Source organism: Ischnura elegans, chromosome 10, assembly GCF_921293095.1.
Source record: "Ischnura elegans chromosome 10, ioIscEleg1.1, whole genome shotgun sequence".
Classification (NCBI taxonomy): domain Eukaryota; kingdom Metazoa; phylum Arthropoda; class Insecta; order Odonata; family Coenagrionidae; genus Ischnura; species Ischnura elegans.
In genome coordinates this window covers 3,638,910-3,783,088 of record NC_060255.1, presented here as the reverse complement: position 1 = coordinate 3,783,088, position 144,179 = coordinate 3,638,910, and positions in this window count along the sequence as shown.

Here is a 144,179-nt window from a genome sequence, read left to right as displayed (position 1 = left end):
ATTCCTATAAATAAGTAATGGATGCGTGATGGCTCAGTGGCAAATAGGTGGAGCTAGTGATCGAAGAGTCTCCGGTTCGAAACCCGGGTAAAGTCTTTGTATAATACGAGCAAAAAGCCCTCCAAATGTGAGGTGGCCCAGGGGATGATGTAAAATGAATAAATCGCGTGCCTGTTGCTTAGGCTGAGATGAGCTCTACCGTTACTAATCCCAGTTCAAACTTCCGGTTGAATTGCTGTGAAATGTTTCCTATTTATGCTCAATCAGTTTTGTATTTTGATGCTACAATCTTGTAAAGAACCCTTTGAATGAACCGGTTATGATCGTGTGCTTGGAATACTCAGCTAATGTTTTTGAATCACACCGAAATAACTCAATGTCTTTGTACGAATGGCACTAATGGCGCAGATTATTTGGGGAGGATAAGCTTAGAAATACTGTAACACCATAGTTCAATACTTTTTCATTTACTTTCGTGAGTAAAAAGGTGTCTTCTTTTCATACGGATATTTTGATCCACTTCCTTCCAGACATGCTGGGTGGAATATTAATTCGGGTGCATCCACCAATAGTAAATTTTAGTTTATTCCTCCTGCCAACATTGTGAGTCAATGGCAGCTGATGTTCAGGCTTTAATTCAATTTTTCTTCAGGTAGTGTCGCGTAATGTACTGTAGGTCTCTACAAACAAATATTTGAAATATTCCAGTGCCTAATGAGAAAAGAATAGCTTTCACGCATATAAAGTGGAGATAGACTACTAGTCTTGCGTGTGGAATTGTTAGCTACTTATAGAAATAATTTTGAATCTATGGAACTGAAAGAGGTAGGTCAACCAGAGCCAAAAAAGTCGCTGCACTGCTGGAATATTTTCATGCCAACTAATCTCCCTAAAGTGTTGATCTCGTGAGGTACCTATCAATATTCCCTTCTTGTAATTCAAGGAGTAGTTGTCGCGCATTTATGAATTGGAAAGAGGGTCATTATCATCCGCTGCAAGCGTTGACGCGAATAGTCGTACAAAGAGATGATCACACCGACGATTGATTGGTTGTGGGAAAGAGATATGAAGTAAAAAAAGTAGTTCCAGTGATTCCCTTGGCCCCGTGACCTTAACACCAATAGCGATTGGGCGTTGACGAACTTGTTCCTCCCCTCGCCGATGACAGCGCCACATTCGCGCGCCGAGGCAATATGGCAGAGAAGCGAATGAGGGAATAAAAACATTGGAGTTCTGGCATTGGATTGGTTAATTTATTTCTTCGGCCACTTCTATGTTCGCCACATTACTAATTGGACAATCAATTACCATGGGCTGTCGTTTTCCATGTCCAGAATGGATTTATAGGGGCATAATTGCAGCTAGGAAATTGGCATAAAAGTTGACCCAGAGGCGTTGGAATGAAGCCACGCGAAAGCAGACTGTGCAAAACGACTGTCGTGATTCATTCAATTCACTTTGCTTCGCGGAATCGATGGTGTTTCGAATAGTGCTACTAATTCATCATTCTAGATTAGCTGAGTGCAGATGTTGCGATCACAGCCAGGGCAAAAAGTTGGAAATTATTTAGTTCCGATATTAGTTTCCCCTAATTAATGCTTCTGAAAAAATTGAGGCCGATTTAAGTGAGACTGGGACTGTTATGAATTTTCAAAATTGGGCCTTTCTCAACGATTTAGGATTTTCAATTTACGGGATGAGTTTCAAATAAAAACGAAAAATATTAGAGTGATGAATTTTGTGTCACGTTCAAATAGCCATAAAAGATTTATAAAGTCGTCACTTAATTAGCAGAGGCAGTACACATCGGATTGAGTGATATTTGGGAGTATTAATTCTCTCAATTGTTTTTATACTGAATAGAACGTCATCCTATATTGTGACATATGATGAATGGGTTTTCATTATTGAAAGAAAATAGGGTAACGTCAATCGGCCTTTCTATTAAAATGATGTCTTCAACTGTTCATAACGTATTTTGTTCAATAAGGAAGACTTGCATTTCCTAAAGGCAAATGAAGATTGAGAAATTAGACCAAAAGTAATTCATTCGTTGTCACATGGGATCGAACCACATAAATCGCACCAATTTCTTAGTGCAGGCACATTTTCCTCGTTAAAATGTGCACTTAGTGCTTTTATAGAATCGACTTTGCAAAGAATAATTTAGAGTCAGATCATGTTCGTTTTCCAATGTAAAATATTGTCGGCGTTTAATGAGCCATGATGGTTAATTTTTAACCTAAAGGCTGCTATTCAGTCAATTCAATGCTACGACTCCGGTATTAGCTTGAAGGTTTGCTTGCTTTTCACGTGCGCCTGGAATCGAAGTTATGCACCAGCCTTTACGTCTACAAGGGCAAAGACTCTTATAACATTAAATCCTCTGAAGTAGGTGGCATTTGAAAGCAATCTGAAGGAACCGTGGACTTAACGTATAATAGTCATTTAGATGTAAGACACGGTCTCAGGCGTTACTTTGTGGAATTTCTTCATCATAGCATAAAATAAAGTAAAACAAAGTGATTTTATTTTATTTTATTCTATAGTCATTTATTGTTTCCCCGAATTGATTGCAAAATGTCTTGTGTCGTGTCTTGTGCTTGTGCAGAAAACGTGTCTTATGCTTAGCCAGAATACTTTTCAGGGCTAATAATCTCGCCTTCGTTGCGAGTAGGCATATATCAGATTATGAAGGGGTGGTGGGGATGAATGTGGGATATTACAGATAATGGTGGTTCGTTCAGTAATCTTTGAGAGCTACGTGTTTCTAATCTTATCTCCACTGTCTCTCTTATATTTTTTTATTTCCCTTATAGCCTTCTCTAAAAATTAATGTTTTTTTCCTCGCCTTACGGCGATAGTGGGATTCTTCATATCATTCTCTTTGTCGTGTCCTCGAGAAATTGGTGCTGTTGCGGCCGATTTTTCTCCATAACTCAATGGGATGGTGACAATGTATCCTTTTAACATTGTTTTGATTGTTCTATCAATACCTCTTGCTTACAATTAGACATGCATGCGTGTATCTTGCATTTATTCTCTTCTGTACTTGATACTCTCCTTTAGGTTCCTAATTTGTTTTCTCGATTTGAAGAATGTTTTCATGCCGTATTTAATTAATACCCATGATATTATTTCCGTCGCGCCTTTAATTCATTGCATATTTTCTCTCTCCACTCCTTAATTTCCTCTCTACTACTTTCTTGTAAAGTGTGGTGGTCGTAATTTTTGCGAGTACTATTCTCCTATCGCATCTTTGTTTTATTGCTGTTATTGCCACCTCGAGAATCCTTACGTGTTGGTATCGGCTCCTTAAGGTTTGGAGAAGGCCGTTATTATGGAGATGCGAGCCCCCGGTTGCCATCTCAGGGAAAATGTGAACGCAAGCGTTTTTCGGCTGTTGTGTGTGTCACAATGGTCACTATCAAGTCACACGAAATCGCCAAATGGTCAGAGTTATTGGCTGATTTCGATGATGGCTGTTTCCGCACGTTCTTTCTTTTAATTGAAAATATTAAATTTATGAAATTTAACGCTCAGAATGTCATACTGTGTAAATGTGGTAGAATGAATGCCAGTCTCGGTGGCGGCGGGGTAAAGTCCTCGCCTCCCTTTTCGAAGTAGGCGGACTTGAGTCCTGTCTGGGTAAGACACCCTTATTCAGGGCGTGAGTATTTGTGATTGTCCTACCTACGTTGTTATTCGTTAGATTCTCCCGCTATGAAGGCCTCAAATGATTGTTTACTTACAGCCTTGCTTGCAGTCGCTTGCAGCCATGGTGACGAAGGTGGTAGTGTTGTAGCTGGTTAAAGTGGTATATTCCGCTACCCGCCCGACCCCACTAAATTAAGGCATTAAAGCGTGTGTAGCTACATGAGCCTCGCTTTGACTAACCTCGCGTGGCGTGGTGGGAGTGAGATGATAGGCCATCTCTCGGAAGAGGCCGCCACATTCCATTCCTCACCACTCGCACTATCTCACCTCACTCCCTTCCACCCCTCCGACCATCAACCCCCTCAATGCACGCACAAATTCCCTTGGTCCCTTCATTCCACGGCCCTTTCACCCGCCACCACTCTCCCCTCGCCTCCACGGCGTCCCCAGGGCGCGCCTCGACACGTGGCCCAAACTCCTTGATCATGAGTTTTACAAAAGAGGATTCACTTTTTATGCTGTCACACACATCATCGTCACCACTGGTCAACAATAGTAAGATTATTTAAAGGTAGACATACGGGTGTATTCCGCGTGATGTATCCGAATTGCCCCTACGTTTCGTGACCGACTGAAGGTCACTTCTTCAAGGGAATGGTGCTGGAGTTTGGTTCTGCTGCATTTTATTTCAGGTTGGCGGAGGGGTTGAGGAGTGGAGGGGGAGGATGAAAAAAATGTTGTTGATGACTGGGTTCTATGTATTACTAATTTTCAATCCGGTGTTTCTGTTATAATTATTTTTGTTTTTCTTTATCTCTATGGCTTCCCGGATGAGTTGGGTTTTGATATGTTTCCCACCTGAAATAAAAAGGCAGCGGAACCAAACTCCAGCACCATTCCCTAGAAGAAGTGGCCAACAATCCATCACAAAATGGCGGGGCAATTTCCGATACATCACGTGGCATACACCCGTATGCCTCTCTCTCTTTTTAATCACTATGAGCCGCGATAGCTTTAATAAAGAAATAGAAAGATTGGTTTGACGCAGCTCTCCACTCAATTCTTCTATCATATAATCTTTTTTCTCCTACCTATTCTATTTCTTCCCTTTCACATCCTTCTTTACCTGTTTCATATATTTCATTCGAGGTTTCCCTATACCATTCTTGCCATCTACCTGTACCTCGACGATTGTCTTCATCAGGCCGTCATGTCTCAATATGGCCTATAAGTTCGTTCCGTCTCCTTGATTCCATTCTGTGTGATTCAAGATGCAACGGGGTGGACAGTTGCTCCTCTTTATTGACTCTTCGGTCTAAATTTTCCGCAGCGTGCCCATCATCGGCAATCGGCAGGAACGAAGCTCTGTAAAATGTAGCGGAATCACTGTGTAAATATAATTTCAAATTCTATTCTTCTGAGCAGAACAGATGAAGTAATGATGAGATTCCACTGTTCCCTCGATCTCCGCAGAGTGACAAACAGCACTTTAGCATTGAGAAAGTTAGTTCAAGCATCACTCCGTAAGATTTACCTCGCTCTACTTTTATTCTCATCCAAGAGCACATTCGTGAGGTGGTTATCAGTTAGTTGTTTTGAATTGGGCACGCAGAGAGAGGAAAGAGGAGAGAGGGAGCTCTAAGTGAAACTTGAACGCTGGGATCACAATTTCGCACTTGAAATGCGTCTTAAGTTTACTTGAATGAAAATTTAAATGTGGAAACCAAAACCTGCATTTTTCTTGATATATGTGTAGAAACGTTCACTATTTTTGTTATTATTTACGATCCCGTAAGCGTTTGAGAAGTACAGAGAGACATTATTATCTCTCCATTTTTCGTACCATCGCCTACGTCTTCAGCTATTTTCAAAAAAGAATGAGCGGTATTTACCCTAATCCACTTTATTTGATGATGTCACTGACTCCTGACGAACGGCTCACCGCTTCTCTGCCACTCCTTGTAATATCACAATGACCTCGCATGGAGTTTTAGTATTTACACTCTAGTGAGCGATTCTTTCCGTCAAGGATCGAGTATCTTTTAATAAGAACTTCAAATACGTCACAAACTCGTGAAAAGTGGGCAGGGTAACGTTCGCGTCTTTTCAAATTAACGTAGGATCCTCTTTCTCTCTCCTGTTCTTCAAATAAGAAATTTGCTAATTGAGATAGCCTTCTGTTTGGTCGCACTTTTCCTTCTGTTTCATCGACGGTGTTCTTCAAATTAACTGCGGTTTAGGGTCTGCGCTAAAGGCCTTATTCGCCGTATTGATATAGCCTTGATCTAATTAAAATAGCACTACATGAAACAATTGCCTTTGTACGCACTCTCGCGCACGGATGCTAAATTATTATTCAAGAGTGAAGTTCGCCATGGAAAAATATTTGGTTCAATCGGGATTCGAACCTGGATCACCCGATTATCGTTCAGTCGCCCTGAAGTTTCGTATAAAAGATGGCGTAGTGGTGTGATCGGCTAACACGCCTGATCTTGTTTCGAATCCCGGATGAGCTAAATATTTTTTCATAGATAAATTCATCCTGACTGTATATATTAAAAATTGGATTATATATTGTGATATAAGATAGGAGTTTTTTTGGTTGAATACGTTCTTTCAGTTGATTATGTTCTCAGCTAGAGAGGCCCCCATCTCTTTTCCATCACAATGGGGCCTACTGGATTCTGGAGCTCCTGTTAAACTCTGCATGGCCACAGGCTCCACGGCCACCCTGCCTCACCCTTCGCAAGTTTTCTTGATTATTCCGGCGGGAGAACATTAAAGTAAGACAGGAAAGGCGGACGACTAACTCGGGTAACGAGGAGCTCATGCGGTTATAAAGTTAAGCCTCGTCCGTGAATCGCTAGCAGGGTGGGTGGGAGGGGGAAGGGACAAAGCGCCCGGAAATTAGAGCAAAACTCCCTTTTTGTCCAGATGATGGAATTTTTAAAATTACAGTCGTAACTGCTAGGGACTTGGCAAAAAAATTAAAGAGCGCAACATTTCTTCTGCAATTGAAATTGTGCATCGTGTACCTACTCCTCTGCATGGAGAAGTTTTACCGTTGTTGAGCACCTCTTTGCTGGTTGGGAGCCTAAGGAGAGGAGTGAATTATTATATCATTCACGGCGTCGTACTATTTGGTTAAGGGAAGGGTTTAAAGCATCTATGGTGTGTGTTGAATAATATAAAGGGGAAAGGAGACTCGAATCATTTTCATGGGTGGGCTTACAAGAAATGTGTACGCATAATTTTTTTCTTTCATGCATATGTACACACATTTTATTCGGAGAAGTAAGGTTGCCTGTAAGGCGATAAGCCTGTAATTAGGCAGATATAAAAATTATCAAATGCGGAAATGAAAAACTATAAAACAAAAATAAGTACTCATTGCTGCAGGAAAAATAGTAAAGGAAGTTTCTATGAGAAAAACAATTGAAAACTGTTGTGACTGTAAAACGTATAACAATGAAGAATGTTCAACAAATATGATACCAAGTATAATATACACAATACCACGGTCTTAGAATATGAGAAGGTCTGGACACTCTCCGTTCAGGCATGGTCATTTAATGAAGCCGTTTCCCGTTGAGGCCGGTAGGGGCGCCACCTATCCTGAAGGGCAAGTTTCCTACGTATCTGTATACGATACTTCAGTAATTATGAACTAATTTATGGCAAAAATGAATATAAACACATCGACAATGGTTACCAGTTAACAAGTTCATATGCACTTAACATCTTATAGCGAAAAATACCTAGAAATCGTTCTCATACGTGAGTATTAATCAAATGGAAGGCGTTGGATTTCAGCTTCGTCTGCTTCCATACCTTTGTAAAATCAGTTACAGCCATAACGAAAGATTGTCAGCAGTTAAAACCTTATGTAGCGAGGAAAGGTATATTTAAGGAAATAATTATTTATAGCTATCTTGTGGTAAACGTTAATATAAGTTGTCATAGAAGCTACGTACGCACCATTGCCTCTGAGCCCATCGGCATGTTTCCACGGCCTTATAAGAATATAGATGTTATTCCTTGCTTTCAAACACTATTAACAAATATAATATCAGAAACGCAAACGGCTTCTTACCAAGGCCGAAGTGAAATACTTCTTATGAAGTGACGTATGTTAATGTTTTTAATCTCCTGAGTCTCGATCAAGTGATAATAATAATGGCAGGGCACAGCAATCTTAAAAAAATGATTCTATCCTTGGGACATTTTGCGGGTATAGAATAGGCATATTTAATCGTTGAACAGGGTGAATAATTTCCGGAAGTACCATTATTACCGTTAAAGGCTATTTTATAACGATGCTTGCCTACTCTCCAAAGGAATAATTTGCGATTTAAGGAAGTAAAATACCATATGAAAGATAAGAACGAAAGAGATTTTGCAAATAATTTCCGAATAAACTTCCACGAAAACAGTGCAATGGATATAATCCGAGGGATTCGCGGATGTCTTATCACTTTCAGGTGCTGGAAAATCTGAAATATTATCCCTCGCCCAAAAATAAGATGAGTAGTACGACAGCAGGGGTGCCGACTTACAAAAAATATTGGGGGGGGCCCAAACCGAGGACCTTGCCCCAATAAATTTTATAAGTTGTGAAATTTAAGTTTTTTTAAGCATTTTAGAAGAGCCATATGATCAACATTAGAACCCTGATCACTCGAATCTCGATATCTGGATACTCCGGGGAAAATTGACTAGCCTGACACATTTTTTCCTCACATCTGTTACGAATTTTTGGGGGGGCTCGGGCCCCCTCAGGCCCCATGGAGTTGGCGCCACTGTACGACAGAAACCACAGGCTAATACTGCTAATACGCGGTAAATGTACTTTTCATGAGAGTTGCACGCACCATCGATAACAGCTGCATTAAAAGAAATCATCGAAAGAGGTATTAAGAATGAAAACGATTCACATTTTTCCAACTTATATAATGTACACACACATCAAATCTACATTTCCAGAATGATTACACAATGCTATTGGAACTGAGATTATTTATACAATCAATGCAAGGTAATGTCATGAAAAAAAATTTTAAGTACTCACAATTTAACATTTCTATTAATTCTTTCTATTACTAATTTCTATTTCTAATTACCAATCATTCTAAGAGATTCAATTTAGTAGGAGAGAATGATGAATAATTGATGAAAGCCGTCGCACATCTTGCATTTTCTCAGTGTTACTTCATTCCTCCACTGTGAATGACATTGACCACTGGAACAGCAGAACCTGTAATTTAAAATATGTATAAATTTTGGAGATTTAGCACACCAAAAAAAGGAATCGTACAGCTATTTCATCGCTTCTCAGGGTCCTTGGGGACTCTAAAAAGCGAAATCCCCGAAGTCTTGTGGCCATAACCAGTGGTGCAACGCGGTACCACACACGTCCACGGCATTTTCCTTTTTTCAGTAAATCCGCGATATATATCCACGAAATATTAATGTAGAACAATAAGGAAATAATGCAGAAGACTAACATTCGAAAATAAATGAAAACTAAATCTTAATCAATTACAAAAATGACTATTTCCACTCACCTGTAGTATGCGCTCAACAATACGGAAATTAACTTACCCGCTAATTCTTGCCCTCCAGAATACGTGGCGCCGCCCCGGCAAACGTGCGGCAGGTTGAGGAAACGACTTCAATAAAAGACCATGGGTTCCCAATGGAGTGGGATAGGAAGTGTCATGGGGCTGCACAATACTTATACAGACCCTTGACAATAACGTTACAATGTCTTCAAAAGTAATTATCCCTTTTTTATCAACATTAAGTATTTACCAAAACAAATTAGTTATTCAATTATGTTAGCTAGGTCTGTATTAAAATATTGATTTGAATGGAAAGATTCACCTTTAGTAATAAGCATTTCAATTACTTTAATAAAATGATTAATTCATTTTGAATCTTTTGTACGTAAACAACCCATCGGTCCTCTCATGCCACCTCCGCACCCCTTATCTCAAATATATGTATTCCATATTTCTCTCCTCTACCTATTCTCCACTTCCCACTCATGCAGCTTAGTGTGCCACACACAACATATGATCAGTCTCTCCTTCCATTTTTTATCCATGCCACTGCACAGCACATTTATTTCTTTACTGTAAACATACTTCAAAGCTACCTCTCAAAATTCATCCTAATATTATTTATTTCCCTTTTATTTCATTATATTGATGCTTTTTTATGCCTTCATCTGAAGTTCCTGGTCGTTATAGGTTAAATTTTCATATTGTCTACGGATGTTGCACTGTTAATCTCCTGTTTTCCAGTTCTTGTTCTTTTTCCATTCTTAGGATTATTTTGACCATTTGGTCAGAGTAGATATTGTATAATCACCCAAAATGCATTGTCGAAAGGTCTGTCATCGGTACTATAGCTTATCGCTGCTTTCAGAGTTTAAGCCTTAAAAATATATCAAATATATACGATGACGTGTAGGCCTTTTGCCGAAATAGTTGTTTCTATTTATATTTAGAACCGAAGAAATACTAAAAATGGAAAAAAACTTTGGAATAAGGGGATATTGCTGATTCAACTCGGCAGCTTGGATATTTTGTGTAGTGGTAAAAATAGCGAGGCAGTCGTTAGCGCTGAACGTAGTAGTGATGGAATTGGACGATTTTCCTCGGAAAATCTTCCGCGGGGATGCGAAAAAGATGCATAGCTAGTTCTACCTTTGGAGTGGCTTGATTAAGGCACGTGATAATCAAGGTGGTATTCACGGTGAGGGACTCGAGATGGGGAGGTAAACTTGGGATCCGACTGCTGGCGAGTGAGACATGGTTGATTTCAATTCCCATGTGGGACTGCATTCACGATTTCTGTCTTCTTTTTTCATCTCATCTCACTGCGGTTGGAGTCTGAACGGGGATTTTGAGGAGGAGGACATATTTAAAGGAGCGGTACCGCACTGAGTGAAGAAATGCAGTGGGTCTTTCAGTGAAAAAGACTGTAATCATCTATATGTTCTTGCGTCTTGCTCTAAATAATTGTACTGCGTACTTAAATTTCTTTTGAGCGGGAAGGAAAGATTATACTCCCCATTCAGCCGTGTTCCTATTATATTTTTCACTATCGCATGCTTATTTTTTTAAACTTAAACCTCAATCGGACGTGAGGGAAAATATCTGAAATGATTAAGTGGTGAAAGGCAGAAAAAATAAGCAAAAAGAAGTACTTAAAAACTTTATTTCAATTAATTTCATAATCATCTACTCCTCATTCATATAGTATTCTGTATTGATGGTGAAACAAAAACACAGTACTATTCCACAAAATTTATTTAAGCTGTCTACTAGTTTCGACGTTTACACCGTCATTATCAAGACTAACTGAGCAATAGCATACAACAGCGTTTCGCGAACTTTTTCTTTCCACGATCCATTTTAGCCCATACGATTTAGCCGCGACCCCTTAAAAATGGTTGTCTAAGTTTAAGTACATAGTTCACCATATTATTTGTATACATCTCGCGACCCCTTTCCTAACGGCCCGCGACCCCCAGTTTGGGAACCACTGGCATACAACATCCAGCCTTATTTATCCAACAATAGTGTGAGGGAAGGAGGAAGGGGGGGGGGAACTAAATGAGAAGGAGCATTGAGCATTGTTGGTTGGGCATTGTTGGTTGGATTGGAGGTTCAAAACAAAAAGTATAAAAGCTTGGGTGGGGGGGGGGGGGCAGGCAGATTTTAAAACAGTAGATAAAAAGTTAGAACATTTGAATACAGTCATATCATTAAAAATTTCGATGTTACGTTCAAGAGTGCATTTGGTGATTTCTAAAATTTCTAAAATATCCAGTTTTACACTTTTGTCATGGACATGTAAAATTTTAATATTAAAATCACTGTTGTGGCCGGATTCGGACAGGTGTTTAGAAAAATGGGAAATGGAGTCTTTCAAACGAGCACTTCTTTTGTGTTCATCAACACGAGTTTTAAACTTGCGGCCCGTTTGACCAACGTACACACCGTTGCACTCGTCGCATGTCAGGGCATAGACACCACTTTTGTCTTCAGTTACTTTGTCCTTGTCCTTTGTCACTTGTCCTTGTCCTTGGAGTTAAAAATCACTTTACCTAGGGAGGTCGGGGAGTAAAAACACACACGGTATTTGTCTTTGGGTATGAGGTTGTGAACATTGTAAGACAGGGGGCCAAGGAAAGGTAATTTGCTCTGAGATGTTACCTACTAATATTTTAAAACAGTAGCAGTTAACAGTAACAGTAGTACAGTTATTTTTGCCCATCTCTATTGCTCAGTTAGTCTTGATAATGACGGTGTAAACGTCGAAACTAGTAGACAGCTTAAATAAATTTTGTGGAATAGTACTGTGTTTTTGTTTCACCATGAATATTTCATCGTTCCACCAAGTAACGCCCAAATCAGTTGATTCTATTCTGTATTGTGTAAATGTAGTGATCCCTGGAACTGAAATTTTTGAGTCACTTCCTCCTCTCCTCTATTTTCTTTAATCATGTTCTCCATTATCCATGGCTTCTTTATCCTTCTACTGGTAACGTAACCAATCGACTTCTCAGCCGCTTTGACTATTCCAGTGTTAATATTATCCCATCTTTCTTCAACCGTCTTTGTACTTTCAATCTCCCGGGTGCTATTTTCAACAAGTTCCTGATATTATCTCCTCATATTCCCCTTCAAAGCTTCTACATTCCATTTCTTTGCCTTACTAACTTTCATAAGTCTTTTTAATCTGGCGTTGCATTTCATAGGTAGGTATTGGGTTGTGGTCTGAATCTGTATCCGCTGCAGGGAAGCTGCGCGAATTTTTCACACTATTTCTAAACCTCTGCCTTACCATGATATAGTGTATTTGACATCTTCCAATATCCCCTGGACTTTAACATGTTTACCTTCGTCCTTTGTGATGATTAAACCAAGTGTTTGTAATGAATAACTTGTTTCTCCTGCATATACTCTGCTGCTTTCTCACCCCTGTCGTTTCGAATTCCAAATCGAAATTCTCCTACTTCGTTTCCATCCCTCCCTTCCCCGACTGAATCGTTCCAGTCCCCCATCACTACCAGATTTTTCTTACCCGGAGTTTCTTTCATTATTTCCTCGAGCTGTTCATACATCTCATCTACTTCTTCCTCCCTATGATTGCTTGTGGGCATGTAAACTTGAGCCACCAAAAGGTTGATGAGTCTTGCCTCAATTTCTACCAAATGGATTCTATATTTATTCTATTCCACTTTACCACCCTTAATTAGTGGGTGCATATGATGAGAATAGTTTAATTTATTATTAACCTTTAGCTATCTTTAAAAACCTGAAAATTTCAGTGAAGATTCATTGAACGTGTTTCAGTGGGCGGAGTTTCTGACTTGTAAACAACGGCATGTAATCGAATAATGCACTAATAAAGTAACTGCGGATATGTTTAATGTGAATTTAAGGTTTTTATGCATCTCATTTAAATTTTTTATCGAGTGAATGTCGCTAACATATTGAATGATCCTCTTTAATTCTGGCTGTATTTAGTTTGTATTCCAAGTGGCTGCCGCATATCAAGAATGCAGTGGTCACTTTTTGTTTTTTCCACCCTTCAGCATATCCTAACCTGTGGTATCAGTGAGGAAGACAGTAGCTTTATTATATCACGGTGCCTCAGCGTTGGACTACGGGTGCACAAAGGGAAGGATGTCGGCTTACAGTTATTCTATCTGCAATTCCTGGCATTTCGTGCTCTTCCAGCTCGAGTATTTTGGTTCAGAGAAAGGACTTTAATGCTACCGAGACTTGTATTCTTTCAAAACATTAACAAAAACACTCTTAGGGCTCCACTTCAGGCGTTGAGATGATTGCATTGGTGCTGTTTGGAAGTGCAAGACAGACTTAGTGGAGCATGAAATCCACTGGTGCACGGGAACACTGGCGACGAACTTCCTCGAAGCTTGTTTTTCCTCTTAGACGCAGGCGGTGTTTCCTCTGTCCCTTTTGTAAATATAAACAAATCTCGGCTCGTGCAAGACTAGAATCAGGCTAGCGTGTCGGATTTCTGCAGATTTCTATGATCGGATCAAATGTTATTTTAGCCTTGAAGGTCCAGTTTAAGGAGTTAGACTACTGATTACATCATATGCTGCCTGCGAAAATTAATAAATAGGGTGGTCCTCATTTTTGAAGGCTTCGAATTTCTTTTGGTTTTGTTCCATTTGGTGAGAAAATATATCGCTAATATTATTTTACAATCGGATACCGGAAAAACTTGACGCATTGCACTTAAAGTTTTGAATATTTGGTATTTTTGGGTGTTTTTCGGACATAACTGAAGATGATGTCACTCTCGGATTATTCTATCACTTTTTTGCTTGTATAACGACTCGTTAAACATTTGCAGAGCATCACCTCAAATGTCTTTCATTTATGCCCTTTGGTTCCCGAGAAATCGCACCGAGAGTGAGCGCGCGCCACCCCAGTCAGACACTTTGGGTGGCACGCTGGTTGCATGCTATCAATATTTGTTAGTTATTCTCACTCATCGTAAAAGCATAAAATTCTTTAGATATACTTAAACTTCATCCATATAGCCTTGAATGCTAATATTACCTGTATTTATTGCCAACACGGGCTAAGTACCACTGACTGATTGAAATGAATAGGATTGGTCTTATGTATGTACTTTCTTACTGTGAACGTTTCCTTGTATGACGTTATTCGGACTACAAATGCATATTTATATTGTACCATAAATTAGGCATAATAATTATCATAATCATCGCGTAATCGCTAGTAATAGTTCCTGATGCGTTTTGTGTGATTGTATCCAACAAATTATTACGTCTTTCTAAAAACGTCAATCAAAATTTAGCAGTAATGGCCTATGCATGCCACTGTTATCTCAAATGCTATAATGTTTTAAAGCAAAGAGAAGTGGCTCATAAAATAAGCCTTGGAAACATGCGCAATTGATAACGTTTGTCGAACTCCGACATTCTGGTTTGCTGAGTGCTAAAGGAAATGACGAAACTTTTTACTATTTTCTAGTAATAATAGCCTAAAATGGAGTCATACATAATACGAATGATTACCTTAGTGCATTCATATTTAAAGTAAATATACATTAAATAAGGCGTGCGTCAAGATATAAAAGTTAAATTTTTATGAAATCTGCCATGAGATTACTATAGGAAACGCCTTTTAAATGATTATTTTTTAGTTTTGTGGCAATATAAATGCATCCACATTTTACAACATAGTTTTTATGGTATAGAATTCCATTTTTTATAAATAACCTATATTTAAACAAAAATATGACTACATTAGTTTATTGTGGTGCTGTGAGTATGCCTCCTCGGAAGCTGAGTCTCTTGAATGTCTCTTGAAATACTCATTCTCTAATTAGTGCATCTTAAAGAGTTTTGTCATAATGGAGGCCATACTCTTTAAGAATTGCTTGCGGGAGAATATGATTCCTATGCTCAAAATTAAAGGTCACAACCACCATATGTCATTCCCGAAAGAGGCCTGCCTTCGGTGGTTGGCTGAAGTTATCCTGGGTTTTATAAAATTCGGTCACCTTGAACCTCTCCAAGAATTGCAACCCTCGAGAAATTGCACAGTTGCAATGAGAGCAGAAGGCGTTGAAAATTCTCCTCCCTTTTTTTACTTTGAGAGACATACTCTCCCATGTGGAGGCGAGGAATAATTTTGACACTTACCATCGTCTCGTCATGGGTCTGAGGAAAATGGATGCCGAGTGCCCTGTTCACAGTGCACGGCTCCGTTTCTCTTTTCAAGCGAACCCTTCTAGAGTTCCGTGCACGTTAATGACATTACCTCCCACTTTATTCATCTTTTCCCGAGAAGGAAATCTTTATAGAGGGTTAGGTGACCTTGTGAGATCCACGGAGAAGCTATACTGAGAGTAGGGGCTCTGCAATATTCAAGCGAATTAAGCTTAATTTTTGATGTGCTCTATTTTTTGATGGCGTATTTACATATCCCTCCGATATCGCCAATGAACATCGACATGATCATCTGCTAGCCGCCTATATAGGCGTGTGGCAGGGGGTGTTACTACACCAGCCGTTCATAAATTTATCTCCTTTGTCGGAACTGGATTTATGATGGGGATCTAATATTTTTTTCTCCCAGTCGCTGCAAAATATATCTTTACTTAATTTCTCGAGAAATCTAAGCCTAGCGTGTTGCCTCCGCGTCTCCAGCAGCTCCAAGCCTAATTGGTTTGACATCTGTAGAGTGTTTCTATTCGCCAAAAGCAGATTGTGATGGATCGCGCAGCTTTCTTTTGTATTTTATCAAGTTCACGGATTAAGTCTTCCTGCACTGGATTCCATGTGCTCGCTTCATATTCAAGGTGTGGTGAGGTGATAGCAAAATTGCACCTATCATTTACTTTCTTGTCCGAGAATCTTCCCACAATACGATAGACGAAACCTTGCTGCCTCATGCCTTTGCCATAAATATTTATTATTTGAAGGTGTAACTTGATACAATTTAACCACCTAATAATATTCCTCTATAATTAGATGGAAAGGATGGAAATCTTGCGGCGCTCAAAGGAATTAATGTTTATTCTCAATCTCCCGGTGTACCTATGGTGTTTGCTAGTGTTGCATTATGTGAACTTATGCTAACTTATGAGCTTTAAAATTCTAGTAATGCACCAAGGTGTAGTCGGATTTCAATATGAGGATTTTGTATCGTAATAGAAGACCATGCGCCAATCATCAAAGCCGTATTCCATAGTAAATATCAAATGCAACTTGAAAATGGAATGAAATGTGTGTGTTGCTTTCATTATTCAAAAATTACTCAGGAGCAATGCAAAAGAGTAATTTTAATTAGGAATGCTGAGAATTTTCATTTATTAATTTTTTTATCTTGTCTCACGATCAGTATAATCTCAATGCTTAACAATATCCACGTTTTAACGTTTAGGAAACATTTTCAGCACTTTTTATGAAAAATACTTTAAGTTCTAAACTACTGCACTCACACAGTAATTTTCGCTTCATTGAGAATGCCTTAATCTGCTGATAACTTCTGGAGGACAACCGATGTTTTTTTTTCATTTTTCCGTAAATCAGAAAGCTCCATTATTAAAATTTTATCGGGTCTCCTCTTATTTGTTATGAACTTGGGGATTCATAGAAAGTCTTTTGAAATCACCTCACACAGGTTGTTATGGCAACAGGTCGGTCTTTGAATTTAAACGCTAACAGCACAATATTTTCTAGTTTTTGAAGGAGTAGACTCAAACCTAATCAGTCAAGGTTAGTCAACCGCTGGAGCGAAATTTTTGTCGCTTTAGCGTGGCCCACAGGCGTGTAAAGGTCACGTTCCATTCACAATCCATCTGCACATACCATCTTACTCCATGCCGTGGTCACTGTGGCCCTGTATAGATATTGGTCTCACAGAAAAATTTTACCGATCCAACCAATCTTCAGTATCTAAGCTATAATGTTTTTTTTTTACCCTCCCAATCATTATATGGTTATTTCTATTTTTCGTTGATTGCGTTGACCTTCACAATTCAAATGCATATTGCTAGATTGCTCTTCTTAAAACATGACTCATCCACCAATAAATCCTTCTCTAGCTGTCTTTTTCCTTACCCTCCAGCCTCTCCCTTCAAAGATGTTTCCAAATATTTTGATTAGAATTTCATGCTTCTAAGTTCATTCTCTCTCCCATTGATTATCATTATTAATATAAATACCCTATGGGTTAAGTTAGTTGTTACTAAATGATTGCTTTGCTGTCTCTGCTGAATTTTTTTCCCATTTCTTAATGGCTTAGCCTCTTATTTTGTTCTTGCAAAACCGCACTGCCTTGGTATTCTTGTGATTAATGCTCAGGCCTTATTCCTCGCAACTTCTATCCAATGCATCCACTATAGCCTTCAGCCTTGTCGCCTGTAACCCTGTCAGCGACTGGCTCATCAATGTCTGATTACGCACTCACAGATAACGATCTTAACCAATTTAAAATTAATTCCTCGCACCTTAACTCCTGAAACCAACTCATGTCACGCTTCTTTCAGCATCTCCGATGCATACACGTTTAAGAGCAAGGGAATAGAACACAGTATTTCTGGTCCACATGGGTTCCACATTAGCCAACTAACCCCTACTTATATGTGTAGTTTGGGCCATGTACAGAATACGAATGAGTCGTTTTTCCCTCCAATCTACACCTACTTTCATAAGAATTCCCATTATCTTCACCCAGTCAACTCTACTTAATGTTTTTTTTTCAAATACCACGTAACAAACATACACGTCCTGGTTCTCTTGTAAGTTACTCTCCTCTAGGGTCCTCACTATTCCTTCTCACAGCTGAGGTTGAATTTCTTCCCCTGAAACTAATCCTCGATCCTAAACTCGTTTTCCCTCGCCTCGCCATTCATCCATTTTTCATCCTCATTACCACTTTTGCCGCTTGCGATATCTTGCTCAGCCCTTAGGCTTCCGTATTTTACCACTCACTTCCTTTATCAAAACTGTATCGTATGGTATTTTTGAAAATAAAAAAACCTGTTCATTTTATAAAATTCAGCCCCTCTTGTACCATAGAAGCCAGAATGCAATTGCATGCTGGACAGATTCGCGTATGCTAGTTTGCTACATCGAAGAGGTCTCATTCTATCCCGCAAGACTAATTCGCTCTCTGTTTAATAGGTCTTCAAATATTTACACAACGTGGCGATAAGTTCCGAATATATTAAATCATTTGTAATAGTATTTTTAATCGCAAGGAACAACATTGAAAAGTTAAGAATTTGATCTGATTCTTAATATATAACTAGCAGGCCACCCGGCGTCACTCAGGATTGATAGTACCCAAGGTAGTGGGAAACTTAGAACTTAAAATTCAATGTCATATGGCAGGAGTTTTTGGTAAAGGAACAAAGCAGGTATGATTTGGTATACATATATATATATATATAACAGCAAATACTGGAAAAAACTATCTCCGTACACATCGCACGGTATCATCTCCCCTCTGTAATATTGATCGTTATGTGTTTCCGTACATTCTTAGACCAAAGACGTCGTGTGAACGCATACCCCAGCAAAAATGTTTTCAACGTGAGTGTAATTGTAGAATCCCATGACTTGTGTTTTCTTTTTATCGTGTCGAGAGGAGTGCCTACTAGGCGGGATGTCCAACTAAAGAATTCGTTTGGGATATGGGAATTCGTTTTTTCCCCGAATTTTAAAGGACTTTAATAAATGCTAGTCGTAATTTCGTTAGAGCAGTGTAAACGGCTGGTGTCCTAACACCCCCTGTCACACGCCTTTTAGGCGGCTTACGGGGTATTATGTAGATGTAGAAGTTGTATGACGTGACTTAACCAACGGGAATGAGAAAACGACGCAAAGAACGCGTTTACAAAACCAAAAGTGACACTAAGAACTCTGAGAGTATGTGACGTACTAACTTTGGTCGCAATCTGTGGGGTCGTATAATAGCGGATTAACATGCAGACAACGTCTTATATATATATATATATATATATATATATATATATAGATTCCGATTGCAACCCTAGTAAATCTTATTTCCCTGTAAACTTTGGATCGCTCTGCCGCCAGCGCCGCGAGTGGTGAACTCTTTGAATCCGTTTAAAGGCTCGTTGGTTGACGGCACATCAAATGGCCGACTGGACACTCCCCTATTGTGCGCACGTGTGAGTCGTGATGAGATGAGAGAAGGCTGGGTGGGTAACTGTGTGTAGGTAATCATGCGACTTTCATGCTCGCTTTCTTCTTAACCGCGGAGATCCGTGTGCTCTGAGGAGATAAATGCGGTCGCCATCAAGGGGCAGCCGTGAGCCGCCGTGTTGAAATGGCTCTTGAGACGAGAAATTTTACGGAGAATGGAAATGCTTGCTACCTCCCCGCCCCTCCGCCGCGCGGCGCTGCATACCACCACCTCTTGGAAGGAGCGCTTGTGGCGAGGGCCGCGGTCTGGAAATTCTTGCGGAATATTCCTTTTCTTTTTTATTATTTATTATCCCTTTCCTGCTTTCAACCGCTCCTCTCACCAAGGGAAACCTCGCCTTCTTCTTTTTTATTCCGAGGTAGAGAGAGGGAGGGTGGGTTTAGTATCGTGCTTCTTATTCATGAGCTGAAGGAGGCTGCTTGCTCGCCGCTGTCGAAGAAGAGGAGCCACGGGCCTCGCCCTAGTCGAGGTTATACATCTTGCCTACTGAACATGAGTGTAACCACTGCATCTACGTAGAGTAGCATGGTAGAGGTCACAGCAAGGGTGTTCCGCTAGGGCTGAATTTGCGCTAGGATATGCGATGCAGCCATTTGAGCCGGTGGCAGTGATGCGGGCCGGTTAAATAACGAGTAGGTAGGGTATTAATGAGCAGACTAAAGGTCGAATATAGATTGGTAATACTCACCAGAAAGAAGGGAAAATATTTTATGAGAATTGTATAATAATTACAATAATTATTTCTAATGAGTAATTTTTGGTAGTTCTCTTTAAAGAGTGTAGTTGCTTACTTACTACACATTTGGTTTCAAGGGATATTGTCTCCTTTGCTGATGCTCTTCGGCCCTATAGGAGTATATATTATAATAATGTTTGGTGGTGACTGCCAGATAAAAGTGAAACAAATCAAGTCTTTGCCCTAATAAAATGGATCGAAGTAAGCATTACTTCCAAACTCTCATTGGTAGTTGCCTTCTAAGGATTAACTATTCATGACACCCAATATCAGTGCGTAGATCATCAACATAATAGATCATTTTATGGGTATCGGAATGGTTTAACTTCAATATCTGGCAAATGTGTGTAAACTTATATCGCTATGACTCCTCATTTTGAGATAAGGATAATGGAAGTTTAAACATTTAAGCTTTTCATCCGAAACTGTGATAAATGTCTACCTTTTTATGGTCTTAAGTTACATCCATCCAGGACGTGTATTCGTGCTTGTACAGTTGTTAATTGTTGGAATCCTCTATGCAATGAACATTGCTAGCTGTTTTAGGAATATGTGGAAATTAATAAATAAATTAAATGCTTGGTATTATGGGAAGATGGAATCAGTAGCTAGACATTTTTCCTACGGCATTCAATGATATTGGCGATTCCATGTTTGATGCTTGGTTCCATCTTCAATTCTTTCCCAGTAATTACTGAAGGATTTAGTGTAGATAAGTTGTTACAATTCGGTTATGATACCGCAAAGTTCACTGTAGATGCTCTTTTAATTCCAATATATTACTTAAAATTCATCTATGCGCTCTATACTTGGGCCTTTAATTTGGCCCTGTCTTTCACAGTTGGAAGGAAAAAGGTTGTAAAAAGAACATTCATAGGGTCGCAGAACCTTTCTGTCCACTGAATTAAACTATGCCGTGGTTTTGGGATGTAGAATGAAAGGATGTAAGGAAAAAATGATGTCATTACTCTAAGTCCATCAAATAAAATCCAAATCGTCAAATGAAACGAATTATAACTCCAATAAATGCAAGAATCCACGTTCTGCAGCACGCGAAGACAACGAAGCACGAATCACTTAGGGTTCTTGGGTCAAAGTTTCAATAATTTTGGATTTATTTTTTTTAAGGAAAAATCTCCTATAGTGTCCGTAAAAATATATGACCTCTTTCATACCTCATAAATGAGGTAGTTAGTTCCAATATCAATCCGTCCATGGACGTCCGTCTTCATATTTGATCCTCTTTTACTCTCCAGACAGTTCCTTATAATCGCTCATTCACAGAGCATCTTGAAGCTTATAACGCTTGTGTTCCAGGGAAAATTACACACAACTCCTCTCGAAGAAGTTTTGATCATGGTAACTATATATTTCCCTAGCAAATCTTTAGCTTACTCTTTACGTGACCGAAGGTGAATCTAATCGATAGCTGAAGCTGCATGGCAGCATTTATACCACAGATTCTGCGACAATTCCATAGGAAGGTTAAGCGACCCTTTAAACTTCCGTAGTGTCCTTCAGGCTACTCGGGTTAAAGGTAGGGTATAATTATTTTTTGCTATTTTTAAGGAAAATAAATAGATAAGGCATAGAAACACATTAAGCAACCTGGCCAGAGTCTTGCTAAAGGTTTAGCGGTAAGATATATAAACCCTTAATGTGGCTATGTCCCATGCATCTATAGGAAACAAGTTTAGGAGCCTTTTTTAAAATTTGGGTCACAAAATAGCAGTCCATTACAAAGCATTTGGACAAGTTATGACGCCAATATTCTCAAGGATATAAAATTTGGGTGTCTTTAGTCAAAAATATGAATATTTAAATTTCCTATTGCTTACTAAAAATATAGGGTGTGCTGTGGATAAAATCTTCGCTTGCTGAAAAGCACTTATCTTGGAATCAAAAATGGTGTATTTGATATGACCATGTCTATCACATCTTAGGAGAAATAGAGTGATTATGAATCAACATCTTCCACAGCAGATCGCAGAACCTATCCCCGCACCTTTCCCGATCGCAGGAAAATATGCTGGCGAAAATACGGAGGGAGTAAACGTTATCACAAAATTTTTGAAAGATAATAGCAATTTAATTTGGCGAAAAGAAATATCACTCGAAAGCTCGACAAAAAAAAATATTGAGTTGAGCTATCATAATGCTAGTGCATTCAAGGAAAAATAATAGTTCAGGTATGTAATGTCAAAACTTCTGTTGATTTAATTTACTCTTGATAATTAGGAGTGTATTGGGGTACGTAAATTCTTGGTCGGGACCACATAAAAGACGAAGGAAGTAAAATTCCTTAATGTGGCTCTGTACCTCACAGCTACAAGGAATAAGGTTGGGATCCCTGTCATTTTTCGTGGGATCATAGAACCCGTAACCACTCAATCCACGAGCCTATTTAGGGAAACATAAGGAGAAGAATGAAAAAAGTTGGGAAAAACTGTTATAGCTACAGATATTCGAATAAATATTAACTGAGCCGGAAGAAACGGAGTATCACTCCGAGAAAAAAAATCTAGAGGTATTTTAGGCAAAATGTTCCGTCGAATTACATTTCTTAATTAGGAATGTAATTTGGACGCGTGCGCAGTAGTGGTCCACACCACAGATTCAGCAAAGAGGTCTACAAATCCTTAATGTGGTCCTGTCCCTTACAGCTCGTACCGGAAGACGGTCGTGTGGGTCCCTTAAACTTTCGCAGGGTCTCGGAACCCTTTTTACCCCTCACTAAATTCACGCCCCGATTTGCGGGATACCCTGGCAGGAGGAGGGAAGGAGGGGTATTACCCTATAAGCGCGCGGCCCGTAGTCATGCTAAGGCCTTTCCTTCTTCAGCCTTCCATTCTGCCGCGACTACTGGGAATTATTGCGGTCTACTTGGCACGCGCTCGGCAAGGCCAAGCAGACGATTGCAACGCCTCTCCAATTCTAACTTCCTTCCCGGCTATCTTGCCATAAAATTTACCCCTACTCATCATTCCTCCCAGGGTTCTTCTCTGCCATTCGCTTCCCTTTTTTCTTTTGTTCCGGGTAGATCGGAGGTTGTGTGGATGGTCCAAGTTGCCTTATCGTGATTTTCTGCCTATATGAGGCATTAAAAAAAAGTCTTACGGCCTGATGATGCCCTGCTAACGTTTTTTCATTGCTATCCATGTGACGCAGTTTCATTTTTTAGAATTAATCTACTATCGATATCTATTGTCAAAATCATTTTTATATCCATGGTGATTTATAAACGACAAATAGTAATTCCCAAACTGTATAGTCTAAATCCACAACCGACCATGGTTTCGAAAGTATATTTAATTTTAATGGTTTTTTCGTTTTCCATTACGTCAATCATGAAAAGATTCCATACTTTTTATCTTCTCTGATGATAAATTTTGCGGTATAATTCAATTCTTCCCCGTCTTTCAGGCAGCATTATCGAATATTTTTATCTCCCTCATAAGGGCTGTCAATATGGAGTTGTAACAATGAGTTGTATTACCAAATTTGAAGATGAAATAGAAAATTAAGTAAATTTAATAAATTTCTCACTACGCAATTTTGTGTGAAAACTTGATCGTACTATTAGTCATTGATATCTTAATGTCTTTTATAAGTTTTGGATTGGATACCATATTCAATTAAATGAAGGTATATTGCGTTGTTATTCTTATGGGAATTTACGATTTTTACTTTCAACTGTCCTAAAGTTTAAGGTTATATTTTTTTAAAGTGGTCATTATGCCCATTCTGTCAATATTTACGCCTAAATTTCCTCTTTTTATACTATTAGAAGTGACTGTAATGTGGTCTCATCATCATTTCTTAGAGAACAGATGATAATTTTAAGGATATTTATGAAATTAATTCTTATAAAACTTTTATGATTACACCCATCAAGTAACAATAGATGCTTTGCTCGTACGTTCAGAATGACATATTACATGCGATGGGCATTTCTTTATCGTTTTCGATTCCAACCAAGTGACTTTAGTTTCACTTGTTCTTAAATTGTTCACGAATACAATTTTCTTCTTCTGCTAATGAAATGCTTCCTACCTTTTCAGGTATTTGCCATCAATTCTGCAATTGCTTTTGGCGTAGAGTGGAACTTGAAATTCTTCGTCGATACCTTCACTTCTTCCACTACTATGAGAAGAATAGAAATCTCTAAGGTAACATTTAATTCATTCATGGAACCAGTTCACTACACTAGAGAATGTTGTGTATCCTAGACTAAAAAATATTAGGATTGAAGTGAAATGTGTATTACCAGTTCTTCCCTAGAATTTTACATTACATTTTGTATAATGAGAAGCGTTGTTGGTTTGTTGCATAGGATGAAGTTGATTTATTTCGTAACGAAGAGGAACAATTTTACCCTAGATTTAGGTACACGTCCGTCATAAGTAATTGACATCAAATACATGCTAGTATTGGCAACGTTTGGAGCTAAGTGATTGTACTTAGAAATTTGCTATGAGTGGAATTATTTGAAGCAAATACTAACGGTGAATTCTATATCTATGAAATGGACATATTCGTGGCATGTACTTAAAACTCAAGGGAAAATATTGTTCTATCTGCAACTGTTTTACATAGTCGGAATTGCTCAGTTCATGTGGTTTATCGTTGCATTAGTGAGGTTCAAATAATGAATTAAATCTCATCAATTAGTCACATCCTTGCAATCTGGAAAAGGATATTTAAAAGTCATTAAAATAGAAGAACTATCCCTTAGATATGTGGAATTTATTAATTTTCAGATTAGTCTCTGAACTAAAAAATAAATTTTTATTTTTTGTTTACCATTGATCCCCAAGTAAAAGCTCTCTGCAATTGCCTGCGTTTTAGTTACACATTCTGGTTCGGTACGATATCTTTCTGCAACTCATATTTTTCCTTGACAACAATGTCATGCCTTTTTGCTCGTACCTCCGCTCCGGTTGGTCCTTTTTAAAAGATGCATAGTTTTTGTTGCCACCAGGATAAAATTCTCGATAAAGTTCCTTTTTAGAGTGCACAGTTAAATTACAATACCGTGACTTTATTGAAAAAAATGTGCGGGTCACTAAATATGGGTAATATATATGTATATTTTTATTTGCAAGGAGGCAATAACACAATGGCTTTATCAAAACAATTTTGAGATTAGTTTGACTTTGGCTCGCACCAATATTTTTCTCCGATGAAATTTTAAGTTCGCGGAGTAATTGTTTCATCCATTGTTTGCTGTCCCTAGGTATTGGGGTGTGGAGAAAGTTCGTTCAATGTTTGTCTCCATATTTTCTTTCTCTACCTCGTTCTAATAAAACAAATTTTTAAACCAGGAGGCATATACAGTAGGCGCGAACTCATTCCCGTCAAAAAATTTATCTTACTTTCTCGTTGGCTTTTCTTTCTTTTAATTATTCTCTGCTTACGATGCGCTTTTTTCATTACAGATTTTTAATTTATTCATAAAAATTTTGTGACGATTCGGAATGCCCTACATATGGTGTTTCTGTTGTTTTTTTCTGTTTACCCTACTTCCTCCATTGTCGAGGGCTCTTTTGTATTCAGTGGATTATTGCTATTATTTTAGTTCCGTCCGTCTTCGCACGGGTGTGCTAGCGTCAGTTGAGCAGAGTTGAAAGAGATCGATGGGATCTTCCTGTTATAATGTTGACGGTACCCGAGCATCCCTCCAGTGCATGAAATGTTTGAGCAATCTCTTCTATTTTCTACCCATACCGGATTCATTGCCGCTATCATAGAAATTTATAGCACATACCAAGAATTTAGTATACTTTTATCAGTGTAGGTTAGTTTAGTAATGTGCGAAGTTAAGACAAACAGGGGAGAAATAAGCGACGAATATTTGAATGGTACCTACATTCATGAAATATATGTGCATGTTCAGTGATTCAACATTGTTCACTTCTTCATGTACCAATTATCAACCAGGAATCTCCTTTGCTTGCGGTTGCTATGTAGATTGCCTCCTGTTGTCAATCACACCTTTTGACCAGGGGATGCGACTCTATGGCATAATAATGGCACCAAAGTTAAACCTTATATTGAGAAGTAATGAGAAACTTGTCTATCGCAATTTTTTGCGTTCTACGCATGCATCACTCGAAACAACTAGCTGAAAATCTTGCCAAGGATGGGCTCCTCAGTCATGATTTCAGTCTTACGTCAGTGGTCCGTGTTAATTATTGGACCTACTGCCTCTTCAGTGGTGTTAAAAAAAGGAGCTTTGGATATTATATTTTCAGTTATCTTGTCGAAGATTCTTAAAATGGACAGTAAACGTACATGCTTTTAATCATGATGAGAAACTTTTTCTTTTCTCTGCCTGTAGAATATTTTTATGTGTACGGGATTCGTAACAAAGTTTCATTTTCCTCTGCTGGTATCAATAAACTCTCTTTGATAGCACTTTTCAGTCGACCTTTACCGAAGCGGACGAGAATGGCTTACATTTACATATATTTACCGGGTAACCTCGTGTTAGAATAATTGTGTTGAATGTTTTCAGAGATGCGTACTCCACTGTTTTTCTACTTGCTTTTTTTGTACTCTTTCACTTATTTTCCGTTGGCATTAGCAATCATTTTGACCTTCAGTGTTGGAGTATATGTGCTCTCTACCCTGCCGAAATAGTATTGTTTTTAGCCGACCTTTGAGAGGTCATGAAAGTTAAAGATTTGGGAATCTGGCTGTTTTTAATTGAACTCTGGTTTACTCTGTTGTAATTTCAATTTTCTGTTATTGTCCTTAACTCTAATAGGATCTTTAAGATTAAAAGTTGCATGCATTTCGATACTTTTAATTTATTTAACCGCAATTTACAATTTACCGACAGTGTTTCTCCAAATCAATTATACATCCACCCCAGTATCTCTCCAATGAATTAATACTACTTATTTGCTTCAAATTACAAATTTTCTACTGTTAGGTTGACATTAGTTAAATACAGCGGACTTCGGCTCGTTTGATTTTGTGCCGGCATATCGGTTTGAAATACAATTGAAATCTCAGCCATTTGAGCTGTGAGGAGGTAGTTTATCGGAGAAAATAAGTAAGGATATGTTGAAAAAAGGTATTCTTGGGTAAGGCAGAAATTGCTTTAGGAATCAAAGTTTGAGAATTACTTCGAAGGCAGTTGACATGCATGTATGAATGTATATACAATGTGACTGCAAATCGGTCCCACCAATTTCATTCAGTTGCTATTTCGACCCATTCGTCTAAGCCTTGCATGAAATAGCCTTGTACCGCGAAACAAATTCACGCGCTACTTTTGCCTTGCGTGCTATTGACACGCCATAGGCAGAGGTTTCGGCATTATTTTTGCCAAGTGGACAAATTAGTATCACCATCGAATCTTGCTTTATTCTGCCACCTTGATCGCCTTTCAATCAGTTTTCCTTAATCTTATCAGAATGATGGTGAGCTTATTTATTCCCTATGTTTTTCGTAGAGTATTTGCACCCGCAAGAAATAGCAGTTTAAAGGTATGACTTTATTTGAATTATTCCGAATTTCGGTTAAAATACATACGACTAGTAAATAAAGTTTATTCTCCATGAAATTAGGATCGCTATAGCGTAAGTGTCGCAGTAGCGACTTTAATTAATCAATTAAAATGCGCGCTGGGCGACAGCATATATTTGAGAATCCCCTGTTATGTTCGTGTCGTAACATCCATGCTTTTGATGGCGGCGAAAATCATTAGGTTTTAACGTCGATGCCGCTAAGCTGAAAAGTTCTCAAAGTGCTGCGCGAGTTCCTTGCTTGCGGACTCATTTTGGCCGAAGCGTCAACATCCAACTGCCGAAGTTCAGCGCTCACATCCATCACCTTTGGTGGAGGAAGTAGGTTTTGTGTGCGAAAGGTAGGCATGCCAAGTGCAGGTCGTAATGTACCTTTTGACCCGGTTGGGGATGCAGATAGAACCTCCGCAGCTGGTATGCGGGGGGAGAGGCAGATTATATCCCTTGCGATAGTAACCCTTCTCCTCCCTTCATCTGATTGATGTGTGATGCAATTGCACTTCGCATTGCATTACCATGATTCTTAAGCTCCCTCCGAATTAGCTCATCGTTATCACCATCATTAAAATATCAACAACTGGAAGAGCGATATGCTGTGGAATTCTGCACCTTTCATTGTTGCGGCTTGTGATTTAATTCCATCATGTTTCGGCGGAAGTTTCCTTTCTAACGTTTTTGAGTATGCGCGGTGTGCAGTGCCTTTGGGCATTACTTCTGTATTGAAGTAGCGAGGGAAGCCTTTGCATCGTAGGCCTATAATAATTAAAATAATGTATTTGAATATAAACACATGTAGCACCAAAATATCATAGAAAAGATTCAATATAAAAAATAAGGTATTAGACTCTGCGTTATCTTTTGATTTCTAATTATTTACGCGGCTTATAATGTCCTTGAAATAATTTTTCTCTGAGTTACGTGTGGACCAATCATAATTTTAGTTATATATTTTGGCTACTATTTCAATAGAATGCTGCTAAATTACAAGAATATGTCATTTTTAAACAGGCCCGTAATGTGATGTGGTAATCCGACTAGTTACTATTGGTCTGAAACACGACAATATCACTAAGAATTCAGACGTTTTAGTTAAATACATTATCTAAAACAGAGATAAGTATCTTGAGCTTGATCATGGAAGCAATGATAGTCAAGGTCAAGGTATGTTATTATAGGTAAAATAAAGATGTATACCCATCAATTTAAACTCACAAAAACCATTTAAGTGATGACTAACATGATTGAGAATAATATAACATCGTAGCAGATATGAAATGCCTATCAGCACCAGGCGTGAATGTAGTGTTCTGCCAAGTTTGTGTAGCTCGAGAGAAAACCTTCTCAGTCTTGAAACTTATCTCTTCGGTTAATGATAATTGTCACTTTTTTCTCCATTGCTTTGCTGTTTGCTGTTGATATTTTTTTATTTAAAGGCGTTGCGGGAAAAAATCTTGCATCGAACTGTGAAATGCGGCCGTTGAAAAGTGTTATCTTATAATTAAAACCTAACGCCAAAACGATTGACATACTATCCCCATTCGGAATGTAATTTGTGCAAAGTACGTAAACGTAATTCGTTACGTTATTCGGGCAAAAAAACATTTTCGAAGGTATTCAAATAGGTACAAATGTATCAAAGGACGTAGCGAGACGGGGGGCACGCAATATTTAGAGTTGCTGAGTTTAGAATATTTAGGCCAACCCAATCGCATAAGAAACCCCCCTAAATGCATTCAATCTTATCAAGTAACACCCCCTCCCACCGCAAAAGTTTTCCCCCTACGGCCTTATATCTTTTTTTTTTAACAACGTGCAATGGATTTCTTCGTCGTATCGTGTCTAAACTTTTTTCCTAGTTAACTGGTCTCCCAGATTAGAAAAGCTTATTCTGTAATAAACTCATGCAAGTATTTTAGATTCAAGTTTTACGGGAATGAAGGAGGTATGTCTTTACTCCTGCCGAGGAGAACGAGAAATCTGCTCAAGACACTAGAGTGCGTAAGCTCTAAATCTCTTCCCGCAAATCCTTCGTCGGTCTATTGTGTTCCTCAGCTCTATTCTCGCTGCTTTAGGAAGGATAAAACTCTCCGTAAGCTTCTACATTTGGCGAATCACAATGTTTTTCCCACGAATTTACCACGTGCTTACTCTGTATAAAATCCTAAATAATTTTTTGATTGAGTACTTTCCAATGTCTTGATCCCAACGGAATAGAATTGAATCTCTCTCGAAAAATAACGAACCGAACTGCAATCGGCTTCCTTAAAATTTACCAAATAGAATCTTTTTGAATTGAAGAGAATGGTATTCGATTAAAAGCTCATTGCAAGCGGAGTGTAAATGATTACTTGAGGATACTAGTTCTGAAATTGCTTGTCAAGGAGTGCACATTTCCTTCATAATATTTTCAGTGGGTTCAAGGTATTTTTCATGTCTAATGTTACTGCAGGAAAGAAGTTTCTTCTACAAAGCATATTATTTACGGACCTTAGGTGTATGGGTAAAAAGCTCAAAAGCACTGGAAATAAATAAAATATGTTGTTCAACTTTGCTTTCAAATATTGATTCCTTTAGTTTCAGCAATGAAAAGCTTAACTTTTGTTCTAGATTATAATTATCATCAGTACTTTTTCCTATTTCATCGTGTGATCAAATGAGGTCAGGTGGTGCTAATACTTTATTTTGTTATAATGATATGAAACAACATTTTTTAGTGAAAAAACTATTGGAAATTATTTAAATGAATTTTTGTGTAAATCATATTTACCTAATTTTCCTATTAGCATTCCAAAAGTGTCTCCAAATAAACGTTGTAATTCCGTTGTGGTTGCGTTGATCTGATGTATGAGGTTCTGTTAATAAACTAATTATGCCAGAGAATGGGTTATTTAAGCTTTCCATGCTTTTTCGTTAGTAGCCTGCTCTGGAGGGGATGTGGAATTATGCGCTATGAAAGGCGGTGTAACTAGGCAAGGGAATGATGTTTTTACAGGTTCTGGACGCACGTAAAATTTCAACCTTGGCCCTTTTATTGCTTTCTGGACCAGCCCATGCTTTTGTTTTCCTCTCAGTGCCCACCACATAGATGGCCACCGTCATTGCTCCACGAAGCGCCGTTCGGATTTAATGCCTGTCATACACTGATCCCTTTCTCCTCTGGTTATGACCGTACCCTAGCGTTTTCCTTTACTGCCATATTTATGGTGGAAAAGTTTCTTACCTGATGTCCTTGAATACTCTGCCTGGAGCAGACCTTCTATATGTACCTCTACTAGCTACCTCGTAGTGTCTGAAGACCAAGTATGGGATCCGTGCTTCAGGGTAATTTTTGGGCCTATTGTGAATTAGAAAATAAACTTAAGCACTCACTCTATGATTTTTTCCCAAAATTTCAAAACTATTTTCTGCTAAAAATGCAGAATTACGAATTAATTTGCTCATAGCCAGAGTTTCCATGGGCATCACTCCAGATTTTCTTAATGGTTTATCTATGAATTTACTTTTATTCATATACACCAGGGCGGATTATTTCAACCTCTGATCGAATTTGTTAAATGCAGTGTGGCCAGAGTGTGAAACAGTGTGAAATATTACGTCGTTCCCATTCAACACAAGCGAAGAGACTTGCTGACTTTTGAAAGTGTTCTGATCCAATAAAACGCCCGTCATCTCAGCGCTGATGCAGCCCAACTGCTCCTTGAGCAATTTCCACGGGACATTCTCAATCAACCGCCGTGCAATGCCGATATAGTGACGGAGGACTTCTGGTAACATTATTAAATAGAATTCTTGAAATGAAGAAGTGGCTAAGAGGGAAGCGTTTTTAAACGGGCGATGGGCTTCAGGGCAAAGGCAAAATTCGTATAAAGTCATCGGTGGTGACATCCTATGAAGAAGGTATAGTGAAGCTGGTCTACAGGCACGACCAATTCCTCAATCGCCGAAGCTATTACGTCGAAGAGATATGACAAGTGTCCTCAATATTTATCAATGAAATAATTTTTAATCAATCACTTTGTGTTCGGATCAATACCCATCGGAGGTTGAAAAAAACGGTCCTAATAGAACCAAGGATCAAAACTAGAGGGGGGGTCAAGTCATGGTTGTTCAAGTTATTGGTAAGATTTAGTTTTGATCCTGGATACACCCTTGATTCTATGAGGACAATTGTTTTCAGGATCAAAACTGGAGGGGGGGGTCAAGTTATAGTTAAGATTTAAGCACGGAAAAGGTGAATGATACCAACATTTTAAGGAAACTGTAACAGCTTTTATTAGTTTTTAAAAGTATTTGCTTGAAAAAAATTTTATTTTCCTTAAACACATTTGCAATTTTTGCTTCTAGGGGGGGGGGCGGCAGCAGCCCCCTCCTGCCCCTCGCTGGGTACGCCCATGCATAAAACTAAAATTGGAGTACACAGCTTTAGTACACTTAGTACGAGTAATGACACTGTCCGTCATCAATTCGTACCATGTGTTGTTTAGGGTTTGCCTTCAATTAAGATAAAATGAAGTTCAAAGCCATTGAATTTTCATTGGTTTCGATCTTGTGGCCGGAATGTGGAAGTGATAGGGATTTGAATGCAAGGCTTAAAAGACAAGTTTTGAAGTAAGAACAGGATCAAAGTATTGCGCGTCGAAACTAAGCTACTATCTAGGTTGAAGGCAGTGCTCATCCCAAGTTAAACCGTTGCAATGTGAATTCAGGGCCCATCTCTGAGCCAGTTACGATCAGGGCTGGCAATAAAAACTAAAAGAGAGTCAAAACCAGAAAAATTTCTATAGTTTCATTCCCGGGAGTCAACTGTGGGACGAATCGAAACGCAGGTAATGTTTCGCACCGGAGGGACCACGTGTTTCTCCTTCGAGTAGTTTAGTTTCCACCCACACACCGAGTGCGAAGTATGGTTGAATGAAGTAGAGGTTCGGCCTATCGTCATTTGATGCATCGGGCGGTGAAGCAAACTGGCCATTCGATTTTTGAACTCAACGTTTTAACCTCTCTATTTTTAGTCATGATATGGATCGAAACTATTTCCTCTTATCCCCCTGCACTCAACTTCCAAGATCGAAACTTAACTATGAGCGGCGGAGTTTCGATTAATTTAGTTTCGTTTCCGTGAGAACAGTTTCGTACCGAGTCGAAACTAAACTCATTGGTGATTTTAATTTTTTGCGGGAAAGAAACTAAACCTAGGCCTCACATTTTCGTTTCTCTCCAGGTGGAAACGAAACATTTTCGTTTTGTTTCACTTGCTATCCCTGGTTACGATGCAGCACGATATTCTATTGAACAGAAAACCGCTTTACAAGGATAGGTATTTGTTATCGAGTCCAATAGCTTCATTTGCAGCATCATTGAATAGAATTCTTTCGCTTTGTCTTGAGGTTTGGTCTGTACATGTTAGCGTATCCATCTTTGTCAGCGTTTCGATAAGTGTATCTATCATCATGAGGTCGATCATTTTTACAAGTTTTTTAATGAAGTTCATAGTCTGGAGATTGACAAAAATTTTTGTCGAATCATTATAGAAGGACCAAACACAATCTTTTAATGACCAAGCCTCAAGATAAACTAAAAAATTGTATTAATTTAGTGATAAAGGGCTTCATTCGCTGACTGCTATCTAGTTAATTTAAGTATACCGGGATTAGCCGCGTTGATAACTTTGCGGAGTCACCCGCAATACACCATTTGTGTGAAAATTCCACAGAGAAAAAAAATCATTCGTTTGGACCAGGATTCGAAACTGGATATCCGGTGGAGAACTAGTTAAGCTACGCCGTGGAAATTTGTGGACAATACATACATATATATACTACACTGGACTGCTAAGCATGTTGTGCGACTATCAGTCCGAGACGCCCGCGCTCGTTCAAACCCAATTGACATGAGTCTTTTTCGTGTCTGTAATGTGAAATTTGCTTTGATATATTCGACTCATTGAAGCCGATAAACGATTGACATATAAGTAGGAAGTTACTCAAAGTCGTATTCTCGTTCAAAGCTTTATGTTCTGGCTGCGGATAGGCTTTGAATTTGAATTATTAGTATTGGCCAAAAGTTTTCTCTCATTGCGATGAGGATGTATGGACGTATTGATTTATTTATTTTTCCCCCCAATGTACGGAAATTTTGGCATACTCATGGTTTTATTTTCCTATTGCGTAAACATGCATGCCGACTACTTCGCTGTTTGCACATGCCCCTTATTGAATTTCGCATAAACCTTGTCGGTTCGTCTAAAGTAAAAGCCTAGATATTTTTGCTGCATCTCCTCCTGAATTAGCCACTACTTCCACATTTATTTTATTGAACTCTTCCCAGTCAGTTTCTCTATTTTCCCATCAAATACTCTTTCCTTTTTTCCTTATGCTCTCAGGACTAGGAAATGTTCCAAACGAAAAAGCCAAGTTTCCGAGCCATTAACTTCACGATCTGCGTTACTTTTATCACCTTTTCATGGCTTTCGTGATAGACATTGGGATATAAATCTCCCTAATAGCAAAGAGTTTAGGATAGGAGATAGTTGTGACTCCATCTCTCTTACTATACTGTTAACGTTCTTCACGGTACTACTGACATTATTGGGGTCGTTCACATGACTGTTCTCTGAGTGACGCCGAGTTATTTTTTCAGTTATGCACCATGAAAAGTAAGCAACATTTTCGGCCCCGTTTTTGTTTATTTACTTCATGTTGATATAAAAATAAACTTTTCAAATTTCACTGGTGAAATTTTAAACGAAAAAATAATCCCATTAGTGGCGAATGTGGCGAAAGAGACGGCCATCTAATGTTCTTCGTAAATGTCTTAAATAGTCACTATGAAGTTTCTTTTTCTTAGCGAGATCCTTTTCCAAACCCTTTCCATTTACTTAACCTTCCATTACCTTTCGTCAATAAGAATCAACCTCAATTGACCAAATGTATTTGAAATCATTTACTTCCGTCATACATAATTACCAGTTATGTTGCACCGTGGCGAAAACACTCGTATACAATTGCTCACATGAAATTTACGTTTATTCCATTCCTACGGAAAAAAATTCAATACTTATTACTGTCCTGAAGTTAGGCATTTCATATGCTCATGTGCGCCGCGTTCATTAAAGGTCACGAGTTTTTATGAAATCTATGCCTCCCACCTCTTTCATGTTATGTCCTTTATTTGGATATCTAAACTTATTTGTCGCATATGGTTGGATTCAAATTCTCGAGAGGGAGCATAAAAGATCGATATAAAAAACGAAACATCATACTCTAAAACAAACTAAACTATATCAATTGAAAAAAATGGATGGAATAGATTTGGGATTCAATGAACTGGATTTTTACTCAAACAAACTTGAGCGTTTCACATGAGGGTATGGTGTTTTTCCGTGTAACGGCCTCCCTTGCTTTGTAGCAAATCTGGAAATGACGTACGGCTCACACCGTGTGTATTTTTTTTCCAAAAGAGTCGCCCTGCTTCCTTTTGGCATTGATATTAATTTTCGCCCCCTCGGCGTACACAAAAAAAGTGGAACGGATGCGAAGCCCAACGCAACAAATGACAGAGAAACTTTTTTTTATTCATCCGCACTAATATTAAAATCGGAAATTTCCTCCTTCGTGGCACAAACAATGCACACGCACGCACGTTTGTATGTACACAGGTCAGTGAGTTCGTGGGGGTGTTCCTTTTTGGAGGCAGAAGAGCTGCTGACCATTGGCTGGAGCGTAACCGAGGGGAATAATTATCACCTGAAAACAAGCCAGGCTGAGGTTGGTGCGATGGACCCCCGCTCGGGCAGTGGAATTTACGCTCCGGAGCGACAAAGAGCCGAAAGGGACCTTCTCAGTTTCTTTCATCTCCTATATTCCCCATGGCAACGCGTCGGATTCCGGCTGAAATGAACTCGGCCCAAAACAATGGGAACACGCTGACTGCCGGAATATCCGACCTCTCTCTCTCTCTGTCTATCCCTATCCCTACCACGACCTGTCTCTCGTCTCACCGAAGCAAATCCTGTCTGCAGGATTTCGCCCTCGCTCCTCTGTAAAACCTTTGGCACCCGAAAGGGAACACGCTATTGCTGCAAGCATGGGCTCTGCGCTGCCACAAAACAGTATTAGCAATTGAAGTAACTCATCGAGCCACTGCGTAACTGATGCACTGGAATATTTCGTTTTCCTTACAAACTTCGTAATGAACTGGATATGAATAATAATAACGGCCTACAATTTTGCGTGGGTTTTCGATAAAAAATTGTTGTCTCGGAATGCAAACACATGCAGTAATTATTCAGCATACAGGATACTCATTGTGTTTAGCCAACATGTAGAATTGATTGAATTAGGTGGGTAATCACACCTGAATATACTAATTGTCTCAGTGGTGGTACATTTGCCGATTAAGAAAAATTCCGAAGTATCATATTTATGCATTATGAGGATCCAGGTTTATAATGTTGTGTCCTGGATGAAACCTTCATACATCCGCTAAAAAAAGGAACCGCGTCACCTGTAGCTTGAGTTTTACAAGCGTAGTCTGGGGTGGGCGTAAAATTAGTTGAATTAGGCGTATTATTATTGTTGATTAATTAAATCTTCCCTTTTACCCTTACTCATTTAAATTAACCTCCAGGTAGAAGCGCTACTAAAGCTATAATTATGCATTAATTTCTCATAGGGGTAAATTATCTAAACCTTTTTAATTATAGAATTAATATAGCTATCCTCCCCACGGAAAATTATATTTGTTTTGTCAACGAGTAAAATTAATTGGATTACGTGTTTAATTATTGCGGAATCATTAAATTTTCTCGTTGGCTTTGTCTACCTTGTGCATGCCTTGACTCATCAAATTCGTACTCATTTTGGTCGTGAGCATAAATTATTAAATGGAGGATTCATCGCTATTTTATCTACTACTATCACTACTCTGCACCATCTGGGTCAAATGAGAATTTCCTTGCCCTTATTTGTATTGCTGAAACGTGCTGCTTCTATCGCACTTTAAATACATAATACTGAAAAGTACTTGAGATAATTGTGCGACTGTACTCGTATTTGCTTAAATTCTTTTCTTTAATTAACGAATTCGTATAACTCCCTAATGAAAATTTATGTATTTTCACATCAAGTGACCTCAAAGCTGAACGCTGTGCAAGCTACTGATGAATTTTAATCATCTCATCACTAAAGGATGGTTTAAGCTTATTTAGAGCATTTCATATGCTTAAGTATATCACCTAGTTATCACGTTAAAGTGCAAAAAGTGCTTTTACATGAATTTCATTCATGTGATGATTTTATTAGCTGTTATTCCCATGAGTGTAAGATTGTCTGACTACGCCTGCTATCATGGATACCGTCGGCCTTCGAAAAGGGGACAGACCACATTACCATTCCGTCGCCCCCACCCTGGGGCCCGAATCTAAATTCCCCGGCGCAGGTTAACATAATCGCTGCCCCAGGCCTTCTCTCTCTTGTGGGATTTGCTTCCCGGGGTTGCGTTCAAAGCGTGGCCCACGCACAGTTGCACGAGAATGCTCGTCGAGTCCTTTACCTGACTTGCCTCTTTCTCTTTATGGATATTCTCGTGTTCTTTTGATGCGATCCGTGGCCTAACGAGGATGAGCCCTCCTGGATGCGTTGGTTGCATTATTTTTTTTATGAATATCTAACGTGATCAGTGCTGTACACGTTTCGTCGCCGGCCGAGGAGAAATAAATTCGCTTAAAATTTGAATGTGTGTAGGATCAATGGGCATCATTATCCCTCAAAGGAGCCGGCAATAGTTGTCATGTAGAGACGACATTCAGCTTTGTGTGCTACCCGTGATCTGCGAATCATATTTATCTGTACACTGTAAATTGATGATAACAACTGGATTGTTAGGGAGTATACCATTTGTATTCCATTGAAAAATATACTTCGAAATTTGTGTTCTTTCCACTTTCTAGCTGTACCCCTAAACCCATGCAACCCAAATGTGTACAGTTATTCTATTGTTTATTATAATAATTCCACCATCGATTTAACTTGGCTATAATTTTGACTTTTGAAATGGGTACGATAGATGTTTTTACCAATTTCGTTTACATATGATGTAAATAATCTTGCTGCAGGGCTTGCTTCCTATTAATCAAAAATGTCATGGCCTGCTAAGAAACTATGTACCCCCTTAGAACTTGAATGCCTATTTCATTAAAGTAGGGTGGATATTATACATAGTCCCTAAATGCAAGCGTCACTCATTGCCATGTGGTGTACCCATAAGTCATGTTATTAATCGACCACCCCTGACAACGAGTTCCTATCTAATGGGATCGAACACTAGGTTCCATGAGCACACAATTTTTACAGTTTATTTCTTAAACTATTATATTCAATTTCAAAATATTTTATTGAAAGTAATTTTTGCAACGTATTTCATTATACTCTACAGGTGCTATATTTTTCTCCGATCAGCCAAAAATTACAAAAAATCGCTTTCTCTTGGCTGCTACCATGTACAATGGTGTCGGGCTTGTGAAATGTTTCTATCATAGGTGCAGTGTTCGTAATAATATTTAACTTTTATATACCAATATGATTTTTACGAGAGTTTTGCAAAACCTTAAGTAATAAAACATATGAAAGGCCTCATCAATATACTTACGTAGTAACTTAAATTTCTGGATCGAATTTTATGCTGATTAATCTCTCAAATGGTGACAGGGATTAGAACGTGTACAAATTGTAAGTTAAAATATAATATTATGCGTTTAGAAGCTTATTTTCTTCTGCACGTGAGGGTGAGCTGAATTTTCATCATTTTAAACTTCGTATTTAACAGTGCTCGTAAGTTCCTTAATTTATCTCGGTGTGAAATTCCTTCGGCGGGCACAAAATTTTACGTTGTCCGTGGCGATGTGCTGTCGCTGCATACCTGTATGCCCTTGGCGCTTAACGATGTCTCCGCCCTGAGCGCCGCTATGTGAGCTACACTTGGTAGTGCAGGCAGTCGGAATGGGAGCGTCGTGCTGCCCTCTCTCAAAGAGGAACTCCTCCTCGCGAGCGACCTTCCCTCTCTGCAATTCAGGGGACCGTTTTGACCACCCGTCGATATGTCCTTCAGGGCCGGCCTAGGCCGGCGTACCTTTTAATGTCCCATAATCAGTAAGGGAGAAATGTTGGGACTCTGTCTTTGACCTTCGCAAACAAAATAGCCGTGTGCCTACGCGTTGAAACAGGAACAAATTCCAGTCACAACTTGGAACAATCTCTTTTTTTTATTCAACCCGTGTGCCGTTATTCTTAATGTATTATTTATTTTGCCTTTAATGCGTTCGACAAAGTGGAAATTTTTTAAAATTTCCTCAGCATTCAGTTAGTCCACTAACCAGTAGCGAACGAGTTTTTTTCCTCAGAACGTGTTTAAGATGAAAGAAAAACAAACACCTCGAGGTAAATGTTTACAAAAGCGCTTAATGTGGCTTCAAAATAGCCAAATGTCGAGGGTTTTGTTATTATAACGGAAAATGAATGAGCTTATGAATGGATAGTTTTAATCCTAATATTTATTTTTAATTAGCATTAAGTTTAATTGAATTAGAATCGAAATTTTAAAAATTAAACCAATTATCCTTAAAACCAATTGATATGAGATCCATGAGATCTAGAATTTTGTCGTTTAATCTTGGTAAAATGCACTTAAGTTGATAATCGCTCTGGTATACCTATAAGTAAGGCAATCTTAAGTGAAGAATGTTTTTTGTCTATTTTTTGGTTTAGTTCACGTTTTCTCAGTGTCTTATTCACCTTTTACTTGTTATTTCCAAATGAAGTTGCTCCAGAAAATTCACCTGCAGTGAGATATATATGGACAGCATAAGGGGAATGTTTTGTGCATTGCTAACTATTGAATTTTTTTTCTTAAGCCTAGAATTAGATAAATGAGACGGAGATAGGTGATAAGCATAAAACTTACATGACCAGGTTGGCCCGCCATTTTAATATTACGGAATCTCACATTTCTCGTATCACTCTTTTGGCCTCGGTTTAGAAAATTCAGTTGCTTTCCAAGTCACACCTCGTTAAACAATGTGGAAGCCAAAATATGCCCTAAATATATATTAAGATAAATTATTTCACGCAATGATGAAGCGAAAAATACATGGTTTTCCCCACTTACTTGCCCCATTAACCGGCGACAGCTGCTTTTCATCACTCGAGAACATGTCTACAGCAAGATATCTATCGAAATTCGCTTCTCTAGTTTCTGTAGAACTTCTTGTAATGATTTAGACGTTTTAATTTCAATTAAGCGTGATTGATTGCTATCGCTTACGCTCCCCGGTAAGTTTTCGTCGCTGAATTCTTAATTCAGTCACTCGTTCCTAACAAGCTTTTTCAGCGCTCCCTTCGAACGTCTGGATCTATTCAATCGGTTATACTCCACGTTCTCGTTCACTCTTTGGTTGTCTGCACCATAATGACGTCGAAATCCAATGAGATCCTTTCCGAACTTTGGAAATGTCGTTAGCTGGCTTAGTCGTACTTCTCAGAGTTTCCCCGACTCGGTCGCTAGCGATGTTCAGTTCTTCCTTTGGCGCTTAAGCTATCTCAAAAACGAAGATTCTGGCATTATCTGTTGGCTTAAAAAAGACGCCATAGGAGTCTGAAGTGCGAACAAGTAAAAGTGCTAGGGAAAGCCTTAGTGGAGATGAGGGATGAGGAGTTAGTCTGAGAATGTAAAAAGGATTTGTGTTAGCCATCTTTAAAGTAAATGACGGAAATGACTATTAGGGCGACTGCAGGGTATCCATGAGGAAAAAAGTTATTTGTTGAGATTTTTATTTATATCCTCGTCATAACAGCCCGAAATCCTTTGATACATTGGAAAGTATAAAATGTTTCTTTGGACACCTAAGTTTATTTTCATTATTAATCTTTATATTTTGACTTGAGGAAATAAAATAAACCTCATAATGAACGGAAAGTCGATTTATGAATAGCGCATTCGTTAAAATTTTATATAAACATTATTTTGGCGAGTTTTGGTTCTAGGATACGAATGCCGACCAAATTCTATACAAAATCACATTAGGCTGCATTTCCATTTCAACGAGCTTACGGAAGTATACATTTCTAGAGTCTCAAACTTCAAACATGTCCTAACACATATTAGTAGTATTAGAAGTGGTCAAATTGATTAACCTTTATAATTTTTTATGCTCAAAAAGGTAAATCGTAATTAAAGCTTATTTCAATGCATAATTAAAATCATTGCGTTGCCTTACCATCCCGCTTTTCAATTTACAGAAATATTACGATTTTGTTTTATGTGATCAAGACCATATAGGTACATTCGTATTGATGTGAACAGAGGCCCAATAGCATTTGATTTGAAGGATAGTTGGGAGTAGTTAATTTTTCTCCAAATCTGTGTTTTCTCTCCATTTTATTCCCGCTGTGTGTAACCTTTATTACCGCATGAACAATATTGTTGTCGAATGAGGGGTGAGTTTTGGATTGAATGACAATTTTTTATTGTAGACTGTGATAGAATTTGACAAATTTTCCATTCTTCATTGAATTGCCTTTTCCACATATTCGCGGCGAAGAACCGACACCCTTGACCCAAATGCATTTCAGTTGATGATGTCACGCGCTCTTGCCGATCTCGTCTCCGTTTTAAGTTCTTCTTAGATCTCGTTTGGTTCGTTGTTATGAACACACTTTCGAGCAATGCTTCCTTTATGGATCTGCTCTTTCTGAACGAGATGATGAGCCGAGACAAATAAATGCCGTTAACGAATCATGGAAAGTTGGCGACAACTTTTGCATGACTTTGTTTGAATCGGAAGGCGTTATGGTTCAATTGTGTACATTGTTTTGCGTCTTAGCATATCCTTTCCTTACAAATATCACATTTTATTAATAATTGGCTGTGAGAAAATGGCCCTTTGTATCCCGTTGACCGCGAAAATAACATCTTTTAAGTGACATTTAGTTTAATTTTCACGGCTGTCTTTCGAATTCTCTTTTTAATGAGGGGTATAAAACCGACTAAGTCCCAGGGAACATGAAGGAAACCACGGGAATGAAGTCTACACGCTTCTCAAGGCAGACCGCACACGGCTGAGCGCATCTTTTTTTACCCTCTCTCTCCAAAGAAGCGTCATCTCCTTAGCCGTCCGACCTCGACGAGCCCTTGGCTCAACGCCCCCATCTACTCCCGGTTTGTTTTTTCCATTAAGCTCAGTCCTCGCTCTTTAAGACCGAGTGCCTGACATTGTTTTTTACTTGAAGGACCTTGGGGGCTGGCGGTTAAAATGGAGGAGACGGGCTCAACCGCTGCCTGATTGCAAGGAAATAGTCCGCGCCCTAGCTAAGGACGGGCATGGCTTGTTCGTTATGATCGCTGCGGGAAAGACTGTGCTGTGTATGCGTGTAGTCATGATCGTATGTAACTTATTAGATTTCATATTAATTCCTTATATTAGGGTGTTAGTCTAATGGCGTCGAGCATGAGGTATAGATTTCGTATGGAATAATGGAGTCTCTTTTAGCGAATGATAAAGAATTTTTTTCTCGTTCTACCTATAGTTTCCTTTCCCTTGGGATACAATCGTAAGCGTTCCTAGGACCCTAATTGTAGCATTGATTAATTTGACCCTAATTGAGTAATTTTGAGTTCACTACTATTTTCTTTGCGTATGTATTCCATTAACAATTGAAATATTAAATTTGGGGGTTTCACTGATGGCCTTGGCTGTTTATTACCGCGCGGCCACCTTGAGCACCCTTATTTTTACATACAGAGGCTGTATTCAAATGCTAATGCCGTTTGTTTTGTCGGATGATTGCGAGGAGTCGCAACGCAGGGTGAAATTAAGGGCGTTGATTTAGAAATTAAAGTGGCCCCCCAACCAACGTATCCACCAACCTTAATAGTAAACCTTTAAAATGAAAGAAACCATCGGCCAACTTTTAGATGAACTAAACGAACAGATCACTTACTTCACCTCCAAGCTGATAGAGCTGACTGTGGAGTAGTTTGCCAAAATATATATAGAAATAGTATGAGGAAGATTCTAGGAAATTCCAGTTTTATTCAACAAGGGTGTTGTAGCTAATTAGTTTTCCCCTTGCATTATCGCCGCATACAACTTCTGCGATTTTCATCTGCAGCATGTTCAATGGAGGGAGCAGTACCCCAACAATGATTTTGTCGCCCCGATCGGGGAATAAGGTTTCTTCTTACATGTCATTCTACTCCTGGATAAAATTCGGACGAGAGAATTTCATGCTCGTAGCATTGTCTTCCCTTATTAAACCCTCACGAGTTAGACTGCAGATCATCTGTCCAGAGTGGAATTCTTGGTGGGTTTACAATGTTCATCTGGGATGGAATAGTTGGACCTAGTCTGGGGTGCAAGAGAAGGCATTTAGTATGAAGAAAAAACAAGCAGGTCGAAATACGTAGAATTTTCGCCATGTGAGTCAAATTGAACCTTCAAATGCATCGAATAAGTATCATCTAATGCGGCTCCATGAAAATGACCAGCTCAAGTTACAAAAGGGGCAAACATGATGCTGGTTATTCTTCGACTAGTACCAAATAAAGAAGAAGACGATGGTGATCGGGTTGTCGTGGCGTTTGGAGTGTTAACGTCCCACAACGTGGCACTTATCCCGGTGGTCGCAGAGATTTTTTCAGAGTGTACTTGATCCCTACTTCAGAATTTTCAGATATAACGCGGGCCTTGCTTGAATTCTTTGTGGAGGGTGCTTCAAGTACTGCATTCTGCTCGTCGGATGGGACATTAAGCCGTAGTCGCCTGGGCGCCTCTAGTTAAGATCACGCTAATACCGACGACAGGTTTCTTGGCTCTCTTCTTTCCCTTATTCTTTCCTATGGCGCAAGTGCCCTAGACTGTTGGTCATCTTCTCCAAATAAAATACCGTAGCATACAATGGATGGAGGCCCAGGGTCGGACATTACAGGATGCAACCCCGAGGGCCGGGAAGCAAGTACTATAAACTGTTACGCCCAGTCATCTTTGGGACGGAGGTGGACAGATGGAGGTAAGGGGACAGTAAGCGTCGCTAAAAAGTGAGCCCGACGACGCATCCACGGGTAAGGATAGGGAAGGAAGGGTATAGGACGAAAGAATCCCTTTTTCGTCTCTAGGGCGACGAGGGTCCCCCATCAGCGAAACCATAATTTGAATTACCCACGGGAGGGAAAGATTATTCTATGAAGAAAAAAAATACGGTGATACTTTCGTCTAAACCATAGCTTACAAGAAGACTGTGCGATGTTTTTGCAATTTCCTCATCCGAATTTGACCGAATAATAACTTTCGCGGATCGATAGCGGTGGTACGAACTGGGTCGAAATACTTTTCCACCAGACTACAACATTAGCAATGAAATATCACTTGGTTAGATTACCTTTGTAACATTCGCACTATGTATTTCGCCCATATTTCGTAGGTACGCCAGTATAGGTGTGGGCGTTTCAAGTGTGGGGGGAATCTGGCATTGTCTTCTTCCCCAGTAGCGAAAGGGAGCTGCTTTATATGGGGCAGAATGGGACGAGGGCCGTTACGAGCGAGCGCGGCCTTGTCCCGTCCGTCCCCGCTTTGCTCGGCCGTTTATGTCGTCCGGTATTAAGGCGGCAGCGCCACGGCCTCCGGGGAAGTTTTGGCTCGCGCAATTTCTCAGCTACCGCTCAACCCCTATCTTCACACCCTCGCCTGCTCTAACGTCTCCTACTAATCCTCCTACAGGCTGTGCAACATTAGCATTTGAATGCCTCGTTTCTGGAATTAAAGGCACAAAGCGAAAGGTTGTGAAAATGAGAGACGGATAGATGTGTGGTTTAGTTTTATTGGGACATTGCCCTATGTGTGCAGATAACTGCAGATAGTATAGTTGTTTTACAGTTTTTCCGAGGCTAAAATTAACAAATGTCAGTACGCGTGGATATATATCGCATATTCAATATTTTAAAAATGGCACTCAAACAAAAGTAATGAGGAATTTCAAAACATTTATAGAGAAAAAATTGATCTGTCTATTCAATTTGAATCTGTATAATATGTAAAGGCATTGAGTGATTGCATTTACTGTTCCTATTACTTTTCATACTACTCTTCAGTTAAGCTCTGTCAGATTTACGATTTGAAGAAAGTGATCTCTTCGTTTATTCTTTAAATTTTTTTGCCGGTTATTTACACATTTCAAAGTTCCGTCACAGGTCTTGGTGATGCATCGGGCAAGGGGCCCTTTTGGGTTGTACCCTGCGCTATCACTATTCGTTATGCTACGATAAATTCAGTGGCGCCGACTCCATGGGGCCTGAGGGGGCCCGAGCCCCCTCAAAGTTTCGATTGGGGGGGCGGAGCCCCCTCAATAATTCAAGAAAATAATTAAGTTATATTATGCTTTGTGAAATCACAAAAATATATTGTTAATTTTTATTTCCGATGTTTGACGATAGTTACCTTTTAAAATAAATTCAACAATGTATTAAAACAAATAATGATAAGGTTAAGCAGGTTAACTGAATCAAGTGGTGTGAATCATGATAGTGTTTCAGTGCTGCGACACACTTTGAATTTAACCTCTTCCCGGGGCAAGACCTCCGATATGGGCCCCCCCAATATTTTTTATAAGTCGGCGCCTCTGAATAAATGCCACACAGTGATACATTGCTGTCAGAATTGCTGCAATTGGTCTGAATCTCCATTGTGCCTTTGCTTAGATGGGCGTGTCGTCCTTCTAAACGTCAGCAGTGGAGGAAATTCTAACCCGACTACATTGTATCGACATTATACGCTGGGGAAAATTCTTATTTCTTTCGACCATGCAATGCTTTCAATAGTTGTCGTGGAATAAAAATCAATACGATAAAGACTAAAAGAGAGTAAAAGCATGCGACAAATAGTGATTTCATTGATTAGAGTCTCTTATTTTTGGCTGTTGGTTACCAATGAACTCTTTGGTTTCCATGGATGCGCGAATGTTTTGAATGAGGGCGTGTTGTGAAATCGATTATCTTCGTCTATTCTTACCATCCACTCTCTACCTATTCTCATAATTTTATTACATTACAAACAGCAGCGTTGTAACTATGGAGGGTTTGATAAGGGGATACTTTTGTCTTTTTTTAACATATAATGAAAGCATCTGTTAAATTTTAAGTGCCAAAATGATTTTAAATGTATTTCCATGCATGTAATTTTTCATAAATTTTACCGGAAGTCCCGTTGCCCCTCCATCACCCCAAAAGCAAATTCCTAGTTACGCCACAGTAGGTACAGTATTATCATTTAGGGGACAGGGTAAAAGAATATGGGGGACGAACAAATACGCATCGGTAAACAGGTTTCTGCTGGCTTCACTTTTTTAGTGGGAATAGTGCTTGGCTGCTGATCTAAGGCTCCCTGCCTAATTAATCCCAAATGAAGTCTCCTGACGCCCCCAAACGTAATACTCGCAGAGCGAGGTGGCCCAAGGAAAGGAACTGTGGACCCCCTACCCTGAATAATGTCTAATTCACGTGCCTGTGACTTAGTCCGGGGTAAGCTCTACCCTCACTTATTCAAACGAACCTTAGGGTTGAATTGCTGAGTGAGAGTGATTAGCATTTATATATCTAATAGTGGTAAAAGATAAAAGTAAAAGATGAGGAGTCAAAAGAAGGTAAAGAGAGACGTACGGTTAGAAATTAAGGAAAAATTGCTGAACGGTGACACAAAAACATGTTATATCTAAAATTTATAACTTAAAATGCATGAAAAATGATTTATTGATATTATATGTAGTTACATGCTACTGACAAAATACACATGAGCATTAAGTTATTAATTACATGGAGTAAAGAGATATTTATCAGAGATTCAGAGGGGTAGAAACATTCATTTTTTTTTAAATGATTAGTTCAGCATTTCCTTAGACGTTGTTGGTAATAAATATTTTTAAATTTAATTTTACCGAGTTACTTGTTGTTACGAGTCACTTTGTTCCTTTGACCGCTCGGGCTAGGAACCGCAGCGCAAAAATGTAAGTCAACAAATTACAGCGATCAAAATTATGCTCATTGTCTGCGTATCTTTTCATTCTGAATTCTTGCATACTCGGCCACCGTTGCTGTCATGTCTGCTGATGTCGCTCACTCTTCCAGCGCCATCTCCTCTTGGCCGCGAGAACCACTCTCTCCCCTCAGGGTCGACACGGCCCTCTCTTGAATAATGGTCCACCCCCGGAGAGGAAGGGGAGGAAAAGACCAACTCCGCCACCCCCGCCTCCACCCTTAACTCTTTTAACCTCCTTTCTCTGTGTGCCCGGCGCTACGCCAACACGGGGCCAACGGTCAAGTTGCCAGCTGAACCCCTTTTCCTGTTTCCACAGGCTGCGACTTCACCGGGACCGAGCTCTCCTCTGTTTTTATTTTAATATATGGTGCTTAATGGAACCGAAATTGATAAAATATAGTGGATTTCTTTATTTCTCCCCCTCGCATGTAAGCTCTCTCTCTCTCTCTCATTCCGACGAGAGGGCGAAAAAATTAAATCATGGCGATTCTTATGCGGGAATTTTAATGTGACAATTATAAATGAGGTCAATAATAAATTAGACTCGAGGGAAACGGAAGTGCACGTTCAAAAGCTTGCAAAACGCCGCTGATTTATGTGGCGAGGATTATTAAAAACATTTGAGTCGTCATTTTTAAGGATATTTTTGTAACGAAAAAGATCCTATTCATAAAGTTTGTGGTGTACTACTACGAGCAGTAAGCCTTTGATACTGTCTTTACGGAGCCATCCGATCCAACAAAGGATTAAAGGAAAGAACCATTTTCCACAATTAGTCTCTTTGTCGCTTTAATGAGCTGCTCTTTGAGATGACATCAAGACACGACAGTATGAAAGCATTTGAACTCAGGAATGGATGTTTGTTTCAGCTATCCCTCCCTATGGCTTTGACAGCGTAAATAGAGGCATATGGCTCATGAGATAAGGGAAATAAATCTAAATTCCATTTGTATGCGAGACAAAAGCATCCTAAAATTATGTTTTGGAGCACGTGCAAGACGACTGCGCCTGCGGAACTGATTACTATATCCGTGCTTTTACGGCTAATTTTCGATGGTATGAATCTCGTCTTCATACTCTTCTTAGAATATAATTTTGATTCGTAGCATTAAATACTCACCCAACAAGATCATTCTTCAGCCAGTATTAGTTGGTAGATTTGAGGCATGCCATTGATAAAATTTCTACCAATTTGTGCTATTAAATGTTGCATTTGAAAAATCGAAGTATTGATCGAATAGTAAAAATTGAAACCTCTAGTTTGGAATTGACCGTGAATTTTAGTCAATATCATATACACTACTAAATTGTTTTTAAGAATTTCTCCATAAGAATCAGTGTACTTGGAATGAGTTATTTTGGGCATCGTCGATTTTGTACTTTTGATGGATTTGATTTTCTGACACGCGCGCCCTTCTTTTACCATTTACTTCTTATAGCATTTACCATTTCAAAACCTTTTTAACGATAACTTTTTCGAAGCTAAAAATGCTACACCCTGGCCGAATGAATCACAAGCACTGAAAAGTGAGAGCTACTTGAATGATTTTCAGCAAATAAGTATGCCTAATATATAGGTCGTTAGCAATACAAAAGATAAGTGTAAATAATATATTTTCTACTGGAGGAGTCTTATGTCTTCTTGGGATGCGAAATAAAGTCCACCGCATACTTTAAAATCAGCTCAACCTACACCTCGCGAAGCCCTGATTTTTTTCTTTAAAAAATTACCTGTGCGGGAAATTTGTGCGTGATTACTTCAATCTTCATTTGTTTTAACCAAGTTCTTATTACGAAAAATATTTTGCAGTTTGGATGAATTACTCGCTAATTACTGATCAATAATCAACTCACTGATTTATGTACTGTCTCCTTCTGATTTTTCTTCCCGTTAGTTCGAACTGTTGGTTCTCCAGTTAGAGCTATGTATTCTCTATTTATTTTAAACACTTCCTCTTTCTATTGATTGTGTATTTTGCACATTTATCATTTTTATTTCTCGCTAGCTATGTGTTTTGAGGACAACGGAATAATACATCTCACATGGTGTTAGCGCACAAATGAAAGGTTGCGAAATTTCAAAGGTCGATGGTGAAAATGACAAATGCCTTTCGAAATTCGCAGAGTGCTTCGTCTGCAGCCCCTTGAATGCTGGCTTCTGGCATAACGCACGGGGATGGCGCATTTCATCACTTCAGGCTCTGCACCCCTTCTTTCGCAGCTGCGACGTAGGTCTTGTGAATTTTCCAACTTTCATTACATTAAACTTGTACTGCAAAGAAACCGAAAATTGGAACTACTTGTTATTTAAGATGGGTCATTCAGCAAAGGAATATACCATTTTACTCGGCAATTTCTTTGGAATGGATTATTGAATCATACATTGCTTTTAAATTCCACAACAAACATATACTGTAAGACCAAATTTTAAATAAAATGGATCATTAATGCCAATCATTGGTTCAAAAATTAAAAATGTTTGTTTGATGAGGTATGTGTGTAGTTTTTTTACGAACAGGGTGTACTAGTACTAATTAATGAAGGTAAAATATTTAAAAAACTGTTTTCATTCGAAGAAGAAAATTAAAAATCATAATGAGTTTCAATGAACTTTGGGATTCTTTTACACGTGGAGGAGAAGAAGCTGTGAAGTATTTGCAAAGTGCACTCTTTGATTCTCCATAATGTCACCGAATATTGGGAATGAAATGTAGAAAGCTAAGTAGGAGTACGGGTTGGTACGTGAATTCTGAAGAAATTTTCTTTAAATAAAAATTAAACCTGAAAATTCGACTGAAAAATGCTTAGTACCTTTTAAGGTCATTAGTCACAACTTTTCGCCCGAAACACATGTGCCTAATGCAAATCGTTGGTTGTAATAATATATGTAATTTGAAGCTCATAATGACTTTTATTTCATAATTTCAAGGCAGTTTAATCCACGTGGAGTCAGTTAAGATAAAGAGATCCCAGAGTAATTGCTCCATTTCATTTTCCCATTTGTTTTATTTGCGTCAGTGTGCACTCAATGTGAATGTTGAATAAAATTAACCAGAAAGTCAATTTTAACGGTTTGCGTGCGTGTAACTCAATAGATGGTGGTAATAGGATAAACGATTTCGTGGTTGTTATAAATTACTTCATACTTTTTGGGCACCTTAATCCACTTTTATTTGGTTATGACATGGTAAGAGCTCAATTTTATTTTTTCGTTCTTAACATTACTATGCATTATCGTGTTTCTCCATTATTTCAGTAAACATTGAATTCGGAGAACGAAGTCTGTTCATGTTATTGGATAATATAGTATTATAATGATATTTGATTTCAGAAAATGCTGGATAAAGTTGACGGGTCGTTAATTAAAAACCTTGACTCAGGACAACGGGTGCGTTTAAGGAAATTGAAGAGTCCTTATAAAATGAACTATGTGATGTACTAAAAATAGTTTCGTGACATTCATGTTAGGCGGCTAAGATAATGGAGTGTCTAAATAAGACTCAAGAGAATATTGCTTTGTTAAATTTGTTTTTTAGATATGGGATTGTTCACTGATATCTCTCTCCATATTCTTGCAATAGTATTTGAAGGTAAAGTGAAAATTTTGTGGTGATCTTGAAAGAAAATTGTGTAAAGTAGCTGTAAAGGTCGTTCATGAACATTTTAAATCAGTCAAAAAACTATAAATATCAATGATCAACAGTGGGCCTGACTCCACGGGGCTTCAGGGGGCCCCAACACCCTTAAAATATTCATTGTGGGGGTGAGGAAAAAATGTGTCAGGCCTGTCGATTTTCAGGGTTTTGATTGTGATCATATGACTCTTCTAAAATGCTTTAAAAACCTTAAAAACTCACTATTTTTAGAGTTTTTTGGGGCGAGACCCGGTATGCCCCACCCCAACATCTTTGATAACTCGGCACCCCTGATGATCAACGACGTATGTAAATCCTGGGAAAAAGCGTATGAAAGAAAAGCGGCCGATAAAGAAAAATTAACAAGTTAATGCCTCATAATCATGGTAATAACAAACTTTTCGGGCAATTAATTATCCGCAGATGTAGAGAAGTGAGCCCAAATTGATTACACAATTGCTTACTTTCCATTCCCTCTAGTATTATGCACTCTTGTTATTTTCAAACTAAGCCATAAGAAATTAATATTTTTCCATGATTCTGATGGTATATTGACCATAAAAATGTTACGTTTGCATAAAAAAGGGACAAGGAAAATATTTAATTAATCTTATGAACTCACTCCAGGAAACACGTGCGTTAAAGTAAAATGATTGTTGCTTTAAAGTTACCTATGTTATGCTTCATTATTAGCTTTGCTTCGTCATGTTAGGGCTAGATTATCCACCTTGCAATTGTTCATATTATCACGAAGAGACTCCAAAGTAGATGCACGTTTTTTTTCAATCCTGCACATTATTTTTTACTATTTCTTCTCACTGCTCTTGAGTTTAGCATTTAATTTGTAGTGATATGGGGATTATTCATGTAAATTTTGGAGAATAATTTGTGATAAAATATAATGTACTTACTTGCTTTCAGAGATAGTTTCAAAATTTTCGAGAGACCTTATAGCAGACATGTTGCTTTAACACGCACCTGCGTTAAATATATCGGTGATTATAGAAAAATTACCCGTAAAATCGCACTATCGAGTTCACTTCAGAGAAATGTAATAGTTTCATATTTCATAATAGTATTATTACACTTAGCGTTCACTTAGGAGTGAATATTGGATATTTTGTCTTATAAAGGTAACTTTACCAATTTAAATTCACTAAACTGAAACGGTATGTAAAATTTAAAAATAATGTTGAATTGTTAAAAATAAAGGTCATTACTGGAAGATGCACACTCAGTACCCACGTACGTTGTTAAGTAAATCGCAATTTTGTTAGGGTCAACAATTTGTTGCCCTATAATTGGGTTAGTTTTATAATTTTAGAGCAGCTCAATCCAAGTGGCGGTGGTTAGAAGAGGCTCCAGAGTAATTGCGCAATTTCATTTTTCATTTCTTTATCATTATGTCAGCGTGCACCAAGCATTGAATGTGGAGTACTCGGGAGGGAATTATTGGCGTTAAGTTCCGCGGGAGATAATGACGAGGGAAGGAAACTAACAAGATTAAAACATACACGGGGAGGGTTCTGTCATGTTTTCTTGGGGAACACCGTGCTCACGGCCTGGCGACTGTTCCCCGAGAATCGAGGTCGTGCGCGATTCTCCCTTCATTTTTTTTCTTCTTTTAATTTTGGTCGTGCGGGGAGTCAGACTGCATTCAGGGCGGTGCAAGCCCCGCTCCCAATTAATACGAACAAGTGAAACGCGGGGGGCGGAAAGAAACAGGAGGGAAGGTACGGGGAAAAAATGTGAGCATCAGCGAAGGAAGCGCCTCCAATTAATTCATTAGGAAAACGGAGAGCGCTGTGGATTTGTGCCTTTTTTTGTTTTCCGTACGTCTGCGTGTATGTGTGTGTTTTGGGTTTTAGAAGTGGGAAGTGCTTCAGGACTGTTCTTTTAATTTATTTCGGGGATGCAATGACGTAGGACAGATGAGATATAGGATAGGATGATATATGTGACATTCTATTCTCGCAAAGTATTTGGTTGTCCACTGTGTTCGGTACAAATCTGACGAACATGATTTGGTAGCTGTTTATATTCGTTTTAGTAACGTCACTGTAAGGAAGAATAGAAAAATTTTTGAGGAAAATAAATGTATGAGCCGTGATCTCTGAAAGATATGGTAGCGTGGTCTGACGAAACCATTTTTGGTACTATTGTGATTTAACGGTACAGTAAGATGTAATAAATTAAGTAACAATAAAGCATTTATTCTATTCTAAATAAAATATGCAACAGTTTTTTTATCGACTATAGTTTCATCTTCTATTTGTATTCATAGCGATACAAGTGTATACACACCTATATTTATTTTTTTCTATTTTTAAAATATATATATATATTAATCAGTTAGTCTGCAACTGAAGCTGTTAAATTCTGAACCTCATTTTACCATCTAAAACCTAAGCTGACACGTGCGTGTCAAGTTTAAATTAGTAAATTTCTTCTTCAGCAAAAATTTTCGATTCCATTAATCGTGCGGTAGCTAAAATAAATATGTGGATATTAAAGCTCTTTAGCAATTAATGCCACAATTACGGCGAAAATTATTTATTTTTGCCAGAAATTGAAAACGTGAAGTGTTGACTTTTCCAGACGTGACGAAATGAAAGAAGTCCGTGTGGAATTTTTAATGTGCCCCTCCTCCTTCCATGTAGGCCCATAACTGGTTCTTCCTGGTGTTCTGGTCCACCCGAGCAATTCCGATAAGACCTCTTCTGAAATCGGCTGACAGGAGTTAGCCAATCACCGTCGGTAAATGTTCCCCGCCTCCACACCCAAATGTCTTGAACCATCAAGGAAGCAGAAGCACCTTTCCTGATTTGCCCTCCTGTCATGGCTCGGGGAGAACCGAGTTCTCCTCCTCGACGTAAATCCTACTAGTGCAAGGTCCCTGTCATGCATTGCAACCGGTGTGGTGTTCAGACCTCGCCCACAATCGCCGGCCCCGTTTTACTCTTTGTCCTGTGTGGGGGTCGTCATTTTCGAACGTTGGTTTATAGGTAAGTACTATTAATTCTTGACCTCTTTGAAAATATATATATACACCTTGATGATTTTTCTGTTTTGTTTTTATTTTGGAGAACTATCCCTCATTTGTGTCATCGACTGAAGGAAAGAATTCTTTTCATCGATCGGGTGCAAGTTAGGAACCTTCGGTTCGAAAATGATACGACCGTCTAAGTTTCATGAATATGGTAATTTTTCGTCACCTTATCATCACTAAGAAGCTTTCTATCATAAGGGTTATCTTCATAAAAATATTTCAAAGTATTCCCTGGCGTGATATTTATTATTATTATTAAAAGTCTACCGACTAAGTTAGGTTTCATGGAGTACTTAAGAAGAATTCTGGGAGCCTCCCCTTCCATCATGCACTTCCCTCCTCAATGCACAATAGTACCTACTACCTTTCATGCTATCTAAAAATCCTTTTCTTTTCCTTGCCCTCCCTCGTTTACCTAACATTCTACTCTCTAACACTGCTTTCAACATCCCATCCCCGCTAAGTACTCGCTCCATCCATACCTTCTGTCTCCTCCGTATCTCATCTGAAAGTTGCCTCTCCTCACCCACCATGTCCAGCACTTGTGGCGTGATGAGATATTTAAGGATGGAAAAATCATTGAATAAAAATTACAAGTTATTTTCTATCGAGAAACTCCATCTGTAAGGAAAATTTAAGTTCATGCTTCATCCACAGTTCAGTGCTCCAATTCAAATGCATACTTATGTGCTTAACCTTGGCGGAATCATTATATTATTATTTTACTGGTAGTTTTCCCAGTATCATTTTTTAAATTGAATATTTTTCCGGAATTTTTTTTCTCTTCATGTAAATAATCAGTAATTCAAATATAGCTGAATCAGAAGAATTTTAGAATTCCCTATTTAATGACAATTGCCAATTCCAGTGTCATTGTGGATGAAATATAGCTTTGGTAGATTGGCTAAATATGCTCACAAAATTATCAAGATCGAAAAAGGGAATTAGGTAATTTCCGATTTTAATCTAATCCAGTTTGTATGCCTCTTTACCGACTTAAATGTAGTACGTGCCATCAGTATCTGGTATAGGTCAAACTTCCTCCGGCGCAAATCGGAGTTAATCTGATTCGGATCAGGCTAGTTGCACCCTAAGGAAATCTAATACACGTGTGACGAACCGAAATACTAGGTCACACTGAATCGAATAGTGTATGAAACAGCGTCTAAGAATTGGTCCACACTAAAGTTCCGAGATTAATATTCAAAAGGACAACTCTTCACATTAACCAATGCAGTTCATATCATACCGGAAGAATAAGTGTAGTTCAATCATTAAACATTTACGCTTGCTTCTTTGAAGTTTTAGCGATTGACGACAAAATGTCACTAGCCGTATCAAACTCGGCGTGAATTCATGAATATCTGTAGAAACTTCTGGTAATGTCCGATAGATGGCGTGATATTTAAGCCATTGTAGCCAGTCTAAGGGGCTGATTTTTAACTTGAGGCTCCAATGGTTTTTAGTTCGTTCTCCTTAATTACGATCTTCCGGTTTTTGTACTGCCTTTTATTGAAGTATTTTATTTCGTATATAGAATTTCTCTTTGGAGTCCAAAATGTTATGATGAATGAACTGGTAAATGTTTTATGAAACTTATTTAATCAATATTTAGAAACCTGGTAAATTTAGGTACTAATAGCGCCTTTTATTATACATATTAATCAGCCGTTTTTGTATCCATGAAGATGGTAAAGTGCATAATGTGTTACTTTGATCTCGACTTATCTTTAGAAAAATATTCACTACGAAATTCTCTGCCATGTTCTCCTTTAACTCTAAACAACAGGCTTTCGTTCAATCTGTCTGTAATAAATCACGTGCGTAGTTTTCAACGAGGAAACATTACAAAGAGGATTTGTGAACCTTTTGTAATTCAGGGACAAATATTTAAAACATTCTCACCACTAAGGGGAAAAATTGAGCAATATTAATTATTCTTTCAGATTAAAAATAAGTCACATACGGGTGTATGCCGCGTGTCGTGATGGAGATAGCCCCGACGTTTCGCGACCGACTGCTGGTCGCTTTTTCAAGGGAATAGTGTTAGGATTGGGTTTTTGCTGCCTTTTTATATTTCAGGTGGGAGGGGTGGGCGGAGGGTGTGGGGAGTTAGGACTGGAGGGGGAAGATAACGAAATGTTGCGGATGACTGTGACTGCGGATGACTTGAAAAAGTGACCAGCAGTCGGTCGCGAACCGTCGGGGCTATCTCCATCACGACACGCGGCATACACCCGTACTATGTGACTTATTTTTAATTATCATGAGCCGCGAAAGCTTCAATTCAATAAGATATTCTTTCAGAATTTAATTATTAGTTTAGATGGTTATTGAGTTTGGAGCTAAAATTTTAGCTTGGTTAGAATAAAAAGTTGCGTTGTATTCTCTTGTAATATTATGAATATAAGATCAACGCTCACTTGAAGAAAGTAGTACCGTAAATATAAGCGTGGTTCTTAGGGAAAAAAATATTCAGCTTTTTGCTCACGAGTGTTTAAAGGAAAATTATACATTGTGAATTAGGAATAGAAAGCCTACCGAACTATATTCAAATCATGTGGCTTCAATTTCATGTATATATACATTTTGATCAGAAATAACTCAATCCCCCAAAGAGTATTTCCAGATCTATGCTGTGGTATGCTGGTGGAATGGTCTGGTCACAATGCTGGCTCTCACAGTAGATCTTTTTACGGACTCCAGTACGAATTGTTGCCACAATATATTTTGTGGCGCGGAAAAAAATATCCGCAAATTAAGGTTTGAGGACGATCGTTTGTTTTTGCGGCCGTAATTGGATTCGAGGCTATAGTCCGGAACGAAAATAAGGCCAACGTATGTTGTATACATAAGGTATTCCGTTCATTCTATCCTTCCCCGCATTCCAGAGCGGCAGCAGCATTGTATCAAACTCGGCCATCGTCCTACATTATGATTTCCTTGAGGCCGTGGCGAGGAGGAAAGATAGCAAAAAATGAAGTAGAACAGGTATTTCTCTGGCCATCCGTCCAAGCCCTTCCCTTTCTGTGTGTGAGACTCGCTTATTTTTTTTATCCTGGCTCCTCCGTAGCTTCCAGCAGCATTTTTTCCTGCAGAACCTTTCAATTTTTAATGACAAAGAGTCGGGGAAAAACGTGCATATACATACATACACCAGAGGCACTCTTTCTCCCGCTGCAGGCGGCAAACGGGTTTGTACGATCGGAGGGCTGGCGGGTGGGAAACCACGGCATTAGATTCAATTTGTCTCTCCCACATCCATCTCTTTCTCTCGCCATCTCCTCCTCGTTATCCCTTCGCTATCTGCTGCTACGCCGGGAGACGCACATGCATAATGGAGCCGTCGTGTGTGTCTGTGCGGGGAGGCCGCGCCGTGGTGGCTTGGATGCGGGCAAACAGCTAATGCGTCGCCACCGCCTAGCGATTTCGACCTCGCGGTGGAAACGGCAGCGGTGGCTGTTTATTGACCCGAATACGCGATCTTTGGACCGAGTCGACGCAAGTCGTTTCGTTTTTTTTCTTTCTTCCTAATTCTTTCTTTTTTATTCATCTTCCTCTCTCGTTCTCTTTTTCGCCGTGTTTAAGGAATATTGAGTTTTGTAGGTCGATGAATCAACTTTAATATTTAGGTTCCGTGAGATAAACTATATTAACAATAAAATCCTAATATTCAAGTGTGAATGAGTGTAATTATTATATAATAATTATTATATCTACAAATCATTTCATTGAGAATCATAACTTAAGTTTTGTGAACAAACTGGGCCACCTTTAAATCTTATTATTGTGTTTTTTTACTTAAATCAAAATATCTAATTAGTTTATTAATCTAACAACGATGTAAATAAAACAGCAAAAAAATCAAGTTAGATATGAATAATTGTGGAAAAGTCAAAGCATGTATTATTTCAATATATATTGGCCATACATTTTACTTCTTAAATCCTCATATTGAAATTCCTTTCCTAACTTTTGTCAACAAATGTCCTCCATTTCAACTACCTTATTATTGTGTTTTCTAAATTTGAGTTATGGTATTTAATTAATTTATTAATCCATCAAGAATTTCACCGAAAGCGCAAAATATCAATTTGACTACGGATGAATTATTCGATGGATTCCAATCGGATAACGGCTTTGATGAATTATGCAGACGTTTCCTAGTCTTTCTCATTTGAAAAAGTTCCTGCTCTCCGAGTTCGGACCTTGGCACAAGCACAACAACAGGAGGGCCGTCGAGGTTGACCACTGACCTCGCCCCTTTGGAAAGTGACTTCAATGAGTTCTCCTGCTGAAACTATTTTTAAGAATATAAATACGAAATGGCCGGAAAGAGAATCCATGGTTTTCCACACTTTGAAATTTTCAGCATCCTTAGGACTAATTGTGCCGATTTCTCTTGATATTTGATAGATTTAAATGCATACTTCACTATTTTAAATGTACTGGAACAATAGAAACCGATTTTGGGCTAGTTGTTAGAGTCCGTTGCTACCACGCTGGGGGCCCACGTTCAATGCTTCCTGCAGCGGTGTTTTAGCCGGCCTCGGTGGCGGCGGGGTAACGTCCTCGCCAGCCAAACAAGAGGTCGCGAGTTCCATTCCCGCCTGGGTAGGTTCCCTCTGTCCAGGGAATGGTTATACGTCTATGTTTACTTTTGAAATTTGTTGAATACTCAGATGTAAAATGGCCAATATGAGCTGTATTCGATGGCTTGAGAATAAAATAAATAAACCAACCACAGTGATAACTTAACGGAGTCAACCGCAGTCCACAAATTGTACGAAAATTTGAAAAAGTGAAAAAAGTAAATTGCCTCTACTGGGATTATAACCCGGATCCCCCAATTTCCCGTCCAGTGCTTTCGCCATTTAAAGTGGTTAAACCAGCTTGTTGTCAGTGCCAGCCTGCCAGTTGTCTTGCCAATTATAGTGTGCACGACTTAGAAGACTTGTCGCATAATACTATGCTCAGTAGTCCAGGTCATCTTTTCCGGTATAGTCCCCAAATTTCCACCGAGGTAGTTTAACTGCCTATGGCACTCGACCGAAAATTGGGGGATCTGGGTTCGAACCCCGGTCAAGGTGAATAATTTTTAGCCTCGATGGAATTTTTGCACATACTTCCCTATTCACCTTGGTCGTCCCTGATTTGTCGCAAAAGACATCAGCATAAGTAGCCATGAGGATTTTGGGAAATTCCCCTCGCAATATGTTGGCATCAATCTTTGAGTCCTTAACAGGGATGAAAATCGGAGAAAATTCACCCGAGTCATAAAAGGGAAAAGCCTTTTATTCTTGTCAACTTAATTTGGTTTCAAGCTCACTTGAAAGTCGGAGAAAGTGTTCCCATGCGAGCTATAATTGACGAGGACTTCATGTTTGGATAACCTTTCATATTTACAGGCAGCAATTGTTCAACTTGCAATTCCCTTCTCATTTTTTATAATGCGGCTATGTCTGCGTTGTGCCACATCCATCGGATGAACCTGATATCGGTGTGAAAAAGGTATAACGCTGAATTTTAAACATTTTATTAAAATTCTGCATACATTTTACCCATTATTTGAGTATTTAAATGGCCAAAAGGTAGATTTAGATTTCCGAGGTGTAGAAAATGAAATGAATATCGCAGTTAGTACGTAAGCTGTGTGTTAAAAAAATTTTAAACTTTACATGTACTTTAGGAAGTATTTATGTTGTTCCTCTTACTAAATATAAACAGAAAAGTCGAAAAACGTCATTTTAGTAAGGTGAGTTTCCACGGGGCAATTTTCGTCTTCTTGGTCCGTTTTAAGTAAGAGGGACAACATAAATATTTCCGTACATGTAAAGCTTAGAAATTTTTTTAACAAATAGCTTACGTAACTGCGATATTTATTTTTTCTACGCCTCGGAAATTTAAATCTACCTTTCGGCTATTTTAAAATTCAAATAATGGATAAAATTAAATTTTAGAAAGCTATTTGTAATGCGATGATGTTATTCTCTCTCAATAAAAAATACAATGAAAAGCGCCAATCAAATATATTGCTCGTGACGAGTTGAAGAAGACGACTGTTTCGCCGTTCTCATAGTTTTTTTGCGTATTCTTCTTCACTCTTTCGACCGTAGATGCTAAACGTTTGCGTTTAAACAATGTTTAACAATTCATTGCTGAAGTCCAATAAAAGAAGTGAAACCATATATGACACGACCCTTAGGAGCTTCGGCAGAATTTTATACAAATGATTGCAAAGTTCAGCGTTCTACCTTTTTTTCGCCGATAATAGTCGATAGCGCCATATGGGATGTTCGTCCTCCAAAAGCAAGTTAACTCGTCATAAAAGGAACTTGATATTACTTCGGGTTTAGTCTGGCATTGTTCTGTCATAACTGGCCACATTCGATGCGAGAACTTTTTATTTACATTGACCCGGTCAAAGTGACGAGATAACGATGAATTCACATATGTGGGTATTATTAGGTGAGGAAAACGCCAGTTTCACCCTTTTGTTATTTGAAGGAAATCAGTTAAAGAATTGCCAACCGTCATTTCTAGTGTTTTGAGATATTTTCACATCTCAAAGTTTGGTTGAATCCATATATATTTGTAATTATTTGACAAGAAATTTAAACAAAAAGTATAAAGCCTATTTAAATGTTAAATCACATGGTAAGTTTAATTTCTCGCTAAACTGATGTGGCTTCTTTATTTTTTTTGCCAATCCAGTTTGGTCAAAAATGATGGTTGGTACACTTTTCACCCGACCCCTTCATTTTTTTCCTTACCACGAAAAAGGCTCCTCCGCCAATTATATCTTCGATTTTAATTGCATTTGTAAAAGAAAGAGGCCCTCATTTTTCCGTTTATCGATCCGTTTCCTTTTTATCAAAGTACTCGTGACAAAAAAAATGGACAGCTCTGACCCTCTCCTCGGTCGGTTGATGACGTCACTCACTAATACCGAGCCTGTCACCGCTTCTCCTCAGACTCGTGCATTGATTTCGCGTGGTTCTTTGTTGTTTATAATATTGGACGATGGTTTTTCTCAATGAACGGTTCTCCCTGAAAGCATTAACGAATCAGACCTCTAACGTCAGAAACGTCAGCAACTCATGAAAAAAAGGGCAACTTTGAAGTTTCCTTACTTATAACTTATGAGCTAGTAGCTTAATAGGGAAGATTCCTTTTCACCTTGGCTTATTTTTTCCTTCCGACTGCTGAAATTTTCAAATGAACTGCAAATGAATAGCAACTGATACCCGGTTCTCATCTTTTGGGTATTATTTATTTTATACTAGGAATTAGTTAAATAATCGGTGGAACTCAGAATACATATGCCTAAACAGCGAAACCTTTATTTTTTCGCTTACGACGGGGGTCATTACACCCTGAGATCTCGATGTAAGCAAGGCAACAGGGAAAACTCGCGGCCAGTTGGAGCACTTTGCACAATGTTTCTATTATTTACAAATGGTTTGTTTTAGACCTAAAAACATTAGTACTTAAGGTTTCTACTGGTTTCAGTTATCTTTGGCTCATATTTCGTGTGAACAATTTGTCTCCAGTCTGTCGATAATACCCCAAGAAGTTGGCATCGATCTGCCGTTGGTGGCGCGAGTGGCAGATTTGAAAAATTCATCTAAATGCGTGGAGGTTGAATGCAATTTTTGGATTTTACAATGCCTGGTTTCATTTCTACGTGCTGCAATTATAGGAGTTAAACGACTCCTTCATTGATAACTTCAGCTTATATTCATTATTCTGGCATTTACTTCATTTTAGTTTTCAACCTTCTCGTCTGCAGCTGCATCAAATTTCGTTTAATAAGAAACAGACATTATAAAATTGACCCTTTGTGGCTGACTTGAGAATTGCCCGTTGTAATAAGTATTCCAGAACGTAACCAAACTCGGCCTCAAAAATTTATCTTGCTCTCTTTTTTCTTTCTTCCTTTCAGTTTTTTTGGGATAGAATATGCTAACGTGTGGAAAGGGGGAATGTATCGTGCTGCCGATGCAAGAAGTTCCTCGCGTACGAGAAGAGAATGGTGGTTGGAAGCAAACACATCTCCACGTGCAACGGCAGAGCTCATTATGACTTCGGGAAATCTGAAGTTAAAAAAAAATACCAACAGGACACGTATCAATGTCGCCGGATTCCGCTTCCTCCCGTCTGCAAGCTAACTTCAACAAATGTTTGAACTACATCCTGTTAGTATTCTCGTGGGTGCTGGTTTGCAAAGCGATGCGATTCATGCAGTCGGTATTCGGTCATGCTATTCATTAGCGATCCATGCGAGGTTTTTTGAATCTACCACAAAAATGCATACAGCAATGCAGCTAAGTTTAGCTCTACGGATGCTATTCTTATTAAAGTTGTTCGAGTTCGGGTAAAACTTGGTTTGGATTGATGCCTCTGTAAAGTTTTAATTGGAAGTCTATGGGCAAGATCGCAACTATCGAGTAATCCCTGTTTCTTCCTTTAAATATAACTCTCGTATGTGGAAGACCTGTGTCGCCAGTTGTCTCATATTATGGATCAAGATTACGATTCCTTTTTTTTGTTAATACAAGTAAAAAATTTAACCTTATTGCTTCGGAACACTTCAGCTACACATGAATATTGATAATCAAATTTAAGTATAAGAAGCGCTAATTTCGACCTTTTAAACCATCATTTGATACAAATTACTGCGTTTTTACGGCAGTTTGTAATATTTTCCCACAATATTTTAAAATTATAGCGTTATGAAAACGGATAAGAGTCATACTATCTTTATCATCAAATTATCTGACTTTTGCAAATGGAAATGGGTTGATTTATGTTTCAGTATTTACCGTTGCCTTCGAATGGCTATGCGTTCAAATCACGGGGATAAGAACGACGTTAGCCATGGTCCCATCGGCGCCCTCATTGTCAGTTAGGAACGGACCTACACCAACTTCCCATCTCTCTACACCACCTTCAGTTATTGGCTCGGGCATACAGCAATATCACGTTCGCAGCATCTCTTACCTTACATGCAAGCACTTCCTGTGGCCGAAGGGGTTGGGAACAAAAGGAGAGTAAAAAACGCTGAATTTGGGTGAGAAAGGAAATGTCAGGGAGAAGTATGACAGCCGCCTCTTACAATGGGCATATAGGTATGCCTTCCTTAATAAAAATTGCGATTGCGTCTCAATTAATGTAATATTTTAAATTTATATGAATTTATCATGTATCCATTTTCATTTCAATAAGAATTCAATCGTTCAATTCGAAAGAAATTCAATCGTTTTATCCCGAATGGATTTTTGCTGCTTCCTTTAGTGTTTAATCATCTTCATCATCAATCACCATCCGATAATTTCAAATGCTTTCATTTGCCTGTCATGATTATCCGCAGCAAGTGACCGTTTGAAAGTAGATCGCAATCTTTTTTGTGATGGAATCTTTTATAATATCTTTCTCACCTCCAATAAGCCCTGAAAACGGAGAATGTTCTCATGTATGTTTGCACGGGGCTTAGTTATCCGAAAATTCAAGCGGAAATTAAAAATGAAAGTGGGAATGTATCTATCATGCTAAACCCAGTTTAAAGCAAGCAATTACGCTACTGATGTTCCGTTTATTTTGCAATTGCTTCGTTTCCGTCTCCTTTGTTCTAGCATTCGGTCTTGCAATTGCTCTCTAGTGAGCTAATTGATAATCATTGCGCTCAATTCACTCCACCGGTGGCATTTTGCATACAAAATAGTATTCATAAAAAAGAGGAACGGATTTGTGTTTCCAGAGGTAAAATGCTGTTCAGGGAATTACAATGACGCAGAAATGAACGCTTTTACGATAACAAGGCACTATTTTGAAACTATGGTAGCGGCAGGAATGAGTAATAAAGATTAATGTAACCTTTATTCTGTAAGAACATATATGAATAAGGGCGAATTCCAAATATACAACCTGTGTACCATATAATTAATCGAGTGCTTCTTTGCTGCGTACTGGCAGACCGGAACGTACCTGAGTAAGGTAGAAGCTCCTTAATCCCGCTCACCAATCAAAAGCGTAGTGCTGCGTTTTTCTCGTTTAAATTAATCACGTTTTATAGATAAAAACGGTGATTTTTGTGTAGCTGACCGTCTTAGTACATTTGGACGTTGCTTAAGGAATCTTTTTGTCCATATGAAGCATGAAAAAATTACTTCGGCAGCGGGAAGGAGGGTTACATGTATCGACGAAGAGTTTCAATTTTGATGTTGCACGTAAATTATTATTTTATTAAAAAAAAACAAAAAATGAAATAGACCATTGCCATTTAAAAAAATATTGTTACACTGAACATTTGAGGTAGTGAATAAAGTTTTGAAAATAAAATCTATTAAAGGTGGTACGAAATAAGATCAATTGAACTGGAGACATATTGGCAGCCAAATCATCCGAAGATAGAAGACCTCAACCTCGATGGGTCGTTAGGCCGTGGTCCCCTTGGCGCCTTATGTTAAGAGCAGGCTAATGCCGACGCCGGGTTTCTCTCCAACCTTCCTTCCATTCCCTTATCCTACGGTGCAGATGACCTCAGCTGTCGGTCGCCTCCTCCTAATACCATACCATATAAAATGGTTTCAGGCTTGATTTTGTGGAATATTGCTATATCCAAGTTTAAAACATAAATGGTAATTTCCACACTATTTAATTTTACACTCAAAGACAGACCTTGGTTTCGACACTTTGTGTTGCAACCATAGTCAAGTGCTAAATTAAATAGAGTGGATATTATCATTTGTGCTTTTTTTATCATGGACTATACCATATGCTCTTCAATTTTTATGATATCCTCTTTGTTGACCAAAACATATTAAGTGATGTAAGTGGAATAAATTTGTATTGCATCGCGCAATTGCGACCGTGCCTTCTTAAACGCGCACTCCCCCGTTATCCTTCTCACATACGTACTAATACTTCTCATTCTCATCCTTGCAGTTGACGTTATTTCCCCTCTCTCTCCTCCTTTCTCATTTCAACCCTCCCCTTCAAATCTCCCCCCCCCCTCACCTTCCCCTGACGACGGACCAGAATTGCTATTCGGATCTCGCCCTCACTCCTCCTCATTTGTAAGCTGAATGTCGGAGAGCGAACGACCTTCCCCATCCCAAATCTCGTCCTCTGCACACCTCTTTTTTTCCTTCTCCTCCTTCAATTTTTCGCCCTCCCCGACGATCCTCGACGCCTCCTTCCACCATTCACCTCATCCGAGCGTCTCACACATGCTCAACCTTTCCAATCTCCTTTATTCGCATTTCTCTTATTCTTATTCCTAACTGCACCCTTTCCTCTCTCTCTCTCTCTCTCTCACTTTCCCCATTCGCTTCCATACTTCTCTCTCGCCCTCTCATCGGCGTCTTTTTTTATTCGCGAGAGAACTTTTTTTCTCTTATACCCTTTAGGATCATCTGTTTGGATTTCCCTACTTTGGCGAACATTGGGGCGATGCAGATGTGCGCCGTCTCCCCAGATGGTGGCCTTCGGTTTTCTGGGCGTTTAGTGTCGTTAAGACGCAAACGTGAAGTGTGGCATGTGTAGAATACGTGTTGTAGTAATACGCATTGATTTGATGCATGCAAGTTGCGTCTTTGATCTGGGACGTATTTATGGGATGAAAATGTGAAATTTGAACAGTAAAAATGAATCGAGTACCTTAATATTTAGTAAGAATAGTCCTTACGATCTTTATTCCCAGTACGACAGAAAGAAACCCAACCTTTACGCCGAGCACAGGGCTAATTACCCTCAAGATATTTCAACTTTTTTTATTGAGAATCTCACATATTTCCTTCAAAGACCACGTTTGCCGGCCTCGGTGGCGGCGGGGTCGAGTCCCCGCCTGCCAAACAAGATGTCACGGGTTCGAGTCCCGTCTGGGTAATTTGCTGCTATCTTCGTGTATGTGTAATTGCTTTATTTGCTGAAAACCCCGATGTAAAAAGGCCAGTGTTGTTTCCGGTGTTGTGAGAAAAATAAATAAATTAATCAGTGGTTATCAGCTCGTCCAATGCCTTTCTTTCACCTCTCAGACTTTTAATTTTTCTGCAAACTTTAAAAAGTTGTAAACAATGGCAAGCGGTTGACCGTGGGGACGGTTAAGACGCGGAGGTTACCGGGCGGAGAAGGGTCCGATTACAATCTGAGCTGAATGCCGAGCGATATGATGATAAGTTAGTGGGGACGAAGGGTCTCTCGCAAAGTCCCCGCCGGTAAGGAGTACCTGCGGGCACTGCTAATTGCCAAATATCCCTCAATTATTTTATATCCCGTACGATGGTTCTAAAACATTAATTTAATGTATAGATTGTAATCTATCGACTTGAATTGTAATCGGGTTTGTCACTTGATATCGACATCGAATTTTAAGCAAAGTCACTATTGTTGAATTTTTAAACCAGCCTGCTCTTGCTCTTGCATGGTTAGATAATTACGTGCTGCTATTGCGGAAAAATAACGAAAGAATAATAAATAATCGGAACTTTTTGTTCTAAAATCAATTGGGCTTATAATACTTGATTCTAAGGTCATTATATGATATTAAGTTTAGAAATGCGTAGGTGTGTTCGTTTTCTAAACTCGTAATGGGTGGTCGGTTGTTTACGTTCAATTTAAAAGCAGAAATTATCTTGATAGTTTCCTTTATATGTCAATTTGAAGATTAACTCGTTCGGCTGTGCAGGAAAAACGCTCATTCATCATACGCTCGTATGTCGCCGGAAGCGCTGAAAACTCAGTCCTGCGTTAAACAGTTACCTACGCCTGAATGCGTGCATTTTCACACTAATGTTATAATCAATCGAATTTCCAATGCTTTGACTTCAGAAGGACTCTTGTTGGGTTTTATAACTGGTGTCATCTAATATTAGTCTCTCTCTTGTTTCTTTAATCCTTTAATTACTTGGTGTCCGTGTTCGTAACAGCAAAGTCCGTGAATCTATAATTGTTTTCTGGAAGAGGTTTAATTGATGAGTATTTCCTTCTATGGAAAAATATTTAAGTAGATAGAATAATTGATCGTTAAAAATTGTTATCCATGTTACTTTATATCGTGTTGATGACACAGGCCAACAAAAAAATTTTTTTGAAAACGTTTTTTATTTTATACCAAACCTGGCCTTAGTTTTTTTGAATCGAATATAGTTTCCAAGTAATACGTATTTTAATATTTAGTCTAATACCCCTATACGGTGTATAGAGAAATCAATGAAACACTGTGTTACATAAAAAAATCTTTTGTATTTACTGTTCGTGTACTACATCGTGATAAAATTGTTTGTATTTACTACACCGTGATAATACAGGGTTCACTTGTCAACTGGAATTGGTCTACATTTTCTTTCCCTTTTTTCTTCAAAGCTTCTTGTGTGGCTTTTTCTGCGATGAATAGCTTGCTGAACTTCTCGGTGAAGTACCAACAGTAATCCCCATTATCTTCGTTCATTAGACCTACTTTTTCAATATTATTATAACTCTAAAAAGCTGTCAAATTCTAAAAATATTGCTTGATTTCATAAATCTAACTGTAAAATGTAAATAAATGGTGGGTGGTACAACTTTAAAACCAATATATTTGGATTCAGCAACTTAAAGAACATAAGAATAAGGTATTTTCAGTAAAAAGGTTTTTTCATTGTTGGCCTGTGTAATGAATTTTCACCCCTGAACCTAATCTCTAGTTTTCATATTTTACTTTTACCATTGCAAAATTTCATAAATAAACTCATTTTGTTACTTTATTAATTATTTTGGCACATGGCATTATCATGGCACATCAGTGTCATCGCAATGCAAATTCCATGATTTTTGCCCTTACTGCAGCCCTCCGTTATATCCTATTCCAAGTTAGTGCATTCATTCCCGTTAAGTTCCTTTTCCTTCTCTCTTCTACCCTATTTGCCCTAAAGAACCTTTTTTCCGGACTTTTTCGAAAGATATCAGCAGTGGCGAAGCGAGAGGGGAAGGAGATTTGAGGGATAAACTCCCACCCCCGGAACTCAGAGAAATTTAAAAATTTAATCCATTTTACTAAATTAGATAATTTCAATTATAGAATAGTCTAAGGATTAATAAAATATCATTCAGAAAGCCGTAAAATTCACTACTTTGAACAATTTAATTTAAAAATTTTCTGGGGGAGGGCACCCCCACCTCCCTTATTCCATACCCTCCGGTATTAGTTGCCCCTAAAAACCCACCTAGCCTTAATTCCTAGCTGCGCGCATGAATATTAGGGCATCCTTTTTTATCTCCATTACATTGGTACCTACATACTTATTTCGTTTAGTGAGTTTTAAATCTTTTTAGCTATGTGTTTATTTTGTTGTGCAATACCTCTGAGTCAAAAAAATGTAAAACGTTTCATCAGTCATCCTTTTTCGCTTCTTTCTCTAGCTTTGCTTTTCTATTGCATAAGTAATTTTGATCAGTAATGCATTTCTGAGTAATGTCAGCAGATTTTCGTATGTTTCTTATAAGTATAAACTATTAAGTCTTCGGATCATAACATGGTAGGTCATGAGTTGAACCACGCTTCACGTATTTCTTCGACATATTCCTCCGTAAGCGTGGCACGCGATTTTGCGATCGCAGGGATTTTCAGTGGGGAGGGTCAGAGTGGTGGAATGTGAGACGGTGGGAAGTTGGTGCGCGGGTGCTTAGCGAGGTGGCGGGTTGGGTGGCGTTTGGGGAACCACACTAGGGGTGCCACTCCAACATCAAACACCACGCGCTCCCTCAACGCACTCGCTTAGTTCCTCAACTCGTCGCCCGAAAAAGGGGAGGCGCTCTTAAAGCCCGCTTCAGGCGACTCATGGGATCGCGTTCCCGGGAATTAGGTATCTCTCTGTCCATCCTCGCGTTCACCTCGAACGTATAATGCAAAATTAACTGGGTGTATTTCGCGGCGAAGTGAGAAATGTTTCCGCGTTCCTGTTCCGTATTTACACTCTCACAAGGTTACCTCAGTTGCAGTTTTTTTTATGAACAGTAGCTGCTGTTTTTGCATCATTTCTCATACTCTAGTTAACTCAAGCCATGGTTAAGTTTCGTAGTAGAAGCGGTAGTCGGTACCAAGCAAGATTCTTAGACTGTATTAAGAACCATTAAGGAAGGTTACTGTAAGAACCTTGGGCACCAGGTACGCTAACAATCACAACGCTTGGCTTGGTGTTGATACCAGCCGCTAACTCGTTCATGACCAGAAGTTGGTAGAGTTTTTTTTCATAGGGAATCATTCTTTTGAAGCTTTGGTCAATTCCTCAATTTCTCCTCGTGAAATTTTTCTCGCTATTCCCCACGGGTGAACTAGTTTTGCAATTTCTTGGCCTTTTACATCTTGTCTGAAAGGAAGTAAGGAATTTACAGGATTCACTGGCTTCACGTGTTTCTGTTAATGGGTCGGGAGTTTATTTGCTTAGGAAAGGCGACATTAAGCTCATCAGGGACAACCGTGTTCCGTGTTTAACATATCAAAATTCGAATGCTCTTGGTCGGACGTAGGTATCCTGTAGACAGTGGGGTTTATAATAATGTTTAGCCTGATATTCAAAGATATACTGGCTCATAGTTTTCTTTCGAATTTTAAACTATTATAGGTTAAGATTTTTATTCATGTAGGCCTTAATTTGAGTTAGTAATAATTTGTTTATAGTGTAAAAAACCATCGAAGTATTACTGATGAACTATGCCTTAGGTACGTATCTCCATGTAGTGTGACAAATTCGTCGATTATTTAAGTTTTTTTTCGTTTTCAATAGATACCAGCAATTCCATTTACTTAATTGATGTTTTTGGGAATTTTTATGAAAATCTATTTATTCCTTTCTCTCCCTTTCCAAATAGCTTGGTAATATGTTTGGCACGCAATCCTTGTTTTATAGCACCTTAGTTGAAGCGAAGTTTAGAAATTGTAGGCGTAGCAACACGTTACAGGGGTCACGTTGGGGACTTATTCGTTGGTGGGAGGTGAGGAATAATTCGTCCTTGTGCCGTGAGAACAAGTGAAAGTACGAAAGCGGTCGGCCGCTGAATGTGGAGAGGGTACGGTGATGTGTCAGCACAGCACAAGCACAAGGGGTGGCTTTTCCCTCTCAGGCAGCGTGATAGGCCCTCGAGGGTCGAGAGAGAGAGAGAGAGAAGCCCTTGTCTCCGCGTAAAGAGGAAGTGCTGGCCCACGACCTCCTCGCCTCATTCGACACTCCCAAATGGAGAATTCAAAATGAACGTTATGGCGCAATAAGGATTCTGTTCATTGCAAACGTTTGTTGTCGGACGCGTAATTTGACTAGCTAAGTGTGTATTGATTTGAAGCATAATACCAAATCGGCATGTTATTTTTCGACTAAAATTTCGGTAAGAGCGAATTACTTATAATAATTAATTTGGAAATATGTTGAGATAAAAATGTGTGTTAAACATTAGGAATGAAGATGGTTGTATCTATAATCTCACCATGGGCATAAACACTGAAATACTATTACAATATGTAATCCTTAAATTGTGTAAATAAGGACGAGGATGATTTTTCAGGCTAAAAATTCATATTTTCCTGCTCTTACCTTCACTTAAATACATACCTACAGATCTTGGACCGTTGAAATGATGAAAAGTGCTACGCTAAGTTTTGCAACAATATCCCTGCATCTTACTGTTTGTACCTTTTTATGCCTTCGGACAGTCTTTTTACTTCGGGTTATTATTATTTTATATGTGATTCTAGTGATATGAAAAAGGGGTTTTATTTTTTACCTCGATTTGTCTTACCGCTTTGGCAGGTAGCAGTTGACGATTTTTATGGAAGTGTTTAGAGTTAGCGTTATGAATTGTTGTGTTCTTTCTTGACATGATATGGAATTTTTCAATTATTATCTGGAACTATTCCGTGTATATTAAAAAGGTAAAATTGAGGCATTGTTGTAAAAAAAGCTGAAAACATTTTTGAAACCATAATTGTTATACAAAATTATTTGCCGTTGTAGTCTATAATAAATAACTCAGTCATTGGAGTCATAATAAATGACTAAAGTCAAGGTTAAAATCCCAGTATTTTTTTTACTTATTTGACAGACTTCGCTGAAATGACCCTACATATTCGTGAGTGAACTCCTCGAACGAGATTAGTTTCTTTGGGGCTGTCAAAAGTTGATAAGGAATTAATGAGTAACTCACTTTCTCTGTACATATCACCCCCTGGTTGTAATGCTAAATATTTGGTAAAAAATATTAGATCCACTTTTGATAAAGAGGGAAAGATGAGGTACTTTTGAGGCCCATTTTTCTTCAAGGATGTTCAATACCACCAGTAGCCCTGACCCTAGGGTTCAGAACTGAAATTTAATCTGCCGTGCTTGTCGTGTATCCGTTTCTATAGCTGAATAATCGAAGAGTTTTTTCCCCTCCGAACCTTAATACTAAAAAACTCGATTCTCGGACTGACTGACTCATGCGAATGCCTGGGATGAACGAGACGAGATGGGACCAAAAGTCTTGGAACCGACCTCCTCTTATATTGTCTGAAACCCTAGGAAAATTTTTCAAAACAATTTTCTAATTATTGAAGTGATGCCTACTGCCTTTGCCAATTTTTGGGGGCGTATGGGGATCAGAAAGTCGAGTTTCGAAAACTATAATTTTTGGAATGAAGGCCACGTGATGTGTCGAGAATCCAATTTTCAGACCGAACGGAGCACTTTCAATTTTGGCTACAAGGTGGACTTTCTCTATTTAATTTACTAATTGTCATCTCAAAAATGGAGGAGAATACGTTGCTGCGTCATAGGGTTCAACAAAAATTTTAAGAATTGGCAGAGGGACCGGAAAAGCCAAAGCGAGCGTATTCTTAGAAAGCGCAGACGGGAAGAATTCTCTGTTTAATATATTTCGAATTATGCACTGATAACAATAGTCCATTTTCCGCATTAATTCCTGAGTAGAGACTTCGTATCAGATGGGCCGATGCCTCCTGAGCAGTAACATGCATTTCCTTCCCTTCTAATCCCCGTGGACTCGATTTTACAGACCTGCGTCTGATCGCGGCTAATGCACCGCATGTCGTCCCAAGCGGGATGGATACGAGTCTCTTCGAGGAGAACCAGCTGAGCTGCATGCATTTAGTTCTCTCAACCGCAGACCGCGAAAGCCTTGCGTCATCGTTCCCTTAGCATCCGCATTATTCGGCAGGCCGGAAGAAGCCGGAGAAGGATTACTCAAGACGCGGTATCTTGCATTCTCCCGGTGGAGTCAAAACAGCGCACTAGGAACGCTTGCGTCGAGGCAGATATGTCTCTTGCCGCACTTTTAAAAGAGCTCGATGCCCTACCTTTCATTTCCAACGTTCATTATCAAATAGTATGTTAAGAGGATGCATCACTACCGTACGCTCAGCGTACATGTTTTCTTGACGATAGTACTTGTTAATATTATACTTATTATTGAATATTTCAGGGAATTTTGAATACAGTCTTGTTGATTATTTACTATCTCTCAAATTTGAAAATTTTATCTCACTATTTTCGTCAGATGTAAATAATTTCATATTAGACGTCCACGCAAATAATAACTATGGTTTGCCTTGTATGAACTTCAACTTTCAAGATGGTACCATAAGTTTTAAAGATGTAATTCGATGTTAAAATGGAAAATGCACTTAAATATTAACTAGAGCAATTTTCGAATTCGTGAATGTAAACCAGACTGACTTAGAAAAATCACACGTTGGGTGTGGAGGGTCTGATCGGCTGTTTCGACTATGTATATTTCACAAGTAGTTTATTTCGAGGGGAAATTTTATTTCCACATGCGGAATTGCTACAAAACTAAGGAGAATTTTCAGGATTATAATAAAAACTTATTAAAAAATTCCCTTTTTTACGCGTTCTTAAATAATATTGAATTATGGATACATGCAACCGACTCAGGTGAGTTACGGTTGGCTAGATATTATGACGTAGTAAAATAAAACGTTATTGCAAATTTTCAAAACTATTTTAATGCGCGTTAATAACGCGTTTAGGCTCAAAGAGCCATCATATGGTACAAGACATCACAGTAAATGAGAGAATCAAATTTATAGACTGGAGAAAGAAGTGGGGGATGATTTGACTAAAGGGTGGGAAACAGAAGTACAATAGGGAGAGAGTGAGAAAACCGACATCCAAGGAGATACGGATAAAACGAGGGTAAAAGAAAAGACTCTAGTAATTGCTATTGAAAAAACGACACCGGGAAAAGAAACCATAGAAACGGGAAGGCCAAAAGAGGGGCGAGGAATGGATAATTACTTTTTTTTTAAATTGCATTTTGGAGTTTCAATGATGTCCGCCATTTATAGTCACTAGCTGTCACCTTGCGCGCTGTTGTAGGTATTTGAGCTGAGTGGTGATGTTCCTCCAAGGGACGCCTTATCCCGTATTACTCGTAGTGGAGTTGAAACTAGCGTCCAATTCTCAATTGTATCTTGGAAGAAATGTCTTTTGTCTCATGTTAACCGGCAGCGCGGATCTCTGCTGAAGCATTAGAGCCCACAGCGAAGTCGGCGAACGGCTCCGGATGAACCGTTCGTCGGGGCACGCTTGTGAGAGGGGCCGCCGGTCGCGATTTGTGACGAGGGGTAGGGAAGGGAAGGGTAGGTAGGCATCCATCGAGTCGTTTAACTCCGCTCCTCCCATTCGTATCTCTCTTGCGCCCCAAGCAGCTTAATCAATGCGCTCATCCTTCTTCTTCTTTCAAGAGTCCTTCCGAGATCCACGGCGCATCGATTTGCCTTCTCCGTAGAGGCTTCTCATCGAATTCAATGTATCGAATTTCGCGATGTTCATTCTCTTTGAATCGATAACGATATGTACAGTCCTCGAAAATGAAAAGAAAACTTCGTTGACTTCCACTGATTTATTTCGTCTATACGCTATGTTTCGATCCATAGAGGTCATTATCAAGTACTACTAAGGTACTTGATATTGACCTCTATGGATCGAAACATGTCGTACAGACGAAATAAATCAATGGAAGTCAACGATGTCTCCTTTTCATTTTCGAATATCAACTTCCACATAGTTGAGCCTAATACCATTGAACGAATGTACAATACTTATGAAAGTTTATGGCTTTTCTTAGTTTACTGTTTTTTAAATAGAATATGTGTATTACTTAACGCATCCAAGAATCGATACTTAAAAAGGCAGAAATTATACACTAACAAGTAAATAAGTTTCACGGTACATGTACGGTAAGTTTGCTATGTGAATTTCACCGTACCAAACAAGGATTTTGTCCCTTAAACATATTCATGAAACAAACCTTGCATAGTGCAGTATTTTTATTTTCCATATTAGTGAGGTATCACATGGTAAAACCTCGATATCAGGATCCCTCAAATAATATAAACTTCCTTGAAATCTCAATTTAGCATTGTCCCTCTTTGGTTACACGTCTTATCTCTTAATCCATCTAGTTAACAATCTCTTCTTTTTATCAACAACACATAGCAGCCTTTTTAACAGCAAACTATGAACAATGTAAAACATTAACATAGCAAAACATACATTAACACATAATTAACTAAAATCAATAACCCAATCAACGAACAAAATTGTATAAATAAAACAAACACATATGGAGTTAGAAAAGACGCGACGTTACAAACCCTAAGGTTATTGGTAATGTATCGATATTTTGATCGATGAATATCGAGTGGGTGGAAGTTATTCCTTTTAACTGGCAACATTGGAACATCGACCTTTCGGTGTGTGGCATCCCTTCTTCTCTGCGGTGGTGGTGTTGGTTGCATTCTGGGCTCTGTCGCGGGGGAGACGTTGATGATTCCCGTTCGACGTGGGTGGCACTCCTTCAAATCCTCCTCCAGAGATTGAAATCATCGTGCGGCGACGGCGTCCTCGTTTCCTGCCAAGCGCTCTCGTGGTTAATTCAGCAGCTCGTCTCGCGGTCGGGAAACTGGGCTCTGCGACTGTCGTTCGTCAGCTTCACATCGGCGGGTGGAGGCTATCTAGCGGAAATTTTGAGTGTCGCGTGTTTTCTCCCGAGGAATGGAAACCTGCTGGGTCGTACTTGTAGCTATCACTTCAAAATGCCTTCTTTCCCTTTGAATGTGAATATTCTTTCCTTTTGAGCATCTGATAATTTAATTCATTGCTTTTTTGTGGTGAATAGCGAGTTTCTCTTGCCTGGAAACGCATGGCACTAATTAAAAATAACACATTCCTCTGTCGCAATGTGCTCGCTTGCCTATTTTCGTAAATTTTATATTTGGATAGAGTTTAAAAAAAATTTTGGTACCAGTAATTTTCCATCGATTTGTCAACCATTTCTTGCGACATATGCGGTCACAAATCGACAGCATTGACCTTTTTCTGACAAGTTGATGACATCACACGCTCTTACCTTGTACGCTGCTGCTTTTAAGCTACTCTCTACTTGTTTCTACTGTGAATCATCCCTTCAATGATTGATTGGTCCTCCCTGAATGAGTTAATGAATCGGGACACTGATGACGATTAGTGACTCATGAAAAAGGGGCGGCAACTTTATTATTATTTTATTTAAAAATTATAAGAGATGGCTGAACAAGAAGTATATTTTTGTGCCTACTTGTTTTCCCTTTCATCTACCGAATTATTTTATTTAATTGCGGATTCGGATCTGAGTTAGCGACTCCATCAAAATATCATTTTTTCCCGATAAATACTTATTTTTTTATTCGTGTTAGTATTCTGAATACTCTTCCAGAGAAGCAAGTGAATAATTGATTTGCGTCACCGGGCTTGAATAAACTGAAGTAACTATGACGAAATTCCGGATTTTATATCTACTCAATCCCAAAATATGTGGAATACAAATAATGATCAGATCTGCCCGAATTCTCGATTTTAGGGTTTAAATTATCATTAGTAATAATAAAAACAATGCTTAATACTCCAAATTATCTACAAACAAAGATATTAAAAATATTAGGTTTTTAGGTAATCCATAAGGAACTGTGTTTAAGTTACCATCATTACATAATTATCTTCTACACATTGGTTTAATGAGCGGAAAAAGCAAGTGTAACAAAATTAACAAAAATAATATCTTTCACTAAAGATGATATCGTAATTATCAAAATTAAAAATTTGAATAATTATCAAATTTAACTTAACAAAGTATTTCTTAATGTACTAATCATAGCAATACCATTGCAGCAATATTTAGGAAGTTATTTCCTTTCTTCCTCCTCGTATCTCGTTCGAAAAATCGGTAATGCGGGCACGAAGCAGCAATTTCGCAAGCTAAGTTATATTTTCGGCAATCCTCTTCGAAAGCTCAACGGGAGCGGAGATCACGTGTGAGTGAGAGGGAAGAAGGATGTGGCAAAAGTACGTTTCCAATTTAAAGGGGCGAAGGGGTCGTCCGTTTGATTTATGACCGTTAATATCGGCGAGGAGGAAGGAATGCGGAAGCACGAGGACTAATATCCCTCCCTTTTTCTGATCCTGCGTCCGGGACAAGTGTCGATTTGCGTTTGTCGTTCCCTCGGCGATGCTCACGGAGTTTGAGGAGAATAATACCTTTGACAATGGTGAAGAGTGGGGCGCAGAATGTCGTTTGCTGATCAATTCCGTCGGACGATTCTGCACTCGAAAACGACAGCCCAAGCAACGTCGCCCAGGGTACCGCAAGGATGCTTTCTCGGTCCGCTTTTGTTCTTATTTTGCATGAATGATCTCCCGTGTGACATGTCGTCTATAAGGATTGTTCTTGCAGGTGACTGCTTAATTTGTTGGAAATAGAAGTAGAGAACTAAATCGGAGACATTTTTTATGTGTTAAATGATAATAGTTGCGGTTTATAGTACTGGCCTCATTTTATTATGTGGTAAAGGAAATTGTTGGAAACTAAAGGCGCCGATTTCCAAGCAGTTCAAATTTAATGAGTAAGAAAAACGGAATATTTTTTCTACGAGTTTAGGGTAGGTTTAACTCTTATTTGTTAAGTTAAATGCATATAAAAACAGTACCATATCTATTCATGAGGATTAATAAGCAGTTTTAAGACATGGGTTGTACAAAGATTTTGTTAAATAGACATGTGTTGTTTTGAATTAATGGTACCTATCAAATGTCTCCGTAATCTAAAAGACTTACCCAGGTACAATAGTCGCGGAAGTCGATGGCTTTGGTTACAAGACGCTTTTGAGAGCATAATCTAAAAATAGGGTATCGCGGTTAAAACGGAGAGTTTTATAATATTCGTTGCCGAAATTGTAATTTATCAAATTCCACGTATCAGTTTGTATGCCTCCAGCTTTTCACCGCTGTGGGTTATGGCTTAGGTCATAGGTTCATTGACTGCAGAGGGCCAGTTGGTAAGGGTCAGCTACATCCTTTATGCACCGCGAATTGATTTTCTCCGCACGATAAGAAATACCGTCTTTAATCACAGGCTCTATGTTCGCTACTCAGCTTGTCATGTGCTCACTTTCCCCTCCAATTCCTTGCCTTCTAATAATATTTCCCAACATTCCTTATTCGGCGCATACATTTTGGACTTCAGGCTATCATGAGGATAGTGCGCTCATGCGGCCGTGCATGGCGAGGAATGAATGCCAAAAACTCTTTAATACTCGCATTGGCTCTAAGATAATCATCAGATAACAGTTACATCCATCATAAATAACGGTTAACTAAGAAATATGATTTGCATGTGCTTGAGCTTTCTAAGAGGTCGGTGCCATTAGTGAAAAAATGAATAGATAATCTTTTCTTGAAGATGCAGGTAATTTTGAATGAAATATATTGTCTCTTTGAAATTCTATCATCTACATATACATGCTACCCCGCAAGCCGCCTAAAAGGTGTGTGGCAGCGGGTGTTAGGACACCAGCCATTTGCACATAAAAAGGAAATGCTCTGAAGAAATTACGACTTGCATTAATTTAAGTCATTAATGGTTCGGGGGAAAAACGAATTCCCATATATATCCTCTCGGCAGAACATCTCTCTTAAATTATCGCATCTGCGGGACCTGGAAATATATTGGGACTCTAATGTTATGTTCTCCGTGTCAGATTTAACATATATCTATTCTCAATTGTGAAATATGCGTCTCCTAAGCTATAAACTGACACTTATCAGTGCTTATGCTCTTATAAATACGATTGGGATCTCTTTGGGAATTATTCCTGAACACTGTTATTTACCCAGTTAAGAATCATGTAAATGATGCTCTTTCCACCGTTCTGTTAGTTAGTGCATATCACTGTGAATATGATATTTATAAATGAATCAAACTTATAAAATGTAAAAATATCTTATATTTCACTATTATTTTCTTTTCTTTCAGGTAAACACATGAACGGTCCAACCCCGCTGTGAAAGTGTGTGATGAAGACAGTGCTCTGTCTGAAGGTAGCTGCTCTGTCGGCGGTTAACCTATTGAAGCTGTCAATTCCAAATCAGTAGAGGTCCATTCAGCTGAGTCTTGAAACAATCAACTTCCTCTGCTCATCTTCATGCCTAGCACAGCCATCATTTACACCTTTCCCAATGAATAGATATATTTCCGTCACTATGAGGCTCTTCTAAAATATCTGGTAGCTTTAGTCGAAACAAGATACAGCCTTTACCTTAACATATGAATCGTTGACAATCAAAGCACAATAGTAGCAAATAACGATAGGATAACGAATGGCCACAAATGAATGATTTGATTGACTTTGTTTTTACAATATGTCAATATGAATTTCTAAAACTGACTTAAGTGAGAGTTGGCTTCCTAGCGACCTATACATTAGTGAATTAAGTAATTCAAACAAATTAATTAAAAATTCAGTAAAGTAGCTCGCACCATGGGTCATTTAATCTAGGTAATGGCATAGTTGGTCGAAACCTGGGTCCGTCAATAATAATGTATGGACCATATATTTAGCGGCATCAGACTTCACTTCGCGGAAGTTAATTCTCGCAGACTAATCTTCGCGGCAGTTCAAACTGTTCCACCACTAAGCTGCATCGTCCTATGAATGTACTTGTTTTGCCACTTATTGATGAAACATGATTAGCTACTATAATCAAAATTTGGGAAAAAGTGCGAATATTTAATTATTAATCTTTAGACAACCCAGGCGTTCGTTTCTGCCTATTTTACGAATTAAAAAAACCAGCTCCATGTAATATCAGATCATATTAAAAAATCATCTATATTCGTGCATCTATGTAAGTTATTCAGAAAAACTGTATGACTTTGTGGAATTCATTTTAAGTGGACTTCGGTGGTTTGGACAGCATGCTTTCATATCTTTTCTTTCTGATGGCATGAATTCATATGAGGAAAAAAGGAAAAGAAGGTAGTTCATGAACGATCATACTTTAAAATTTTTTCCTAACCATAACATGGCGAAATTTATTTTTCCAATTGCTACCTGATATTCTACATGATAGGTGTAGAAAATTGATATGCTCCTTGCTGTTCCCGTATATCATTGAAAACTCCAGAAATAATTTATGCAACACAACATGGGTACCAGAGGTGTCATGGTGCTGGAATGCACCGGAACGCTGTTCCGGCACTGGTTAGAAAAATGCATTATAGTAAGGTAACACTTTTATTTATTTTGGTGCCTCAAAATTTCTTATATATATATATATATATATATTCGAAACCGAAACAAAAGTATTTGTAATAAAATGTAAAGTACAACATCTAATAAAAGAATAACAAAGAGTAATATTTAACCTCGAAAAAGGTTAGGGAAAGAGCGTTCTGGCACTAATAAATTTGCCGTGACGTCACTGATATGTACTTAATTTTTGGGATCGTATTCTTTTTATGTGTTGTCAGGATTTCTAAACAAGGAACAAGGTAACAGCGAGATATTTTCAAATTTCTAGAAACTTGCAATTTGAGTCACCGTGCCCAGTTTCTAGGTGTTCTCTGTTCGACGTCATTGAAATAGTTCCGACGCACAGTGGGCCAAAAGTCGAGGAATGAAGTAAGCGCAAATCAACCAATCAAAAGTCAATATACAGTTAAAATAGCAAAATATGAAAGATTACTGCCAATCCTTACAAAATAAATGTAAAAACCCTGAATTTTGCCCACAATGTAGGTATTTATAAATTGCACAAAACAAGCTATTTTATCATTAAAAAAAGAGCCATGCTATCGAATTATAAGAAGGACTAAAATACTACGCATAATTTATGAATTATAAATGGGGTAGCTGAGATAACTCACACCGTCGTTCGCGTAAGTTTTCTAGGTGCAGTCACGAAAGGGTTATGTAAATCCTAGCGACTATCGTAATTTTCGTGGCATTTCAAGTAGATTATTTTCTTATTTTAATTTAAAGCTGATTGTTTGAGGCGTAACTTAGTGAAAGCGATTCATAATTAAATTTAAAAAAAAATTAAAAAAGAAAAACTTTGTGCTTTCACATTAATATTTATTCACGACCATGGTTTCAACGTTAGACGTTAGACACCTGATGATGACGTCTAACGTTGAAACCATGGTCGTGAATAAATATTAATGTGAAAGCACATAGTTTTTCTTTTTTAATTTAATTTAAAGCGTCCAAAATCACGTATTTTTTCCGAAGTTTATTTCGTTTACTTCATTAAAAACTTCATTTCTGTCAACGTTTCGAGCTCTGACTTGTGGCTGGAAACGTCGCTAGAAATATAATGCGGTGGGAATCTCGAGAGAAGTTTGCCCACATATTTCAGCGAGAGGGCATCTAATCTTGTTAAAAAAAAGGTGTAGTCGTTTTTTCCGTTTTTCATGTATTCGATTTTTATGCTTCTTTGATTCATCTTATTATATTGTCAATCTCAATTATTTGAAATATTCTATGAGAAAAAGCTCACTCAAATGTAAATTTATGTTTGCGAGGAATAGAATGCATATTGTCGACTGCTAAGTGGCATTAGAAAACATATCAAATGCTGTGCTATTCTAAGAGCCAGAGGAATCGGAAAAGATTTCCTAAAATCCATTATCATATTTTTTTCCTCGCTGTATCAGATATTGTAAATATAAGTACGTAAATAATGGCAGTTCCGTTCTTGCAGAACGCCGCACCGTGCCTTTGCAATTATTGATAATACAGCGCATGAGACGGATAAACGGATATGCTCTCCTTGTTTTCACATGAAAATTTAGTCCAAGCAGAGAAATCTTCTGTGATTCCCCTGAAGTTCTTCTACTTATATCAAAAAGAGTAAAAGATTCATATTTTAGCTGGGTTCAGCTTCTGTTCAACTTCAACGTTGGGAACGTGTTGTGGTATTCTGTATGTGATGAGTCAAAAACAATTCTTTCGCCTTTTCATAACATTTTATCTAATTTTCAAAACATATACAGCTGTAAAAGTAGTATGATGGTTTAAAAAATAATCAGATGCATTTACTGTCCTTTACTGTCGCTTTTTCCGCGTTGTATACTATAAATAAAAAGCGAAGAGAGGCAGGTACAAGGTTAAAAGGAAAACCTTTCTGTTTGTAAACGTATGATGAAGAAGGTAAAGGCTATGCGGACGCAACGGAGATATATGGGTTTAGGTATTCCGTTTTCCAACTTCGCGGGCAGGCAACTGGGTTCAAATCCCGGTTAAGGTACGTAATATTTTTCTTGAGTAATTTTCACGATTAACTTACACAAGTCAATGCAGTCATTAGGATGTGCCTCTGGGTAATTAGTGGTTATTTTCGGAAAAAAATCCATATTATATTAAAATTGTGAAATTTCCAAAAACACTCCTGAATAAAAATAGAGTAAGTACATCATTCTATTATTTTTTCCTCGACCCTCAATTTTGGAAAAAGTAATGAAAATATTGAATAAAGTCACTGTCAATCATGACAATGATGCAGTTTTTCTCCAGGTGAACTTGGAGCGGTTGTCCATAGTTGTGGCTTAATTATATTGTTACCTCTTTTGAATTTAATCACTTCATTGAGAGCAGCAGATGTAAGAATTCTCACATAACCCATCCTGCCTTGTGGAGTCTTTTTCTGACACCTCAGGATGTGTGCGACACCTTTGCTCGTCTTATTACGATGCCGGCTAATCTTCTCCAATCCTTCAATCCCCGTGGAGTCGTAGAATACGGAGAAGGAACGGTTTGCTAGTACAAGACCGCCGGAATGGAATAGGAAGGAAGGAATCGCCTTTCCTCCGCGGAGGGCTTGCGCCATCAATTTCTCGGTCGGGTACTCCGAAGCTTTAATCTGTTGGCTCTCCCTCTCTGGCCAGGACTGTATCCTTCCCGCTCCACAGGCACCGAACGTCTCTTCCTGGTCATCGCGCGAGTATTAGAACAGCAGCGAGCCTGGGCTCGAAAATCCTGGGCGATACGATGGGGGTCAGTGCTTGGTGCATTAATCAGGTGAGACCGCAGTGTGGAATCTCCCAGGGGATTGTGGGTAGGGAGGGCAAATAGATCGAACGGACCCAAATGCCTTGCTTGGTCCAGTCCCCTCGGAATTCCTCCTCGCAACCCCTTCTCCTTCCGCTTCCTCTTCTCACCAATCCCTTCTCCTTCCCGCATTAGCGCAGCGGCGCCAACAGGCCTATCCCAAATCGTAAAACCTTCGCACCCTTTCGCAACCTTCGTGGCCCCGAGATTTATGTGCCGGATACCTCCCATTACATAAAATAGAATGATGATGGCTTTATTGACCGAGTTGAAGTCGGCTAATAATCGGAATGTTTTTTATCATATATATGGTCACTTTTTTTGCATAAAGCTCATTTTTTCATGCATAAAATTATAATTTATTGAAATGCAATAATATTCGAGACAAGAATATAACGAAATATTTATTGAATAGATTTTCATCTTTAAGGATTGATTCAAAAGCGATGGAAAGGTGTTAGAAAATAAAAAATCACTTCGTTCATTTTCATAGTCAAACGAAGATTTGCAAACTACTGAAGGAGACTGAAGATTACTCTGGTGGGAATCGAAAAGTCACTATAATTCCCTGACTTTTTTCCTTCTCGAAATCCGATGCAAGCTTATATTTGCTCAGGCCGAAATAAGAAACCTGAAAATTCCATTGTCGTGATGTGTATGGTAGTGTAGCTTGTTGATTGAAGCTGCGTGAATTTCTTCCATCCGGGTGGCTAAACGTGGAAAACGATGCAAAATTTTCCTGTGTCCGCAGCAGTGTGAAGGAAGTAAATGTTTGTTTTCCGTGCGCAGGATGGGCTTTGATGGGGCTGGTGTGGGACGTGGGCTTTTTTTATTTCATCGCAGTCGCTTTGGAGCTACTGCACGTACTGCATTGAGGAGGGCTTGCGGAAAGAAAAAGCCTTGGAGTGCTATGCAAACCTTAAGAGAAGCGTAGGCGTGCGAGGAACTAAATCCGATTTCACGTGCTTAGGCATTCCCAGCAATTCTTACGCTCGCCAGAGGTTTTCTTTCGCTTTTTTTATCCTCTTGCCTGCACTTTAAGTCCTGAGTATTCGGCTTTGATGGAATCAATATCGCGTCAAGAGTAACCAAAGTTTAGTTCGGAATTACAGTTTGCCTAACTCTTGTTCGTGTGTTCGCATCGGTGCCTTGCCTCTTTCGCTTAAAGTTTTGTGGTTTTACAACTTGCGTCGGAATTGAAAACATTGTGTTCTCTGTGTCGTAGACTGTGATGATGATGATTTCAGCTTATCGCGGTGATAATTTGTTGCCTCCTAATAGAAATTTTACTGCTGGAAATGTAAAAAAATCCGCGTTGTTATCTTTGCATAACTTTTGTTTCGATGGATGATCATCATCATCCAGCAAAGTGAATTGACTTTTTTGTCTGTATACATTTAAATACTAGTGATAAAACGAGGAAAGAGGTCACGTTATGAATTTGAAATCCTCTCTTCTTTAATTAAATCGCTGTCTCAAGTCTATGTATGGTAACAAACACACATATGATCGAGGATATTTTTTCGCTTTGAAGCTGTTAAAAGGTATTATGATCATTTGGTCAACAGTCAGTTAGTTAATAGTATATAAGCATATAATTATTTTGGAAAATATTGCACAATAAGCCGATCCAGAGGCTTTGGATAACTTGAAGCCACGGATTAATAAATCGACCGAAGTCCTTTTGGCCGGAATTTAGGATGAATGTAAATTTTTTGTATATCCTCGGGGACTTCTTGAACCGTTGTGATGTCAACACCTTGTTCGGTAAAACCCATCCCGGAGTTCGCTCTGAGAAAATAGTTGGGTGTTGTAACTTGCTAATACGCTTGACAGGCAATCGGAAGATTCGTGTTCGAATGTCAAATATTTTTAGATGGTGAACTTTATCCGTCGGTGTATTTTCTTGAATTTATGCTTTATCTTTTGTGTACTTTAATCTCCAATTTTAGGGTGTAGTAAAAGAACAGCTCAGGTATCTTAGATGAAGTAGACATATAAGAGGGTGTGTCCCAATAATTTTCGGAATGGACTTCCGTAGCTTTAAGTTCACGCCTTCAGTTGCATTCTTGCTGGATTTTTATGTATATATTGTAGCTGAGTGCAAGTCCATTCTGGCTTCGTACCAACTAGCATTAAGCCATATTTCGTTTCGTTAAATTCAGCCCTTTTAGCCATTTCGACTTATGTGGTAACAGGACTATGCTGAAGTCATTTGAATGACCTTTCCTCGTGTTTTTTTTGTGGCTAGCCAATGATCAACGTGCTAATAGCGAAGCCAATTTCATTATTAAAGTTATAAGAGATTATGACTGAATGGTAATTCTGACAGCTGAACTTGGGTCCCTGCAGACGCATTTTGGGATTTGAAAGCAGTTTATTTACTTCAAAAAGCTGAATCTGCTGGAGGGTGATCTTCCTACTGTATTTTTATCCAGGCAAATTTTTGACCAAGCTAAAACCGTATCAATCAACTTAATAATTTCCATAAAAAAATATTTTGTAAAAGAAAATGAAATTGAGTCGTCTAGTATTTACTTATTAAGGAAGTACTCGAAAAGAATTTTTTAATTTTGCAAATGAGAAACATTTGAATGAGACTTTTTGGAGAAAGTAAATAAATCCAACTACTTCTCAACGTCCAGTAAACACCAACTCAATTCGTCTATATTTGAAAAAAATAGAAAATGGTCTGGTTATCTTTGGTTTATGAGGTGAATAAAGATTTTAAGTTATTTTTAGCTACCTGAGGAAATTTCCGTTTCTTTAAGAAGTGGTTTTGTCCGAAATTTATGCTATATTTTCCCGCTAGGCCAAAAACTTGGTGCATTAAGGAAAAGATATTATCCGTGAGAAAAGGAACCGCCAGTCAATCCCACACGTAAACGGAAGTTTAAATTGTTATGATTGCATAGCACGCACGTTCAACCGCCTGAAATATTCATATATCGATTGAATTTGTTTTACTTTCAGATTGAAAATACAAGTTTCGAGACCTTTTTATTTTGGAGGTAGAAATTTTATAATGAATGTAATGTACACAGGAGAAGGAAATTATTCATACAATATATTTCGAAAGATTCTTAATATGATGTGTTCTCAGTACATATTTTTAAGTCAATTTTTCCTTAAGTCGCTGCCGTCAGAGATAGAGGTTATATTCAATGACATATTTCTATACCCCAATTAATCAGTGTATGTTTGATTAAACATCAAGATTGTACTTTTATTAAGTTGATAAGAGAAAAATTAAACTGATCCACATAATACTTTGTGAGATTTTGCTCCAAATATTTAAGTTTCTTCTTCGTCAAAATCTCAAATGGTTATTACAATACGAAAAGGCAATCATATTCTTAGGATGATCATTGTCATCATTATGATATGTCAAAAATAGTAAGATTGTTCTGACGCATATCTTTTTTCCGCTCTCATAGTCTATATGTTAGCCTAGTCATGGTGACTTATCGGAGGATACTCCGAAATGTTTCGTAAAAACCTCCGCCGAATTTACATATGCATTTCTAAGGTTAGATATATAAAGCACAAGCAGGACACAGCGAGTTTGTGGTCTCCCATATTTTTTGCTTACACAGTTATAGCGAATCTTAAATGAAACAATATCCCATGGTACATTTGGTGGGCGAAAAATTTTTTAACTCAGAGTAGACAATAAAATCTGAATATTCAAACGTGATGGACTGGGATTTTTCTATATTGAAATAAATATTCAAAATAAATATAAAAAATAAGCATAAGAAATCTAAGTATCTGCTTCATTTTGCAATAATATTTTGCAGCTTTCCACGATTACAAAACTTATTACGCCGATGGTTTTAATGTTTCAATGGTCTTCAAGATGATCAAGTAGCAATGAAACCTTAGTCGTATAAAACTTTACGCACGTGAATAATTGCGAGTATTTACCTCAATATAGAGTAGATTATTTAATTTATTTTTTGCATTCCTTTCTTCTCTAACCTGGTCATGCAATCCTTTATGTGAAAAGATTTTCTCTGAAAAAAGGTTGCGTATTTCAAGGCTTCGCTAATGTAAGCAGCCGTCGCTCACAATCCAGAACGATGCGTCCCACGTCACTCCACGAATCCTCCTTCCCTTCCAAGAATATAAATTCGCCCGCCAAGCCACTGTATCACTCTGCCCAACTTTCCCTTGCCGAGATAAAACATTTAATGGAATTGGCGATTTATCATCAAGCCGGAAGAGCAAAAAACAAGCCATATGAAGCCAGTTTTGTGTGCGGGGAAGGGGGAGAGAGCAGAGAGGGTGAAAAAATAGAAGCGAAAGAGGTCCGTTACATATTGAACCACTTCTTCCGGAGGTCCTACCCTCCGTCTTCTTAAAGGCGTAGTCGTAGCACATTTCGATTACCTATATAAAAGTCGACCCGCCTACTCCCCTTCCTTCTCCCTTGATTCCCACCCTAACTGACGTCATTTCCTTGCCCTATTTCCTTTCTGCAACGTTCGAATTAGACCCATACCGTTCATGCTTCAATCATTCAGTATGGACGACGGAAAGAATTGAATCATGTAATGCGTTCTAAATAATTTAGAATTAAATTATTCATGTGGATCATATGGTACATGAATCATCGTCGCAACGAGGTAAATGAAACCTCGCCGGCAAAACTTGAATCAGGGTAAATACAATGACTCTGGGCAAAAAGCGATGTTAAAAAAATAATAAAATTTTAATTTTGATAAATAGTGAATTTTAAACATGGTATGGCGTAAAAAAGAATAAATAATATATAAAGTTAAGTTTTACCTTGTTATTGAGGTGTAACATCACAGATATAAACATAAACATTTGTGTTGGTTTATCTTTTATGATTCACCCTCAGCATAGCGTACTGAACGATCAGAAGCGCAGTCTGGTGGTTTGAAGGTTGTGGCCACTCGTGCTATTATTTTTGATCGCTGTAATAATGATTTAAGTAGCTGGAAACATGTATTTATGTTATCTTATTGTTATTATGAGTCCATTCCTGACTCGTTCTGATTCGCAGTGTGCCTTTATATTGCTGTGCTTATTTAGAGTCGTCTTTCTCATTTACGTTGAGTTCATTTCGATCTCAAGTGTTCACATGGTCCACGTCGATCATTGTGTTCAATCAGCTGTTCACATTAAAAAAAATAATTATCTGTGACAGAGTTTGAAAATTTGTGTGTTTCGATTTGCGAATTACTTATCGAACTACTCGTGGAAAAAATAGGAGGATTTAACTGATAAGTTGATGACGTCATCAACTACTGCCGAGCGGGTCACCACTCGGCTACTCAGCCAGTTTCTCAGCCACCCTTGCGCTTCGTCCTTGCGTCTTTCATCGTTATTTACATTCTTGTATGCAATTCCTGCTTTTAATCGGGAGGTTTCCCCGTGCAGATTAATGAATAGAAACTTGTTCAGTAAAACACATCCCGGAGTTCGCTCTGAGAAAATGGCTTGGTGTTGTAACTGGCTAACACACCTGACCGGCAATCGGGATATACGGGTTCGAATCCCGGCTAAGTCAAATATTTTTCATAGCGAACTTCATCCGTTGGTGTATTTGAGTAGAAACTCAACGATGACCTCACTTGCTCTTGGATAGTGGACAACAACTATTGCGTTTTTCTCATTTTTGTAACTAGCAAGAAAATTAATGAGAAAAAGTTCTTTTACGCTGCGACTTCTGTATGCACGATGTCTTTTATTAAATTGCTTTCTCCTGTCTATAAAGGCCGTATTACACGGTACACGGAATTGCGCAGTCTGACGTACGTGTGAATGCGCAATCAAAATTGCGTCGTGTAAAGCGGTGAATTGCTAGAACACATGCGAGAATGCGTGGATGCGAGACGGCAAAATAGCCCCTGTTCTAATTTCGTTCATGCATTCGCGCAATTCCGCGCCATTTTAGAAATTAATGCAGCTCTAGCCTGCGCAATTCCGTGTACCGTGTAAAACGGCCTTAAGAACGACCCCATCGGCTCCCATGAATCAATGAGTTCATTTTCTTCATTTTGGGGAATACATTTAGGGAATCGGGTTCACGGTGACTAGAGTGTTGGCTTCCCACCCTGAAGACACGGTTTCAAATGCCTACAAAGGCTGAGATTTTCAGAGCCTCTGCTTCATCGCTTTGCGGGAGGAAATTTCAGGTCCAGCCCTCTGTCCACCGCAAAGATGTCAAACCCCTTTGCGTCTGTCGATAATGCCGACGCCAGGTCTCTCGCGACGACTCTCCATTTCCTGCCCTTCTACATGGCGCAAATGATCTCATCTCATCCGCCAGTTGCCTCCCCAATAAAAAAAACCAACCAACCATCCAACGCTTTGAAGGAACGAATCATCGGCGGGAACCATGAATAGCCCGAATGGAATCACTAAGGAGAATCGAAAAGGCCGCTTCCTGTTTTAATGGGGTCTTCCCCACTCCTCCCGTCGAATGGGGCACTGCCTTCCGGTAGAAGGTGCCTTCACCCTTACAACCGTTTCCATGACCGTCCGCCATTTTTTATCGAAGCGAGACAACGGACAGTTTTCACCCATCCCATGGGAACCTCTGTCTTTCGTCTTCATCTCTCCCTGACAAATCCTCATCCATCGCATCCCAGCCAATCGGACACTCCAAAAGTTGGGGGGGGGGGGGGAGGTCAATCCGGGCGGAAGGCGCCGGCCTCTGACGTCGCCACCGCCGTCTTCCTGTTGGAGGGAATGTTATGTTGGGGGATCCCTTCCTCTCGCCGCCCGCTCGACCATCTCTTTATTGTTACGCATTCCTCGTGTAAAACTAATCCCCTTGACATCATCAGGGCATGGACCTGAGTAAATATTTTCCTATATGTAAAATGTGAATGTTTCACGTAATAAAAATGATAAAATACCTTAGATGATAATGCAACGACTCGAGTATTGCGACTTATGCCTTAGTGTACACAACATACAGACTGATTGTAATGAATACAGAGCAGATTGAGGGATGCTGACCATTATAGGAAACATCTAACTAATGCTAGAAGACAACCCTGAGTACACAGACATTGATTGTTTCCTATGCATCACAAAGTTTTCCAATAAATTGTCACGCTTTTTCTAAAATATTTTTGAGCCGTGCAAATACTAGCCAAATCTATTTTTCGATATCAGTATGTTTTAGAAAAAAAGAAGCTCAGAATGACCATATTCGTAGGTGGTCGGAACATAATATATGCATTTTAAGTTATCGCTCATGAATGTCAAGACACCTCTGGCCGCGAAAGTATTTTTTCTTTAAACGTTAAAATTTGAACGTGATTTGTTCTGAAGCATTGCGCTTAGTGTTAAGAAATGCTTTACTCTTTATGTGATTAATGTAGTGATTTACGAAGTTTTACTATTTTTTAGTGATTTCAACAATGTTTAAGCAAGGAAGTTGCATGCAAATGTATAAGTTATTCATTAATTTATCAATCATCAACTTTATGTGCTTTTTTATTCCATAGTGCCGTCAATGTGAAGCGTCTTCGTTCCGAGGACTTGGCGTGTTTGGTTCATGGACGTCATGTAGAGAAAGAAACAAGGGGAAGGCTTATTGAAAAATTGTTTAATATGCAAAAAATTCTTCAATGGAATGGACGCAAAAAAATACGAAAGGAATTATGGGTAGGCGAGAAGGGGAATGCCACAAGAGATCCTTCTTTTTATTCTTTTCTTTTTTTGACGGGGACAAGTATCTCCAGTGGGATGGAACGGGTGGAATGGATCCAATCCCCTTTCTCTCCCGAACACAAAAGTATCCTAGTGTCCCTGGAATTGCACAAGCCCTCCTCGCCCTTTTTTACCTTCATTTTACGGCCCTTCCGTCCACGCATGTTGAGGTTCGCCTCCTCGCTCCCACCTGCCCTTTGACATCGCCCCCGTCCCCTGGGTGCCCTTCGAGCCGCCGCAAAACTCCGCAACTCTCCTCGACACTTTTTTTTCGCGTCTCCACTTCGAAATCCCAACCCCCACCCCCTCATTTCCACCCTCGGCCCAGTAGCCCTACGAAGTTCCGTTTTTTTTTAATCATTCTATCTCAAAATTCAATGCATCTATTTTTGCAGAAAATTGAATCGCCTCTGACGCATCGCAGTTTGATCCTGCCATACGTCAGAGTAGATATTTGGCAGTTTGATCCTGACCCTATCAGGTCAGGATCAAACTGCCAAAACTGCCATACGAATGAGTATTGTGACATTTTTCAGGATTTTCATTTTTATTGCACATTTGAAAAAATCGGCATTATGTGTCTTCTTCCTGAACGGGAATAAGTGTTTTATGTTGATCTTCTTTTCCTGAGTTCATAGTTGCGATAAAATAGTGCTGTAATTTTCGCTATTTTGTAGAAGCAGCCTATTTATTTTTTCGTCACCCTTTTATTGGGTAACTTCAGTTGAAAGCAGATAATTCTTGGCTGTTATATATGATCTTCTTTCTCATTCTATCCATGGTGTCGGGTTTCTATAAACCTATTAGGGCATCGGAATGAGTCGGGCAGGATGGAGGGAGACCACCCGGCTGTAAGCCCGAATAGCCTTTTTCGTCTATTAGTATATCTTTATGTATCATACCAGAAATGTAACTCTTTAGGCGTTAATGCTAAATAGTTTCAACTAGCGAGAATATAATAGTTAGGTGAAGAATAATTCTTCTCTTTGCTTGTCCTGCTTTTGTGATTTTCTATCACTTGATATCTCTGCTTGAATTCTAGTCCTTATCATTCGTAATTTAGCAGATACTATAAATTCGATCGAATCAGGTGAGATGTTGTGGAAATTATATTAGATATCATTCCTTCTCCTGCCTCTGGTTTTTCCATATCTTTTAAATTTGCGTCCTCTCCCAGTTTCCCTACATCACACATGTCTAATTCTACACACTTCTTCTTCAAAATGTATAAATGTCATGTTTTCCTCTGCTGTGATGTTTTGTTGTTGCAAGTAATAACTTTGTGAGCCGAAACACGTCGTACGCAGTGAAAGAGTATCAGGGAAAAGTCTCATTTTTGTTATTGTTGTTATTTTAATATTCATAACTTAGCAGTCACCGTCAATGTCTTCGTTGTATTTTATTTCTATTTCACCGGATAGCTTGCCCATTCTGCTTTTATGGATCAATTTTGCGTTCTTTTCTGCAGCGAAGTTTTCAGATGACGGTGATACCAAAACCACTAAAAGAGATGTACGATTCAGAGAATATTTAGTTATGGACCACGTTTATATATATTTTGTTTAAACATAACGTCTTTCATATTTCCCTTGAAACGCAGATGTGTGTGCTGTGAGCTTTGCGCGTGCGATTCCGGCTTCTAGTATTTATATTATTTTATTTCTCACGGTCGTAGGCAATGATTCTGTGTCGGTGCGCCAGACCCTTTAATGTACTTAGTCGGGATAGCAGTGGTCGTTGGTAATGAGACTAATTTGGTTGACACACTGCTGCCGGGAATGGCTGAATGCAGTGTTTCCATTCCCTTGGAATCTAGTTCAATGCCAAATGATGGACAATGCTCAATGGCGTTGCGGTCTGTGGAATGCACTAGTGCAGTGTTACTCCGGCAGGTGTTGCATTCCGCCCGTTTGAATGTGACATTGTGGCGTTCCCTCGGCCATTCATTACGACGGCCTAATGCATACCTACTCCGCCTTACTTACCCTCCCTTTATTCCTATCGAGGTCTAATTGCCCGACCGACCATTTTCAATGGTTTAATAGTCGTTTCAGCCGTTCTATTCCTACGGCAATTGCTTTAAGCATGTAACGTGTGGAGTACCGGTTTAAAACAATGTCATTCCGGTAGGACGAATTTGAATAAGGCAATTTTTTATACTTTTGGAATACGTCTCGAATATCTATGCAAATGTAATATTTTAGGAAATTCTATGAAAATTTCTATTACATGAAAAGAAGTATTAAAATAGCGTTGGAGTAGAAATAGGTATGAGGTTAATTATGTCGATGATTGAATAAAATTTTTTTTGCGCTTTTGTGTATTCATATTGTGAAGGAATATAAACTTGGGATGTATTTTTTCAAGCTGCTTTGAAATATAGCTATAAAATACTGATTATTGTTTTTATTTCATGACGGCATTTTTTTATTCTAATAAGAAAGTTTAATTACGTTTTAGTAAACTCCCTATTTCATCATTGAATGAAGCGTCGCCATATTATGTTGATTTTTGGGCGTTCTTGGATAACAATAGGCCTCGATGGCGGCGGAATAAGTCCTCGCCTACCATACCAAAGGTGACGGTTTCGAGCTCCGCCTGGATGGGTTTCCCCTTTCAGGACAAGGGTGTGTATGATCGTGTGTTGTTGATTGCTTAAACTCCCGATGTAAAGGCCCCTTGGTGCTGTTTTTGGGGGTAATTGAGATTAATAAAAATTATTATTATTAAAGTATTCTACCGATTAAGGTAGGTTTCCATGGAGGACTTAAGGAGAATTCCGGGAGCCTCCCCTTACATCATGTACTTTCCTCTTCAATGCACAATAAGACCTATTCCCTTCATAAAATAAAAATAAAAATTAAATAGACGTAGGTGTAGATATTTAAGGTATAACCTTAATGGATTGCAATTAGGCAACATTTGTGTGACTTTTTTGTTTTTTTTTCATATTACGAGTTAAGTAGCTCATAAATGGATGTATCACTTAAAATACTCGTACTGTTTATGGCTAAATCGTTTTCGGTCCAAGCAAAACTGACTATAATACCCCAGTAATGGAGCTAAACATTTCCCCTGTATCTCGTGCAACGTCCAGGACCGGTTGTCTTCTCCAGAGGTCATTCTTTTCTAAATGCGACATCTGCATGGCTCTCTTTTGAAGTTGTTTTCGCACTCAACATTTTTTGGGCAACAACAAAGTTGGCTTCATTCGGTGTTAAGTAAGTATATGTGTTTTTTACGTCTTTAGTTCTGAATATATAAAGAAATTGGACATTTTTTGCGAACAAACTATTATCTACTGTTATGCATAGCAGCCTTTTACTAGTGTTTACAACATTTTTCTGAATATTCTATAGGGGAAATATTTTGAATTCATGTAATAGCTCCTCGTTTGATATGTTGACTGAAACATCATCTTACTGCATCTATTAATAATCCGAATTTATATGCTTTTTCCGCACGCAAAAATGGCTATCTAATGTTGATTAGCACTGTTAATTTATAATTTTATTGCTGGACTGTCACAAGCTTTAAATTTTCGGAAAATTTCGTCATCATGGTAGCGACGGACTGCAGTCTTTGCCTGCTATGTTTTCAAATATGGGTTCGAGTCCAGCATGAGATGGTTACCTCTATCCAAGGCTTGAGTGTTCGTTTTCGTTTAACTTTAATTGATATTAAACCAGAAACAAAGCCAATTAGTCGCTGTTTTTCAGGGTACTTTGAAATGAATGCTAAAACGATATATATCTACCTTGTAACTGATTTCATACTGCATTTAATGTTTGGATTCCTTAAGATAATTATACTTGGATGCACGAATAGATCATTTTCTCTAACGAAACCAAGTGCGATGAATCCCCTCGGTATAAAAAATTTTGGATCAAAAGTGGAAACCGTATCTCGGTTAGCATTTATCATTGAGCGGCACGAATTAGTGGAAGGAACGACCACTCCAAAGGACTTCGTGCATCTGACCAGTGGCGTCTTCTATGGCAAGACCACTCGTCCCTCTCAAAGCGATGTCCGCAAAGCTTTCTTCAAGTTCTTCCAGCTCTCAGCTTTTGTCCGTGGTGGGGTTAAATTTTCCCATGCGATGAAAACAGTTATGCCTCCTGTGTCAACGCAAGTTTTCAGACCCGCATCGTCCTTTGAGATACTTAGACAGCCGGCAAATAGTGCTTTTGGGCTTCCTCGCATGTGCTGCTCGCGACGCTAAAGTCTTTTTGTTTCTGCTTGGGTTATCCCCCTCGAAGGAGGGGAACGCCACTGCTGGCTGGCACAATTATGAAGCACGTAATACGATAGTTTATGCCGACGAAATGCTCCAGCGAGCATAGTAAAAAGAATTAAAATCCTCGAAATTACTTCCTCGGAATACGTTTTCATAAAATTGCGCAATGCGAGAGCTTGCTGTTTCATTTAGATATATTCACAAGGCTCTACTGTAGTGACATTCCTGTTTTTATTTACTTCTTGTTCATACTTTTGGAGGAGATTCTCATCCAGAAAGACAGTGTAGCAAATTTTTCGCTCCAGAGGATTCACATCAGGGGAATACGCCATGCTTCTCTATTTTCATTTCAAGGCTATTACGTTTGATGACGTTTTTTCCTTTGCAGAATACGTTCCTTCTCGTGGTTAGGATGGTGTGCGTTGGTGGCTATAAAATGGATGGCAGGTCAAAGAGACGAGGTTTGCAGTGCTACGTCATTGTCACTCGGAAGTTGAATTAGCGTTTGAGATCTCTTTACCAATTTTAATTACTTTTTGTGCTTTAAAAGGAGTCCTAGCTGCCGAATTCTGAGATAATGTTCCTCTATATTTCATTATATTGTGTTTTTAAGTAAGATTTTTGGACGAATAGTAAATATTTTGCTTAAAGATTACCTGCGATGGGAGGCACTGATTTATTGAGTCGAAACTTTTCTCTTGGCCTCTTGTCTAAGCCTACAGTGGCTATAATTTTTCCACTACCACCCTTTAAAATCTTTATTATCCATCATGATTTTTTTATGTTCTTCATTCCCCTATAAAGTTAAAAAACAAAGGAGATCCTGCATTCACGCATGATACCGCCTTGTATAATTCTGTGCACCATAGATAAGCGAAGGATAATATGTCTTTTCGGATATTATTATTAGAGATGCTTTAAAAATACTGGAATTCAGCCGCCTCGGCTTGAATAAACATCTCACTCCTGTTGTAATCATAATTTTCCTTATCATTATTATCCAGGTTTCCCTTATCAAATTTGGCTCCAGTCAAAATCATTTAGTTTCTCAAATATTATTTTCACTCCCATTGTCAGTGCCATTCCAGAGAAAACTAATTTATCTATTCTTAAAACCATGATGAGGAACTTATCAGTCACGTTATAGATATTCCTTTGGTGTCTTATTTTGTGTACAAAAAATGGTGAAAAGAATGGTATTTGAGGAATTAATTCGCGTAGGCATGGGGTAAGCCATAGTAGCGATTTTGTTTTCAGAAATGTCTACCAAGCCTACTGTTTACCGTTTTTGTTTCCATCAAGTTTATATCCTATATGGATGATAAAAAAACTTGCTGTTGCATTAACGCAGTAATTTTTTAATATTATTTTCAGCAGCCATAAATATGTTGCATTAAGAATATTTATCTCACTTTGAAACGGAAGATATTGTTTGTGCTACCGTAAGCAAGTAGTGCATGCGAAATCTATTTTTAACGGTATTTTATTTGATTATATCTTGTTTATGATTGAAAAAAGCTCTGTTGTATTGGCGTTGGTACATTAAAATGAGTATTTCCAACGATCATATGAAGTGCGTACGTGGGTATTGAAGTAAATAGCTTATCTGTATCTACTTAGAGTGGAAATCTTTTGTAAATGACACAAGACAATTCCTTGCGAGCTAAAAATACAAGTGGGCTCAAATAAGAAAAAATGTTACGGGGGTCGTTTTTGAAATGGGAAAGCATTCCATTCCCCCTGATCATTTCCCGTCCCAGAATTCCTTTCGGCATTTCCTCTCATTCTACCCCTCACCCCCTTTTGTCCCTTTCTCGCCACATCCTCCCCATTGCACCCCCACCCCTCCGCCCCCAACAACCATCCCACCCCTTCTCTGGGCTTCTCCCATTTCCTCGCTACGTTTCAATTATTTCTCAGACGTCACCTCCTCTCCACCTCTTCTTCCTCAACCCTTTATCCAGGAGGTATTCCCTGCCATCTGGAAAAACGGAAATTCTCTGGAAATGGTCTCGGTCGACAACTTTATTTAAATGTCAATTGTAATAAGCTATGAATGGTATTAAAGTATCCTACCGTTTAACCTAAGGTTTACATGGTGCATGATGCAGATTAGCTCTGCGTGTCATCCATCTCAACTTGGACTCCCTTTGATCTCATCTATAAATCATATCAATTCCCCCCCTCCCCCGCCTACGAAACACTCTTCCCTCGAGCATGCTTTTCAACATCCTCTCCACGTTTAATACTCGCCTAAGCCAGATCCTCTCATAACAGTCTGTGACGTCACGATCTCATACCGAGTGTTTCGCCGCAGTTCCTCAGCCTTGTTTATGGGCCGCGTGTGGTTTATTGTTGCTCACATTCTTGCGATCGACTCGTTCTTTCAATACGAGTTCCATCCTGAAAGAGTAAATAAAATAAGAAGTAAATGACGCCATCGACTCATGGATAGTGGGCAGAGACAAGTTTCGCATTTTTTTATTTTATGCTTACAATTAAATGAATGAATGGGAAAGATGCTTTACATTTCTTTCCCAAATTACTTAATTAACTCAAACTTCCATTGCTCTCTATTATTTCAATATATTGCGCTCTCGGATATGAATTCCAGACCTCAATTTATCTCATTAGATAGTATTTCAGGGAATTCTCCGGGAAATATTGGCTCTACAAATATTGTGCTGTTCATTCGTGGAAGTATGACGGAAGCAATGTGTCTTTACCTGTAAGTTGCCTTTTGAAATTTCCCTCGCGCCGTCCCACTTTTTCTAGCATTCCTTCCACTACGGGAGTTCAATGTTTTTGTGTTTCTCGGAATTTAGACCTCAGGGTTATTTTCCTTTTTTCCCGCTTTGACGTAGCCGCGGCAAGAAGTCAACTTATTTAATATATTTTTTAACTTTTATATCAATGGTATTAATAACAAAGTCTGGCTCTAATTCAACTGTATTCATCTGTGTCAGCATCAGGTACATACTTTAAATCTACGTAAGGGAATGATGTTATTTTTTTGCTAACTATTTTCAAGGTTTGCTTAACGCTTTCTTTTTTTTCTTCCTCCGAGTATGCATGATTTCTAAGTCATCCGTAAGTATAAATACCAAAATGTTTCTTAGTTTAAAATAAGCACGGAAATCAATATTTTCTCGAAAAATGTAAATTGCACTTGGAAAATCTAGTTATCAACGGAATATTTCGAATTCATGGCTTCCTAGCTGCTGTTCTTTTGAATGAACTGTTCTTGGATCTACCACCAAAATATTTGCTCCATTTCGGGTGCCATCTCGTTGGCCGGTATTAAGTCGAATGTGGTGATATTCCAAATAAAATTCGCTTTAGCGCTATTTTTACGAAATATGTTCAACTTTGGGGTCGTTTAATTTATTTTTTAAAATTACCAATGAAAAATGTAGGTATGTAGGGACTAAAAATTAACATAAAAGATAAATAATACTGGAAAAAAGTAAATTTTAAATGCCCTTTTCATTCTGAAAACTGAAAAGACTACATTCAAGTTATTACTTATGTAAAGTGTATTATTCACAAGTTTTCCACTTTACACAATCCCTTTACTACACTGGCAGTGGTTACATAAGCGCTAATTTGAAATTCATTTTGTCATTAAGATTGTCGGGGAGGATATTGGACTCAAGAGTACTTCTCCATATGTGAGTAATGACTATCTCATGCACTAATACAATGACAACGTCTGAGCAAAGCATAAAATTTCCTTCTCTGAAAGAAAACATTTTTGAGGTTTTTGCCAGCTTCTTTCGATTTCATCCCAACGTGCGAGGCCCTCTCCCTCCTTCGCGGCCAAACAAAGGACCTCTACGTCCACAGGGCGAGCAGTTTCTTTACCCGTTTTCCCGAGACGTCCTTTTTTTCTGGCTGCGACTAAAGAGTGAAATGGCGTCAGGGAGAATGAGAGCCACGTTTCCTCTCGTTCCATCACGTCCGTCTCCTCCTATTCTTGTCTCCTCACGTAACGTATTTCTCTCCCAACTTTATTGTAAACCATTCGGATCGTTTTGCACAAAAAGATCTCTCCTCCTCGCGATAAAATTGGTCGAAATAGGTTCGCGAATTTCGGGCTGAATGGGCAGCCTTAGGAAGTTATGGTGCCTATTGAAGAGCGCCCTCTATTTGCGGCCGGCGAAGTAGTTATCCACGTAATTTTTTTTCCTCGATGCATAAATTCATTTCACTGTGGGCGGAGGAAGAAATCGATATTTTTTTCCGAAGAATGTCATTTTAGGGTAGAATGAATTTCTGTCTCCCCATTTTATGGCATATAAACATCAACGTTCACCGTCTTCGAATATCCTGGCGAAAACAGTTATAAAATAATATTAAATGCATTATGTACATTTATTCGCAATTGAATTGAAAATAAGACGGTCATAGTGCTCACAAAACAGGAAATATCTTCAAAGGTACTTCCTCAGTTATTTTCTTAAATATATTTGAGCGGACCGTAAGCGTGTGTACTTGTTTCTGCGACTTTTAATGGGATCATTAGTGTTAGTGGCAACGTATTGTCTGACAATGTAGGATTTATGCTGTAGTGAGATTCCTCCTCGGGTGTAAAATTAATGTAATTGGAGAGTAATTCGTAAGGTGTGGGGTGTTACCTTGAATTTTGTGAAGCCGAAAATTTCAAAGACTTCTATTTTTTAGCACTGCACTCCTTCTTTTAAGGATATTTTATTATATTTTCTCTTCCCATTTGTACAACGTAAAACTTTTGCGATATGTTTAATATAGTACCTTATGAGGAGCATAAAATGAAAGGGTCTTTAATTTCGCAAAATTAATTAAAGTTGTCACTCAATGTAAACATGTTGGAAATTAATCTGCAGGTATGTATAAATTCGATGTACAAGCCTTCATTATTTTGCTCACTGCATCACGTCAATACCTCCATGTAATTGTCGGACAGCAATGCAAGTATGAGACACACTGGGTATAAGATATGCTCGTGGTATAGTAGAGTGAAAATATGTATTTATTCACGTCCAATTCCTCCTATTCACGGACGAAATTAATGCTGTGCTTGCCTTATCTACTTTTGTTCATCGGTGACTAGCCCGTCGTTCTTTACCCTTTTTTTTAGTATTTTTAATTCTTAGTTTATCTATTTATTTTATCGTGGATTAGTCTGTCTCTCGTAATAATTCAAAGGGATAAATTATTCACTATTTTTTCTCGTGTAAGGTCTCCCTATCTTCATGGACAGATTACCAGTTGCAACTCGTAGCAATAAATGCTTACTTTATGTATGTGGGGAATGTACTTTTTTTACCGTCCCGTCTGAATGTTTGCTCTAGAATGAGTCCTCAGTGTAATCGTCTGTGTGCGTTTTTCTGTCAGTCCGAATTCCTCATCCGTCGCGAAATCTCGGAGGAGGGAATTTATCCGGGGCAGATCTCTCGCAAAGGCTTTTTAAAGCGGTTTTCAACTTCGGAGGAATGGCGAATGTGAAAGGGAGAAAAGATTCAAAATCGAGCTTACCCGGTTGGGGGTAGTGAGGAGAAAAACTCAGCGTAGAGGGCAGAGGTCGGCGGCCAACCCCTTGATGGCGTACGCATCCGCGGAGTAACCATTTGCATTGTCCATTTCCCATTTCGTCCGTGGAACGATTACTGCTCATCTCCTGCCTCGATTGCATCCCCTCCCCCCCAATTCGACCTTTCCCTCTGCCATTTCGCCCCGATGGCCAAATGAGGGTTTCCCATTCCTAGCGGCCATTTCTCTCCCGCGCAGCGCCGGGATTTCTTCTCTCTTCTAGCCTTTCCCCCCCCCCCCTCCCCCAAGTGATGTATGTCAGCATCCGCTGTTTTGGAGATCATGAGTTTGTTCAGATGTCCGTGCCACAAAAATGTGGGCACTGAAATTTCAGCTCTGGCTGGGATGGTAATAACTCCTTCTTTTTCGAAAAAAATATTTATTATTATTCATGTTACTTAATGTTTTAGCAAGATTTTTAGATTTCGTTGGCGTTATTTACGATTTTAGTTCTAACGTCAGTATCATATACTAACTGCCACATCACTAACTGCAAGTGACAATGAGACCGCCAAAGCGATACCTCCACTGCATAATCGCTCAACAATCACCCAATGAATCAAATCCACTCATCTAGTACTATGAGTAAGGGCTATCTAGATGAACAGATTTGATTCGGTGGGTGATCGTTGAGCGTTTATGCAGTGGAGGTATTAAAAACGAACCTCAGCCAGCAGCAATTTCACATTCGTACTCCCAAAGTACATGTAAACACGATTTAACTTTCTTTTGCATTGGTAGAAGGTTCGGAGTTAGCTGCTCACTTTAAATGCACTGATAAGACGAAAATCCTGTGTCTACTTTCGTGGTTGATTTTTCTATCACTCAAGGCTTGATGTATTTTCCTGAGAGAGGGAGATTGCCAAGGGAAGAGAGAGTCGATTTCCTACCATTTGATTTTTATCTCCAGATTATGTCGTTATGATTTAGATACCTGCTGTACGTACCAAGTCTTGAAAGTCCAAGAAATGTATGATTTTGTTGAGTGAGTAATTTCTCTTAGCCTTACATATAGTATGCTTAGCTTTCATCAATTCTAACGATAGCATGTATCCTTAAGTTGAGCTCTGCGATCGTCTCCATTTAACAGGGCGACGAAGGAGTAGCAGACCTTGAACTTCTATTTTTTTGCAATGAGATTATTCCGTGTAGTACAAAAGAAGGCGTTACCCTTTTTTGGTTTCCATTCTGTACATCTTACCGCTTTAGAATCAAATTTAAAGGAATCGGCTTCATGCAATCCGCAATTCAGTAAATATTTAAGAGGTCTTATAGGAAAAATTTTCCTTACATACGGTAAACTTGTCTACCTTATTTAATTAATTCATAGAATTTGAAAGGTTTTCCTCTCTTATTTTATTTATTTCAGATTTGATTGTTTCATATTTGAAAGGATAATTCAAGAATTCTCAACTGAGATAACTCTTGTTTTTTATACGTGATTGGAACATTCATTCCTTCTGGTATTTTCTTTTTGCGGATGGAGTTAGGAGAATATTATTTGGCTTTCCTGTGTAAACGTGTGCGCTGGTATCCGACGTAATATTATCGGGCTCGGGGTTTATCTTCGCCTCCTTTCACTCGTGCAATCTCCATCATCCCTTTTAATTTGTGTTATTGTTTTATCTCTCCTCTGCTATATTTATTTCCCATTTCACTCAGAATTTCCTCGTAGCTGCAGATAACTGATGGCTGTTTACTTAGTTTGTTTTTGGCCGTTTTAATTTCTAGACTTTTGGCTTAAAAAATAATTCATCCGCTATATAATGCTGCGAGCCTTGCTTTTTCGGCATCTGGGGCGTATTCAATGAAACCCAGAAATAACCTATCTGAAATAGCCATTCCTTTCCTACAATGAAGTTCTTTCGGGTTTTTAGTCTGGTGAAAGGAATTGTCGTACCTAATAGACATGTCGAGGTATTTGGCATCCTTGTCCTGAGTGAATAATGTATCATATAGTACCTAGGTGTCACCAAATGCAATGAATTATATTATTCTCTGAATACTGGAAGCGTGATGACCCTTTGAAATATCGGATAAAATGGGTTTTCTCAACCAGCTAGAAACCTCTGAGAAGATAATGCAGTTGATTAGCCGAGAAAGTATCAGTGCTTTCTCCCCGTCAATCCCTTGTCTACCAAATCCGATTCGGATGCTACAAACAAAACTTTATACCGCCTGTTCTTTGGATGGGTATTTCCACTACAACGATGATCTTCAATAAAATTTGAAATTGGTTTCAAATAGCAACTTGAAATCAATGATGTTTCAATATTGCTCGCTGGAATGGCTTAGCACTGATCGACTGATATCTACCAGCGGCACATCAACATTAGTCGTTTCTCCCTCATCTTTTCTTGCTATTCACTCCGTCAACTAAATGCTCCTACAATTGTTATGGTATCCTTGGTGCGTGTTTTTCAAAGCTTTTTTAAGTTAGTGTCACCGCTTTTAGTTTAAACTTGTATTTTTCATAAAATATTTTATATTAATCAGAAGAGCGTTAATATATGACAAAGAATTCGGAACGATAGCTGTGTCCGGTGGTGTTTTTTCATCTATGCTTTCCTAAGGAGTTTCGAAAGTTTTCTTTGATGTAGTGTGCTGAATATTTCCTATCTATTCCGTTACGGTTAACTTTAGCAATTTATAGTTTATACCTGTCAGTCGAAAGTACGATATCATTACTCTTTTCTATTGGTGGTATCAACGCGGGATTTTATTAACTTAAAATTTCCAAGTGTGTTTTGTTATCAGCAGATGCAGGTTAAGTGTACTTACTAGTGCGATAAATGTAGTGTTCTAAGCTATTTTTTAACGATTTATAGAGGACACAATGTGCTCCATGAAGCTGTGAAAACAATTAAGTCGTAAGTAGGTGCGTGGCAGTGTTGGAGTACTTGATAATTACTTATCGACATTAATTGGATTAGTTGTCAATACGGGAGGTTGATCTTGAGCGGTTGGACACGCAATAGGAATTGGTTGTGTTTGAAATTTTTCGTTCCGGCAACTCGCTGCGAGAGGGCATCTCATTTTCAGTGCGAAATAGTTTGAACACAACAAATTTCGACCGTGTTACCTACTCTTGGAATTGACAGCTCGTAGATACAAGTGATCAGAATGCTCTCAAACGTTTTCAAGCGTTCTCTTATAATTTTAATGCAGTCTAAGGAAAAGTTCTTGAATTACTTATTTAAATTTTCATTTCCAATTTTCTCCGACGGTGTCCTTAACAATACGTCATTGGAAGTTACTATAGTAACCATAGAAATATTGAAATTTTAGCTTTCGTATGGTGATAAGTGACCTCAACTCCGTTGCACAATATCTTTAATCATGTTCCAGGCCTCATCAGTATGTGAATTACCCTTGGGAGAGGAGTAGGGATTTTTTTTTGTTTGCAGGTTCCAAATGAGGTTTTGTGCTGTAGACTAGGGATAGAGAGGGTACAGTCAAGAAATGGGTTTTCAGTTCGGCAATTGAACAAATAATGGAAAAAAGTGAAATTGACCTGAAAAAATGTAGCACTCTTAATAATATCCTGTCTTACTCTTAGAAATAGGCCAGTCTGATTTAACCCTAATCGATATTGTTCCAAGCAAGTTTATCAAAGCAGCTCCAAAGGCCTTTATAACCTACAAGGAGTTGACCTTCGGTTATACTGCAAAGTGCTTAATTTTAAATTCTGAATTTCTGTTTATGCAAAGTAAAAGATCCATTTTTCATATATTTTGCCTCAAAATACGTAGTGCTGTTTTCTTTTAGTGATATGGATTCGCTGTTTTATTTCCTTTAAATTTCTCTGTGAGCTGTAAACAGAGACAGGCTTAAAGTGCTAATGTGTGAAGTGTCTTCCACGATTTTATTGAACTCACCACGCGCTTTAACCCACTTAATCACCATATAGCGCAAAACATTTGCTTAAAAATAGTGTGCGAGTGATTTTAGTGTTTCTATGTTAGTTAAAATTTCCTTGATCACTTTCGCCTTCATTGAATGCTCCATGGGAATTATAAATGGAGAACCTCGTGCATAAAAAATGTCAGCTTTTGCGTGTCGGTACGTAAATGACGGCAGGGCCGTGGTGTGAGGTTTTATGCCCGATTCCAAACGAGCTAAACATCGTCAATGTCGGAATACCCTCGGGATAGAAGTGGGGATAGAGTACACGTCTCGGCGAGGTTTGCGGACACGTTGCTAGGGAGTAGTTGGGGTGCGGGAGGTGCGAATCAGAAAAGGCTCGTCTCTCAAGTAGTTGTCGGGAAGAAGTGGAAGTTAGGTCTGAAAATGTTGCCCTATTACTAATTTCTTACTGCTGCTCGCTGAAACAGATCTTTCAGGCATAACATTGACCAATATCTACCCAGTTTAATAAAGGAACTCCGAAGGACAGTTTGAAACCAATTGGAATTGAATCTTTCATCATTGAAGTAAACTTATGCAATTTTCCTCAGTTATAAAATTTCTAGATCTAGGTTTCGAAGATTATGTACTAACATCGAAACATCTCATGTCGTATTACATTTAATAATCGTGGAAAGCTTCAAATTTTTATTCCAATATAGAATAAGTCCATTCCAACACGCTTGGATCTTCGGAACTTACTATGAATCTGTCCTATTTGGGCTGCATAGGTTGTATCACCATTCATTTAATTGATCAATTATTAATGCTGACTTTTAAATGCAAATCATACGATATGGTATTTTTATTTTCAACGATAAATACTAACATTTTTATATTAACAATAACAATGCGCTATTTTATTTTCCGTAAATTCTCCAATGTACCAACTTCTAATAAAAGCAGGCTTGAAGTACCATCAGGTATATCAGAATACTAAGGTAGAATTTGAAGAATACTATTTGAAGAAATTTTTTCCACGATTTCCTTATGCTCTTCAGGCGTTTAAGATAATAATTATTATTCGGTGCAAGCAATGTGTTTACTAAAATTGTGTTAAACGTTCTTCAAGTAGATATGCCAGTTAAAATATTATCCCAACCACTTTTTTCATTGTATAATGTTCCATTTTTGAGTTCAAAAATGTGACCCCAGTATTGATGCATTTATGACGGTAGGGGAATTGTATAAAGAATGGAATCTTGCTCTGTACCCTGAACGAACTGGCCCCCATGAATGCTTGGAATACCCTAGGGAGAGGTGGCTGTAGAGATAGGGTTTGCAGGTCCGAATTGGGGTTGGCGTTGCAAGGGTAGGTGCGGGGGCGGGAAAATGGTTTTCAGTTGGAGAAAAGGGTTCCGGCGGGAGTGATGGTGGTTGTGCAGCATAAAGGGAGAAGTTCCAGCCGATGCCTCTTCTTCATCCGTGGGGGTTTCTTTTGTCGGGAGAGAGCCCTTTCCCTCACTCCACCTCTACTACTTTCCGAGTTCCGTCTTGTGCTCCCCGTGTGGATTTGATTGTTCCTTGTAGGATATGGCCGTGTGTGTGTGAGTTCGCCTCCCTCCATTTTGCTATGTTTTGCCTCGATTTATGACTGAGTGTGGTGATCGGGAGAGGCTTTTTGGCTTTTGTGAGCGTGGGGAAGATTGCTATTTGAGGCATCGTGGGTTTTGTGTGCCGTGGGGTCGGATTAAACTTGGATTACCTTTTGCCCCCGCTGGTGGAGCACTCCGTGGATCTAATCGTTTTCTTTTGATACGGAGGGTGGCTGGCGTATTCATGGGTTGGGGGGCTATTTTGGGTGGTCCGTCGGGCGGCCGTAGATCACCGGGAATTGGTGGAAAATATTAGTCCCTTGGGGAAATGGATCGGAGGATGTACTCCCTCCTATCGTGTCTCCCTTTTAAGCGTTCAATTTGCTTATTTGTGAAGGGAGGAGAGAGGGAGAAAAAAGGGCAGTCGTGCCGTTTGATTGGACGTGGTCCTTGTCTCTCTCGAGAGAGAGGACCCTCCTGACTTCACTTGAGTTACGGGCACGAGGCCAAATGTAGCAAAACACGGCACGGAACTCAATGTCAATGTTGTTGTTTTTTGTATCGGAGAAATTGGTCCTTTGGTTTTCCTCCTTTGCTCACTAAGTTTGATCCGACGATAAAACATAATTTGCATTCTAAGCAGATGGGCAAAGATGAGTAATACGTTGTAGGATTTGAGTGATTGCCGGCGTTTGATTTGCTATAAGCTCTATCGGAATTCCCACTAAGTATTGATCTGAATATATAAACCCAACGTTTCAATATCTGCCATCATCTTAAGTGGTAAAATAAGTGTACAGTGGTCATTATACCCCAGAATATGATCGATATCATGATAAAACAGTTATTTTACTTCCAAAAATTATGATTCTTAACCGAACAAGGTTTCGACAGTATTTCATTCGTTTTGTGAAGGGGGATTGTTTTAACACATTACTTAAGGCGAAATCGAAACACATAGAGTAATATATGTGTATGTTACTTAAATACTATATATAAAATACTATATATAGTTAAATAAAACTATTTCAATCATTCGTTTTCTTAAAAATGTATTACCTGAGTGCATCTATGTCTTATATTGGCACAGTTTTGCAATTCATAGTCGAAATGAGGGATTTATCCGTGAGGAATCGTAGTTAATATGCAGTCCATATGCCGGAAGATGCCTACGTGCGTCCATTATCTCAACGTGTAGTTTCAAGGAGCCGTGGTACTTTTGAGAATGAGGGAGTGCATGATGGCCCCTGCACATATACGTGGCTGTGCAGATAAACTCCCTGTGTGAGCAGTGGCTCTAATCGGAATTAAATATTTGCGAGGGCGATGGGAATTTGAAACCGTTGCTTTCTAAGGACGATTAGATGGCAGGATCTTTGTCGCGTCTAGAGGCCCCAGTTCCGCGGAGGATATGACCTCACCGTCGTTCACCCCGCCTCGTATCGAGCCCCGCGTATTCAATATCTCTGGCGCCTGATCAGTATGCGTAGCCGGAGGCCGCCTAGGAGGCGAGGGCTACAAGGTGTGTACCAATCGGGAATCCCCTGGAAGAGGATGCATGCCTCTGGACCGATCGTGGTATTTCGCCGTGAATAACTCGTTTCATTCTTGAGTTCATCATCATCCTTAGTGAAACTTTCTTGTACTTGTATATATCCATATTAACATTAGCTCTTTCTCATTAGATTTTCCACCCCCCCCCCTTCTTGTGCGGGAGGTTTCCTGATGTGGATTTTATTCCAGTAGGGGATATATTCAATATCATTAGCTTTTTTCCCTTTTTTACATATTTTTAAACTTGGTAAATGTAAATTCGTTCACTTTGCATTTTTTGCTATTTTTCAAAGCATAATTCTAAGTCAATTTTGTTATAATTTTACTGCATTTTACTTCAAGAGTGACTTGGTAATGCATTCCTGTGCCAATTTTTAAAGCATGACAAGGAATTAAATGGAACTTTCAACTCCCAATCTCGCCCAATAAAGACGAATTATTGTTTTTAAAATTAGTTGCCATAAATTGGAGAATTGGTATGACATAACATTTTGAGTCTCGGCTTTCGGGAATTCCTCCGCGTTGAGTTGTCCATAGGTGACGACGGTATCTCCAGCCATCCTGCTGGCGTCTTCAGGTCAGAAGTCACTTCCGAAGAGCCGAGCCGAGACTCATACGATGAATCGCCGCGGAAACCTCAGATCACAATCTATATGATTTTACACTCAGTTTTCCTTTCAGCTAACATTTTCAGGCGAACACAAATTCTCTCCGTTAACTCACCTTCTCTTTTTCTCTCTCCCGTGGCATATATCTGCCGCTCTATCCTTCCACATATCCTTCATAATTTTCACTTTCCCATCGCGTCTCGTTAAGTGTTCATTTAACAATGTTGTCCCTTCACGTTCCGAAGTTTTTCAAAAGCTGTCTCTTCTATCTGGATCATCTTAGAACTGCCTCATTTACCACATTATATATCCATTTCATCTTCATCTTTCATTCGTAGCAACGTATATCGACCGCCTCTAAATTTTACTTCTCCGCTGCTGTTGCAGTCCGTGCTACACTACCGTAAAGGAGCATATTCCAAATGTAAGGTTATCATTTTGAAATTTTAAGGGTAGATATAAATAGGAGATCTCTATGAAGATTTTTCGCTGGAAATTGGTTATTAATGTAAAGTTTTCAGAAATTAGTGACGGCAAAATGAGACATCAAATCTCTTCTAGTTGATGGCTGAATGGTTATCTGGCTGTAGTTTCAATAATATAATATTATGCATGAATAATATAGCGAACTGAATCACCATTATGACTGAACTATTACTGACTTTGGGCTTACGTGTTTTGCTGTGATGATTTAAAGGCGACATCTTCAGAGCGCACTTTAAGAAGTAGAGAATAGTAAAGAGGAAAGAGCGATTCTTATATGATATTCCAAAGCATTTGGTGAAAGTTTAGGCCGGAGGCAGGTCGCTTAAAGATTCACGTTGAATATGGGGTAAATGCGTACTGCTATGGGGAAAAGTGGTCGCTCCAGGAAATCAGCCGATGAATGGGGATAGGGGTCGTTGTGACCGTTTCACTCTGCAATAAACCCTCGCTTCAATATTATCAATCCATTCTGATCCTGCAGTAAACATCATCGTATGTCAAATCGACATTATTTCCATGCGAGGAACCAGGTTAAGAGCATCAGCGCATTTAAACACTGCTATGTCTAAAATGGGCCTTGTTTCCAAATGTGGCGTAGAATAGTATTTTTGACGGTATTTTGTTTAAATTTTGAAAATCTTGTTCAAAATCAACTCGGACGATATGCCGAATACATCGTATGTCCTACCCTTCGCAAAGCGAGTTTCTACTATTATTATTAAAGTAATCTATCGATTACGGTAGGTCCATGGAGTACTGTAGAAGAATTCCGGGAGCATCCCCTTACATCATGCACTTCCCTTCGCAAAGCGATATTCTACTATTATTATTAGAGTATTACCTTCTTTCATTCTATCTAAAAACCCTGTTCTTTTCCATCCTCTCCCTAATTTACCTAATATTCTTCCCTCTTATTCTGTTTTCAACGTCCACTAAGCACTCGCTGCATCTATACCTTCTGTGTCCTCCGTATCTCATCTTAAAGCAGCCTCTCCTCACCCACCATGTCCAGCACTTCATCGTTCCTCCTCCTCTCCCGTCCACTTCAACTGCTCCATTCTTCGCCACACCCACATCTCGAACGCCTACAGTCTTCGTGAGTCTACTGAATTGCGAAATTTCAATGATAATCTCAAACATCTTGTAGGAATACACATGAATTTCCATGAGAAAATAATCCCCTGGACCGGGAATGGAACCACGGACCTTCGCTTTCCAGCCCACCGTACAGAAATCTCCGCTTATGTACCGCGTAGCTCACCTGCGCAATTGTGCGCAGAGAGCGCAGAGGACTGTGGTTCGACTCCCGGTCCAGGAGATTTTGTTTTCATGCCAATTTCATGTGCATTTCACCGCCGTTCTCGCGGTATAATCGAAACATTACATCTTGGAGGAACCTTAAACTTAATATACTTAGTTGAATTAGTATGCATACGCTTTGGCGTGTGGTCATCCTCTCGCCCGCCGTTGGTATCAGACCCCACCCATTCAATAACATCTCTGGCGTGTGATCAGTAGGTATGCGTCTCGTTGGGGTTCGCTGTCAGTCGAGTGCTGTGGGTCGCTCGTTGACGGAGCGATTCTCACGCGCACCCACCTTTGGGGGGGAGGGGGCGGCAGGTGGAATGGGAAGGGGGGGGCGACGATAAAGCTCCCTCCCGCCTGACGCCCGGAATTGAATCCACTCGAGTTGCTCCCTCGGAGGACGTGATGCGACTGCTGCATGGCGGTGACGTGTGGGGGGGGGGAGTGACTGACGTCAGATTATCGGTGTTGTTTCGGGAGGAGTAGCCAGGGATGATCTTAAAGAGGGCCAAGATAATTAATATTGAATAAATGCAATTATATTGCGAAATAAATCGCTGATTAAAGTCCCACAAAAACTTTTTTCTTCCAACCCTGGGTTTTAACTATTAAATGATTTGATTTATACATTTGATAGTGATTAATATAATCTGATTTATATATATTTATACATGCGTTTCAATTACTACACATACACCTTAATAAGTTACACCTTACACACCACACTCAAACATCTGCACCTCAAAATATAACAGCGGCAATACAAAAATATGGCGTGAGCCGTCTCTCCAACAAACTTGCGCGAAACGTTAAGGGTGAACATAGAATAATAAAGGACATACAAACTGTATGCCACAATATATAGACATATATATATCTCTGGTTTCCGAGGACATGATTCTGTAACTGGTATGGCTAGTAAAGAAGGAAGTGCCGAAGACAAAATAGCGGAGTTGCCTAAAATGCACCACTTGGAGCTTATTATTTCATCGCTTCAAGTTAGGACACCGTAGTCTGTTAAATGATGATTTAGCTGTTTCTTGTGAAGATATTTTTAGCTGATGCGCTATCTTTAATGTTATTAATTTTTAATGAGCTATTTATTGTAACTAAATTGGACTACCAAAGGAAAATATGGAAATTGAAGCTTAGATGAACTACATTTAGCCGAAGTAGCATCTTTATTATGTCTCCAATCTTAAGATAAAAGCATCAGCAGCTTAATTTAGAGCTCATAGACATGGACAAGGAGCCTGTGAGTTGACTCGTATTACTTATATGGGAAAAACTTGATTATCGAGGCAATTTAACGCACTGTAATAATATTTTTTTAAACTGCTGATGTTTCATAAAAAATCTTAATAAGCCTAAAAGAAAGCCAATCATTTCTGTGAATGGTGGCGTTATGCTTGTTTTTATGAAGTATCCGAGGAAAAGATAAAATTTTATACCTTTTTAAAGGTCGGATTCCTACCTTGAGGCATTATTTTTCTACTTGGCAAATTGTAGCCTTCCATGTTACTTAACTTGCATTTTAGCGTTGTGTTTTATGGAATAAAGCATGCGTGGTAGGAACTCAGTCAAATGTGAGCGTGTTCTCTTGATTACTTAATTTTTTTGAGCTACAGATGAAGTGCTCATTTGGCATACCAATTTCCTTCTGCTTGCTGGTGACTCCCCACTGCCGCTTGGTCTAGAGGTGTCTGTCAGGGTGTTTACCCCCTCGTGATACCCCGTTATCCACCCTTAGAATATGACAGTGGGTAAAGATTTCTTTTCGACAAGTATTTAGTCTCGTTGCAGATGCTACCACTTAATCGCACGTGCAATAGGGATTAGTTTTCACCCCGCATGCACCATTCATTCCGACACATATGAAGTACTCATGGATCGCCACAGATGTAAATGCGTCACCAACTTAGAACACGCAATCAAAGATACATACCTGTGAAGTACATAGAAGATTTTTTAGGTTAAACGGTGTCAGAGGAGATGTTCAGGAACATGTTACGATGATTAATAAAGAAATGATGATGCAATGTTAGCTTAGACATTTAATTGAGTGCTACGCGTATCAACGCTACCGCGTCATCGTCAGATATAGTCAATTACTCATCAGCATAGTGCACTCATATCACACAGATATACTCATGTACACAGGTGTCATCATACAGTTACAGAGTGAGCCTGATAATGACGCTTTGAAACGCGTTTCACTCAAATAAAAGTCCATGTGGAAATCGCAAAATCATTTATTTATTAACTTTTGAAGATGAAAATAAAGTAACTACACTAGCAAACTGCAATTTTTTTAAGCCGCGAAGAATACTGTTGTGGCCTTTCGTCGTGTATGAAATGAACTTATAAGCCTTCCCGTTCAGGAATCTACCTTCTTCCCCTATTTTATGTTCATATAGAAGTAACCATTGACGAGTCATTATGTTGATGAAGGCTTAGAAATGTGCTTTATTTAGCTTCCCATCTGGTGTTCCTCTGTGGTGGCTCAGTCACCATCCCCTTCCACCTCCAACATGAAGTAACAGTCGCGTGCAAAACTCCTTGACCTTATCTCCCCCGGCCTGTGACTAACAGAACGCGTGACTTGTTTCCCTGCCTTCTTTATTAACGCCTGCCTGCTGTGTGACCTCTTAATCCTCTTTGCCTCCGTCCCGCCGCCGCGCCGGCTAAAGGCCTCGTATATCCTGCCCAAGGGCCAGCTTGCTTCACTCCGGTTACCTCCCGTTTCCCGAGTTTTACCGTCGCTCGACATTGTAAGGATTGAATCCGCAGTTGTGTCTCTCGCCTAGTCCTTTGATCTTACGGACGTGAAAAGAGATGTGAATTGATTATAGGCGCAAATACGTCAACGTCAGAGAGATTTATTACCTACCCCGTTTAGGGGTACTTCAGTTTACTCAGTGTTGCAGTCCCAACGGGGTTAAGTGGCCGACTAGTTCTAGGATACACGTGAAGTCTTGATACACGGAACATGCTCTCATTCCCATGAATTCAATTATTTAAACTGATAACTGCCTGTTACGGTTTGTGTGTGATTTTTATACGTTTGAATATTTTTATATCTAAAATCGTTAACCATGTCTGTCTAGAAACTCTTTTTTTTTGTTTAAAAATGAAATAAAAATGCACCTATCGTATGATTACAAAAAATTATGCCTAACATGAGCCGTTGTTTTAATGGAATTAAAGACTCTTTTCATACATGTTTAGCAAATACATAAGTTGCTCATTTCCTTGGAAATGCTCCTAAGTCGAGAGAGGGACTTATCCAATTTCTGAAAACTTTATTATTTCCATTGATTTTTAAGATATGTTAATGAATTATGATGCATTTGGGTCCCTTAGCCTTACTTCGTTTATGCCATTCATCACCATCTCTGTGTATGTCCTCGGAGGCCCTCCTTTGCCGTTCTTTCCCTCCTCCTATCCCTTAACGACTATTTTCATCAGACCTCGTGTCTCAAGATGTGACTCCGTAACACAAGTACACTGATGAAGACAGCGAAATTATTTAATATCGAGAAATTAAAATAGGTTAAAGTTAAATGTCGGATAAAATGTTTAAAATACTCCTTATCCTCTCCAACAATACTACTTTCAGGTTATTCTATACCTTTCCGTGTTAGATGTACTATAAAATATCTTTACCGCGTGGAAGTTGACTCTCAGCTGCTGGTATTCCTATCGGAACAAGGTCTCGGAGCGCGATCGCCTTCCTCGTCGCTCTCGGGAGACGAATGCGACACTGCCGGTCAAGGATGTCGAGAGCCCTCGCATTCGTTCACGTCCAGAATTCGATTTACGAACTCGTGGGAATGAAGCTGTTCGTGTTCGCCCTCGCGAAGGCCGTTTATTTCCTGTACGCGAACCATTGTCACGAGACTGCATCGAATGGCCGAATGTAAAGACAATAGTGAGCCTTTGGAAACTTGGAAAACATCGGCAGACGCTGTTTTTTCTTGAGAGATTGGTTTTATCGTTTTTTTCACCATCTATTTTGTAGCTGTTCGAAATAAATAATAGGTTTTCGGGTTTACTAGGTGACACCTTATCGTGATTTTTAACGTATGCCTTTATTATTGCCTGAAAGGATGGGATCATTTGGGAGTCTTCAGTTAATTAGTGTTGGGTATGAAAATATTTTCCTTAATAATTAATCTCTCCCAAGTTGTGTATTAAAATCTAATAATTTCGTGGAAATATGTTTTCCATGCACAACGCTCTTGTTTTATGCAGTTCTGGGAAATTTCTCGCACTTTTCATGCTTCAATTATTAATCAGGAATTACGTTTTCCATTTACAGTGCTCTTGTTTAACACAATTCTGGAAGGTTTGTTGCCCTTTCTATGCTTAAAATTTACACTTATGGATACCCAATGGCTTTGTAAAGATTCTTTTAGCTTACTTATAGGATGTAATTAAATACCATTTTCCCTGCTGTGCCTGCACTCTGTGTTGCAAAAATTGTAGCGTTCACGATGGCATCCTGTATAATTGCACCTTTAAAGTTTGCTGCTCGTAATGAATGCCCTCTAATTCTTTGACATCTTTGACATCGTCCAACCAAACATTTTCAAAAATGGCGAAGGGACGCTTCATAAAACGTATCCTTATGCGGTTAAGCAAGATTTTCCTGGTCTTTTTCCTAGGATTTGGTTGTATTAATACAACAGTAACATAATAATGCCTATCGAATTACGGAAAAATTATCGATATCTCTGAATGCCTTAACTACCCAGCCTTTCGTAAAAACTATAAAGTATAAAAAAATTAACATCATCTTTGCCAATAGTATAGTGGTCGAGACGATTAGGTAAATGTATTTTCCTCTTTTGCAGAATTTTCGCTCTTAATTGTTCCCCAACGGGTGATAAGGCTCGTCGCTCGCTCGTCCGCGAATATTCGTTGAATAAATTGAAGTGATTCGATGAAATAAACTAGATATCATTCTCCCTATCGCTCAGAATTGCTATTTATATTGTTAAGTTAATATGATAATTTTATCACATTCGGAAAAATTGTCAGTCACTATTTATGAATCGATACCATTTGACCATTTGTCGTAGTTGATTCGGTTTTGTCCCAAATTTTTGCCTCCTCGTTCTCTTATGTGTTGCTATCCTTTTATTTGCTGCAGTATAGTCGCACCGTCGCCAAATTGCGTATGCTGTGCAAATTCTAATGCAATCACTCATTTTGCAATCGCTTTTTTACTTCTGTCATTTGCCTTCGCCTACTCACTCTATACCGCTTAAGCATGCCATTATGCTCTTTTGGGTGTTCGTCATTATTGGTCATCATCATCATCATTACTGGTCAGCAATCCTATGATTGGTTTGACGCAGCCCTCCACTCAGCTGTCTTATCAGCTAATCTTTTCACAATTATATAAATTGAGTGGCGTAGCTGCGACTCCTCGGGATGATAATGTGGTGGTTTCCCCTTGCCTTCAACATCGTATTACTACAGCCGTTAAAGTAAATGTTACCACGCCCGTAGTGAAATGTGTGTCGCTGTACCGACCAGTATAGCCTCCTCCTTCGCACATATGAAGAAGAGCTGCTGCCCTCTCCCCCGGGTGATGAGAGGCATAATTGTTGGCGGCCCCCAGTCGCCAAGTCACGGCATCTTCAGAGGTTTCGGTATCATTTAAATGGTCTACCTTACCCAAGGGTAGCCCAATACCCCCTCAGAACACCGCCGCTTTTTGTCCACGACTGCTTATACGACAAGTAAACTCGCTTATCTCGCAGCTAACCTCTCTATCTAAAGGTCTACCCACCATTCGCGACCCAGTGGACGCACTCGGTGGCTTAAAGCTCATCCTTGAGGTTTCATTATTGGTACTGTGTCAATGTATCGATTTTGATTTAAGTGAATGCCTAAAGTGTATAGATGAGGTCCAGAGTTTTATACGAAATTGCATTTCAATTCCGTGTACTCGGTAAATCTTCCGAAAATTTATGCATGTACGAAGTGTAACCCCCAAAAATTATTTTATCCAATTAAAGCTGATAGTTACAGTGTGTGCTTTAATTTTAGTAGGTAATTATGTGATCCATTATTGTGGGCAATTTTTAGCCCATGATATGTTTCTGTACACCTGAATTCTATTTTAGACTTTGAGACTACAGATTTGTAAACAGTGAAATTGATTTTGAAAATTAACGAAAATAAGAATGGGATACTGTAATAATAATAACAACAGAGTTCCCGTTTTACTTCCGTTCACCCATGCCGCCGTAACGGGGAATAATAATAAAATGACTCATGTGGGTATAATTTTCGCTGAAACTGAATCTATCGCCGTTCAACAATTTGTCTTGCGTGGTGTTTTGGTGGTGCCTGCCCATCCCTCACGGGTACCGAATCTTTTTTGCTGCCATCGAGTCGCACCTTCGTCAAACCACGTATGCCGTGCGATTTCTAATTCCAATCCATGTATATTTTTGCCTTCTGCTTCTTCATCTCTTCGCTGCCATCATCCTTCCTACCCCCGACTGCTTTTTCCTATCTTACGCCACCTCAACCTTTCCCCTCTAGTCTTCCGAGGAAACGCGTTCTCTGAGGCGAAAGAGGTTGTTTTGTGGCTTTCAAATCAAATTTTTTGGGGAGGTATTCGACGGGCTACTACTATGGGAAAGGGCGTGTTCTTGTCGGAAAACTGAAGGGGATGGGCAGAAGGGGAAATATTCTCTCCTGGAAGGGAATTGTTTATTTTTTTCCATTTATATCGGTGGGACGGTGAAAGGGAAAGAAAGAGGAACGAGGAAGAATGGTTTTCTCTCTCTCCCTCTCTCTCGCGGAGACGTAAAGATATAAGATTTGTTCTTTGGAGTTCGGTTTATACCTACCGTCCCTCATCCCTCTTGTCGTGTGGAGAGCAGGGTGCAAATATTTTATTTATTTTTTTCCTCCTGCTGTCGTTTCCGTGTAGAGACGGGAGAAAGCTTTTATAAGTGCTCCCTTGATTTTTTCTTCGGGTAGGTTTTATTTTACTTTGCAGGGACTGCTTGTAAAAAGGGTGAGGAATGATGGTTTCTCTCCCTTTCCCATCCTCCAAAGCGATCATGGGTGACAATACGAAATATTATATTCAATAAATTCGCAATTCTAGAAGTTGTGACTCCTCTCTCCGAGTTGAAGGCCATGAATGAATGAATGAATGCGTGCAATAATGGGCGTATGCCACTCATTGAAGTAATTCGCAGTGAAATATTTTTCATTGCCCTTATGTAATTCATGTTTTGCCTTGTTAATTTGACATTTTTAGATGATTATTTTCATGTAAGAACGCCATTAATTCCGTGAATTAAAGTGTTGACATCTACCATAGTTGTCTTGTGTCCATTTGCTTTTCTGCTCTCGTTTGAACCCAAAATAGGATGAAATTGTGTAGGCAGAGCAGTTCAGCTCTTTGAGCTGCACATTAGAGGAAATCCTAATGAGAGAAATAATGTGGAAATCTTAAGATGAGTGGGGGAGAAGAGAATCCTCATCAAAACCTTGACAAGAAGACGGAAAAACTATATACGCCATATCTTGAGACATGATGGCCTGCTGAAGACAGTCGTCATCGTCGAGGGACAAGGGGATGGTAAGAACGGAAATGAAAGACCTCGAATGAAATATATGGAACAGGCAAAGAATGATGTGAAAGATAAGAAATACGTAGGCGTGAAAAGATTATCTGATGGGAGAATTGAGTGGAGAGCTGCGTCAAACCGGTCTTAAAACTTTTGACCGGTGATGATGACTGGAGAAAAAGAACGCAGTAGTAGAAGTAAAAGGAAAAGACTATCGGACTCTATCGGAGACTGCGTTTCGGAATGGGGGGAGACGATGATTGATATTTGAGTAAGAGTGAAATGAAAATGCAAGTTTAAAGTCTAATCAGCAGTGTAGCGCTTTGCGAATCGGGAATTTGAACGTTTAATTTAGAATAGGTCACGGATTGGATTGATTCACAAACCATGTTCACTTGTTTTAATGTTTACCGTGCTGATATTTGTTCTGTACTCCAATTCCAATTAACTCCATTTGTTCTGTTCAATGCTTTCGTGTTATTTCATAACAACTAGCCTTAGCTGCGAGGAATAAGTGTTTCGTATCATTTAAAAAAATGAATTTTGCTTTTGTTTTTGATTCGTTAATTTAGATGTTAGACCTTTTTTGCTTACAAAAAAAATTGGAAGCTATGATTTTTCAAATGACCATTGGCGTAACATTACGCGAGTAGCAAAATCGAAGGATTGCACTTGGCGTAATACTACATCCATATCACGGTAAATATTGTTATGCGTGTTTGATATTTTGTGTTTACCGTGGACGCATATGATAAGATAGGAGGAATTGTTCCATTCAATCTAGACAAAAATAAAATCTAGAATTAGCCATTAATTCTTATTTTGACTCATTTGGAAGAGCCAGTATCCTGCATGTTCTGCGTGGGTTGGAAACGTGAACCAGATGTTACTGTTTTCTCCCGAAAAATGTGGATGAAAATCGAGGGGTCCTGCCTAGCAGCTATTGCGCTGCACCCACCCTAGTGGTGTGTGCCTCGTGGATGCCCTCATCGGCGCTTAGGTACTTCGTTGGGCCCGCATTATTCGCCGCATATCTGGGCGGCGATCCTTTCGGGATTCCGCTCAACCGAAGCGAGAGCGTTATCTGACACCTCGCTCTCCTTGTCCACCGCCCGCATCCCCAACTCCCCTCTGAACAAGATGTGCATTGCACTCTCATGCACCAAATCCGTCCCATTCCACTTGCAAATAGTGGGGGACTTTTGTTTTAGCTTGCATAAGGAACTCTATTTAATTGTTCAGTTATCACAGGCTAGCCAAGTTCCGGTAGGTATTTGTAATTATTTTTAAATTAGTTAAAATTTTCAACAGGATTACAGTAGCAACTATCGATTCATTGATCATCTTTGTATTTTCTATGATCATTTTTAGTTCTTTTCTAACACAAAGGCGACTCAAAAAGAGGTCTCTGGCCGCAATTTCCTGTTATCGAGTTAAAGGTGTTTCTTTTCCTAATGGCATATCCGTTATTAAAGGGAGAAATCAAGGTTTTTGTCTTGAAAAATAGCTGAGGAATGGTTTACTAAATCTTCACCTTTTTATTTGCGTGCTTCACTTAAGCCGTTCAGATAACGTGGCTATTTTAACCTCAGTTACAGTGTTAATCTATCGATGATTGAAGCAAAGTGTGGTTGATTACATTCAGAATGTTATAATGTGTTATATTTTTGGATTTCTGCTTGTAGCGCATCCTGTGAGGCTTGTTCAAAACAACACTCATATTATGGCTTTTATGTGCTTTGAGCTACACGCGCGTCCTGGTTACGCACTGAAAAGCAATGCCAAACTGTCGTAAAGGGCTCTACTACTGCCTTGAGAATTTAAAGGGATCGACAAATATGCATTTACTCGGTGAGGTTGCGATAAATTGAATGATGCGATGTATCTTTGCAGTCAATAAACCTTGCCAACAGCATTTTGCATGCGTATTAAAATGGTGCTCTTAGTTTAATTTGCGATACCATTTTTAGACACGATATTTTCTTAGATGACTTTTAGAAGTTCTGAGGTTAATTCTGAAGTCATTATTTTGAGTTTCAAAATCTATATTAGCTGTTATTAGCACCATTTTCAAAGGAAGGTTTCCATAAGGTGACCTATACGTGTTTGTGATCAGTGCCATAATTTTGTCATTTTCCTCAATTTCTCATCATACCTCATAGTGCAATCATCTTCATCTTACATTTATATGCGTGGAAAATCGTGACTTCGTGCTTATAATTGATGTACTTTCACGTTCAGCGTCGTCGAGAGGCAATTGCTTGAATGGTGAATGAGCAAGGGAGGGGAATCCCTTCGGCCTAATCGTGTTTACCATGCACCTGAGGCGGAGCATTCGCTGAGGGACACAGACTGAATTGACCTTTAGGATTGAGATGGGCATCACGTACAACAGGAATTAGTTATTGCTCTAGAAAAGGTTGTTGATCAAGAAATAGGCAATTTAATTGGATTCATTTTGAAATATTGGCTAAATTGATTGGTTATATGGCTTCTTTAAAATTCCGATACATATCTTATCTTAATTGGAATGAAAATACGCTCTGAGGGATCTTGATTAAGACATAATTTATCTACCGAACGCTTACTTAGGACTTATAGGAAAGGTACTTTATAGTAGTTTTATAGTCGGGAAATGTATGGCTTTCCCGTAACCAACACTAAACCTTTTCTTTATAATCCCTATAGGAGTTTCATTTGCAAGACTTTTATTTTATTTTAATGTGTTGTAAATATATTTGAATGTGTTTTTTTTGGAAAAGTATCTGCACTATTGCTTAAGGATTGAGGATTGGAGGGAAAATTGTTTCCTACAACCATGGCGTAAAGGAGCTGACGCTGCAAAAACTCTTTTCTTTGTAATTTCACTAAATATGCTCTTTCTCCAAAATAATTCTTGAATTTATTGTGTAGGTACCATGGAAATTCGTAAGAATAAAATTTTGCCAGGTTCACTGGAAACACTTTAGTAGGTGCGATCCCCGTTTCATAGCTTAGTAATAAGTTACATAGTTTAAAATATTTTCAGTGAACCTCACATGCTTTTCAATTTCCAAGATTGAAAGGTTTCGCGCAGTCAAGCCTGAAGTAATCAGATATATTATTTTGTGTATTCATGCGCATCATTAAGCCCTTGGATAGAGTCAACGGATAAGCAAAGATGAGAAGATTTATTTTCCTTGGAGGCAAGAAGGCATCCGATTGGAGATGCGTAGGTTTTCCGTCAAATTTCTCCGAAAATCAAGAAGGCCCCCCACAGTTCCTCCGAGAATGGACGGTCATCGATCAAAATGTCTTCTTCTGTATGCAGAACGGAAACCGAGGCATTCAGTGCGAAGCCGGGGGTCACGATACGATGGCCCCTCTTGCTGACCTCCTTTTCGGGGGAAAAAATAAACCGGCGCGGCGTCCCAGTGCGGTTGCAGAGGGGAGGGGCGGCACATTAAGTATTCGCGACGGTGTCTGCGTGGAGTCGGCGCTGGAGTCACGAGGGGGCCTAAGTTGTCCCGTGGGGTGGTGGCGGGCCTCGGTCTCAAATCTCCGTAGGGCCGCCCCTTGAAGTACAGGCGATGGAAGACCCGGGACACGATTACGCACATTTTCTTGGAACTTGCCATTCTCACTTGGGGCTACCCTGTCCGTTACAGTCTTCCGTGGTGACGATCAAAGATGCATAATTCAAAAATGTAATTTGATTATAGTTTTACCTAATATTTCTGAATTGTGTGAATCTCAGTAGTTACTATGAAGATGGATAATTATGGAGATTTCCTCGTTTATGTAACTAGTTTTGAAGGCTCTTTACAATTACAGTCCCTGACTTGTCTACATATATACAAAACATCAAGGCCTCCTTGGCAACAATAAAAATATGAAGGCACCATTTACGGTCGCAAACATAATGAATAGTCGATGTAGTTATATTTCTTACTTGCCCATGTTTAGTGGTTCATATGCATGTGGGACTTGAGCACTGCAGTAGGTAGCAGAATGAATAGTGATGACCATTGCCAACTAATTGTGCAGTGTATCATGTTAGAAATATTCTCATCCTTTGCCTCTAGGCCAGGTGGTGGCTCGCTGAGTATAAAGTAGAAAAAATGTACATAGAATTTATGATGTCCGTATATTTCTTAAGCTCTGGGAAATTGAAAAAACCTAAACATCCCTAGTAACAATTGTTTCCATTTAAAGTTGATCTACTACTTGTTGAAAGAATTAATTGGAGAAGAAAAGCTGTTTAACATGAACTGGAGTTAAAGGTTGATGTAGAAATAGTAAATGTTGCCTATACTCTAGCAGATGAATTTAAAAAATATTTTATGAGTATATGATTTTACACTTTCCCGGCGAATAACATTAGAAAAATCTTCTCGGGATTGCGCGCGGGTTAGATTATTTAAGAGCGCCGACGTTTCGGGTACCGACTCGCTACCCATTCTCACGGCTACTGATAGAAAATTCGAAAAGACCGTTGAAGCCCAGCGTTAGAGTGCCCTATGACGAGTTTAAGAGATCGCCTCGTCTGTGTAAAAGATCCAATTGGCCTTATGACTCCTGGAGTTTATAAAATCCCCTGTGAGTGTGGTAATGTCTACGTGGGTGAGACTAGGCTAACAATATCTACTCGTCTCAAAGAACATCAAAGGCATTTCCGACTTGGTCAACCGGAAAAATCAGCCATAGTCGAGCATAGCTTGGATGAGGACCACAAAATACGGTGGGATGACACCAGAGTTTTATGGCGATCGGATCATTTCTGGGATCGTTTAACCAAAGAGGCGATTGAAATAAAACTTGAAAATAAGAAAGTAAACAGAGACACCGGATTTTCGATCAGCAGCTCTTGGAATAGAACCCTTAAAAGAGTTATGCTTGCCAGAGCTAAGTCTACGCTGGTCCACGGTCTTCCGCGACAACAATCGGATCTCGACCAATCCGGCTCCTCCTAACGCTGGGCTTCAACGGTCTTTTCGAATTTTCTATCAGTAGCCGTGAGAATGGGTAGCGAGTCGGTACCCGAAACGTCGGCGCTCTTAAATAATCTAACCCGCGCGCAATCCCGAGAAGATTTTTCTAATATTTTATGAGTGTTTTGACTCTGCACAATCTTTCCTTGAAACTGGTTACTACTTACTTATACTTTGAATCGTACAGACTCATTAAACAATGCAATAATCATTCCAGTATTTGAAAAAGGCGAACGGCTCATCACAAACGGTCCAAAAGATAACAGGACCTATATGGATGTGCACGGGAATATTTTTTTTATTGCGAATTGAAGTGTGAGTTTAACAATGGTAAAGGGGACGGATCTGGGTGACACGAAAAATTTACCTCGCAAACTCAACTTCACCAATAGAATAAGTTCCACAATAAGGATGGAGGTTGATTTAAAATTCTCCTCCTTAACACTCGTTATTTTCTTTGAAGTCTCGCATAGGCATGAAGAATAATGACAAAATGAAATATCCATGCTTGTAATATTTTACGAAAATATGATTAAATGATAAGAATAAATAAATGCTAATTATAAGTTACTTCTCAGAGAAAAATCCAGAATAGATCAGATGATTTTTACCATATGAATTTCATTCTCGGTATCCATCCCTTTGCGTCGCCGTGAGCCAAATGTCTTGCTTTACTTCGATTAATTGGTTACTTAAGGCCGCTATACACGACGAATGATCATGCGAATTAAATTAATCAAGGGCTTAGCAACGGAAAAATTCGCAAATGAATCGTCACGCACGTGATCATTCAATGAATATTATAACATGTTCTATTTTTGCTTGCATGATGCCGTGAATAATCGTGATCATGTGGGAATTAAATCAATCGCTTGATCATTCAGAATGATCATTCACCACGCATAGCGGCCTTTAGGACGTCAAATATTGTGCTAGAGCTCCAGATAGTATTTCTGGTCATATCTCCTCATAGCTGGACCCCTATTTTCCCTTTAGTCCCTCGTGAGTGTGGGTGGAAACCCTTTTTCACTCACCCCCCACAACACCCCCAACCCCTGACCGCACCCTTTTTCGGAATTCCATTTTTCACCCCCCCCTCCTTTGGCTGCAGCTAAGCGTTTTTCTTCCCATTATTTTCGGACCATTCTTTTTTTTCTAATTTCTCCCCCCCCCCTTCTCATCCTTTCTTCCCTCGCCTTTCTTTCCTCCATTTTCCCGCGCACTCAATATTTCTGTTCCCTCCCTCCTTATTTTATCGGCCTCCACTCCGCCTTCTTTTTCTCTTATCTCATTTTCCCTCTCCGAATTATCTCTCGCTTTAAATTGCTTGTAGTTTTTGACGCAATTAAAATTTCGCGTGAGTAATTGGGGCCATATTTTTTTATTTCTTAAATGAGCAATATATTTTATCGTTAATTTCGTCGAGGAAATTAAACAATTGTCCTTCCTCTCCCTTAGACCGCCTGCTCTTGTAGTTCCAAAAGTCCCTACTGGTGGTGCATTAGAGAGATAAGCTAGGTTTATAGCTTTCATTGCAATTTTAATTTTGTTGCCCTTTTCTAAGATTTAATAATAGGTAAATAAATTTTTGAAGTGTCGTAAATACGCTCATATGGCTATGTTAAGGGAAGAAGTGTACTAAATGCTTTGAGCCTAGCATATTTTTATGTTGCATTCATATTTCGCGTCAAATATTTTTACTCAGCAATTTCAAATTTTGAAACAAATTTTGTAGCCACAATATTTACGAGTAAATTTCTCTTTAGGATTGGCGAATCTACCTGCTTGCCGTGATTATGCTCATATCTTTAAGCCTCGAACTTTATGTCAGACATGAACATAAAGATAAAGTTGCTTACCGTAATCGATGCATGCTGTGATATATAGATTATTTTATAAATCATAGAGTATAACCAGTTTATATTTTTACTTGGGAAATTGATAATTATTTATTGCAAGCAAATTAAAATTGCCACAACGGCTGAAATATTTTCTGACCGTGAGAATCCACAAGAAAAATCTGTTTCCCTCGAGAGAGCCATCCAGATGTTTCCCTTGGGAGATAAATAAGACGTTCTTTACTTTCACCGTGTGAACCGTTGCGTGAAGAACTTGCGATCCAGGGATCGTGGTCCCGTGAGATCCATCGGCAAGGACACGCAAGTGGGTACCCAGGGGGATAATTGAGTGAGGCACCCCACTGTGCTTTCATAGGTCCACTGGCGGTGGTAACGCCTCACGCACGGCGGGCCGGCACTCATGCCTAGTTTAGGCCTGCGAAAGACAGCCAAAAAGGGCGTCCAGCCTATTTGAACTGCAGGTGCTCGAATCTCAATAGATGAGGTAATACTCCTGGTAGGCCCTGATTATTTCGTGATTTATTATTTGTTTAAACGTTCCCTGCTATCCTGGACTTTTTAGGACTCATAGGCTTATTCCTTTTCTTCACTGCAACATTTGCCTGTATGTTAAATTTGGAATAATTTACCTCAGTATTTTCTCAGACGTAAAAATTATTATATTTCAGGAACAGGAAAATTCTGATAAAGTTGTATTCTTTGCATCATTGTTAATGGCTAAAAAAATTCTACCGGTCAATTTTATGACATATTACAGTGCGAATAATCCACAGAGAAAAAAATCATTCGCCTTGACCGGGATTCGAACCCGGATCCCTCGATTTCCGGCTGAGTGCTTTAGCCAGTTAAGCTACGTTTAAAAAGCATTTATTGCTTACTTTGGCACAGTACAATATATAAAAATTTACATATTTACATATTTTTTAAATATGCTTTAAAATCACTTACAGTTATACAAATATTTAGAATAGTTATATGGCACACCTTTCTACATGCATTTTTATAAATATTTATATAAAAAAGAGAGTGAAGATATACATAGGCAGCACTATATAATAAGAGAAAGAAAGAGAGAAATGAGCCAAAGCAGAGATCACTTACTTTTTTTTTTAATTAAAAAACATTTTGCAACCACTCCTTCTGTTCCTTTGTAATATTTACAGTTTTGTTTAGAAATCTCACTTTTTCAATTAAACTATACCTGATGTCTCCTCTATAGTGTTTGCTAAAAACATAAGCAGCCACAAGTTCAGTTAAAATCTTTTTCTTCGTGCATGGGAAGAGTTGGAAATTCAATTTTAATAGATCCTCATCGTTAATTCTTCCCGTGCCGAAAGCATCGAATTCTTTATATATGTTTTTCAACGTTTGCCAAAATACATCGTGCTTTTCTTGACAACCAAGAACAGTGTGCGGTATGTCGTCATGCCTCCCACAATCCGGACACTCGTCCTCTGCTCGTAGACCTAGTCTCTTTCTCATGGCATTAGTCACCAGGCAGTCCGAACATATGCTGAACATTATGCCCGCCTCCCTCGCACCACTTCCCAGCCTGGAGTAATTTTCCCAGGTTCTGCTTGACCTTGTGTAAGGAGTCGCTTCCAGCTCCTCCTTTAGCACGCGCTCGTATATTTGTTTAGTGGACTGCAGAGTATTGTTAAATGCATATTTGTCCCCGAAATTATTTGCTTCGTGCACGATTTTCTTAAAGTACCTCAGCCCCCTTGTTTTTTCCATGGAGTTAACCAATAAACGTTTTCTTTCGTTATCATCTGCGTGTAAGATCTTAGCGATATTTTTAATAGCTATTATCCGTGCCTTTATTGCTGTGTTGATTAGGTTTAGACCACCCAGTTTTGGGGGCGCGTATAGCCTTTTCCTTGCAACTTTTTGAAGGAAGCCGCTCCAAATAAATTTGTTCGTCATCTTTATAACGCTAGCGTTTACTCTTTCAGGCATTGGCCAGACGTGAGCCACATACCATAGGTTTGGGAATAGAACTTCGTTGAGTAGTTTTATTTTTGATGTAATCTGCGTGTTGTATTCCGCATAGCCAAATATGGTTTTCCGAATTTTTTCGGTTGCCATGTCCCAATTTGTATTAATGGTGGCGGCAAGGTCTTTCTCCCACCATAGCCCTAATATATTTTGGCCATCGACTTTGTTCCAACCTTTTGTATCAGAAAACTCTATCCCTTTAACATGGATGAGAGCGGATTTGGACATGTTAATTCTCATGCCTATTGAGGTGTATTTTTCCATTATTCCACTTATTCTGTCTAGTTCTAAATTATTTTTTACAAAGACAGTGATATCATCGGCATATATACAGGATGCGTAACTTTTTCCACACCTCCTGATTCCGATGCTGTGTTTCAAGTCTATTATAAGTGGCTCCATTGCCAAAGAAAACAGCAACATAGACAACGGACACCCCTGCCGGACTGAGTTTTTAATCATAAAATGATCGGATAATTTGTTCCCTATTTTAATTTGAGATGTAATCTCATGATAAAGCGTTTTAATCATGCTTATAATTCCTTCTGGAAAATGTTTTTCTCTCATAATCTTAAAAATCCATTCTGTTCTGATGTTGTCAAAAGCCTTTTCTAGGTCAATAGTTAAAATATATAGTGAGTTTTCCTCTTCTGGCATGCTACTTAGAATAATGTCCCGGATTAAAATACAAGCGTCAATTGAGGATTTCCCTTCTCCCACTCCAAACTGATTCTCTAGGCCTGCGCCATTCATTATCATGGTCATTTTTTGAACGACAATATGGGCTAATATCTTATAGTCTGTATTTAACAGAGAGATTGGCCGAAATTCAGTAAGGTGCTTCGCGTTTCTCTTTTTGGGAACCAGTGTGATTAATGCATTTTTCATCCGCTCACACATTTCCCCATTTTTTAAGATGGCGTTAAAGACTGCACATAGAATAGGTTTCATTTGTTCCCAAAATGTGAGATAGAACTCATTAGGCAGACCGTCCTCCCCTGGAGCCTTTCCCTTTTTCAGCTTTAGCTTCACATCGTCTATTTCGTTTACTGTGATCGTTGCCTCGAAGCTCTTCGTGTTTTCGGGGTTGAGCTTGGGGAGGGGGGGGATAGGCGGCCCATCTCCGTCTTCCCATACCCCGTACTGATTATAAAGTCGACTGTAAAAGCTCGTCGCCTCCTCGAGCCGCTTTTCGGAGTCAACTAGCCCTCCCACTTCACCTCCACTCGCATTTTTGATTAATATCCGTATTTGTTCCAAAGTCAGAGCTTCTGATTCACTCGTATCGTACCCTCTCTCCCATTCCCTCGGGGCAAGCTTTTCCACCTCCCGTCTGTAAATTTCTTTTTTTAGTTCTTTAATTTCGAAATTTACACTGGGTGTCCTGCAATTTGAATCTATCAGCTGTTGAAGCACCTCTCTATAAAATGCTATTCCTTCATTTTTCTCTCTATAATAATCACTAGTTAGTTTTTTAAGTTTTTTTATAATACCTGCTTTAAATATCTGTTCCCACCAGGTTAAAATGTCTTTTTCGCTAAGAGCGTGGTTTGAGAGCCTTAATATTTCATATTCAACCTTTTTACAGAATGTTACATCTTTTAGTAAGTTGGTATTTACGCGCCAAATTTGTTCCTTCTTATTGTATGTCCTCTGTGTAACAAGGTCCAGTTTAATTTTAATGTGAATTGCGTGGTGATCTGAAATGGCAATAGGGGTCGTACTATATTGAATTAAATCATTTTTTAGTTTCTGTGATATAAATATGTAGTCGATTCTGGTTTTCGAGTGTGTACCTATTCTGGTAAATTGTAATCTGTTTTGAGCTGTATTTTTACCGGTGTCTATTGCGTCCATATTGCTGACTAGAATTTTAAATGTCTTGTTTATTGGGTATCGTATTTGCGTATTGTTTGCCGAGCTGTCCTCCCTCCTATATATAGCGTTGAAATCTCCCCCCATTATAGCCTTGTCCTTGAAAAGGCATGCGTAAGGCAGAATTTCGCTTGCCAGGAACTCTCGCATGTCCTTCCACATCCCACCTCCTGCAGGGGCATATACGTTAATAAAGTGCGTGTCCCCGATTTGCAGTGCAGTTATCCTCCCGGAGGCATGACGACGCACATTCGTTACCTCTAAAGACTTTTTAGTTAAAATTGCTGTACCTAGAGAGGAGCCATCAGTATTGCCAAATATACAATAATGTTTGCTCTGCCAAGCAGTCGATTCTTTGTATTCTTGGATGAAGATGACGTCTGCTTTTAGATCATTGTACATAAAATTCTTAATAACATTGATTTTTAAGTTATTCGTAATACTGGCCACATTCAGTGACGCCACCGTTATCTCTCGTTTACTTGGAGAGGTACTCATTGTTGTATTTGAAAAAAGTTCTTTCTAATGTTGGGGAAACAAATAGAAACCGTTTGCATGACAGCTTCGGTATTTAAAGAAAAATATTCAAGAGAAAAAATGTTCAAATTTATAAAGTAAGGAATGAAAGTAAAGTCTGGCCCTCGGCATGGTTCATATAAAACAACTCTGATTATCAAAGCAAGGGTTATTTGACAATTTAAATGCATAGTTATAATCAAAGCAAAGCAAGAGCTATTTAAATTAATTAACGTTAGATTTACAAAGACTTTGGAGGAATTATTATCCATAATTTTTTATTTTTTTTTAATTGGACGATTTTTTTTATTCCTTTTTGTGCTCACCACCCTGGATTCTGATGCCTCGTTTTCTAAGCCTGTCATTCCACTTCTTTTTCTTTTTCTGTGTGAGGTCCTTCCCAAATAGTTTTTTCGCGACTGCGGCTGCAGTTCTATTCGTTTCGTCATCCTCTGAGGGGGTGAGGGCCGCGTTATCACTAGAGCCCATCTCCTCGTCGTCTCGCTGCGACCACAGCCTGCTTGGACCTGGTTGTGTAAGAAAGGAAGAAAACACTCCCTCCCCTCCCACCCCCCCAACGGCCGAGGACGTTTTTTCTTCTTCCAGCACTTTCATATTGTCATCACAACCTCCCTCCCTCAAATCCATGATTTCGGTCGAAACCACAGTGCCTGAGGCATTCATTAAAACATTTCCTCCCTCCCCTTCACTTATGATTTCCACAATTTTACTATCGGGTTTTCCCCCCTTCACTACAACATTTCTCTCCAACACTACTGCTTCTTCCGTGTCCGTCTCGGTTGAGGAAACAAGCACATTGCTGTCGTTGTTTATGCCGTTGGATATATTTTTCTTACGTTGCCTATTTCTCTTTTTCTCCTTTTTCTTCACTTCCACCCCCTCTGTTGCACTCACAGCACTTTCGCCGTTATTTTGCGAAACATTGCCCCCACTTTCAACCGATTTGGGCGTCTCCTCCGCCACTTGTACTACCCCCCCGTCTTCTACTGGGATGTCCATCCTCTCCTCGTCGTTCTCATCTTCTCCCCCCCCCCCAGAATTTTTAAGTGCATTAGCGTATGACGGTCCCGCCTTCGTTTTGGGGCACTGTAGCCTCAAATGATCTTCACTCCCGCATCTTGAGCACGTTAACTTTTGCCCGTCGTAATGAATGACAGCGCGTTCACCTTCAATACTAATGACACTTGGTATATTTTCAGTGAGGGACATCTTAACGGTCCTAGTGCCCGTCAAAGTGCCCTGGTGTAACCCATCGCCGGCCCACCTATTTTCCACATACGCGAATATTTTTCCATATTTGGACAATGCAGCTTCCACTTGCTCACGTGACACCTCGAAGGGTAGTTGACACACTTTAACGTACGTATATCTCTCGGAAATAGACTCGTACCACCAAGAGAACCTTTGGGGGCCCTTGGTCGGGAACTGGAATTTTTCACCCGCTTTCACCATAATCCTTTCGAAGGTAGTCTCTTGCTTGACTTTGACGAAGATCGACTTCCTTGCCGGACCCAGCCTGATTCCGTATATTTCCTCTGTCTTCAGCCCGAGGTCTCCACCGAGCAGTTGGTGGACCTCAAGGACTGATGGCGCCTCACTCACACTCTCTATGTTGACACGGAGAGTGTTCTTCTTCTCAACTGGCATTGTGACGGCTCGCTCTGCGTACACCGACACGAAACACTGTCCGCACACCCCTGGTACAGGGGTGCGAACCCACAAAAAACAAAGCTTTTGCCTTCAACCGAAAGGCAAAGCACTCCACCGGGAACGCAAAAACCACGTTCCCGGCGATCAAGGGCTCGATCGCCGGGAAAAAAAAACCTCGGTTGCTGACTCACAGATAGCTCCGAAACACGTCCACTCCGTCCGAGCTACCGAGGCGTCATTCTTCCCAGTGGAAATTTGTGGACTATACCGGACATGGTGGTATGGACTGCCGAGCATATTATGCGACGAGCAGTCCAAATCGTGCGCATGGCGCCACAGCCGGAGGATAAAGCCCGAACTTTGAGCACAAGGGGTGTTCTCTCTTGACGAATTTAAGTATACCGGGACTAGCCACGGTGATAACTTTACGGGAGTCACCCGCAATGCACAATTGTGCGAAAAATCCACAGAGAAAAAATCATTCGCCTTGACCGGGATTCGAACCCGGATCCCTCGATTTCCGGCCGAGTACTCGTCCCACGCTTCTCTTACCATCTCCTCAGCGTACACGTTAAAGAGCAGCGGCGATAGAGGACAGCCTTGCCTCACACCTCGGCCAATGCTTGCCCACCCAGATTCTCCGTCCGCTATCCTCACTTGTGCAGTCTGGGCCATATACAGATTACGAATCAGTCGTCTATCCCTCCAATCTACACCTATTCTCTTGAGAATATCCATCAGCTTAACCCAGTTCACCCTATCAAATGCTTTCTCAAAGTCCACGAAACAGGCATATACGTCTTGGTCATATTCTAGGTTCCTCTCGACGAGGGACCTCATAACTGCTATTGCTTCACGAGTTGATTTCCCTTTTCTGAAACCAAATTGATCTTCGCCCAAATACTCGTTTGCCCTTGCCTCCATTCGTCTGTTCAATATCCACAGTACCACCGTCGCCGCATGCGATATTAGGCTGATAGTCCTAAAATCTCCGCATTCCACAGCTTTCTTCTTTTTCGGAAGCGGAATTAGAACCGTCTTCAAGAAATCCTCCGGCCAAAATCCCTCCTCATAGATCCTGCGCATTAGTTCGAAAAACCTTTTCTTACTATCCTTCCCTAGATTCTTCAGAAGCTCACACGGGATATTGTCAACTCCTACTGCTTTCCTAGCCTTCATATCACGAAGTGCTCTCTCTATTTCTGAATCTAATACCCCCGGCCCAAGATTGTCCTCCTCCACTGCACTTTCATCCTCTAAACTCAATCTCTCCGGCCTGTTTCTACCGTCATACAGATCCTCCACGTATTCCTTCCATCTACTCTGTACCTCTTCTCGCTCGGTTAGCACTCTCCCATCTTTAGCCTTAATTTTAAACATGGCTTGTCCTCTCTTGCCGCACGATAGCGACTGAACTTTGGAGTATAATGCGCCTACTTCTCCATCCTTCTGGAACTTTTCCATTTCCTCACACTGTATTTTCCACCAAGCCTCCCTTGCCCTCTTAGTTTCACGACGTAATCGATTATTTAGTTCTCTATACATTCTTTTTCCCTCCTCTGTGTCCACGCTCTTCCACTTCCTTCTCTCCTCCATCTCTTTTACCATCGCCTCCGTAACCCAAGGCTTCTTTATCCTTCTACTGTCAACGTAGCCAATAGACTTCTCCGCCGCATTACCTATTCCAGTTTTAATATTATCCCATCTTTCCTCAACAGACTACGTACCTTCAATCTCCCGGACACTGATGTCCACTAGTTCCCTATATTCTCTCTTCATACTCCCCTTCAGTGCTTCTACATTCCATTTCCTCACCCTCCTGCCTTTCATGCGCCTTTTGAATCTTACATTGCATTTCATAAGTACTAAATTGTGGTCTGAATCCGCATCTGCTGCTGGGAAGCTGCGCGAGTTTTTCACACTATTCCTAAACCTCTGTCTTACCATAACGTAGTCTATTTGATATCTGCCTACATCCCCTGGACTTTTCCACGTGTACCTTTGCCCTTTATGATGTTTGAACCACGTGTTTGTGATGAATAACTTGTTTCTCTTGCAAAATTCTGCTGCTTTCTCGCCCCTGTCGTTTCGAATTCCTAATCCAAATTCTCCTATTTCGTTTCCATCCCTCCCTTCCCCGACTGAAGCGTTCCAGTCCCCCATCACTACCAGATTTTTCTTACCCGGTGTGTCTCTAATTATTTCCTCGAGCTGTTCATACACCTCATCTACTTCTTCTTCCCTATGATTGCTAGTGGGCATGTAAACTTGGACCACCACAAGGTGGGCGGGCCGCGCCTCAATTTCTACCACCAGAATCCTATCGTTTACCTGATCTATACCTACCACACGCTTACCCATCTTCCCGTTTAATACTAATGCTACCCCTCTCTGGCTTTCTTCCCCTCCACTATATATAACCCTATACCCATTACTCCAATAGTCCCCCCCATCCCTCCACCTCACCTCGCATAATCCTAAGATATCTATCCTCCCTTTATCCATTTCCCTTTTGATATTTTCTAACTTTCCCGGCCTCATCATAATCCTCACATTCCACGTCCCCACATTTATAGCCGACTTCTTCTTCTCCATCTTCTTGGTCTTCTTTTCTTCTTTCTTCTTTGCTGCTGCTGCTGATGGTGATGATGATAGTCTCTGCAAGGATTTCGCATGTTGACGACCCCGAGGACCTTGCCGACCTCGCTTCCGTGCCCGACACCCGCCCTCTGCGGACGGGTCCCGGGCGATGAGATTGCGAGGCTCATTTGGTTGTACTCCTGTGTTCAGGGAATAGATAGTTGGTAGGGTTTCCCACTTCCATTCCAACAGTGTTTTTTAGGTGACACCATCACGTGGACTACCTTTCGTCTGGCTCCTACCCTTCGACCTATCTGGCATGGGTGGCCCTACCGGGAATAATTTAGAATTAATCCCGCCAGTGCAGCTCTAGGGGTCATAGGAACGCGCAAGCCTTTCCACCGCGACAAGGTTGTAGCCCAAGGGAAAAGTAACGCATATAAATGTAAGATATTAAATTTACAGATAAGGAATGCTGGCAAAGTGTGTACCCTGAGAATTTTAAGATGATAGCGTAAGTTTTAAATATTTTTATCAACATCTTTTGCTTCCCCATTGTGGTTCAATTCATCGTCAACTGCTGACAAAAACAACATGCTTACCCTGCAGTATTGTTAGGAAATTTTAATTAGAAAAATCCTCACTTGTAATTCTGTGTCTTATTACAATATTTTTCCTTAGCTCACGTATATTTTTCATAAATATTCGAATGCTTGATAATTAAAACCACAGATATGATTTTCACTACACCATCAGTATTACGGTATAAAGTAATCAAAGGCACGGTAACTGTCTACTTTTTCAGTTATTTTCAAATGAATTATTTTTAAGTTTAGGTCATCGCGTTATTTATTCTAAAATGAATCAATGTTGGGCTCAAAAATGTGGTATGTGTAACTCAAGGATTAGATTATTCAAATTCTGTGCAAATGAAAATAGCTTTTTAACCTCTATAGATGTCATTCAACTGGCAAAACATTCTTACATCAACGTTGGCCAATGTTATTTGCTTTGTCTCGCGCAGCCACGAAAATAATTCATTAATAATTATTTCAAAATCAAGGATAGATGAAAAAGAATTGAATTTACTGTTTTAAAAAAAAACAAACGCAAATCATTACTCCAAAGCCAATATCAATTTTCATATTCAGTTTTAGTTGTAGGGAGTGTTGGTTTGGCTCGAATGCTGTTAATTAATCAATCCATCTCATCTCGATGCATTGACTTGAAGTTGCCGACTTTCTTGATTGTATCTCTGTTTGGAACTGTGTCGTTTCCATGAGATAACTTAAGAGATTTGCATATTTTCCTATTTACATAATGTAGCGTGAATACAAAGCTGGAGATAATCAGGGCGATTTTTTAAATTGAATAATAATTGGTGCGGAGTTTTCACGGTGACTCACAGTTGCCGTTTCCCATTCTTGATACATATATAAACAGTATTCATTCTTCTAGTTTAAATATTGGTAACTATTATGTATATGTTCTCCAGGTTATTTGTGGCCATTTTAATGTATTCATTATTCATTCTTCTCGATTCTTATGCAAACATTATTAATTTTCTAGCTTAAATATCGGCGGCTAATTTGTACACGTTCTCCAGTATAATTTTTTAGCTCTAATTAAATAAATAGCTTTGGTCTTAGCTAGGTGCTCTTCTCTGTGGATGTTCTCAAAATAGTGATAATGATGAATAGAGAGACACCTCGGGCAACATCCAAGGGTTGGCTCCGCGGAGTGCATGTATAGACAAGGAATAATGAAGCTCTCCTGACTCCTCCTCCTCAAACAAGTAGCCTTGTATTCCAGAGGACCTCCAGTGCCCATAAAAGCCCCGGTTATCCACTTCCCCACCCGCCCACCCACGGGGGGTGCCTCGTCTCAAGGGCATCACCCTCTCTCTCTCTCTCTTCACCCTTCTACTCGAGCGTGCAAACTCCCTCACCTCACCCCCTCGCCTTTCTTACTTCTTTTGTTTTATTTTTAACCCGTCGATACTAGCTCCCGCTCCGTTTCCATAGCGCCCCTTCCTCCTCCATGCCAACGCTACTGCCTCCGACCTATTCTCATGGTGTGTACCTGTAGCGGGAATTTCATCGAAATGGTAGAAAAACCGAGTTATAAAGTGGATTTTTGTTTTGCATTGGATCCTTCTGTTCTTTTACACCGCATTTCCAAATAGTGATCATAATTGGTCCTATAAAATTCAAGTACTACTGAAAACAGATAATGAAAGGCATAATAAAGGCTGTTCAAAGTAAAATATGGGCCCCTTCACTTTATAATAGAAAATGGCCCATGCTGGGGAAGTCGTGGGAAGAGTAGGAGAGAAGAGTAGCCCCATGAAAACATGGAAAGGAAGGCGGAACAGCCGTATAGGCCAGAATTAAAAACATGATGGCTTGATGAAGATTTTCATCGAGGGAGAATTAGATGGAAATAACGGGAAAGGACAACCTCGAATTAAATAAATGGAACACTTAAACAAAAGAAGACTGTCAAAGGAACACGTAGGTAGGTGTGTAAAGATGACTGGGTAATTGAGTGGAGAGCTGTATCGAAAGAATCTTATAATTATTCACCATTAATGATGATAACCTATGCTCTTGCGTTCTATCCATATATCCTACTCTGGGACTTAGTATTTTACTTATCACTTTCACCCCTTCTATTATAAAAATGCGTGCTTTTTGCACGTTTGCACCTTGCAGTTTAAGAAAAACATGAAAAGTTACAGTGTTAAATTGACCCCAGATGTCAACGGTGTGAACCCGGTACTTCAGAAAGTCTATTGTTGCAAATATGTATGTGATGGGAGATTTCGTACTTCGCATGATCATGGTCTCCACCGCGCAGCTTTAAGATTCGAAAGTAATGGTGGAGAGGGGTGTCTTATATTTAACTCCATTGATCGTAAGCGCTTTTCTTCCGCAAACACTTCGTTATATTCCGATTAATGGCGCTGATATTTTTCGAGTCTCTGTATTTCGGAACAAATAGTGTTAAATTGAAGTTTTTTTTGGGGAAAAAAGTCAGGTCAAGAGAAATGTCTGCTTTTACCTACAATGACCAAGAGCGGTCAGTTGACCGTTCTTGCATTTCTTACCGATATTTAGCTCTCTTTGTCGATTTTTAAAGTAATTTTTGTCAAACGTGCACTTTACCACGCAAGCCCTTTATTCAAATTTGACTCTCATGATTTTAAAACAGTTTTTACGTCTGATTTTACCGTTTATGTGAAGGAGCGACACATTAGTAAAGCCAAGGTATTCTGAGTCGTAAAGACTCACCACCAGTGGCGGATAGGGACAAAGGGGGGAGGGTTAAGTGGGGTTAAAAATTCCAGCAGTAGTGGGGGTCAGAAAAATTACCATTCTATCCAGTGTAAACTGGATACCCAAGGGGGGGGCTATAGCCCCCTTAGCCCCCTGGTCCACCACCGGTCACCACTATGTATTTTACGTGCAGTGTTGAACATTCATATAGCTGAAATTCACTGTTGCGTTTGTGCGTAGATGTTGCCAACCAAGCCTGGCTCCGCCATTTCCCCGCTTCCCCTGCGCGACACGTAAGGCTGCCCGTGAGCTCCCGCGAGGGAATACTCTTTCCGCGGCGTGTTACTACTTCCGTGCCGGTCACTGTCTCGTCTTTTCTACGTTTGAATGTTTATTGGACGACTAAGCCACATAGCCACCGCATTACTACGGAAAAAGAGTATAGAAGAATTAATTAATATTTTGCAGCACTTCCTGATAAATTCTTCTCATACCTATTTGCCTCTAAAATTGTGAAAACTATGAAAAAAATGACAAATTAATATCACCGATGGAAATTATATGCATGGCGTAATTCTATTTATTTCTACGGTAGCCATCTGATATCACGAGGTGTAACTGAGTAATTTTGTTGTGACTTTACTGGTCACCTTCAATGCGAAAAAGGAGCGATTTCGAACGCTTACAGTCGAAGTTAATCATAAAAGGTGGCAGTGCACAGATTGACTTGCCCTTTGTGACAGAAATTGTGACATTCCTGATTTCCGAGAGGGAGAAGATAGGAGAAGTAACCCTTTTGCTCGACGGGGAGGTCGAACACGCGGCTGCTTGATTCGAGAGTGTTGCTTGAGTGGGGCGTATTTTTTCAGCCCTTGTGCAAGAGGGTGCCGATGTGGACTGGAAGGTTAATCGGCCGACTTAACCCCGGCGCCGCCGCTCAGCTGGGGAAAAGGAATATCGAAGAATTAATCGATTCCGAGGAGAGAAGAAAAGAACAGCCGAGATAAGGGTGCTTGCTCCTCCTGCACATTTTTTCCCCTTTGATGTGAAGAAGCCGAGTTTTTTTTTAACCTTCCACCACCACCCGTGCTTCACCTCCAGTTTTTCTTTTTCATTATTGTCTTGCTCGGTTGGCCGTGACGTAAGGGTTGGGCGCGAGAATAGCTTCTCGGGGTGGCCGTGAAGACTTGATGGGCAGGGAGGGTGGAACCCTACGAAGGGAGATTGGGGGGTGGGATGGGCGGGACGTTTGTGGTCGGGGGAAGAGAAAGTTTGGAAAAAAATATCGCTACCGCGGCGACGCCGACGGAGTAAGTTGTAATTAAAACTCTCGCGCTTCTTGCACCAATTCCTTTTCCCGATTTCCCATTCACATCTTCCGATCCCTGTTAATTATTTTATTTATATTTTTTTTATTTCTCGTCACAAATTTTCACCGAATGTGAGGGTAGAATTGAAGTGCGGGGGAATATGCTGTTTTTGCCTTTTTCGTGGAGGGAAAATATCAGGAATTCTCTGGATTGGGGAGCGCGATGACGAATCTGGAGGAAATTTTTATTTTATTTTATTTTATTCCGTTCCTCGTTTGTCTTATTCCCATTTCAGCTGAGGGGAAGTGATTTATTAATTAAGTCCTGGAGGGCGAAGGAGCCTGAAAATATTTTCAAAATTATTATTTCATCTTCGTGTCTCTCCTCATCCGGCGTTTGATACAGCGGACTGGGCGTTATCAAGTGAGAATTATAAATTGGACCGAGATGAGGATCTGCGAAGGTGTAGTGATTAATTGTGGCTCTCCTGGGCATAATGATTAAGCTTTGGAAGGAAATTGGATTAATTATCGTGATTTGATGCGGTACCTCAATATTATTTCGTCGGAAGTCGATCTTTCTTTGATTATATTGATGAATGATGCAACCCTCTCAGGTTAATTCAAAATATTGGGGCTTGTATTGGAATCCGAAAATTATAAATTGAGAGCACGTTAGTTAGCAAGTACCTTGTGTAGATGGAAAATATTAAAATAAATAATAATTCTCTTACTTAGGGGACTGAAGTTATTTTTTCAGGGCCATTTAATCACTGCCCTTCCTCTTCTTTGAAAAGGTGTATTGGTTTCTTTGATGTGAGATGATAATTGACTGCCTATTTGGGAACTTCTCCAATGAGGTATGGATCATAATCTTGTTTTTTTATTTGCTCCACAGTTAGGTTTATTTCCTGTCTATTGTAAAGAATTATACTTTCGAATGTAAGGACTTTATCAATATTTACATGTAAATGAAATTTTTTAAGCAGGGAAAATAAATCAGTTTTTATGGAACTTAATTATGCCTTTCACTCACGGTAAAGTGAACATGTGAGTCTTTTGAAGGTCCAATTTGATTACTTTCATTATTACCGAGACAAATTTATCATTCTATGTTCTTATAAGATATTGGTCAGGCGAAGCCGAATTATTAATTCATGATAGAGAATAAATCGCTCTTCATAGAAATTTTTGAGGAGGAATGTTTTTACCTCCAATACCTCGTTCTATTTATAGCTGATTTATTTCTACATGGAGAGCAGCAGAAATATTGAGCAGAAGTCATCACTTGCCTCTTAAGTGAATAATTTATCTCAGATAATTACAGTTTTCAATTAAGAATTGATGCAAAATATTTTGGGTCGTATTTTATATTTTCTTACGGTATGATACTGAAGCAAAGGAACCGATTCTCATGGCCATTTGTCGATGATGAATGGAAGTACGTATTTTTTATGATCTGACTCAGTCATTTACGGGAAATATCAGGCGATAGGTTTTCTTTCTGAATCTTCTGCATGGAGAAATGCCGTTTCAGTTGGCATAACGGCACCAAAGTCTCGCCGGTTTTATTTCGGCTATATCCCTGTGTATGCTTATTCAAATTGTGCCCAAAACATACTCATTGTCGCGTCCTAAAGACGCCTTGAGAGGGTTACATGTTGTACGCTGCATACATATGTGAAACATACAGTGTATGCAGTTTGAAAAATCGTTCTTACCGATTGCTTAAGAAAAACCTACCCATGCGTTTAATGTTGCTATTGATTGGCTCGCAGTTGTAGTTATAAAAATATTTTGGATGGCAAATACCCTTTCTGCTACTGGTGGAGGCCTTGTTATTGTAATCTCTTTTACTCATTATTATGCCCACATTTTTTTCAATGTCGTTTTCCCCTATTTACATTCCTTAAAATTCTCATAAATGAAGAATAGAATTTGTAAAAGATTTGGCTCAAAAGATGCAACATTTTTGGTTATTTATTTTGTAAATTAGGCATACTATCATTTCTGAATAATTAATTGAAGTAAAAAAAACATGGTAGCCGTATTTTTATTCTCTCGAAACTTTTGAATGGATAAGATATGTATGGCTATAAATGTTAGTTTTCATTGAAGAAATGAAACTTGCATTTATGAATGACCATTGTTGGCTGATCTTGAATCATTTTATTTGCTTCTTAACGTTGAGTGACGTGGTTTCATTAATGAAAGTGTCCCCTTGTATCGCTGTTAGGTGGGATTTTCTCAAATTAAGAACCACATTGTTGAGTTTACAGTCTTCTCCCCATGTAGGTACAATGGTGTGACTTGGGTAATTATGACGAGTGGTCACTTCATTCAACGGTGGGAAAATGCCTCAAGTTGTTTCCACTCAAGACATTCAAATACTCATTCCCCCAACGAATTATTATGCTCAAGTCTTCATAATGGGGTTCGAAATGAATTTGTTCATCTTTTTTTTTCTTTTCGACACAGTCAGTCTTCCTCTGAGAATTTGCGACCGCAACGTTGCCAGGTGACGCGGAAAGATTTTTGAGAATGTAAGACTCGAATCGGAGATGGGACTCCAGTGCGCGTGGGCGGTGATGAGGAAACGTCTTCATTCACTTTCTTGAGGCCTCGGCAAGGATTTTTCTGACTGCAATGAAAGAGCGCTTCCAACTCAAAAAATATCATCCAATGGGAAGGGGAGGACGTACCTGAAAAATCCCCTCTCAAAAGAAACAATTCTTTCGCACGAGGGATTGGAGGGAAAATGTTTAGGAAGGAAATAACCCTCCCCTATTTTTTGAGAAGCAATTGTTCCGTGCCCTCGGGGCATGTCAACTGAGTAAACAGTGTTTCGTGCAGCCTCGACAGCGGACGGTATTTTTTAATGCTAAGCGGTGTTGCCATTGAGGTTGTTATCCTTTGTGGGTGCAGGACCAGATTTTAAGGTTTTCTTTGCGATGAAAGTAAGAAAGAAAGGAGATAGTGATTGTTATCATGGGTTTTCACTCCGTTAGTATGGCTCTCCTGCGAAGATCCAGTGAATCATGAATGAACTCGGTTTATTTTGTTCGTTCTCTTTGCATGACTTAAATTTTAAAGGCATTTGGCTGTAAATATTTATTTTGTTACGTTGTAAAAATGAACAAAAGTATATTTTAGATGTATAATTTCCTCCATCGCGTCAAATTGAAAATTCCCTGAGGGAGAACTGACTATGTTGAAAAAAATAAAAGGATGGAAAAATTCATTTCGAACCCCATTGTGAAGACTTGAGCATAATAATCTGTTGGGGGAATGATTATATTAACGTTTCTATGATCGAATCGGGAATCATCACCATGGCAGATCAGAGAGCCATCTCACCTGATGGGGATTCGCGGGTCGAGCGTCGCAACGTCGGCAATTAGTTATTTACCCGGTGGAGAACCATGGAGATACTCCTTCAACCTACAGGTTTTGTTGACCTAACCCGTCTATTAGTTTATTTTTGAATCTGGTGGTAATTATTCCACTAGCTGAATGAGACGTGTGCAAATCGGAACTCATTCCGCCTGCAAATAAGATGCAGTTATAACCGAAGTAGAAATAGAAGGATTTAGAAATTGATGATTAATAACTTTTCTTCATTTATACTTTCCCTGAAGATTTAACCTTTTTTATGCTGGTAAAACCTTTTAACCTTTTTTATGGATCCCATAAGATTTTGACATTACACCCCAGTGTATCCATGAGGCAAAGAGTCATTCTGTGAATACTGTTTGGTGAATTCATTGCCAATATAATTTAAAAGGATAACTTTAGACGACGGTATTAGTGAAACACCTTGAAATGTCATGAAATATCAAACATTTTGAAATCATCTACAATTGCATCTTACCCTGCGAGCCACCTCTAGTGTATTTGGCAGGGGGCGATCAATCACCAGCATGCAGCATACGATTGTTTTCCCACATGCACATCGCAGGATCCAAAAACGTTACGCATAATAACAAACTATACTACCAATTCAATGCAAAGGAAAAACTTGACAACTACTCATCAAGGTTATCTGCCAATAAACCTAGCTGTTAGAAATAATTGGAAACTTCAGAAATGTGCATTGCAGTATACATAAGTGAGTAGGCTGCCTTACACGTCATATAATCTATTTATTAGTGCTAACACTGCCGCTATAATCTCCTAATTGATCGTGGAAACAGACAAACAAGTCTTAAAGAGATTCCCAGCCAAGTTTAAAAGTAATCATCAGTAACACTTACAAGATGATAGTCTTGTTAGCGTTACTGACCTCTTAGATAACTCGAATATCTTCTTTGCACGCGTTTTGATAATTTGCACGCGTAACTGATTTTTAGCCTGTTTCATGAGGGTCTCAAATACTCGCAGCGTATCCTAAATTAGGTCTAACGAGAAATCCACCAATACATTTTTTTGTTACGTAATTGAGTGATTTCAAAAATTCACGCCGACAAACTTTTTATTGTCGTTGCGTAGGAATTGTTTATTTGGGTGAAGTTTTTACAGAATTTGTCAAATGGAAATTTTCCGTCCTACCTCATTACTCTCCGATAAAATGGACTTGTTGTTGTAATATTTTTGTAGAAACTTGGGAAACTTCATGTGGTTAGCATGGAAAATTTTTCTGATATCATGTGTTTCTTTTTTAGAAACAGACTTTGCTAGTCCTCCTGAATGAATCGGCGATCTGAATCCAAATACCGGATATTTAGAATTCGTAGGCTTTGTGTCAGGTAGGTATCATATCTAATCATTTCTTTTCCGAAGTTTTAACTGAAATGTTTTCGACGATGCTGGACGTTGATGATGAATAGGATGAGGAGTATGCACATTCTTAACTTCTAGTTCATTCAAGATCTTCATTATTATTGAATTATTCGTGCAATAATGCGTTGTCTTATCGTATTTTAATCTAAAGCAAATTAAATCAAGGATGATATGAAGTTCTGCTCCTGCTATTTTCATATCAAGTGTTCAAATGACAGGCTATCTCCTTTTCTTAACCTTCGGCTGTCTATATTTCGGATAATTTTTTTAGAAAGCATGAAAAATTATATGTTTGCGGGAATGTATAATTTTTATGCTATCGATGAAATGGAATCTGGGCTGAGCATAGACTAATTTGAGGCACACATTTAGAATTTCTAATTACGTTAGACATTTCTAATCTAATTTTCAGTGACTAAAATAAGAAGGGAAGGGGGATGAAGCTATACGAATTCGAAGGTGGCTCCCTCAGTGAGGAGACTGATGGTGGCTTCATGATACATCGAAAGGCAGCCGGTGGGAGAGGTATTCATGTTGGAGATAATGGAAGATGTGTACGTCCACCCTCATTGCAAAGACGGAAAGGTCAAGAGAATGCAGCAGCGCTATGCAGCAAAAAAAGTACCCCGTCCGCGAGTGGCGGGTTGTTTCGTCCTCGACAGATGTGCAAAAAGGGAAAGGCTGTTTCTCTCGCATTTCTGCGATCTTTTCCGCGACAGTGGAGAAGTTTACGGTCCCGTGACTCCGTCCCTGTGCATTCGTGCTCTTCCGCTAGCGTGACTTGGCGCCCCCGAAGCCCCATCTCCTTGCCTGCCCTGGCGCTTTGCAGCCGGCGCCTGTGTTTGAGCTTCGCTGCTCGCCAACGCAGAGAGAGAACGCGCCAATGGCTGGACCGAAACGTCACACGCTTTGTGGGACGATTTCTTACCAAATATTTGAACTCTTCCCGAGTGTGTTTGTGCGTTCCTTTTTGCCGTGTGTGTCCGTGCTGGATCTTCTCGTTTTGCTGCTTCGGAGATGACTGGCCGAGGGGCAACGGGCGTCAATCAAAGCCCAGCCGTAAGCGGTCGTTAACTCGGTCAAGTTTCAAACGCGAGCGAGTGGGATAACTGTACCGCAGGGTCGCGGGGACCGGTTCGTGGGGACAAGCGGACGTTTGCGAGCACGGTGATACTTTGTGACGATTCAATAGCTGCTCCGATCCCGTAACCGATGCTCTCTATTGAAGGCCGTGTTCAATAGGAGCGGAAATGGTTTGTCCTGTCCTCTACAGCTGAGCATTACAGGAATCAGACATTTTGAACGGATTATACTAGTTTAAACTAACTTGCTTCCTATTGATCTTTGACACAAATGAGGATGAATTTATGTTATTTCCCGTGAATTTCCTGATCATGGCTTAATTTGTTTTATAAGAATGGGACCGAATATCGGAAAAAAGCTATCTTTATAGGTGCAGAATCACGTAGGTATTTTGGTCGAAAATATTTACTACTTGACATGTTTTAAGTGTATATTAAAAATATTTATAGCTCAAGGTGCTTAACTCGCTATCATAATTCATCAAAATTGTTTGGCTAATACGATTTTTTAAAATGATTTTTAATTTATTTTTTCATCGTGTTCAGGAGAGATAATTACGCTTAGGTGCGATGGCGGAGTGGCAGGCAATGTTGTTGCGATATTACAATGTCTCTTTTTATTTCATTGTAACATTCGATGAAGCCTGGCATAGATGCTTTATGTTTGAATGAAATAGAATGCATCGAGACCGGTGATGTCATTTGGAACTAAAAATCGCTGGATGTATTAAAATGAATGCTTGAGATGGGGATGCCGGTGGAGATGAAATTTAAAACTTGCGTTATTTTATTTTTTCTCAAGGCCTTTTAATGACACTGATAAATAAATTTTGTTAGTAGATATGGAATTAATTTTTTCCAATTCATGTTGGGAACTTTCTCAGTTGACATTTTATTCTCATGTTGAAAGAATGCGTTCTCATTTGGTAAGGATATTTGAACCAAAATGAGCGTTATTTTATTGAGGCTTATTATAATTGTAGTAAGTGTACTAACTGAGTAGAAGAATGAAAACTTCTATTGTTAAGAATTCGAAATTTAAACAAAAATAGTGTATTTTAAACATTGGTGTCTATCACCTCTTTCATTCTGTATGGTGGAAATGTAGTAAATATTATAACTTATGTTCTAGAATTTATTGCTCGAGATTTAAATGAATATTGAACCATTAAAAAGCAAAAACAGGGTTATAACTCGGTTTATGTAGTATTTAATACATTTGGCATCCTGGTTTATTTCCCTCGCTTACTTCATCCAATTTTCAAGCGACACATTTTTATCAGTGGTCTATTGTATCTTGTGGGAGTGGCGTAAGAAGAAAATTATATCGAAGGCTTCTTGCTTTAAAAAATATTTCTATTTGCAATTGCACCCGTTCGCTCCTTGGGTGTGTAGTCGAAATGCAGGTCAAATGGGTCACATTTTGATTGGACGGGATTTCAGAATTTCGCCACGTCCTCTCCCGCGCGAGCTGGGAAGAAATAGGGAGGGAAGAAAAAAGAACAGCATATGCCGTGCTAATTATTTATTGACTTATATATAGAGTTTTAATCGCCCAGCAAATATATTATGGGGAAAGGAGAAACAAAATAATACAAACTAAATGAAATTAGTCACAGAAAGCTGAGAAAATATCTATTAACTATGATTTGTCGCAATTTCTCTGAGAGACTTCATTTTTTTCCCATAAATGAATGTGATTACATTGCTTGTTAAAGGTTCTTCACATTCCGTTGTGTGGTGGCTTTTTACAATAGTTTTATTGAACAGTATTCAACCAGAATGTGTTTTATCCTCACATTATTACTTGATACGACAAATTTAATTTTGGCGATCAGATCATCATTGTTTTCTCCAGTATGAAATAAATTAAATATGTAAAAATCTTTTATGGTTATT